The 144,179-nt window shown below is 44.3% G+C and overlaps 1 protein-coding gene across 2 annotated transcripts; it reads right to left on the bottom strand.

Moving 5' to 3' along the window:
- Window positions 1-42,320: 42,320 nt before the first annotated feature.
- On the bottom strand, window positions 42,321-126,320 carry VLDLR (very low density lipoprotein receptor). 2 transcript variants are annotated; one of them, XM_082257650.1, is made up of 19 exons: window positions 125,743-126,319; window positions 99,943-100,062; window positions 99,130-99,252; window positions 88,875-88,997; window positions 85,928-86,299; window positions 84,668-84,790; window positions 84,439-84,561; window positions 83,888-84,007; window positions 79,682-79,807; window positions 75,254-75,425; window positions 70,717-70,941; window positions 69,957-70,075; window positions 66,318-66,457; window positions 65,028-65,169; window positions 64,614-64,760; window positions 62,939-63,004; window positions 53,781-53,861; window positions 53,439-53,608; window positions 42,322-43,047 (listed from the first exon to the last, which is right to left on the bottom strand). In XM_082257650.1, the coding sequence occupies exons 1-19, from the start codon at window positions 125,819-125,821 to the stop codon at window positions 43,012-43,014; spliced, it is 2,607 nt and encodes an 868-aa protein (XP_082113776.1). In that variant the 5' UTR covers window positions 125,822-126,319; the 3' UTR covers window positions 42,322-43,011. The 2 variants fall into 2 exon arrangements, with proteins under 2 accessions (XP_082113777.1, XP_082113776.1); XM_082257651.1 differs by lacking the exon at window positions 62,939-63,004 and having other exon boundaries at window positions 42,321-43,047; window positions 125,743-126,320.
- Window positions 126,321-144,179: the final 17,859 nt, after the last annotated feature.

Raw genomic sequence — 144,179 nt, 5'->3', positions numbered from 1 at the left:
TTAAAACGTTTTCTTCAAGGACCTTTGAGTAAACAGTTTATTAGTTACTGGACTGGAGTCACCCTTTCTGAGAGCCTGAACCAGCCTCTCCTGCTTTCTCCACAGCCTATCACTCCAGTGAATGATCAGTGGTGTATAATCGCTCAGTTATCACTGCAGAGTCTGCAAGGTTAGATGCAGCATCAAATCAAAGCTGCGTCCACCTAGGTGGGTATAAATGTTTTTTTTTTTTAATTCCAAACCTCTCTTAACCACTTGCCTACAGTGCACTTTCACCCCCTTCCTGCCCAGACTGATTTTCAGCTTTCAGCGCTCTCACACTTTGAATGACAATTACTCAGTCATGCAACACTGTACCCATAAAAAATTTGTGTCCTTTTTTTCACACAAATAGAGCTTTCTTTTGATGGTATTTAATCACTACTGAGTTTTTTTATTTTTTGTGCTATAAATAAAAAAAGACTGAAAATAGTGAAAAAAAAACACATTTTTCTTTGTTTCTGTCATAAAATTTAGCAAATGAGTAATTTTTCTTCACAAATTTTGGCCAAAATTTATACTGCTACTTCTCTTTGGTAAAAATAACCCAAATAAGTGTATATTATTTGGTCTTTGTGAAAGTTATAGAGTCCATAAGTTATGGTGCTAATCATTGAAAATTGATCACACTTGACCACACCTGATGTACTGAAGACCTATCTCATTTCTTGAGACACTAAAAAGTCAGGAAAGTACAAATACCCCCCAAATGACCCCTTTTTGGAAAGTAGACATTCCAAGGTATTTAATAAGGGGCATGGTGAGTTTTTTGAAGTTGTCATTTTTTCCCACAACTCTTTGCAAAATGAAGATTTTTTTTTTTTTTTTACAAATTGACGTATTAACAGGTTATTTCTCTCACACAGCATATGTATACTTGCAACTACACCCCAAAACACATTCTACTACTCCTCCTGAGTATGGCGATACCACATGTGTGAGACTTTTTCACAGCCTGGCCACAACAGAGGCCCAACATCCAAGTAGTACCGTCCGGCATTCTAGGAGCACAAATTACACATATAATTTCCTGACAACCTATCGTACTTTTGAAGGCCCTGGAGCACCAGGACAATGGAAACCCCCATAAAATGACCCCATTTTGGAAAGCAAACAGCCCAACGTATAATTTTTGAGGCATAATGAGCCTTTTGAATATGTCATTTTTTTCCACAAGTTTTTGGAAAAATGTGGAAAGAAAATGAAAACACTTTTTTTACACAAAGCTGTCCATTTATGCAATATTTCTAACACATAGCATGTACATAGCAAAAATTGCACCCCAAAATACATTCTGCTATTCCTCCCGAGTATGGCGATACCACATGTGTAACACTTTTTCACAGCATGGCCACATACATAGGCCTAACATCCAAGTAGCACTTTTCACAAAGTTGTCCATTTATCCACTTTAAGACTGGGAGTATTTTTGACACTTGGTGTTTACAAGCTAAAATCATTTTTTTTGCTAGAAAACTACTTGGAACCCCCAAACATTATATATTCTTTTTTTAGCAGAGACCCTAGAGAATAAAATGGAGATCGTTGCAATATTTTTTATCACACCATATTTGCGCAGCAGTCTTCCAAATGTGATTTTTTTGAAAAAAATTCACTTTTTTGAACTAAAAAATAAGAAAACAGTAAATTTAGCCCAATTTTTTCCATAATGTGAAAGATAATGTTACACCGAGTAATTAGATACCCAACATGTCATGCTTCAAATTTGCGCATGCTCACAGAATGGCGCCAAACATTGGTACTTAAAATTCCCCATAGGCAACATTTTAAAAATTTCTGAAGGTTACTAGCTTAGAGTTGCAGAGGATGTCTAGGGCTCAAATTATTGCTCTCGCTCTAACGATCACGGCGATACCTCACATGTATGGTTTGAACACCGTTTACATATGTGGGCGGGACTTGCGTATGCGTTTGCTTCTGCGCGCGAGCTAATGGGGACAGGGCGCTTTAATTTTTTTTTTTCCTATTTACTTTATTATTTTTTTATTTTTACACAGTTTAAAAAAAAAATGTTTTGATCATTTTTATTCCTATTACAAGGAATGTAAACATCCCTTGTAATAGAAATAGGCATGACAGGTCCTCTTTATTGTGAGATCTGGGGTCAAAAAGACCTCACACCTCACAACTACACTAAAAAAGAAAAAAAAAATTGTTGGAGGAAAAAAAAAAAAAGAAAAAAAAAAGCGGCCCTTTAAACCGGTTGCTAGGCAACATCTTTTGACGTAGCTTCGGTCCTCCAAGACCATAGAGTCGAGTGAGGGACATCTTGCCCTCACTCGACTTCCTGTCTCTGAGGATCCGGGACCGGATAGTTTTCCCCGCTGCCGGAGGGTCCGGTAAGCTGGGAAAACGTCTGGGACGCGGCAGGAGGGGGGGGCACCTCTTCCCCTGCACCGTAAGGGTAATTCCGCGGCGAATCCGCCACTGGGACCACCCTTATCTGAAAGCCGACCGCCCGCCGTTTCAAAAAATACCGGGGTTATGGGGGCTATCTGCGGTCATCTACCGGGCTCCTCTATTGTGATCGGCTGTGTCATTGGAACACAGCCGATCACGTGGGAAACAGCCATGCCCATTGGCTGTTTCCCCCCCTGCCGGTGACGGGGGGTGTCCCGGGGACACCCCGACACCGGCAGTGCAGGGCGGCGCGCACACGATCGTGCGCCTGCCCTGTTTTCTGGGATCACGTCATATGACGTCTTCCCAGGATAATGGTCGCACCGCTCCGCCGTCAATTGACGGCGGGCGGGCGGCAAGTGGTTAAGCGCCTTTTCAGTGAATGACTGCAATCTATGTAATGGATCATAATAGCTGAGGTCCTCTATCTTCCCCTTATTCATTTTGTTTCCTGTCGCTGAACTCACTGAAAATAGTATACTGGGAAGATTTGAGTAGTTTAGAAAAAAAAAAGACAAGCAGGAGTGCTGACACCACTCAGTCCACAAAAATGCTGTTCGTTGTCAGCCCAAAGCAGGACAGCCGAGCTGAGTGCATTATTACATTTCATTATCATGGTCTTTAAGAGAATACATTGACATACACTTCAAAGTCTTTCTTGAATTTAGATACACTTCAACATCTTCAACCTACAAACCATTCTTTCCTCCAGTACCCCTCCCCATAATAAAGAAGCTTGTCCCTTGGAGTTCTGCAGAAATAGACTGTTTCTTCCAGCATCAGTATTTTAGCCAATTATTAATTTCCCAGCTGTTTTCTCATTAGTGTCCCCACACAGCCAACCTAGCAAAATTTGAGAGCCAGCTAGCACTAATTACGTGTTTTACTCACATAATCATAAAGAAAAAACAAATGTCTGGCGCTCTATATAAATATGTGCCATCATAGCTGTTGAAATTCTTTCCAGCCCTTCTCAATACATTTCACTATACAATAATTATACATACCTAAACCCTCCTCACAGTCCACAATCAGATCCCTCTTTTCACCCTTCAGTTCATGACCAGTTCCTCCTCAACATCTCCTCACTCTTCAGTTCATGACCAGTTCCTCTTCAACATCTCCACTAAGTGGAACACTGCCTGCAGTGACTCCGAAAGCCCCGTACACACGCATCGAAAATTGGCAGGGAATTTTCATCCAACGACCAATCTGCCGATTTTCGGCTTGTTAGTATGATGCTTCCGACAACCGACTCCGACTTTTCGGCTGAAAAAAATCTGGTGTGCAGACTATAAAATGTTTGTTGGCCGTCAAAACACGGCCGATTTTCGTGCAGTCAGTACTGATTTCGACAGGGAAAAATCTAATGAGCAAGACTGGGCATGCTCAGATAAGAAAGAACACAAAGAAAGCAAACCAACACATTACATCACTTCAGAAGCAGATTTTTGTTGGGCGAGAAAATTCGTGTGCAGTCTAGGCACATTCCAACCAACAAAACACAACTCTGGACAAAAGACGGACGATCGGTCGGCCGATAATCGTTGCTTGTGTACAGGGCTTTACTCCCCTCCACCCTCCTTTGGTACTCACGAATTCTCATTCTACCTCCACTATTCCTAGTCCATGACCAGCATCCACTTATCCTCATTAGTCTACAATCCTCTTCCTCTATAACCTCAACCATGCTCAAACCCAGTTGACCTATGGTCAATGATGGGATCACACTTCGCCTCATCTGCCTCCTATATTGTATATAATCAAATCCCACAATTTCAGCTACAGTAGAAAAGTAGAGTTCTGTCCATGATATGTTTTTATTTGCACTAACATCCAAATTTTCATAAGCTTTTGGGATGTACTCCCTTCTTCCAGGTCCTAGCAGTAATAATACACAAAGGAGGTAATGTAATTTACTTCAACATAAAAAATGCATCAAAGAATCTTAGGTTAGCAAAACAGGACAAAAAAAAAAAAAAGAGACACACCTTTAAGGAACATAAGGAAGATGATTTCTGCACACCTGTGGGACATCATTTCTCACAACTAGACTACTATCGAAGACATGAATGTTTTGGTTTTTAACCACTTAAGCACTGGAAGGTTTTACCCCCTTAATGACCAGGCCGCTTTTTGCACACTTTTTCCCCCCACAAATAGAGCTTTCTTTTGGTGGTATTTAATCACCACTGGATTTTTTATTTTTTGCGATCTAAATAAAAAAAAGACCAAACATTTTGAGAAAAATAAATACATTTTCTACTTTTGCATATAAAGAAATATCTAATAAACTCAATTTTTGTCATACATTTAGGCCAAAATGTATTTAGCTACATGTCTGATAATTAAAAAAAATCTCAATAAGGGTATATTTTTTGGTTTGCTCAAAAAGTTATAGCATCTACAACTATGGTGTATATACTGGAATTGTTGCAGCTTTTTACTTTGACTGCTTTTTACTTTGATTGCATCTCATTTCTTGAAAGTGCTAAAATGGCAGGGCAGTACAAAATCCCCCAAATTAACCCTTTTTGGAAAGTCGACACCTCAAGGAATTTGCTGAGAGGCATGTTGAACCCATTGAGTATTTATTTTGTAACAGTAGTTTGAATAAAAAAAACTTTTTTTTTATTTTTGTAAAATTTCAAAGTGGTCTTTGAAATTATATATTGCTCATGCATGCCATGGGTACATGTGGAAATACACCCCAAAATACATTCTGCTGTTTCTCCTGAGTATGGAAATACCCCTTGTGTGACACTTTTTGGCAGTCTAGCCATGTACAGGACCCCGAAAACCAATCCACTGCCTTCAGGCTAAGGGCGTAAATTGTTGATTATACTCCTCACTACCGATCAGTTTCAGGGGCCATGAAATGCCAAGATAGCACAACACCCCCCACCAAATTATGCCTTTTCGGAAAGTAGTCCTCTGAATTGTTTTAGTTTTAGTCGTATTTTAGTCGACTAAAATCTCCAGTACATTTTAGTTGACAAAAATCTCTAGTACATTTTAGTCGTCTAAAATGTAATGGGTTTAGTTACATTTTAATGCATTATTTAAGCTTTTCTTTAGAATTGCCATTATATATTCCTGGAGTAAAAATCTAATAACATTATTATTTCTGGTATTAAGGGTTGAACATGAACTAAAGACACAGATTTAGCCGTTGTGATATATAGCGTCTTTATAAATAAAACCAAGTTTCAGAAACAAATATATTGCTTTTTGACAAGCAAAAGTACAATTTGAAAATATAAAAAAATCCAAAAAACTGTAAACTCTATTGACTAATGCCATTGCACATATTACCAACATTAAATATTAACAAAAAAATAAGAAAAGCCTTTTTCTTAATTTTCTTTTAGCAGCTTAAATGCCCCCTACATATTTTTATGTGGAAGTGCAGTGTTACATCTGACGTCAAATTTCAATTTAGTTTTAGTCAGTCTTGACTAAAATGCCATTTTAGCTTTAGTCGTATTTTAGTCATCTCAATTCTTTTAGTTTTAGTCATATTTTAGTCAACTAAAATAGTATCAATTTAGTCGACGAAATGAACATTGCATTAGACTCTAGATCTCTCCTCTGCCCATAAAGCATCTGACCACACCAAGATCAATGTGATAAGATGCTTTCCCAATTTAAAAATGGCGCTGTTCATATTAGGTGAAACTAAAGTGACAAATTGCTCATAGCTTCCAGGATCATAGGCCATAGAGATGATTGGAGCCATTCTCGTCTCCGATCAGCTCTATGGTCAGCTGATGGAACCACCAGCTGCAGTCTCTGGTTACCCGGAAGGACAGGAGAGCCAGAGAAAACCGTGGAAGGCGGCGGAGTCCTCTCCCACCACTTGCAAAAGCAGTCTAGCGGCTATTTAGCCGCTAGAATTGCTTCTACATGAAAGCCAACCACCGGTTGTAAAAAAACTTTACCAAGGTGATACCTAAACCTGCATGCATGATCCTGGTATGATCACTCAAAATTCAGCGACGTAGCAGTATGCCCCATGGTCCTTGTTGGGCATATATTGTAAGGTTATTTTTTTCAAGCAGCCTCTGGGCAGATTCCTCCAGATACATTGATCGATGTGGATGAAGAAATGTCTGCAAGTGTATGGTATAATGAGAGTGGTGAACTCTGCGCTTGTGGAATATTGGATACAGTGAATCCTAGGCTGCAGCCTCCCTATAATATAGTCAAAGGACTATATAAATGTGGAAAAGAGGGGGTAGGGGGAATGGCGCTGCCTATTGGTGAGGTATATAGACTGTCATATGAATGTGACAATAGATAAAATTTGGTAAGTGTATATATAGGTGTATAAAGTGGGTATACAAGAAATATCAGTAGGTCAAGGTGGCATATGCGTAAACGTCCACTATAAAGTGACGTGTGCAAAGATGATGGCTGTAGTATGGATAATAGATACCACAAAATATGTATAAAATGTAAACAGGGATAAAGTATATAGGTGGGCCAAAGTGACATATGCATAGACGTCTCCATAAAGTGACGTGTGCAAATATATCATAAATATAGACTCCACAAAATATAAAATATATAAACGATAAAAAAAAACGGTTCCTGTATCGAGTTGTGGACCGCACTGCGCTTCAGATGCTCAGTTTCCCTGCTCGCTTTTCATTGGGTCTATGTGAGTACCCTTTACCCTGTCTTTTGAAATAAACAGTATCAACAGATTTACACTATGTGCCTTTCCTCCATCTTTTACAGACTTGCCCTATATCCCCATATCCCATATCACCGGACCCCATTAGATCCCTATCACCATACCCCTGGGATCCTCTGTACCTGGACCTTCTAGGGCTCTCCCCAGACATTTCATTCAAGACCTGGAGAGGAAGTCAGGATCTACCACCCATACATATACCCGCTCTATACCCCTGTGTGGGGTGGGTATCTGTTTACCTGAGGGGTAACCTATTGTGTATAGTTACACGAAGATTGCCACTTGACACTCACTTTTTTTTTGTAGTTTTTAATCACTAATCACGATTTATTTATCATTGACTATTTCATACCCATTACTGGACTTTTTCTTTAGATACACCATTACCCTGGTTGGTACTGGTGCACCCCAGTTTTTGGACATTCACGCACCAGTCACTATATATTTATATTGTAACATTGTATATTTTGTATTTTTCATCACTTGTGGCCACGTTTTGCACATATTTATTTGATTTATTGGCACTCATATTTATTTATATTGGCTCATCCATTATTGGTAGAATCTTTATTCATTTATGGTCATATTTGCACTTGCCACTTTATTTGGACATTTTTTCACGTCACTTGGATTCACTGATCCACTTTGAGCCACTTATTTACTTGTTTTATTATCGTTTATATATTTTATATTCTGTGGAGTCTATATTTATGATCATATTTGCACAAGTGTGTGGTATACCCATTAGACCTCCCAGCATCCACCCACTTCTAATGATGGGCATACATGCAATGTTCTTTTGTTTCATTTAGCCCATGAGCTGAACGGAAAAAATAACGAACATTAAAGATTCCACCATTCACATCGATCGATATGGATGAAGAAATCTCTGCTAAGTAAAGTGTTATTAAAATATTTTGCGAAGCATTGGGGAGATCCATCCCCTATGTTTCACCTATATATACTTTTTTTTTTTAACTGCGGTGGTGAAATCACCTCCTACAGCGCTGCAATCATTGATTTACTTATATGCTGAGAGCAAACGCTGTTGCTGTCAGGATAAAATAATCAGTGCTGCAGCTGATGGGTGTACCTGCAAAGCAAACAATGGTTAACAATAAAACACAGCAACAATAAAATATTACAATATTATACAGTACAGTAAAACAGTAGAATGGTGGTATCTGCAAAGCAAACAATGGTTAGCAATGAAAAACACAGTAACAATAAAACATTACATTATAACAGTATACAGTACAGTAAAAGAGTAAAATGGCAGTATCTGCAAAGCAAAGTATGGTTAACAAAAGTATGGTTAACAATGAAAACCAGTAACAATTAAACATTACAGTATAGCAGTATATTATAAGAACAGACAACTATTTTTGTCTCTTTGGGTAGAGGTACCAGGGAGGACTACCAGAAAATGCCTCATGTAGCCGGCTCACTGTATCTGGATCGTGAATTTGGGCCACAGCACCTTCTGGATACAGAAGGGCTGTGATGATCTCTTCCTGGAATTTTAGGAAGGATCCACTTCTTCCTGATGCTTTGTATAGCACATAAGCGTCAGTAGAGCCAATTGGAATAAGTATACAGACACTTTTGTACCAGCGTCTGGCCTTACGGGCAATTAATTACGGCGCCATCATCTGGTCGTTGAAGTCCACCCCTCCCATGTTTGTAGTCGTGGACACAGAGGGGCCTCTCCACAACACCAGTCACCATTGTAATTTGGACAGTCGTATCTTCGTGAATGGAGGACAGAACGAAAACATTCCGTGTGTCCCTCCACTTCACTGCAAGCAATTTATTACACTTCAAGCAGGTTCTCCTCCTGTCTTAATTGGGAACCTACAAGCCATTGGGGGAAGCCCCAGTGATTAGGTAGCACACTTTTGTAATAATTGTCCACTTATAAAAACGGTACCCCTTTCCAAATAAGGGTGACACCAAGTCCCAAACAATCTTGCCGCTGCTCCCTATGCAGTCTGGGCAGTCAGGGGGCTCCACACTGGTATCTTTTTCCTCGTAAATCCAGAAACTACATGTATAGCCTGTTGCCCTGTCAGAGCTTATACATCTTGACCCCATATCTGGCACACTTGCTGGGGAGAAACTGTTTGAAAACAAGGCGGCCAGAAAATGTAATCAGGGACTCAACACAGACAGCTTGATGGGGCGTATATAAGGCTGCAAACTTTTGGTTGAAGTGATTTATGAGGGGCCGATTTTTGTGGAGCTGGTAATATCCAGGGTCACCCCGAGGACTACAGAGTTCATTGTCATTGAAATGCATGAGCCGAAAGAATTGCTCATATCTAGTCCTGGCAGCAGAGAACATGGGCATATGACGATTTGGGTCAGTGGACCAATATGCCCATGTGGAGGGATAGGTCCAGAAAGGTTTTAAATTCAGAAACAGTGATACGTTTCCATACAAATTCTCTGGCAAGGGTCAAATTTTCTGTCCACCATTTTTTCCCCACCAAATTCTATATTCCATTCTTTTTTGATTGGACAGGATAGCCTTCTTGGATCCATCTCTCCCATGATACAATTATTGGCTGTATAATTTCATTGTTTTTATGAATAACCTATATAACTATTGCAGGTATGATATGCACTTGTTGCTTCACAATGAGGAAATGTGCTCACATTATGAATTTCTGTTCATTAGTGTGGTCTGATAAATCTTTTTACTTCATCAGGAAGGCAAGCGTGTTCTAAAACTCTGAAGTGGGCTGTTGACCTGTGAACCACATTGAAAAAATAGCAAGCAACCCATCACCTTACTTTGATATTGATGGGAAGAGCACTATTTGATATGAGATACAGATGCATATGTATGAGGGTATTTATATATATATATATATATATATATATATAGCAAAAGACATTAAAAATGACATAATTGTTTTAACATTTGTACATATAAAAATGTGATATTTTATCTTCCTGTTTGTGGTACCGTTAAAAGTCCTGATATTTCTTAGGGTATTTATTGTATTGAGATACAAACCCAATTCTAAAAAAGTTGGGACACTGTACAAATTGTGAGCAAAAAAGGAATGGACTAATTTACAAATCTCAAACATATTTTAATCACAATTTAATATAGATAACATATCAAATGTTGAAAGGTCATGCCAAATATTGGCTCATTGTGGATTTCATGAGAGCTACACATTCCAAAAAAGCACTAAGAGGCTGGAAAAGTTAAATGTACATATAAAGGAACAGCTGGAGGACCAATTTGCAAATTATTAGGTCAATTGGCAACACAATTGGGTATAAAAAGAGCCTCTTAAGAGTGGCAGTGTCTCTCAGAAGTCAAGCTGGGCAGAGGATCACCAATTACCCCATTGCTGCGGCGAAAAATAGTGGAGCAATATCAGAAAGGAGCTTCTCAGAGAAAGATTGCAGAGAGTTTGAAGTTATCATCATCTATAGTGCATATCATCATCCAAAGATTCATAGAATCTGGAACAATCTCTGTGCGCAAGGGTCAAGGCCGGAAAACCATACCGGATGCCCTCGGGACCTTAGATGGCACTGCATCACATACAGGAATGCTACTGTAATGGAAATCACAACATGGGCTCAGGAATACTTCCAGAAAACATGGTCGGTGAACACAATCCACCGCGCCATTCGCTGTTGCTGGCTAAAACTCTATAGGCCAAAAAAGAAGCCATATCTAAACATGATCCAGAAGCGCAGGCATTTTCTTCTGGGCCAAGGCTCATTTAAAATGGACTGTGGCAAAGTGGAAAACTGTTCTGTGGTCAGACGAATCAAAATTTGAAATTCTTTTTGGAAAACTGCGACGCCACGTCATCCAGACTAAAGAGGACAAGGACAACCCAAGTTCTTATCAGCGCTCAGTTCAGAAGCCTGCATCTCTGATGGTTTGGGGTTGCATGAGTGCGTGTGGCATGGGCAGCTTACACATCTGTAAAGGCACCATCAATGCTGAAAGGTATATCCAAGTTCTAGAACATATGCTCTCATCCAGTCGTCTTTCAGGGAAGACCTTGCATTTTCCAACATGACAATGCCAGACCACATACTGCATCAATTACAACATCATGGCTGCGTAGAAGAAGGATCCGGTTACTGAAATGGCCAGCCTGCAGTCCAGATCTTTCACCCATTGAAAACATTTGGTGCATCATAAAGAGGAAGATGCTACAAAGAATACCTAAGACAGTTGAGCAACTAAAAGCCTGTACTAGACAAGAATGGGACAACATTCCTATTCCTAAACTTGAGCAACTTGTCTCCTCAGTCACCAGACATTTGCAAACTATAAAAAAAAGAGGGGATGCCACACAGTGGAAAACATGGCCTTGTCCCAACTTTGAGAGGTGTTGATACCATGAAATTTAAAATCAACTTATTTTTTCTTTAAAATGATACATTTTAAAGAAGGTTTAAACATTTGATAAGTCATCTATGTTGTATTCTGAATAAAATATTGAAATTTGAAACTTCCACATCATTGCATTCTGTTTTTATTCACAATTTGTACAGTGTCCCAACTTTTTTGGAATCTGGTTTGTACCAATGCTGTGTATATTTGAGTGTTTTTTCCCCTCAGAAACAGTCTTAACAGTAGTCTGCTAAACCTTTGTGCATTGGTACTGCTTGAACCTTGAAGGGGGTACACCAATAAAGTTTGCCCTGAAAGTTTGGGTGTTAATGCAAATAAAAAAGGATAATGGACAGTACTTCATTTTTAGGTGCACTATATAGAACAGCTACAAAAACACCTCAAGCAACAGTAGAAGAAATTGGCAAGTGGGGTGTGGGACTTTAAAGGGTACTCAAAGACTCAACAAAAACACTATTAATGCAGAAATAAATTACATTTTATTAGACAATCATAAAAACATACAACAGATATTGACTGTCTTTGTGAAGATATAGATATACAATATTTTTATTTGACGGGTTTCGCCAGACTGGCTTCCTCAGGGAAATGAAGGTATATCCAAAAGACTAAAGAAAAACACACATGTAGGACAGATTGTGTATTACATACATTGTGATACAGTGCACTATGGTTTCTATGTGCCAGGTAAACAAGTCAATGCACAAAATTAAGAAGGGGAATTCACCATACCTGGAGCATGGAGTCTTATTGTGGAAGGTTGAAAGAATGATGTGGGACTACACTTCCAAAAGCTCAACAGCCCTGCACACGAGGTAGAGACCCCACCTAATGGGTCTCCCGCAGAGGGGATATCAAGCCCCACATAAGACAGCTCATGGACAGCTCTTTGTGCCTGGAAAATTGAGAACATCATGGCGTCCAAGAAGCATTTTAGCTCAAAAGCACTTTTAGACGAACTGGAAAACAGTGACAATGAATTGGAATTGTTTGAAGAACTGAACGATAGTGAATTGTGGGAAAATGTGTCATCAGGTACTGAAAGTGACCACAGCAACAATTCTGAGACTGAGCTCAGTGATGTGAGAACTTGGTGCTGACGTTGACCATGACAACACCTTGGCACAACTACAATTATTTCTGACCAATGAGGTTATTGAAAAAAATAGTTACCGAGACAAACCGGTACAAAGAGCAACAATTGGCTACGCATCAGACATTTTCAAGATGCAGAAAGTGGGAACCAGTCACCAAAGATGACATTTGGAAATTTCTGGGCCTAAATTTTTAAGGGAGCGGTGGGGAAACCCCTGCAGAAGTGGTATTGGACGACCAATAGATTACTTGGCACTCCATTCTTTGGCACGGTCATGTCAGAGTACAGATTCTCCCGCACAATGAAATATCTCGACTTCAAAAACCATGAAGAATTTAATGAAACTACTCTTCCTGCACCAAAACTAAAGAAATTTGGGAAGTATATCAAATGTTTCTACAGAATTTACAAAGGAGCTATGTGCCAGAAAGAGACATCAGCATAGAAGAAAGTCGAATGACCTACAAGGGAAGGCTCAGCTGGGTGCAATACATTTGCAATACGATTTGGCGTAAAATCCTACATGCTATGTAAATTGTCAACTGGCTACATTTGGAATTCAGTGATATACACTGGAAAAGGAACAAAAAACTTGATCAAAAATAATTCTGATCAATAATAATGGAGTGGCAAGATCTTCCGTTCTTTCACTCATTGAGCCATTGTTAAATCAGGGTTATTGTGTAACTGACAACTTTTATACGTCTCCTGAACTTTGAGGTTCTACTGCAAAACAAAACAGATGCCTATGGAACCGTTAGGGCTAACCGGCGCAACATGCCGCCAATGTTTGGCAAAAAGAAGCTCAAGACAGGAGAAATGGTTGCCTGGCCCAAAGGCAAAATGATGGCACTGCGATTGCAGGACAAGAGATGTGTGCCTAATGAGTACAGTGCATAATACCTCCACTGTTATGGTACGCATGAAAGGTGGGAAAGAAGTCATGAAGCCACAAGTAGTGATAGACACCACCAAGGGAGGCGTCGACCAAGCAAGGACATTCTACCCAGCAATGAGGAAACAGCAAAAGAAGTACAAGAAGATCTTCAGACATCTTCTTGAGCAATGCTTGTGGAATGCCTACATTCCAAAAAAAAAAAAAAAAAGTGTGACAAGCCTGTGATTCATTCGGACTTCATTTGGAAAGTTGCCGAATGTATCTTTCTGAATCACCAAACACCATCAATGGCTAGGAATAGATCTGGACGTCGTGCTGTTGGCGTTGTCAACACGCAATGCCTGACTGGTCGTCACTTAATGGACAACATCCCACCAACTGAGAAAAGTCAGCACCTACAAGGATGTGCGTGGTTTGTTGCTCGAAGCGAGATGACAGTGGATGGAAAACAAGAAAGGAAACCAGATTCTATTGTCCTGATTGGGACGTCGGACTTTGTGCAGTCCCAGGTTTCAAAATCTTTCATACACATTACAGTGACTAGTAATATTGCATCCCTTATTTGTACACATTTTATTTTTTTTTCATTTGATTATTGAAATGTATTCTTATTATAATTTATGATTTCATGTTTCAAACTTTCATACTCGGGATGTCTACTAGACTGTTTGGATAGATTTAAGAGAATTATTCCTAAGAATTACAGGCCTAAAATATAAAACTTATTTCAATGCAAAACAATGTACCGCTTTTAGATCAAAAATTCTGACATAGACCGCCAGGGAGGTTAACCCATCAGCAGGACCGGAATTTGTGCAAGGAGGAACAGGATGAGCACTGCCAAAGCCCTACAAAGACGCCACTGGTGTCAACGTCTCTGACCAAACCATCAGAAAGACTTCATAAGGGTGGCCTGAGGGCGCAACGTCCTCTAGTGGGCCCTTTTCTCACTGCCTGGCACCATGGAGCTCGATTGTCATTTGCCATTAAACACCATAATTGGCAGGTCCACCACTGGCGCCCTGTGCATTTCACAGATAAAAGCAGGTTTACCCTGAGCACGTGACAGACGTGAAAGGGTCTGGAGAAGCCATGGAGAATGTTATGCTGTCGTTCATCACTGACCCACCACCAAACCAGTCCTGCTGGTCTGGGGAGGCATATAAATGGGACGCATAGACCTCTATAGGCTAGATAATGATACCCTGACTGCCATTAGGTATCGGGATGAAATCCCTGGACCCATTGTTCGACCCTATGCTGATGCAATGGGTCCTGGGTTTCTCCTGATGCATGACAATGGCCGACCTCACGTGGCGAGAGTATTTCCATCAGTTCCTGGAGGATGAAGGAATTGATACTACCGAACGGACCCTATGCTCGCCTGACTTAAATCCAATGGAACACCTCTGGGACATTATGTTTCGGTCCATCCAATGCGGCCAGGCTGCACCTCAGTCTGTTCAGGAGCTCTGTGATGCCCTGATCTAGATCTGGGAGGAAACAGGACACCATCTGTCATCTCATTAGGAACATGCCCCCACATGTCAGGCATGCATACAAGCACGTGGGACCATACAAACTACTGAGTACTATTTTGAGTTGCTGTAATGAAATTTCAGCAAAATGGACTAGCCTGCATCATTTTTCACTTTGATTTTTGGGGTGTCTGATGGAAATGAAAATGATTAACCTACAGAGGGCTACATTCAAACGATGTGGCATCCTTTTGTTCCTAACACATTACCCAGTCCACATCAGTATAGATATCCAGCACAATATTTTTCCCATTGAGATCGGATGCATTTCAAAGTGTTCCTTTATGTTTTTGAGCAGTGTATATACTCCGATTGGGCAGTAAAGTGTACTGCTCCGTATAAACTGTGCACATCTGAATGGGCAGGAATAGATTCCAGTGTGTATGAAATGTTCACATCAAATCAACAGTAATGGATACCAGTGTGAATGAAATGTTCACATCTGAAATGACAGTCATGCAGACAAGTGTGTATGAATTGTTCATCTTTGCTGGTCTATAGCTAATATAAGAACTGTTCGTGCAATCAGGTTGCAATTGTCCTTACTAGTTGTTTGCCTCTGCATAAGGAATGGAAAAAAATTCACAAACACTTTTTTGAACCTAGTAAACCTCAACAATTCTCTAAATGTTAGACATGAAGGTCTGTGCAATCAATCAATATGACAGGAGCAGCAGTTGGCATGCTGTCTTTACAATTATCAGACATATAATCTGCCATTATTGCTAAAGGTTACCTGCTGCACAGTGGTACTTTTTTTGATCTTATAACACAGAAGACGACTCTGGGGGCCTCTCTAATCTGTCCTTGTTAAGTTCATAATATAGTATGAATTAATTAATTGTAGGTTGGAATGCTACACTGGAGGACATCAGTAAGCAGACTGAAATCCTGAAATATTATTGTAATAAAAATTAAAGAGCAAGTCTAGACGAATAGCTAAATAAACCTTCCTGAAGGGTTTGTAACTGTTGCACCAATACATTAATGGTCTGTAAAATCCAGCACAACCAATTTACTATTCTCCCTATTTCCACTCAAAAAGATTTGAAGCAGTGTTATATTGTTATAAGGCCGGCCATAAATGTTTCGAATCTCCGTTCCAGCTGAACCAGATTCCAACCATGTATGGGCAGGCTGAATGTACCCAAGTTGATTGATTAACTTGGGTACGATGAGCCTGTCGGATTTTACTTAACATTATCACTAGCGGCTGGTGTAGCCACTAGCAATAATCACGGTGTTCCCCCGGCGGCGGCGACTGTGGCTGCAGGAAAGAAATTCGCTATGTGTATGGCCCGCTTAAGTATAGGACAACAGCACACAAATGTGTTTGGAGGCAAACAAAAGTTCTTGCCCGGGGAAATTGAACACCGATGTTCCAGTGAGTATGAGTAAGGGCCTATTCAGACTTCTGCATTGGGGAAACATTCATTTTGAATGACACCCCAATGCATTAAACAGTAATGGGCAACGTACCCACACTGCAATGCTCCATTAAAGCACATGCCGTGCATGATGGTGCACTTCATTAGAAAAAATGGGTCATGACCACTTGAGTTGTGGTGCGTTGGCAACCCATTCGAAATAAATAGGTTTGCCCTAATGCCATGCATACAAACTATGGCAGATCACTAAAATGTGAATGGGTCCTCTGTGATCCTAGTTAGTAAATATGTCACATGGGTTGTAAAAAAAAAAAAAAGACAAAAGTCTATTTAATTTTATTTAGACAAAAACCCCCAATAAAGCATTCTCCAATTTCCTCCAGTAGGGGAAAAAATACATTCCTTCCTGATCTCGCAGAAGGCAATTGGATATTCCCTGGATCAATCTCTGGTGTCATTACCTAAAAATGTTACTATCCATCTATTGGAGTATGCTAAAGAAAAAATAAATAAATAAATAAATAAATAAAAAGGAACACTTTGAACACATCAGATCTCAATGGGGAAAAATATCATGCTGGATATTTATGCTGATATGGAGGGCTGAATTCAAAGACCCCGAAAATCAAAGTGAAAAAATGATGCAGCAGGCTAGTCCTTTTTACTGAAATCTCATTGCAGCAACTCAAAATGGTACTCAGTAGTTTGTATGGCCCCACATGCTTGTATGCATGCCTAACCACGTTGGGGCATGCTCCAGAGACGGCCAATGGTGTTCTGGGGTATATCCTCCCAGATCTGGACCAGTGTATCACTGAGCTCCTGAACAGACTGAGGTGCAAATTGGTGGTGTCAGATGGACCGAAATAGAATGTCTCAGAGAGGTGTTCTATTTGATTTAGGTCAGGCGAGCGTGAGGGCCATTCAATGGTATCAATTCCTTCATCCTCCAGTAACTGGCTGCATACTCTCGCCACATGAGGTCGGGCATCGTCATGCACCAGGAGGAACCCAGGACCCACTGCACAAGCATTGGGTCTGACAATGGGTCCAAGGATTTCATCCTGATACCCAAGGTCAGTCAGGGTGCCATTGTCTAGGGCGGCTGTGGAGGTTTGTGCATCCCTCCGTGAATATGCCTCCCCAGACCATCACTGACCCACCACCAAACTGATCATTCTAAACAATGTTACAGGCAGCATAACATTCTCCACGGCTTCTCCAGACCCTTTCACTCCTGTCACATGTGCTCAGGGTGAACCTGCTCTCATCTGTGAAAAGCACAGGGCACCAGTGGCATGCCTGCCAATTCTGATGTTCAATGGCAAATGCCAATTGAGCTCCACGTTGCTGGGCAGAAAGCACAGAGACTACTAGAGGATGTTGGGCCCTCAGGCCACCCTAATGAAGTCTACTTCTGATTGTTTGATCAAAGACATTCACACCAGTGGCCTGCTGGAGGGTCATTTTGTAGGGCTCTGGCAGTGCTCATTCGGTTTCTCCTTGCACAAAGGAGCAGATACCAGAGGTGGGGGACTTGAGTCACATGACTTGACTTAAGTCACCAGTTTGAGGACTTGAGACTTGCTTGACTAAAATTAATAAAAGACTCGACTTGACTGACTTGGTATTCATGACTTGAGACTTGACTTTGACTTGAGACATATGACTTGAAATGACTTTACTTTAAGTTATTAAATATTTGCATTTTCTCAAGATGTGTTAAAGCAAATGAATGTGCCCGTTAGGTTTCTGATACCACAGTCACTTAAAACACCTCTGTGTTCTGATTTTTAGGACACTTGCTGTTTAACAACGGAAATACTTCATGTTTTTAGTGACTGTGGCGTTGAAACATGACCGGATGAAGGATTTTGAGCTGTTTGGGCATTCAAAGTGTTTCTTTAATATGCCAAGAAAAAAGCACTAAGCAGTTTTGTTAATGTTGAAAATAAAACAAAACCTTTCCTGACCACTGACTTAACTGATTTAAAAAGGTGAAAATTGGGGTAGATCAGTATTTTGACTTGATTTTGAACAAAATAAAATGACTTGACTTGCTTGACTTCTAGCAGGGACTCGACTTGCTTGCTTTTCGCCACATTAACTTAGGACTTGCTTGAGACTTGAAGGTTAAGACTTGCTTGTGACTTGCATATGTGTGACTTAACCCATCAGCAAGACTAGTATCTGCCAGACATGGGAGTAAGGACCTTCTACAGCCCTGTCCAGCTCTCCTAGAGTACCTGCCTGTCCCCTGGAAACTGCAGCTTGGCATTACATGCTATTAGGTCTATGATCTACCAGAACACCCAGATCCTTCACCATTTACTCTCCCAGTTGTACGTCGAGAACAGGTGTACTGAATTAAAATTCACAATACAGAGTACAATTTTCTGAGTGTCCTCAGTCCCCTCCTTCACATCACAACCTCTTTTCAAATGAAAGTCAGCTTTGCAGCAGAGTCACTTTCACATCAGAGTCCCCCCTCAAATCAAGCACTGCCCCCCCCCACGACAGTCACCTTCACAACACAGTCCCGTTCATATCACAGTCCCCCTTTGCAATTACACCCCTCCTTACAACACAGCTCCCCCTTGCAATCACAGACGCCCCCCCACCCCAACACAGACATCCTATGCATTAATCCCATTGCAGTTACAGCTCCCTCTCCTTCACAGGCCTTCCTTAACAGAACAGGGCAGGATGGACTCTTCTGTGTACTCACCTGCTTGCAACTGCTGCTGTTAAACTCCTAGCAGGGCAGAGGCAGGAGGCACAGAAGGTCTGCACTGAGGGTGGGAGCTGCCCAACTCTTCTTGTTAACAATTAACTGGTTGCTAGGAATGCCTTGTGTCCTAGCAACCCACTACCTGCTTGTTAAAAAGTTTAGCAGGTCCCACCCTCAGCCCAGACCTGCCATGCCTCCCTCCTCTGCCCTGCTGTAAGCTTAACAGCAGCAGCGATTGTGGCAGGCAAGTACATGCAGAAGAGGAGTCAACCCATGCTGCTAAGTGGCCACGGTCCAGACAAGATTGTCACTCAGTGCTAGACTGCAGTCCAGACACGGACAGAGTGACGCCTGTCCTAGAATGTACTTGTACCCCAAGTGCATAGCTTTACCTTCATCATTGGGCCACACAGTTGCCCAATTAAACAGTGCATTAAGACCTGCTTGTAGGTTGGAGACATCCTGTAAGGACATGATTCCACTACATAGCTGGTGTCATCTGCAAACACTGAAATGGTATCTTTAATCCCAAACTATATATTCTTTATAAATAGGTTCAAAAGGAAGTGTCCCAAAACCTTGGGGTACAACACTGTTTTGCTTGTGTTTCTAGCAAGGTTACTTTGCGGTACAACCAAGGAAACTTAGACCTTTGTGGTGTATAAATGTGCTTTTACTATGCAAAAACAATCTGTACATACAAAACTATTACAATATTTAGGAGCATAATACAAGACTAGCAGATACAGATAAAGATAAAGCAAATATACTTAACTAAAAGAAGTTTGCAGCCATGGAGTCCTGTTTGCTTTCCAAGCACATGGCAAAGAGAAAAGTCAGCAGTCATCGCTTCATGGATGTTTCTTTTGAGACTGACTTCTTGCAGCTTTGAGCAGTCATTTAGACTTGTGATTAAGGAATATACCATCCCCCCAAACCAACACCCTTTGTCCTGAGGAGAAAAGGGTTTGCTTATCCATTGTTTGACTTCACCTTAAAGGGGGGGAGGTAGGCTTTGTTATACTGCATTCCAAGTCTTAAAGAAAAATCGGATTTTTGTAAGATCTTACCGTAAAATCCTTTTCTCTTAGCTCATTGACAGACGTAGTCTTCTTGATTCACATCAATTGGGTTATGTTGTCTCCGCAGGAGTAGGACTAGGCAGAAAGAAAAAACGTTCTGGCTCCACCCTAGGGGCAGTCCCAGAGGGTATATCCTCCCTCTCTCTGCTACAAGGAATCAGTTCTGTTATAAAGCAGCAACAGAGAATTTAACCCAACTCAATGATAGAGGGGCGGGTACTACGTCTGTCAATGAGCTAAGAGAAAAGGATTTTACGGTAAGATCTTACAAAAATCCGATTTTCTCTGTCGCTCATTGACAGACGTAGTCTTCTTGATTCACATCAATTGGGACATCCAGAAGCAGTGCCACAAATGAGGGGTGGGATTGACAGAAATCAAAATCCAATCTAGAAGGCCCAACCGGTGCCAACTAGAAGTTTTAAAGGCTCATTATAAGCAAAGAATGAGACACAAATAAAAATTCCAACGGAAAAAAACCCTTGAGGTAGACCACTGGTCTCCTCAAATGGCGGCCTGCAAAACCTTGCGGCCAAACGAGGCATCAGACGATGCCATTACATCAACTTTATAATGTTTTGTAAAGGTATGCACCGACGACCAGGTAGCCGCCTTGCACACCTGGACCACTGACGCCTGATGGCGAAAGGCCCATGACGCACTAAGTGCCCGAGTGGAGTGCGCCTTAACAGGGGGCTCCCGACCCTTAATAGAATAAGCCTGTACCACCGTCTGTCTGATCCATTTGGAAATAGTCGCGGCAGATGCAGGCAACCCCTTTTTGGGTCCATCCGGGATGACAAAAAGTGAATCCGTCTTGCGAAACGAGTCTGTCGTTTTCAAGTATACCCTGATCGCCCGGACCACATCCAAGGAGTGTAAAGCAAACTCCCGAGGATGACTGGGCTTAGGACACAGGGAAGGTAATACAATTTCTTCATTCAGATGAAATTCTGAAACCACTTTTGGTAGGAAGGATGGATTCGAACGAAGAACCACCTTATCTCTATGAACCACCAGATATGGGGGGACGACAAGATAATGCGGCCAGTTCTGACACCCTGCGTGCAGAAGTGATAGCCACCAAGAAGGCCACCTTCTGGGACAACGTAGGTAGAGGAATCTCCCTAATATCTTCAAAGGGAGGTTTCTGAAGAACCGACAATACTAAATTAAGATCCCAGGGTGGTAACGGCGCGCGCACTGGCGGAGCCAGATGTCGCACCCCCTGGGTGAAATTCCGCACCAAGGAATGAGTAGCCAAAGGCTTCTGAAAGTAGATAGCTAATGCGGAGACCTGACCCTTGATAGTGCTCAAAGCCAGTTTCTGCTCAACCCCTTGTTGCAGAAAAGCTAATATTCGACTAACCGAATAAGATCGTGGGTGGAACCCCAGGGGTTCACACCATGCAATGTAGGACTTCCAGGTGCGATGATAAATCTTTCTGGAAGTCGCTTTCCTTGCTTTAACTAGAGTAGGAATAACTGAAGCTGACAATCCTTTGTCCTTCAGCACCTGGGACTCAATAGCCAGGCCGTTAAAGCCAGCGATCGTAAAGCAGGATGGAAGATCGGTCCCTGAGACAGTAGATCCTCCCTGAGAGGAAGTCTCCACGGGACGTCCGCCACCAGTCTGACCAAGTCGGCGTACCAAGCTCGGCGAGGCCAGTCCGGAGCTACCAGGATTACTGGAATTCCCTCCTCCTCTATCCTGCGACGAAGTCTTGCCTCAAACGGATAACGCCTGTTAATGCGTTTAGAAATAGCAGAAGTGCGTTTTGGCAGACTCCATTCTTCTTTGATTGGATTGCCAAAACATTTCTAGACAGAAAAAAACTGATTCCTTGTAGCAGAGAGAGGGAGGATATACCCTCTGGGACTGCCCCTAGGGTGGAGCCAGAACGTTTTTTCTTTCTGCCTTGTCCTACTCCTGCGGAGACAACATAACCCAATTGATGTGAATCAAGAAGACTACATCTGTCAATGAGCGACAGAGAAAAAAAGGTATGACCTTATATGGCTTCTTGACCAGAGATTACAATGCATTGGTGAGCCACTGTATTAAATATGCAATTTCCACAACAATCCAACCCTTGGCTCACAAATGACATAATGCCTCCAACTTTACATAAAGACATCTAATAATTCTCCCACCCCCTGGTTTATCTTAAATAAAAACACAATGGGGGGACTAACTAAAATACAACCCCTCCTATAACCACAGGCGTCACGAGCCGGGTGCGGGGGGGGCGGGCCGCACCAGGCTGTCCATCGAGGGGGGGTGACACCCAGTGTAAAGTAAAAAGGCTGCCAGACAGTAAAAAAAAACAGCCTGTCTCAGCCTGTGTCTGTGACACTTGCAGTTCCGGAGCCTGCCTGACGAGTCTCCACTGATCTTTCTGAGTGCTTCTGATGCTTCTTGCACCCTCCCCCTTCTCCAGCGCGCCTTATTTGATCTAAACAGGAAGAGATGCCGGGAGGGGGGAGAAGTGCAGTCTGCAGGGGAGGACGGACTTGTTTAGCCTAGCACTAAGGTAAGCTGCTAGCTAAACTAGGCAATAAACTTGTCCTGTCCGTAGCTTGTTGTCTAGAGGGAGGAGGAGGAGGGAGGGGGGAGAGAATGGGCTCTCTCTAGCAGGCTGCTGTCTGTGTGTTTTTTTTTTTTTTTTTGTGTGAGATCTACTCTGCTTCTGAAGGGTGGATATTTTCTACATTCTACCCCAGTGTCTAATACACCTCCCTAGGATCCCTATCCCTTACCTGCTCATCAGTCCAGTTCAGGCACAGACTCCTCTCCTGCATTACCACCTCATGTCTGTGGCACTACAAATCCAAGCATGCCAGGAGAGGGGAGGCAGCAGCAGACAGATCAGGCTGATTTTCAGATTAAATGTGCATAGTGTATATGTACTGTATACTGTATGATCATTATTTATTTATTGTGCTTGGTGGTCTTAAGGTGCTTACCATTCATATACCTATCAGAGTAAGTAGAGAGCACATTTGCAGTGGAAGTGCTCTGGAGCATTTTTATTAGTGTAAAATGGAAAGACAGAGACAGAGTGGTGGAGTGATGGGGGAGGAAGATGGACAGAGAGATGGAAAGAGTGAGGAGTGAGTAAGGGATGGAGGTATAGATTGGGTGACAGATAGAGGAAGGGATGGAGGGATGGTAAGAGACACAGAGAAATGGAACAATGGAGCAAAGGATATAGGGATGGGGTGATGGAGGGATGGAGTTATGGAAAGAGAGTGAGAGACAGACAGAATAATAGAAGGATAAAAGTGATGGAGGGTAGAAAAGGGGGAGGGATATATAGGGCACAAGGATTTTTGGATGGACAGTATGATGGAGAGATGGAGCAAGGGGCAGACAAATGAAGCAAGGGACGGATGGACCAAGAGATAAAACGATGGAGTTATGGAAAAATGAAAATAATGGAGGGTGAAGTGGTGGGAGGGAAGGTTGGATGGACAGGGGGTAATGGAGACAGGAGGTGATGGAGACAGGGGGTGATGGAGGGATGGAGACAGGGGGTGATGGAGGGATGGAGACAGGGGGTGATGGAGGGTTGGAGACAGGGGGTGATGGAGAGATGCAGACAGGGGGTGATGGAGGGATGGAGACAGGGGGTGATGGAGGGATGGAGACAGGGGGTGATGGAGGGATGGAGACAGGGGGTGATGGAGAGATGCAGACAGGGGGTGATGGAGAGATGCAGACAGGGGGTGATGGAGAGATGCAGACAGGGGGTGGTGGAGAGATGCAGACAGGGGGTGGTGGAGAGATGCAGACAGGGGGTGATGGAGAGATGCAGACAGGGGGTGATGGAGAGATGCAGACAGGGGGTGATGGAGGGATGGAGACAGGGGGTGATGGAGGGATGGAGACAGGGGGTGATGGAGGGATGGAGACAGGGGGTGATGGAGTGATGCAGACAGGGGGTGATGGAGAGATGCAGACAGGGGGTGATGGAGAGATGCAGACAGGGGGTGATGGAGGGATGGAGACAGGGGGTGATGGAGGGATGGAGACAGGGGGTGATGGAGGGATGGAGACAGGGGGTGATGGAGTGATGCAGACAGGGGGTGATGGAGAGATGCAGACAGGGGGTGATGGAGAGATGCAGACAGGGGGTGATGGAGAGATGCAGACAGGGGGTGATGGAGAGATGCAGACAGGGGGTGATGGAGAGATGCAGACAGGGGGTGATGGAGTGATGCAGACAGGGGGTGATGGAGAGATGCAGACAGGGGGTGATGGAGAGATGCAGACAGGGGGTGATGGAGAGATGCAGACAGGGGGTGATGGAGAGATGCAGACAGGGGGTGATGGAGAGATGCAGACAGGGGGTGATGGAGTGATGCAGACAGGGGGTGATGGAGTGATGGAAACGGGGGGATGGAGTCAGAAGATGATGGAGGGATGGAAACAGGAGGTGATGGGGGATGGAGTGATGGAGACAGGAGGTGATGGCGTCAGAAGATGATGGAGACAGGAGGTGATGGAGGGATGGAGTGATGGAGACAGACAGGCGGTCCTTAGAATTGGGGACATAATATTTGGGTGATCCTGGTGGCTTCCAGGGATTTCCCCCCACTTTCTGTGATGGCTATGGAACAGAAATTAAGGGGAAATCTCTCCAGTTTGACATAGGTGACAAAATCTGATGGGTTATAATCTAATCTGGCTTACTATATCAAAAATAACATAAGAAATATGTTATTTTACCTTAATGTCTATCTTAAACCACATTGCTAATTGCATATTGTACTTGTTTGTAGCTTATGCACTGAAATTTGCAATTAAACCTGTCATTTTGTAACTTTTGGAAAATGCCAGTAAAAACTTGGCTGTGCCAGTAAATTTTGAGTGTCGTGTCAGTGAATTTCAGTCTGGTAGGTTGGCAACACTGGTGACACCAGTGTACCTGAGGCGGGAGCCGAAGCTGCCAGTCTGTGGCCCCACCACTCGCTGCCTCTGTGTCTCGCGGCCGCCGAAATTGCAGTGTGTTATAATCTATTCAGACCAGCAGCCTCCTCCAGCAGTGTTTGTCACGAACAGATGGTGGGTGTGTTACCTGACCCCACCTCCTCGGCTTGGCTCCTCCTGTGTACTGTACATTGCTGGGGTCCTGGGAGCAGGCAAACGAGACGAGCGGCAAAGGTCTGGAGTGGCCATCAGTGCCATAAAAAAAACATTATTAAAAGGGGTTGGGGTGACACCATGAGTTACCGCACCGGGTGACACCAACCCTAGTGACGCCACTGCCTATAACTATGAAGGTATTTCAGTCTTTGGCTAAAAGTTCATTAGAAAAGTCCAATCTAACGTTCTTTAGAAAACAAGTCCAGGGTTGTAATACATCAAAAGGCCTTGCTCTCCATAGCTCTTGCGGTCTTCCATCATTCTGTCCATCATGTAACCACTTTCTCTGGTCTTTCTATGGATCAAATCGGAGACAGCCTGTGGAGTGGAAAACAAAGGAGATTATCTGTTCCTTCTAATACATATACAGTAGACCCCGGGCCCTTCAGCTACAATCTCTCCTCTAACTGACTTCTTGCCTGGATCTCTGACCAACACTTTTCCACCTGCCTGTATCCACTTCTGACCCTCCCAATGAACATCAATAGGGAGGAGAGGAAATATACTGATATTTCCTAGAAGATCACTGCTGTTTATTTTGGAAGGTTTGATATTATAGAGCCTCACCTTCCACTCTTGCTGGGAAGTATCCACTAACCAGAGTCCCAGCCACTGTCCTGAAGCTCATCTGCCAATGCAAATATAACTTCAAACCTTCCTGCCAGATTCTCTCTCATTCCTAGATAGGCTTCAGCTTCAGATACGTCACTCTTGGTTTCTATGTCATGGGAAGCAGTAACTTGGTACCTGTTAAACCCTGTTCTTTCAGGAACCTTGTGTAAATACTGAACTCTGCACTCTAGCTGTGGAATCTGCACCCCAGCCCCAACCATCCTTTCATATGGTGTGCTTTTGGCTAGTGGCCTAGAATTTAACAACATGACTGCCTGTGTGAGGACCCGATCCCACCCCCTTAGTGTACATGTGGGTGTAAGTTTGCACATCTGGTCCTTCAATAGCCCATTGTATCTTTCAATCAAACCAGCTGCCTGTGGATGGTATGGGATGTGGCACAACCAGTACACTCCAGAATCTTTGGCCCATTGCTGTACTGTTGATCCGGTGAAGTGTGAGCCATTATCACTTTGGACTTGTTTGGGACAGCCATACTCAAAAACAACAATTTTCTGTAGCAGTTGAAGTGTTGCGGCTTGATCTGCACGTTTGCAAGGATGAACAAACAAAAGTCCTGAATAGGTGTCCACTGCAGTGCAACAATACCTCAGTCCATTGTTTCCCCGGGGCAGGGGACCGATGAAGTCAATCTGCCAAATCTCTGCAGGCCTCTCTCCCCTCTTAATCGACCCGGTGGAGTACTTTTGCAATGGCCATTGTCGCACTTCACACACTGTACAGTTGCCTATTACAGTCCTTATGTCCATTGATATGGGCAATCCTCTTTGCTGTGCCCATTCATATGTGGCTTTCTGCCCCAAATGTCCAGATTGCTTGTGGGCCCAGTTGGCCAAGTTCATCAAGACAGGATCAATTGGCACAACTGCATTCACCTTGGTAATTTCGTCTGCCACTGTTATAGTTCTCAAAGTCTGGGACCAGGGGCACATGTGCATCAACATGCCCCACTTTTATGGTGCGGGAGTGAGCTTCCTTCCAGATGAAGTCCCAGACTTCCTTGCCTCCCCACACCACCTTTCCATGAATCAACCATTCATTGGACTTCCACGTGGGCATCCAAGTTGTCAGTCCTTTAAAGATCGCCCAGCTGTCAGTGTAGATGGTGACATGGGAAGAAAGATCCTCCTGAAGAGTCATCACTACAGCTTTCAACTCTGCATACTGACTGGACCCTCCAATTCCGGTCTCCTGCAGGACTGTGTCTGTACTCGGGTTGTAGGCTGCTGCTGTCCATTTACGACCAGACGAGGTGACTATGGCTGAACCATCAGTGAACCATGCTGACTCCATCTTATCTGACAGACTCAAAGGGTGGAGCCTCGTGAATGGGGGATGACTGCAGCACAGGAATTTCTTCTTCTGTATGGGTGCTGGTAAAAGTGACAAGCCCAGCCAACTGTTTTGAAATGTCTCTGACATCCCCAGCTGCAATACCCCCTCTTTCTTGAAGGTACCATTTCCATTTCATTAGTGTTTGGTTCTGGGCTACAGCTGCCCTAGTGGTCAGTCCATCATCTCTCACCTATCCTGCTATTGGCAATGCAGTATGGATGGTGACTGTGTCCTTTCCTGTAATGGTCTCTACGTGTTGAAGTGCTGTGTAGGCCCCAAACAGGTACTTCTCTAGGGGCGTGTATCTCTTCTGTGCCCCTGTAAGTTGTTTGGACCAAAATCCAATGGGTATTGCTCGCAGTCCCTTCTTTTCATTTGGCTGCCACAGACTCCAAGATATTGTACCATCCTGCTCAACTACATCCAGCTGAAATGGTACTCCTTGTCTCACAGGTCCCAATCCTTGATGCTGCAAAATGGCTTCTTTAGCAGCCAGGAATGCGGTTCGCTGCCCTGAACCCCATGTGAACTCAGTCTTTTTTCTTGTGACATTGTATATAGGCCTCAGAATCAGTCCAAGATGTGGGATGAATGATCTCCAGAATCCCACAACTCCAATGAACTTCTGCACCTCCTTTTTGGTAGTAGGTGGCAACAATTCCTGCATAGTTTGCACAACTGTCTCTGGAATTTTCCTCTGTGGCCCAGTCCACATCATTCCCAGGAATTTCACCTCTGTGGCAGGTCCTTGGACTTTGTCTCTGTTGATAGCCCACCCTCTGTTCTCCATGTGCTGTATCAAAGGATAAGGGACCTCCCAATCCCCTTTTCTAATTCTCTCCAACTCCTCCCCAGGATAAAGGGATTTGGGTTCATGTTCAGTTTTGGGAATGGTTTTGGGACTAACAGGAGGGGTCTGTTCTGTTGTCTCTAAATCTAGGCTGATGCCATCTTCTCTAGGAATAGTGTTTCTAACCCTGACAGTTTTCCCCACTAAATGTTTCCACCGTTTCAAAATTTCTGCAGTAGAGATGCCATCTATCTCACTTTTAGGTACTCCTGCCTTTAATAGGTCTACCCACATTTGTTTCCTAGAGAGAACTAGCCTGGTTTTCTCTTTACCTCCTGTCTTCTCTCCCACATTCCCTTTCTTCCCTTTAAAAGTCCTTTTCAGCCTGTTCTCTGCCTGTCTGACCTTATCTACTGCCCTGACAGGTTTTGTTTTAGTCTCCTCTAGCTCCCCCAACTGGCTTAAAAGGGTTGTTGCTTCATGAATTTTGCTGTTTAAACCCAGGCCTCCCAGCAAAGACAATAAAGGAGCCCTGAGATTAAATGGTGCAGACTTCATTAGCTTAGAGCGCAGAGCAGACGTGAAGGGTTCCATATCTGGACCCATCCATTCTGGAAATGTATTTAATCCGGTTATACAACCCATCTCACGTAACCTGGAAATACCTTCTCCTAAAGTTCTCCACGAGTAGGTATTTTCCAGGTCACTAGGATTAGTGTATACTCGGACTATACCATCTCTCACGAGGTCTAAGAGTGAAAAATTCACACTAAACTCTCGGGCTTTTCGCATGGCCTGACACAATTGTGGATCATGGGTTAACACTCCCAAAGCCACTGCTTCCTTGCCTGACAAAACACTGTCCGCCCCTTCATCCCACAAACGTAAGAGCCAACTCAATAGGGGTTCCCCGGACCTTTGTTTGTATTGTTTTGCCAGCTCATGGAGTTCAGTTTGTGTAAACTCCCTGACTTCTTCAAATTCAACATCTCTGGGGTTGCGATAATGCACCTCCCCATCTGCCATATCCTCTCTATCATGTTGCCTTTTCCTATGCTTAGTAATGAGAGGTCTGGCACACTTTCTTTCCCATTGGATGATCATCATCAGAAACATCAAATTCTATCTCCTCATCCTCACTATCATAGGAGGAGACATCCTCACAATCCCAGTTTTGGGATGTGACAATGGCAAGTTCCCTGGCTTTACTAACAGGTTTACGTCCCTCTCTTTTCCTTAAGGCATTAATTGATTTGGTCATGAGGGCTGCACACCGCTCTTGCAAATCATCAGCCCTACTAGCAGTTGAACGCACACACTCTGAAGCAACTGCTAGCTGGTCTTTCAATAACTTAACTTCTGCCTCTGCCTTCTCTGTGATTCTGTATAGAGAGCATGAAGAAAATACCAGCCCACTGTGGAAACTGTCCTCTTCTCTGCTTTATTTAAATCCAACCCCTTAAGGCTAAAATCTACAAAATGATCTGAGATTTTATCACCCCAAGTCTTATTCAAAGGAGAAGCATACTTTGCAAATTCTTTAGCAAGAGACTCCCACTCATTGTCTCTGGCCCAGATAGGTAAACTGCACATTTCCTTCTGGACACCAGAAACCTCTGCAGCCTTGCTTTTCCTAAACAGCTTACGCAGCATTTTTTACCTAGCACAAGCTACACAACACACAGAAAACAGGTCTGTTTCAGTTGAATTTATAGCGCAATCCCGGACGAGCCTCCAAATGTTTTGCTTGCGTTTCTAACAAGGTTACTTTGCGGTACAACCAAGGAAACTTAGACCTTTGTGGTGTATAAATGTGCTTTTACTATGCAAAAACAATCTGTACATACAAAACTATTACAATATTTAGGAGCATAATACAAGACTAGCAGATACTGATAAAGCAAATATACTTAATTAAAAGAAGTTTGCAGCCATGGAGTCCCGTTTGCTTTCCAAGCACATGGCACAGAGAAAAGTCAGCAGTCATCGCTTCATGGATGTTTCTTTTGAGACCGACTTCTTGCAGCTTTGAGCAGTCATTTAGACTTGTGATTAAGGAATATACCATCCCCCCAAACCAACACCCTTTGTCCTGAGGAGAAAAGGGCTTGCTTATCCATTGTTTGACTTCACCTTAAAGGGGGGGAGGTAGGCTTTGTTATACTGCATTCCAAGTCTTAAGGAAAAGAAAGGTATGACCTTATATGGCTTCTTGACCAGAGATTACAATGCATTGGTGAGCCACTGTATTAAATATGCAATTTCCACAACACACTAATAACCTGTAATTTGGAGTTCTTTATAATTGATCCACTCTTACTAAACAAAAAGGTGCATGTGAAGTCTGAACAATGTAAAGCTTAGCTTACACAGTGGTTGTAGACATGCCATGGCCCCGATGCTTTTTGGCATGGCAAAAATGATCCCCCCCCCCCCCCATTCATGTAAATGGGGCTGCACCACAGCCCTGAGAGTCAAACGCTAGGCTTGTGGTATCCATTCCGATTTTTCTTTTTTTTTTAAAAGGAAGCAGAAGTATCACTATCTGAATAGCTGTCAGCTGTGCCTGCAGTGCTCTTTGAAATGTGATCCACTGTGGATCTCTGTTCAGACAGATACTCAGATATAAAACAAGTCTTAAATTTGTATAGAACTGGGTATGAAAGGTCAAAAGATGCTGCGCTCCGCTAAAGATATTCACACCCGTGCATCGCAGGAGCCAGCTCACAGGTAGTGCATTCTCTACCTCGAATAGTTGAAAAAAGTAAGGTACCTACATTACAAAAAAAAAAAAAAAAAAATCCATTGTTTGAGGATTGAACGAATTGTTCAGTTCAAAACAGACCTGGAATGCTGTCCATTGACGCAATTCGTTTGCGTAGATGCTCTGCTTTTAGATTGGAATGAAGTTAGCTTTTTTTTTTTTTGGTATTGAATATGAAGCTGAAACAGTTTACTACCTGCACGGCAGAGTTTGAACCTTTGTTCTTGTGGTCCATCTCAGAAATGCAGAAGGGAAGCCTCCTATATTGCCAATTACGGAGAGTGTGGCTTGAAAAGTATAATAGCATCACGTATGTCAATGCCTGCATGCTTCTAATGAAGTTGCCTTGATGAAACATTTAGGACTGCATTTTTTTAACCAAATCATAATGCCACTATTTGTCGGTCTATCATCTAATGATACCAGGGAGGCTCTGCATGCTTCTAGCCTAAGGGAATACCACTATGCGATTTTCAGTGTTTGATGACACCAAGTACATGTGCGTGATTCTGTATCTGTTCTATGGTTTAAAATACATTCTACAATATTTTACAATTTGAAGCACCTTTTGTTTGTCTATTTGGGTTTGGTGCAGCCATGCTGCCTCTAAAGGGCCATACACACTAAGATTTTCTGAAGACTTTTTCCTTCATATTTACCTTTTCTATGTAGTGCAAGGGCCTGCCAGATTGCATACAAATTGAAAGTGTTTAAGGTTTGACCTATTATATGGTTTTGGTAAGTCTAAAGGAAAGTCTTCAGAAAATCTTATAGTGTGTATGGCCCATAAGATTCCTGTGACTATTACTGAGGAGTCAACTTTCTGGTCTCACTGGGAGAATACCTAAATGTTTCTTTGGCCCGTTAGCTATATGGAGGTTAAGTGTTTACAGTAAGCTGCTGTCCAGTAAAAGGGCAGAGGCACATGGTGATTGTTTCTTAGTTACATAGTTAGGTTGAATTGGGTGGACTATTGTTTTTATTCAACCTTGTGTAGGGGGGTGGGTGGGTGTAAGCGATAATCATTTCCCATATCCCTGGACATTGTGTTCTTTAAGATGCACGTCCAAGAGTATTTAGAAAAAATGGATTTTTGTAAAATCTTACCGTAAAATCCTTTTCTCTTAAGCTCATTGACAGACGTAGTCCTCCTTGATTAATATCAACTCGGGTTATACTGCCCTCTACAGAAGTAGGACTAGACAGGAAAGAAAACGTTCTGGCCACACCCTAGGGGCAAGTCCCAGAGGGTATATCCTCACTTCCTGCTACAGCAAATCAGTTATGTCACAAAGCAGTGTTTAGAGAATTTAACCCAACCCAACTCAAAAACAGAGGGGCGGGTACTACGTCTGTCAATGAGCTTAAGAGAAAAGGATTTTACGGTAAGATTTTACATAAATCCATTTTTCTCTGTCGCTCATTGACAGACGTAGTCCTCCTTGATTAATATCAACTCGGGACGTCCCAAAAGCAGTGCCACAAATGAGGGGTGGGAAAATGGAAATCAAAATCCAATCTAGAAGGCCCAACCGGTGCCAACTAGAAGTTTTAATGGCTCATCAATCACACAATGAGACTCAACTGAAATTCCAACGGAAAAAAACCCTCGAGGTAGACCACCGGTCTCCTCAAATTGCGGCCTGCAAAACCTTGCGGCCAAATGAGGCATCCGCCGATGCCATTACATCAACTTTATAAAATTTTGTAAAAGGTATGAACCGACGACCAGGTAGCCGCCTTGCACACCTGGACCACCGACGCCTGATGGCGGTAGGCCCAGGAAGTACTGAGCGCTCGAGTGGAGTGCGCCTTAACAGGGAACGGAGGATTCCGACCCTTAATAGAATAAGCCTGTACCACCGTCTGTCTAATCCATTTGGAGATAGTCGCGGCAGATGCAGGCAACCCCTTTCTGGGGCCATCCGTGATCACAAAAAGTGAATCCGTCTTACGGAACGATTCCGTAGTCTTCAGGTATACCCTGATTGCCGAACCACATCCAAGGAATGCAACGCATATTCCTGAGGATGATTGGGCTTAGGACACAAGGAAGGTAGCACAATATCTTCATTCAGATGAAAATCTGAAACCACCTTAGGAAGAAAGGATGGCTTCGGATGAAGAACTACCTTATCCCTATGAACCACTAGATATGGGGAATGGCATGATAATGCAGCCAGTTCTGACACCCTGCATGCAGAAGTGATAGCCACCAAGAAGGCCACCTTCTGGGATAATGTAAGCAAGGGAATCTCCCTGATATTTTCAAAGGGAGGTTTCTGAAGAACCGACAAACACCAAATTAAGATCCCCTGGACACCAAGGAATGAGTAGCCCAAGGCTTCTGAAAGAAGATTGCTAATGCTGAAACCTGACCCTTGATGGTGCTCAAGGATAGTTTCTGCTCAACCCCCTTTTGCAGAAAAGCCAAGATTCGGGTCACCGAATAGGTACGTGGGGGAAATTCCAAAGATTCACACCACGCGATATAAGTCTTCCATGTGCAATAATAGACTTTGATGGAAGTCGCTTTCCTTGCTTTAATTAGAGTAGGAATAACTGAAGCTGACAACCCTCTGTCCTTCAGTACCTGGGTCTCAATAGCCAGGCCATTAAAACCAGCGACTGTAAAGCACGATGGAAGATTGGTCCTTGAGACCGCAGATCCTCCCTGAGAGGAAGTCTCCAAGGAGCGTCCGCGACTAGCCTGTCCAAGTCGGCGTACTCGGCTTGACGAGGCCAGCTCGGAATTTCCAGGATAACTGGAGTTCCCTCCACCTCTATCCTGCGGAGAAATCTCAGCAGCAATTTGAGAGGGGGGAAGACATACAGTAGCTGATACTGCCTTTACAGGCCGTTCAGCGTGTCTGCTGCGTCCGCTAGAGGATCGCGGGTGCGAGCCCTGTTGAGCCAACCTACCAACAGATCCATATCTGGGGTGCCCCAATGAAGGGACAGCTGGTGAAATACCTCTGGATGAAGAGACTATTCCTCTTAAAACAAAGATATGACGGCTGAAATAATCTGCCTGTCCACCCCCGTGATAAATATCGGAGAGAACTGGAACAACTGTTCCCCCAATAAGAATGTTGGCCACTTCTATGGCCGCCAGGGCACTCTTGGTGCCCCTTGGTGATCGACCTAAGTCATGACCGTGGCATAGTCCGATTGGATCCGAACCGGGCTGCCCTGGAGCTGCTCGGTCCAGTAAATCAGACAAAGTCTGATCGCTCTCAGTTCCAACACATTTATCGGTAACCTGGAATTTATCAGAAGAAATGACTTCCCCTGGCTGAGCATCGGAGACCGAAGCCACCAGACCAGAGCCTCCCTGGTCTGCTCAATCGGATCCGATTGTCCAGGGAATCGGGATTCCGATTCCATACGAGAAGAATCTCCTCTTTGGAGAATTCGGGTATGAGACTGGGCAAACGGTACTGCCTCTAAGGAGGCGACCATCAATCCCAGCCAGTTGACGGACAGCAACATCCGAATCATTGACTGAATCTTCTGGAGTTTCTCCGCATGGAGAAACACTCTTGCCAAGGATGTATCCAAAATTAGGCCCAGATAGTTCAGTCTCCTGGTGGGAACCAGGGATGATCTTTGGGAAAAGCAACGAAAACTCTCATGTCCTGCGAAGATGGGGATATAAGGATAGGCATCCTAAATGTCTATGGATGCCAGGAAATCCCCCTGATGCAGGGAGGCCACCACTGTATGGATGGACTCCATCTCTTCCAAGACCAGAATTGGACGCACCTAGCCCTTTTTCATGGGCATTGTGAACAAGTTCGACTAGAACTCCTCCAAGGAATGGGAACTACCACTGCTTGTTGTATCAAGCTGTCCCCTGCAAAGCTTTTAAGCGACCCGGGGATGTCGACTATTGGAAGGGAAGAATCGCACCGGTGGAAGTGATCGAAACTCGATCTTGTATCCCGACCATATGACCTTGCGAACCCCTTTATCCGGGATTCTGGAAAGCCCTGAATCCGGAAACCGGTGAAGACGTCCCCCCACCCTAGAGATGGGTGGGGCCCTTTCTGTCAATCCAACGGGATAACAGTGGCTTTATTTAGTCTGAAATCGGTGAGTCCACTATTGGTGGTACCGTCCATCTTTGTAATGAGGGATTCCTCAAAATGATAGCGCCTAGCCATGCGTTTGGAAATAGCAGGGCTCATTTACGGACGACCCTATTTGGGCAAGGGAAACCCTTCATTTTGGTAGGCTTGCTAGTACCAAAAAAGGAATAAATGAGTCTCAGCTACCTCGGCCGGTGTAACCTCAAGATTTAAGGTTTCCCGGACAGACACAACTAGTGCTTCCACCAACGATTCTTGTGCTATGGCGGAGGCAGAAGCGTCCTCCTTACTGTCTGAGGAGACCGTACCTGAGACAACAACCCCAGAAAAGGGACTGCAATGACCAGCTCAGAATCCGTATCTGAGGTATCAGATGACATAGGGGTAGGCGGGGGTCGCTCTTCTTGACCCCCGTCCCTGACAGGCTACCTCCACCCGGGATACCAAAGACTCCAAAACTGCTGATAATGCATCACCACAAGTGGGGTACTGGAGGGTCCTGCGGCCACCCTGAGGGGATCAGGTGGGGATACATGTGTGGCAGGGTTCATGTAACAAGACACTTGCCAGCAAACAAAAAAATTAATTGCAAATTTTTTTTTAAACTTAGTCCCCCAGCGCAGTAGCGCCCCTCAGTCTACCTGCTTGGACAAGAAAGAAAAAGAAAAAGAGAAAGAGAAAAAGAAAGAAAGAGAGAGAGACCCCAAGGCTCACCTGATGCACAGAAGTTTCTTATCAACCTGCTTCCAGCACTGTCTGTTACAGACAGGAAGTCTTTGGCTTGCTTTCCCTGGGCCAAGGAGGCGGCTCCGCCCCTTTACACGCCTTCCGGCGCCTCCCAATTACTCCACGAGGTGTTTGGTCACCTCAAACATGGCCGCCCCCATGCTGGAGACACGAGGCTACGCCAATATGGCGGCCTCATGCGATCTGCAGGAAAATGGCGGCAGCCTGTGTAGGATATCGGCGGCTTGCAAGTTAGCAGCGGCCTGCGGGATGTGTGCATTCGGCCTGTGCGGCCTGCGGAAGTGCCTCGGCCTGCGGGAGGCTGTGCGGCCTGTGGAAGTGACCGGCTTTCTGGAGGGATGGCGATCTGTGGCTGCAGTAACTCAGGCATAGGCATCGGCCTGTGTACACACTAGACAGGTAGGATACCTCTATACCTCAATAGTAATGCCTTTTAGTAGTCGGCCACTGACTTCAGTCACCCTTACAGTCATATAGTGACTTTAGATAGTCAGCTCCCAAACCAAGCCTCCTGGTTTCTATTCACAAAAATCACTCAAATTGGGGGATCTGTGACCTGTTATAGGATAGAGGGGAGACCCAGAAACTGAGTGTCCGACCATCCCAGAGAGGGGTCCGCGTCCACCAACAAACCCGACAGGGGGAGAGGGGGAACATTCTACTCACCATACCAGAACCAAGCGGGCGCCAACTCCTGACAAAACCCCCTCCCCACCGGGGTGGGGGGGCTGTCGACCAATACGGACGCCGTGACTCTCTCAACATCCAGCCCGTCGCCCAGTTTCAGCGTACTTGCTTGAAGATCTCACATGAACACTGGAGAAAAAAAGCTGTCTAAAAAAAGTATTTCTAAAAAAAATCCTGCCAGGACCGAAGATCCTAGCAAGGAATCTAGGTCCTTACTCCTAACTAGACAGAAAAAAAACTGATTTGCTGTAGCAGGAAGTGAGAGGATATACCCTCTGGGACTGCCCCTAGGGTGTGGCCAGAACGTTTTCTTTCCTGTCTAGTCCTACTCCTGTAGAGGGCAGTATAACCCAAGTTGATATTAATCAAGGAGGACTAAGTCTGTCAATGAGCGACAGAGAAATATCAATACTCCCCACTGACACCACCAATTGTGAAAGGGCGTTCCACATTCTTCCAACAACTGGCAGTGAAAAACCCTCTACACAGGTTAAGGTTAAACCACTTCTCCAATCTCATTGTGGGACCACTTGTCCTTTTACACGCCGAGACTGCATAGCTTTTTTTCCCTATGCTGGGATTTGCAAATCGCTATCATGTCCCCTCTCAAGCGTCTTTTCCAGCAAAAATAAATTTTAGTGCTTGTAGTCTCTCCTCATAATTGAGGTCCTCCAAAAGAAGGGCAACAAAACAAATTAGGGGATTGGACTCTCTCCAGCTCATCCCTTCTGAGGACTGGTCACCAGCCCTCGACAGAAAACTCCAGATATGGCCAGAGCAGTTTTATAAAGTGTCAGGATTACATCCCATTTTTAATGCAGGCTAATATTCTGCCGGCTTTGGTAGCTGCAGCTCGACATTGTATGCTATTGCTCAGTCTGTCTTCCACTAGGACCCCCAGATCTTTCTTCATCCTTGGTCCACCCTAGTAAGTAGTTTGCGTTTATGTTTTTAGCCCCCCCAAGTGCATTACTTTACATTTCTCCACATTAAACCTCATTTGCTATATAGTTGCCCACTATCATTTTATTCAGGTCTTTCTGTAAGATTTCTATATCCTGATGTGAAGTTGTTGCCCTGCTTATTTTTTGTCGTGTGCAAAAACTGAGATTGAGACATTTAGCACATCCTAACATTTCTGAATAAATTAAACAGAATTGGTCCCAGAACAGAACCTTGGGGTACCCCACTTACCACTCCAGACCAGTCGGTGTACACGTTATTTATCACCACCCTTTGAACGCGCCCCTGTAAACAGTTTTCTATCCAAGAAAAAAAAAAAACTTTATGGTCGATGCCTGCAGACCTCAGCTTGTAGATTAAGCATTTATGGGGAACTGTAATTGAATGCTTTGCAAAATCCAGATACCACATCCACAGGTCTCCACCTATCTAGATCACAGCTCACTTCCTCATAGAAGGTTTACAGATTAGGCTGGCAAGAACATCCTTTGCTGATGAAAACAGTATCAGTAGTAATTACCATGGATATATCAAATTCTTGGCTATAGTCCCTGATCAACTCCAATAATTTACCTACTAATGATGCAAGGCTGACTGGCCTGTAGTTCCCTGGAATGTCTCTGCCCTTTTTTGAATATTGGAACCACATTTGCTTTTCTCCAACCAGCTGGTACAGTTCAAGTATGCTGTACAAAAAGATTAGGAAAAATGGTCTAGCTATAACCTGACTGCGTTGAGGACTCTCGGGTGTAAGCCATCTGGTCCTGGCGATAAGCTTATCAAGTCTTTCCTTGATTCCAGCCTCTGTTAGACACAGCAGTACATCCTGTGATGTGCTCCTAACCAATACGGTTGTCAGTATGCCCCCTCCTTTTCCTGTGAAAAAACTGAGAAGAAAGCATTTAGTAGTGTTGCCTTCTGTGTCATCTGTGCCCTTATGGGACTGCTTAAGGACATTTTACACCCCATACTTACTGTATATAGTTTTCTGAATTGGTTATTCTATAGCACTACTCATTTGCACCCGTTTATTAAAGTGTAACATTTAAATAGCTGCAATACAGTTTTATACATTGTTTAATTTTTCCAAATTTTAGAAGCAGCTCAGATGTTACTTCGCTTCTAAATGCTAGTATGGAAAACTTTCATATTAAGCAGGCATTTAGAAAATATACTAAATATATGATTGGTAATAAAAACTCCCAGACGAAAGTGAATAGTACTTAAAAAGGGCTTCATTAAAGCCGTTTAAAGTTTTGTACAAGTTTCACGAGCATAATACTCAGTTTTTGAAATGTCCATGTGTACTTACCTTGGCTTTTGCTTTCTCTACTACAGGAGAAAAAAAAAAAAAAAAAAAAAAAAAAAAAAAAACATTCCAAACATGAAAAATCAGTTGAAAGGATGGAAAAAAAAAAAAAGCGCATGGACAGGCAAACCTAGAATTTCTTTTACCATGAATACACTAAAACATATGCCATCTGTACTTATTAGCATCGAAAACGTGTTTTTGAACCACTGAAGCATTTAATAAAAAGCACTTCTAAAAGACCACCATAAATCATAGAAGACAAGATGCATCCCATGGAGTACTTTCTAGCCTCACACGACGCCAAGCAGGCCTTAATACAGCAGTAGCCTTTGCAAGAAGTGGATTTTCAAGAGGATAGGGATAACCAAATCCAATAAGCCCCTGCCCCTCAGACCTAGAGTTCAACAGGCATGTTAAAGTAAGTTAATGAGAAGCAGGATGGTAGGCCATTTCCTTGGGGGTAGACGGTTCAGACAATCCAGAAGGGCAGTCTTTCAGGATTGATAAATCCAATACCATGTCCTCTTGGGCCAGTTTGGATGAGATTAATTGGAATGCCCTTAAACCTAGTCCACTGAGAAAATGAAGGGGAAGATGGGCATATCAGGTAGCTGATGCCCCTGAAGCACCAGAGCATCCGCTGTGAAGACCTATGAACCTTGGGACAAACCTGTGCACGTTATGGCTGCATCTTAACACCAGAAGATCAATCTTCAGCACTCTGCTCCTGCGATAGAGGGTTTGAGACACTGGATCTGGTGGAAAAGGCTCTCGATCTGGAAACCAGACTAGGGTGGATTGTGGCAGAAATACTGAATGTGAAGATCAACAGCTTTTAGTGTGAAGATCAACTGCTTTTTGAAAAGTCCAACTTCTGGTGCCTCCTTGTTAGCTGGTCAATGTGATTGTTTATCCCCTTCAAAATCTTGCGTTAGTGTGGAGTGAAGCTGCGCTTAGCATCAGACTCAAGCAGACAAACTGCAGGTCAACCTAGTGACAGAAGTGCCTGCGAACGATTGCAGAGAAACATTTGACCATGAACAGGGCTAAAGCCAGGGTCTGACCCAGGCACTCTAAACCGTGAGTCAGTTTTAGATTTTTGCAGGTTGAGAATCTGACAAAGTTCTGCAAAGTCTAAACTGTCTGCCAGCTATATTTTGATAGCGATGGACTTTTATGCTTTAGCAGGAGATAATCCAGGTAAACCACTGTGTATGCAGCAGGGCCAAGGCAAGCACCATGGACAGGCCAAAAGGGAAGTTTAAATTGTTAATGCCGTTTGTCAACCACAGAAATCTTGAGGAGAGAGATGGGAAGATGCCAAGGATGGATCCCGACTACTGTAACCAGAAAACCCATAAGCACAAGTTGAGCCTTCAGATTCAGAATTTGGTCTCCCACCTATTTAGCCTTTTTGTGCAACTTATGCCATGAGCCACAAGGTGTTTGAGAAAATCTTCAGTTCCCAGGCCAATCTTTCTGTGCTGCTGTACATATTGTTGCTCACATTTCCTCTCTGCAAGCTGATTAAAATTGCAATCTAAATTCATCATTTTCTATGCAAATTCTTTGAGAGAAAAAAAAAAAAAAAAAAAAGAAGTATAAAAACCACTTGCTGTATTTGACACCTTTTAAACTGCACTACATTTATCCCACCCACTCAGACATCCGTTGGCATTGCGAACCACACACAAAATGCTTCATATTAATTTCTGGGACAAGATTATCCAACTACATGTATATCAATCTCAGTCAACTCCCCTAATATTATAGGCTTGCCAATACTCCAGTATTCTACCCCTACAAAAGTCTGTCCCAATTTTTTTCCCACCAGACCATTACTGGACACTGAAATCCCCAACTTTTTTTTTTTTTTTTAAATCCAACATTCTTTGTATCATAATGGAAGACCTAGCTACATGGGAAAAAAAAAAAAAAACATTTTGAGCATGCAATATTTGAAACCACTAATATATTCATACAGCCTGATCCAATAATGAACACCCGAGTAGAAGACTTGCTGCGTTTTAAAACATCTCCTCAATTTTAAGGTTCCAGTTAAACATTATGTATATATAGTATGAGCCGCTATGTATTGACTAGTATTTCTATTAAAATATTGATTAGATAGATTGATAGAAAATACCATGCATGCCAGTAATTCTTATTTGGCTGGCAATTAACCTTTGAAAAAGACATGTCGAAACGCATCAGTACCATGCCATATACAGCCTAATCCATAAATTTTCTGTGCATGTACCTGGATGTCTACAAATTCATTTCTTTTATTTGTAATATTTAGAGCCGATTCACACTATGTTGGCTTCATTTATTAAATTTCTCTATGTCACCGAATGAATTGGCGCTTGCTTCTGCCTGTATTTATCTTATGCTGGCATCAGTATCCGAGGTACAGCATCAGCTTGGGGACCGATCAATCTGAGAGCTTGTTTGACCCATATACTGTATGTTATTTTGGGTTCATCCATTCTGGTGAGCGCATTATCGGTTCCCGCCCTGTGAAGTCAAGGTTCCCGCCCTGTACGTTGCGTCATTCCAATTGTTTTCAGGATGGTGGATCTTTTATAGAGATAGCCTTTCAGAAATACAAGCCTCAAATTTACAAGTGCTCTGACCTTTTATTAAAAAGTCAAACAATGCAGAAAGTTGCTTTCTAAAAGTGGGAGTCAATTAAACATTTGCATTGTTCCACCCAAAGAGGTAAACTTGTTTTCACTCTTGCATTAAGGCTTTATCCATTTACAACATATGGTGAGGAGTGAGGCTATATAAAATGTAGAAAATGTACAATAAAAAGGTTGTGCCAAGTCTTGACCATGTGCGGTTTGTCATCTCTGCAACCTTTAAAAGGCGGTCTAGTATACGACGACTGCAAATTTGCAAAGTGTCTTCTAGTGCATGAAAGGTCCTGAGTTTAATATAAACTGCTACATGCTCTCAGTTATAGCAGCACTGGTTAAAGCTTGGGAGTTCATTCTCCCCCTGACTGTCCTATGAGGCTGCATGACCCCTCACTAGACAGTGCCTTTTGACCCTGTGCTGATCACGTCATCACCACCCCCAAAAAAAGACCACTCTAGCAATACACCAAACTGAGCATGTGCAAAGTACCCCCAAGGCTCTGCTTTAGGATATGGATTGGGGACTGGAAGGGAGGATCAGGGAAGACAGGATCAACAGCAGTTTTACACAATGCAGAGGATTAAACCCTTAGGTTCCACAGTAAGCATAATCAGCATGCTTTACTGCATATACAGACTGATTTTACTGTTGTGGGTTTAGCAACACCAAGAACTAGAGCATATTAATATGAATTACTGATCAATTTGTTATGCTTTGTCCTATACAAAAATCACATTTAGGAAGACTAATCAACACATTTCAGTAATTCTCTGCCCAAGATTCTAAAGTTCAGTTTTTAATATGTACTTATTGGCAACATTGCAGATATGCTACATAAAATCTGGCTACTTTTTTTACAAAAATTAAGACCTCAGACAATACTTTATGTAAATCCATTTTTTTTAATTTTGAAAAGAATCTTCAATAGTTTATTGACAGGGCATTCACCCTGTGCATACCTCTAGAAAAAAGGTCAGTCAAGACAGATTTACAGCTGCATTCACACATACAAAATTTTAAGGTTAAGAAATTATTTGGCAATTTGATTATTAATAACCCGTTTTGTTTAGTCTATTGCCATCGCCCCAACCATTTCAAAATAACAAAACCCAAAAAATGTTTACAGAAACATATTTACAAATCAACAAAAATACTTCAAAGTGCTTCAGAATAGTGATTGTGTTCTTTTAAAGATATGTACAACTGCCTATACAAGTATGTACATGTGAATTCACTATATATAGCACAATGTTTCTTTGCTGGGGTATGGCTTTTATGGAAAGTGCTTTTTACAGTACTTGGGCCAGTGGGAGTGTGAGAAATTGCTAATACTGACAAACTGAAAAAACAAACAAAAAAATGTTTGGGGGAGGATTATAAATACATGGTAACCACATCAAAAGCTGAACGAGATTATTACGAAATATATACAATAGGCTTCCATTTCAATGTCCATTCATAAAAGAGGCTTGACATGTACAAAATTCCTCACATACGGGGGTTAGGATTTGTTCAGCTTCTGGTCTGGCTACCATCCAGAACAGAAGAATCCAGTTGAAGCAGTGTAGACTGAAGGAGAATGGTGAATGCCAACCATGTACAGCTTTACTCATGACAGATCATCTTCTGTATTTACAACAGATATCTGAAAAAGAAGTAAAAAAGGAGAAGGTCATACAAAAATGGTCACAGGTTGCAATTTAAGAATTTGTCCCAAAATGGGACCAACCACACAGGTTATGAAGAGTTAAACAAAAAAAAAACCCAAGTACCAAAATGCCTTCAAATGGAACTGTGCATAACACTGTAGAACCTTATTACCAAGGCATTTTATAGGTCTCGTTCCATTGAATACCCCAGATTTGGATTTCTGTACTCCCTGTAAAGTCTTTTCCTGAGGGACACAGGATTTACACATATTGATGTTCTACTGCCACCTACAGGAGACAAGGTGGTCAGAATACATCCCATAGAATATTTTCTGGGATAAACACTCGGCACCAAGTGAAGTATGCCATTTGCAGATTGTGGACCTTGAGAAAGTCTAGCATTTAGCATCCTATGAATCACTGATCGAGGTCTGGTACTGGTTGCCATCAGGCTATAAGCCAAGGATTGGCCAAAACCCCTGTTTGTGGACTATATATGAACTGTTCACTATATATTTTATACACACATATATATATATATTAATTAGTGTCTGACCCTTGAGCATGGGAGCTACAGTCCAGTAACTGCAGGCTTCCTCAGGACCAAAGTTTGTGACAGTTTATTTTTAGGTATATGCATGCCTGCCCTTATGGCTCAATTCTGCTGTTGATCATGTTCCATCATGTCATAGCCCTTTTTCTTGACGTTTATGAATGAGCTTTTTGAGCAGTTACCCATCAGATGTTGACTCCTTGCATTATCCCTCTTCCATTCACAAATATTTTTTGGTACATTTGTGTAAGCAGTTTTGAGCTCAGAAGTACCGAATGATAGCTCAGTAGGGCAGTGGACGGTGACCGGTAATAGGGGAGAGTAGGTGGTCAGTCAGTAGCGCAGTGCTGTATACAGGGGCTCACAGAGAGCAGAAAAATTCCTCACTGCACAGAAGTGTCGATTAGTCTTATTCCTAAATATGATTTTTTTTTCCTGTGTATCTGATATTTGAACACTGCAATCTGCATGCATTAACTCCCTGGTCCTCAGGGCCCACTAACAGGCCAGGCTTGCAAGATTACATCCCAGTAATTTGCTGCACTATAGTCTGCATCTCCCCATGGTAATACCTAAAATCTGGCCTGTTAGTGGGCCCTGAGGACCAGAGTTGAGGACCACTGCATTAACTGACTGGGCTTTCACCATGAGTTAATATACACTGATGTAAATTTAATGATTGGATGTATAGGCTTGCAGCATTTCTGCGATCCATTTGAACCAGAACTCACTGTTGATTTTCAAAATGCAAGATGGCATGTGAAATTGCACTTTGTCCAAAGCAAATTTTTAGCATTTGCTATAATTCCATAACGAACCATTCTTAAAAATAACGTTATGGCCTAGTTTTACTTTACTCTCCCAGGGGCTTCTTCAAAATCCTGTATACAGTGACCCAATTAACTGAAATCCTAATGTCTGCCACTTCTAATGTGGCCAAATTTCAATACAGTCCCAGTTAAAGCTATTCCCGACGATGTGATAATACAATACAAAAGATCTCCCTCTAAATGTACGCCTTCCCACTCTTCCCCCACTATCCTCAACCTGCCTTCCTAAAGTTTCAGGATGATCTTATTTTATTGGCACAAATGTCTACAGGTCCTTTTAAAAAAATTAGCATATTGTGATAGAGTTCATTATTTTCTGTAATGTACTGATAAACATTAGACTTTGATATATTTTAGATTCATTACACACAACTGAAGTAGTGCAAGCCTTTTATGGTTTAATATTGATGATTTTGGCATACAGCTCATGAAAACCCAAAATTCCTATCTCAAAAAATTAGCATATTTCATCCGACCAATAAAAAAAGTGTTTTTAATACAAAAGTCAACCTTCAAATAATTATGTTCATTTATGCACTCAATACTTGGTCGGGAATCCTTTTACAGAAATGACTGCTTCAATGCGGCGTGGCATGGAGGCAATCAGCCTGTGGCAATGCTGAGGTGTTATGAGGCCCAGGATGCTTCGATAGCGGCCTTGAGCTCATCCAGAGTGTTGGGTCTTGCGTCTCTCAACTTACTCTTCACAACATCCCACAGATGCTCTATGGGGTTCAGGTCAGGAGAGTTGGCAGGCCAATTGAGCACAGTAATACCATGGTCAGTAAACCATTTAACAGTGGTTTTGGCACTGAGCAGGTGCCAGGTTGTGCTGAAAAATGAAATCTCCATAAAGCTTTTCAGCAGATTGAAGCATGATGTGCTCCAAAATCTCCTGATAGCTAGCTGCATTGACCCTGCCCTTGATAAAACACAGTGGACCAACACCAGCAGCTGACATGGCACCCCAGACCATCACTGACTGTGGGTACTTGACACTGGACTTCAGGCATTTTGGCATTTCCCTCTCCCCCAGTCTTCCTCCAGACTCTGGCACCTTGATTTCCAAATGGCAAGCAAAATTTGCTTTCATCCGAAAAAAGTACTTTGGACCACTGAGCAACAGTCCAGTGCTGCTTCTCTGTAGCCCAGGTCAGGCGCTTCTTCCGCTGTTTCTGGTTCAAAAGTGGCTTGACCTGGGGAATGCAGCACCTGTAGCCCATTTCCTGCACACGCCTGTACATGGTGGCTCTAGATGTTTCTACTCCAGACTCCGTCCACTGCTTCCGCAGGTCCCCCAAGGTCTGTAATCGGTCCTTCTCCACAATCTTCCTCAGGGTCCGGTCACCTCTTCTCATTGTGCAGCGTTTTCTGCCACACTTTTTCCTTCCCACAGACTCCCCACTGAGGTGCCTTGATACAGCACTCTGGGAACAGCCTATTCGTTCAGAAATTTCTTTGTGTCTTACCCTCTTGCTTGAGGGTGTCAATGATGGCCTTCTGGACAGCAGTCAGGTCGGCAGTCTTACCCATGATTGCGGTTTTAAGTAATGAACCAGGCTGGGAGTTTTTAAAAGCCTCAGGAATCTTTTGCAGGTGTTTAGAGTTAGTTGATTCAGATGATTAGGTTAATAGCTCGTTTAGAGAACCTTTTCATGATATGCTAATTTTTAGATAGGAATTTTGGGTTTTCATGAGCTGTATGCCAAAATCATCAATATTAAAACAATAAAAGGCTTGCACTACTTCAGTTGTGTGTAATGAATCTAAAATATATGAAAGTCTAATGTTTATCAGTACATTACAGAAAATAATGAACTTTATCATAATATGCTAATTTTTTGAAAAGGACCTGTATATGGAAGAGAACTTCTCAAACAAAATTTAGTCCTTAAGCGACAAGATAATCCACACAGAAGTGTATTGCTTTACTTTACTACCTGAATCAGAACTATGCAAAGGCTTGGCTTCAGGTTTTTCCTCTGACACGCATACACATCTCACCACATTCATAACCCTCGTTTCTATATCTAACAAAACTAAACATTTCACAGATGGTAAAATGGTCTCCATTGTACTATAGGCTTTTCCCCCCCTCAGTCAGTTCAGCTGTAGGTTTCAGCTCACTGATGAAAAACCCCACTAAGTTAATTCTGCTGAAGTAAACTTAGTATGAGGGCCAACATCGCTGACTTCCTGAAGGAGCCAATTGTACAACTTATACTGACCCACTAGCTTCCATATCTTGAGTACATTACAGGGTACACTCTTGATATACAAAGATCCAGGGTTTTAGACTAGTATCTTCAGGACTGGGCACTGGCAAAGCATTTAAAAAAGGACATTCCCCCTCGGTATCCCCATACAAGTAGGATGGGTGGGCAGCAGGGCAACCAGAACTGTCAACAGGCATAAAAAATCCAACCAAAAGCTGCTGCAAGAACCTTGTGGTCGAAAGCTGCATCTGTAGACGACATCCACCTGGTATACTTTGGAAAAGGTATAACAGGACAAGGTAGGGCGCTACAAAGCTGGTGTCAGGTTTTGATTTTCAAAATGCCCAGGAAACTCCTCTACAGGAGTTGAAGCTGAAGGGACCTTGCCCTTTTGGGTATAAGCTCTTGAGCCAAATTTGCTTAGTTCCACCATCACTATGTAGATGAGGACAGACATCCCTTGCCAGGTTCTAAAGGGTAGGAGGAAAATGGAGTCATCTTCAGATGTAAAGAGCCATCTCCTTTGGTTGCTCTGGTGTAGGGCACAAGTGTTTATTGGAGTTCGAAGACTGACACTAGAGAGTGCGAGAGACTTAGATGAGTACAAGACTGCTTTGTCCTTGGAAGAATAGGAAGAATAGCTCCTTATGCAATAGCAGCTAACTCAGACCTGACAGACATGACCATCAAGGTGGTGACCTTGCAGGTGATAAAGAGTATCCGGCTAGCAGAGGCGGCTCTAGGCTTTGTGAGGCCTTAGTCAAACTTAGACATGAGGCCCCACTCATGCCCATAATGGGTAAAAAATCTGCAGGGGATCAAATACTTATTTCCCCCCACTTTATGCCCCATACTTGCTGTGGACACAGCCAATGCATTACTATTGTCAGTGAATCTGAATACAGAAATCATTAATTTATGCATGAGCAAATCCTCTATGTAATGTGTTTTAGGGACAGACGTTCGAGGATGCAGGACCAGGGATGATCCCCCATGTGCATCCTCTACACACATCCTATGATCCCAGTGCAGGGGCTGACTGGCAACTTTTGGCCCAGTACAACCCACAGGCCCATGGTGCAGGAACTCGGCCTACCTCCCGCTCTCCCTCTTCTATACAAAGAGCGAGAGCGGGGGATGGGAGAGAGCAGACAGAAGGCTTTTTGTTCTGCGCTCCTGTGTGTGATCAGGATAACGTGATGTCTCATGGTGTGTGGACTCCAGGAGTCGGTCTGGTCACATAGAAGAGGAGTTGTTTGCATGCAGGGGCTTGTGATGGACAAAGCAGTCTTGTGTCAGTGTGCAATAAAATTGATCCTTTCATTAGACTCACCCCAATCCCTGAACTCGTCAGATCGCTGTCACAACTAGGCATTGCCGGGTGAAACCACAACACACGTGGGGGCGGGACTTCCATCTACCAGTTAACCCGGTAGCCTGCAGCTCATCGGTCCCTGGACCAGCTTCCTCTCCTGTCATGTGCAGAGCGGCCGAGGGGCAGTGACTCATCCCGGTTCTCCCTTCTTGCAGCCCGTAATGGGGGGTGGGGGGGGCAGTCAAGTTGATGTTAGTGCAGAGTCCCGGCGTGAGAAGTTTGGTCCCGCACATCCGCAGGCAGCGCCATTCTTCCCGATGCTGGTGTCCCTCCTTCAGGCAAATCAGGCGGCTGCGAGGCCCCAATGAGCGCGAGGCCTTAGGCAACCGCCTATTTTGCCTAATTAAAGAGCCGCCTCTGCCGGATAGGTTCAAAGGCTCACTTCCCTGCAGAAACCAGAATAAGCTGGTCCCAAGACAGCACAAGGCACTATAAAAACCGGTGGTATGATCTAAAACCATAAAAGGGAAAGCAAAGTCAGGTTTTTAAAAACACGGAGGAAGCTGAAACCAGCCCGTAAAGCGGACCTAATCCCCCCCCCTATTTACATCTAAAGACCCTGGCATCTTAGCCTATGTTGAGCTGCAGTTGCCATGGTGCTGCATGTGATCAGTTATAACACCAGCCATTTGAAAGCTTGACCGTTCTGTTGACTGCACAAACAACCGAGCTATTCAGGGCATGCCTTAATGTAACGTTTCTGGGAAAGCTAATCGATGGGTCTAAATCCGCTTTAGAAGTACTTAAGGTCAAGTTCTGGTCTAGTTGTAGGAAGGCAGAATAATCTCGGATTGAGAAAAAAAAGGAAAAAAGCATTTCTGTACAAAAGAATCTTCCCTCAAGACTTTGGCTTTAATGGCATGGCTGTTAGAAGCCCATGACTGCAACCGGTGAGTCGCATGCCAGCAGCTAGAGGAGCCTTGGTCCTGGCCACAAATCTAGGCAACTTGAATCCGAAAGGCCAGGATAGCCATGTCCGGAGTCCGTAATTTCTGACACTCTGGTTGAAAATGTTGAAGAGCCCATTCCCCATGGTCCAGGCAGTGACAACTGAGGTAACCAACCTTCCATTTGTGCACTTACTGGGATATAGACTGCAGAGATTTATGAACAATGTTTGCCTGAGATGAAGCCAGCTTTTGTCAAGGCTGCATTTCTTCTCATATCCCCTAGGTATTTATGCAGACCAAGGCAGTGTTTGAGTTGTAGCCTGAATAGGTGGTCAAGTTTACAGCCATTTTTATCACTTTGAGCTCCAGTAGGTTTGACAGCTTGACTTCCATGGGTGACCAGGTTGCCAAACAGATCAAAACCTTCCTCCCCAGCCTAAGAGACTGGCACCTTCCAATTGTACGGTAGAAAATCTCCCCATTACTATGGCTGGGATGGAAATCCAAACTTAAGGAATGCCTTGCTTAGCTGGATAGGAGCATAGACCGGTAATGGAGGGGTTGGAGAGGTTTGTTCTATTCCAACAAGCTGCTGTGTTGGAGCTTGGATAGAATTTTGAAAATGGAACAGCCAGCCTCAAGAGGAAGCCACCATAAGGCACAGAACTCTTATGGAGATATTAGGCAAATGCTTTGGTCTCTCCAATCTCGTGCCTTGAGATCAGTTTTGTTTCTGGAAGACAGACTTGCTTGGGCTGCGTTTAGAATGAGACACACATACCACTGGCAAAGGGAAGGTTGTTGAGCAGACTAAATGCAGATTGAGCGTTCATTACCCAACAGAAAGCTGGAATTATCCAGTCTTCTAGACATTTGTAGATGGCTGGAAAGGAGTCTGTCAGGTGGTCTATAGGCCCAGAGTTCTTACAAGATTAAGGGTGAAAGTTCCTTTGTGAATACACATGAGAGCAGAGCATTTTTCAGGAGGTAGAAGCCCCTGAAGGGGGATTTTGGAACCTTCAGCTGACAGGCTTTGGGCCACAATATTTTGCACATGTTAACAGAAAATAGAACTTTTGGAAATCTGTCGACTGGTTATAGCGCATCCACCCAAGAGCTGATTATAGGGCATCCACACAAGAGCAAGGCAGAAGGTAAGTTTTTGTAATTGCATGGCTAAGGGACAGTCCTGGAACACAGGAGTTTGTTCATGTCTTGATGCAATTTCTTTGTTAAACCACAGCAAATTGGACTAATAGCTGGTTACAGAGCTAGGCCTGCAAGAGTAAGAGCATCTCAAACTGTCAGAATCTTGTAATAAAGTTAGTTCGAGCGGTACAGGAAGAGGATTAAGTCTGAAACCGGGCCTATTACCAGGACAGACTTGTAACTTTCTACTGGATAAAGTTTGGCAAAATTAATGGTGCAAATCCTTATTGGATTAACCTATTTTTCATACATTTTTCCTCAAAAAGGTCTTTATACCTTCGGTCTTCGTACCCAAAAGCAGCATGGCAAAACAGAATCAACTGAAAATCCGGAGGCTTTTACCCAAAAAGAGCATGGCAAGAAATAGTCAACTGAAAATGAAGAGGCTTTTGCACACAAGTGAGCACAAAGAATAGCAAGAAAATTGTGAGGCTGTAGCATCAGCTGTATAGGAGCCTGGGGGCCGAGAAACCTTCCTAACCCATCACAGCCTCTGGATCCTCTTCATAGCCCTCCATGTCTCTACCTCTTCTACAGCAGTCATCAGGAGTTCATTCCTTAAGATGAGGATGAAGGAGCCTGACAGTGATGGCAAGATGTTAACAGAAATTGACAGTTGCAGAAAAGTCTGCCTTAGCCAGGTAGACAACCTGTGCCATCTCAGGCTTGTAACTGACTGGTGTTAAAATGGGGTGCTGCTCTGGTGCAAGGGAGCAGTCACAACTTTTGACCAGTTGATTGTTCGACTACATTACTGGTATATGGTCACCAGAATTCTGTATGCTTAGTTTTGAGCTTGGCAGTACCAAAGGGGTTAACTAATGTATCAAAATAGTGTTATCCCTCTTTCATTCACGAATACAAAAGTCATCGGATAGTGATCGCTCAAATATCAAGCAAAGGCCTATGAGCTGATAGAACTAAGCAAAGAGCATGAGCAACAGTAGAATTGAGCCTAAAGGCAGGCTTGCATATACCCAAAAATAAACGGTCACGGTGATTAGTGGCAAATTAGTTAAAAGGTCTGCGCAAGGTAATCGCAAATTAGTTCAGGGAAACATTGAACCATAATATAATATAGTGTAGAAGGATAGTTACATCTTAGCCACAGCTGATGTCTCGTCCCTCTACACTATAATTTCCCCATCAGCATGGGAGGGACGCTGTGTCATTTTTTGGGTAGAGGCCCTTTGTTGAGTATCCAGAGAGCGTTTGTTTTGTCCCTCCTTGATTTTGCGATGGGTCATAATTTCTGGTTCGGCGGTACATATGACCTGTAGAACAAGGGTGTGGCCATGGGCGCAAAATTTGCGCCCAGTATGGCCAACCTGTTTATGGCCATGTGGGAGGAGGATGTAATTTCCAGACCCACCTCATAGTTGGTGTTCTGGAAAAGATTGACAGCCTCCTCCTATGGGACGGTGACGTCAATTCTATGAATTCATGGCCCTTCATAACGATAGGGGTATCATATTGCAGTTTGAATGCAGCAGGACTGAGATCCATTTTCTGCCCAAATTGTGATGTATTAATTTAGCAGGCCGTAAATTTATGGTGGGTAATCGCATGGGAATGCCGGTGGTTGTCTCCTCTCGTGGGGGTAATTACTTCCGGTTTGCAGGAACGCACATAGCCCCGCTTCCTAGTATTGTTGTGTGCCCCTCCTTCCTCCGGTACATATAATGTGAGAGCAGCGCCGTTAGCCACACCCCCAGATGACGTCTGGTTACAACAAAACATGCAGGCGGAGCTTAGCTGGCATGACGCTCAGTACGTCGGAGGACATATTTTTGGTTATCAGGGCTACTGCCGATTACCAGATGAGTGATTACTTACTGCACATTTTGTAAGTGGCCAATTTTATATTTAACCGCTTGTTATACTGCACCCTGAGGAGATTGTCCTTTTCTCTCCGATCTGAGGTCTGGTACTGGTTGCTATCAGGCTATAAGCCAAGGATTGCTCTGGGGACTGAGGTGGATTCTCCTGGGAGGTTTACTGTATGCGCTAGACTGACCTTTGTAATTTGGGTCAGTCAAATCTGGTAAGAGGCTTGGACACCTGGGTGATTTCTGGTGGTGGACCCTGGATTGATATCTTTATTGGAATTGGCTTAATACGGATCTCCCATCTCACCCCTGTTTGTGGACCATATATGAACTGTTCACTATATATCGTGTCTGACCCTTGAGCATGGAAGCTACAGTCTAGTAACTGCAGGCTTCCTCAGGACCAAAGTTTGCGACAGTTTATTTTTAGGTATATGCATGCCTGCCCTTATGGCTCAATTCTGCTGTTGATCATGTTCCATTTGCTTACAGTTCTATCATGTCATAGCCCTTTTTCTTGACGTTTATGAATGAGCTTTTTGAGCAGTTACCCATCAGATGTTGACTCCTTGCATTATCCCTCTTCCATTCACAAATATTTTTTGGTACATTTGTGTATGCAGTTTTGAGCTCAGAAGTACCGAATGATAGCTCAGTAGGGCAGTGGACGGTGACCGGTAATAGGGGAGAGTAGGGGAGAGTAGTCAGTAGCGCAGTGCTGTATACAGGGGCTCACAGGAGAGCAGAAAAATTCCTCACTGCACAGAAGGAAACCGCCTCCCGTGCACTGATCCTGGCTGGCCCTACTCTTGTCCATCCCATGTGATTTCACACAAGTGCCTGGGATGAACGAGAGATAAGGACTGGCCGCAATCAGCGTAGCATACAAGGTAGTTTTCAGTGCACTGCTCTGGAATGAGGAAGGAGCAGTCCTAAAGTCTGCAAAGGTTGACGACCTCCAGTGTAAAGTAACAGGTGACATTTCTCATACTTGCTGTGGGATTACAGTTAACAGATGGGTAATGCCCTGCTTCTAGTGTCAGTGTCAACAGCACTATTACAGGCCGTACCAACAACGTGGAGTCTGAACAAGTATTCCAAGGTTTAAGCGAGGAATAAGTTTGCACTGCTTCTATTGGTTTTGTAAAAGGCAGAAGAGTTGCATGAAGAATTTGTAAACCAAAAAACACCCCTAGGTAAGCCTTGAGCGATTTCTCCGCAAGGGAGAAGAGGATTTACTAGCTGGGCAGGACGGTGTCAAATCACCAGCCTTATAGCCCAGGGTTTCTGAATATAAAAACCCTGTGTCTGTACTGAGTGTTTAAGATCAGTTTTTAATGGTGTCTCATTGAGGCCTGGGTAATTGGTTTTGCAATTGCAATGAATTAACCCTCTTGTGAGCTTCCTTGAGTAATTTACTAAAAACAAGCTTCTGGACATTTTACGTTCTGCACACTTGAAGATAAAGGCTTCTGAAAGACTTACCGCTGGGTATGTGTGGCCCACACTGGCACTGTGTCTTCCGATATCTATTGTGAGGTCCTCTTCTGTGGTTTTCAAGTAGACGGGATTATCAAAATTCATGCTTTTCATATTTTTCCTTTGCCAGTTCCGCCACATTAAGTAAGCTCCTGTGGCAACCATCACTAGTAATACTGAAACACAAATGAGCACATGTATTAAAATATTGGAGAACAGCAGTCAAGCCCCATAATAGCATCACTTATGAACTTTTGCTATCTGACACATGCCAGTCAATAGCAAGGATAAAGGGTCCATTAACATTTCCAAAAGAAATTGTAAAAGGTATGCCAAAATTGTACTTACAGAGTGGAAGAATAGCCCACGCTGCAGATGAGCCTTTAGCAGCAAGATTTGCTTCATGTACTGAAGTATTACCATTAGCTTCTAAAAAAAAAAAAAAAAACAAAAAAAAAAACAAAATTAAAATACTGAACATAATCTTAAACATTCCTGCATATTTTAAACCAAGAGACTCTGAAGTCCATGATCTAGTTCTATAGCAGTGTCCCACTTTTCAGTCAAAGGTACCCTTTAAAATTATACTAAAATGTAAAAAAAAATAAAGTTTTATATAATGCAGCAACATCCACACATGTAGGATACCCAGAGAGCTATTCTTCCAAAGCAAATACACCTTTGCACCCTGGTACTGACTAGTATTCGTGTTTCTCCTCCTTCAGCTAACTGAAGCATGTGTTGGGAGAAGAGCACACAAGGATGCTATGCAGGCACCAGACATCCTCCTCATCAACCACTGAAGTAATTTGTTGGATCCCGGGAGCTAGAATGTTGTAATGGTGCACAAAGTGCATGTGTCTAAAGGGCAGGCTTGATCTTTCCACTGGCTTGTATACTTTTGGGCAAGTTTTAGGCATTTTGTTTTAAGACACCCCTGAAGGCACCCTGGTTAGAAGGCGGTTTAGAACCATTGAAGACATTGTTCAGTTTTCTCATGGGCAAACCAGCTACAGCACACTAGTATTCCTTGCACCATAAGCCTAATAATTTGAATGAAGTGACGAAGTGAAGTAAGATATTCATAAACTGCTTGAGGTCAGAAGATTTTCACTAAAATCCTAAAAAGTCCTCAAGTAGCTCAGTTTTTACAAACTGGTCAGCACAGCATGCTAAATAGAAACCTGGATCACCAGTGGATACTGATACTTGAGGAAAAAAGAACCCTTTTAAACAGTTTACACTTTGCCATTGTTTCAGCAGCATGTATGTTGGCATGCTGTGGGAATGTGTAAACCTGACAAACATGGCATAAATGTCATGGGCTAAGATCAAAGTGAAGCTGGCCATAGTTCACACATTTTTAAAAGCTGAAATGTGAAACATTAAGTGTGGGTGGATTAGGATGACTGAAAAACGTGGCCAAAGAAGAAAAAAAAAAAAAAAAAAAAGGGTTGGTTTTTTCATATTTCAGTACAGTTGGAGTTTTTGCTATAGGGGAGGTCCACTTTACTAAATAGTTTCAAAAGCATAGCAAAAATGTATGGCTGCTCTTTGAGATCTCTGAAGACCTCATTCACCGTGGCCCGTTAAGACAACCAAAACTTGAAACAAGAGGGGGAAAAAAAAAAAAAAAAAGTGCAGAATCAGAAAGCAGGAACCACTGAGAACCTGAAACACATCAACACAAGTAACTGGAGCCTAAATGGATTTTTGTAAAATCTTACCATAAAATCTCTTAAGCTCATTGTCAGACGCAGTCCTGATTAATATCAAATCGGGTTATACTGCCCTCTACAGGAGTAGGACACTAGGCAGAAGGAAAACGTTCTGGCCACACCTTATGGGCAGTCCCAGAGGGTATATCCTCTCTCTCTGCTACAGGATGTTAGTTATGTCACAAAGCAGTGTCAGAGAATTTAACCCAACCCAACTCAAAAGTAGAGGGGCGGGTACTGCGTCTGTCAATGAGCTTAAGAGAAAAAGGATTTTACGGTAAGATTTTAAAAAATCAATTTTTCTCTGTCGCTCATTGACAGACGCAGTCCTCTTGATTAATATCAAATTGGGACGTCCCAAAGCAGTGCCACAAATGAGGGGTGGGATAACAAGTCAAAATTTAAATCCAGAAGGCCCAACCGGTGCTGACTAGAAGTCTTAAAGGCTCAAACCAAAGGATGAGACTCAACTGAAAACCCAACAGAAAAATACCCTCGAGGTAGACCAACGGTCTCCTCAAATTGCGGCCTGCAAAACCTTGCGGCCAAAAGAGGCATCCGCCGATGCCAACACATCAACTTTATAAAATTTTGTAAAGGTATGAACCGACGACCAGGTAGCCGCCTTGCAAACCTGGATTACTGACGCCTGATGGCGGAAGGCCCAGGAAGCACTAAGCGCCCGAGTGGAGTGCGCCTTAACAGGGAACGGAGGATTCCGACCCTTAATAGAATAAGCCTGTACCACCGTCTGTCTGATCCATCTGGAGAGTCGCGGCAGATGCAGGCAACCCCTTTTTGGGGCCATCCGTGATCACAAAAAGTGAATCCGTTTTACGAAACGAGTCCGTAGTTTTCAAATATACCGATTGCCCGCACCACATCCAAGGAATGTAACGCAAACTCCCAAGGATGACTGGGCTTAGGACACAAGGAAGGTAGCACAATATCTTCATTCAGATGGAAATCTGAAACCACCTTAGGAAGGAAGGATGGATTCGGACGAAGAACCACCTTATCCCTATGAACCACTAGATATGGGGAACGACAGGATAATGCGGCCAGTTCTGACACCCTGCGTGCAGAAGTAATGGCCACCAAGAAGGCCACCTTCTGGGATAAAGTAAGCAAGGGAATCTCCCGGATATTTTCAAAGGGAGGTTTCTGAAGAACCGACAACACCAAATTAAGATCCCAGGGCGGTAAGGGCGCGCGCACTGGCGGAGCCAGGTGCCACACCCCCTGGATGAAATTCCGCACCAAGGAATGGGTAGCCAAAGGTTTCTGAAAGAAAATTGCTAACGCTGAAACCTGACCCTTGACAGTACTCAAGGCCAGCTTCTGCTCAACCCCCTGTTGCAGAAAAGCCAAGATTCAGGTCACCGAATAGGCACGTGGAGGAAATCCAAGGGATTCACACCACGCAATATAAGACTTCCATGTGCGATGATAGACTTTTCTGGAAGTCGCTTTCCTTGCTTTAATTAAAGTAGGAATAACTGAAGTTGACAATCCCTTGTCCTTCAGCACCTGAGTCTCAATAGCCAGGCCGTTAAAAGCCAGGGATTGTAAAGCAGGATGGAAGATCGGTCCCTGAGACCGCAGATGCTCCCTGAGAGGAAGTCTCCAAGGAGCGTCCGCGACCAGCCTGACCAAGTCGGCGTACCCGGGTCGACGAGGCCAGTCCGGAACTACCAGGATAACTGGAATTCCCTCCACCTCTATCCTGCGAAGAAGTTTCGGCAGCAACTTGAGGAGGGAAGACATACAGTAGCTGATACTGTCCCCATGGGGCGACCAGCGCGTCTGCTGCGTCCGCTGGAGGATCTCGGGAGTGGGCTACAAACCTCCGCACCTCCCTGTTGAGCCGAGCTACCAACAGATCCACCTCCGGGGTGCCCCAATGAAGGCACAGCTGGTGAAATACCTCTGGATGAAGAGGCCATTCCCCTTGATCCAGAATCTGACGGCTGAGATAATCTGCCTGCCGATCTTCCACCCCTGGAGTGAATACCGCGGAGAGAGCCGGAAAAAAACGTTCCGCCCAACGAAGAATGCTGGCCACTTCGATGGCTGCCAGGACACTCTAGGTGCCCCCTTGGTGATTGACATAAGCCACGGCCGTAGCATTGTCCGACTGGATCCGAACCGGGCTGCCCTGGAGCTGCTCGGTCCAGTAAATCAGACAAAGTCTGATCGCTCTCAGTTGCAATACATTTATCGGTAACCTGGATTCTAGCGGAAGAAATGACTTCCCCCTGGCTGAGCATCGGAGACTGAAGCCGCCAGACCAGAGACTCCCTGGTCCGTTCGCTCAACCGGATCAGATTGTGCAGAGAATGCAGAGAATGGAGATTCCGATTCCATTAGAAAAGAATCTCCTTTTGGAGAATTCGGGTACGAGACTGGGCATACGGTACTGCCTCTAAGGAGGCCACCATCAGTCCCAGGATCCTCATGCAAGTCCGAAGGGAAGGCCCAGTTGACAGACAGCAACATCCGAATCGTTCACTGAATCTTCCGGAGATTCTCCGTAAGGAGACACACCTTTACCCAGGATGTCTCCAAAGTTAGGCCCAGATAGTTCAATCTCCTGGTGGGAACTAGGAATGATCTTTGGGAAAAGTGAAGAAAACGCTGATGTCCTGCGAAGATGGGGATCTGAAATTAGGCATCCTTGCTGTCTCTGGACGCCAGGAAATCCCCCTGATGCAGGGAGGCTACCCCTGTTCAGATGGACTCCATCTTGAATTCTTGTACCCGGACAAAATGATTGAGTGCTCTTAAGTCCAGAATTGGACGCACCTTGCCCTCCTTTCTGGGTATTGTGAATTGGTTCGAATAGAACCCCTGAAAACGTTCTGCTCAAGGAACGGGAACTACCACTCCTTGTTGCATCAAGTCCATTACTGCCCCCCGCAAAGCTTTTAAGCGATCCGGGGATAGTCGAATATTGGAAGGGAAGAATCGCACCGGTAGGAGTGATCGAAACTCGATCTTGTATCCCGACCGTATGACCACGCGAACCCCTTTGTCCGGGATTCTGGAAAGCCATGGATCCAGAAACTGGTGAAGACGTCCCCCACCCCAGAGATGGGTGGGGGCGCACCTTCAGGCTGTATTGGTCTTATCTTGGGGTTTGGCTGAGCCGGACTTTTGTTTACCCAACCAGCGCCCTTTGAAACCCCCTGAAGGGGCTTTGGAGGGCTTCCCCTTATCGCCCGCCCCAGCAGAACGAACAAACTTTTTATGAGCGGAAAAGGAAGGTCCTCGCCCGTTACGAGGTCCTTTACCCTTAGTCTGTAGCAAAAAAGTGCTCTTGCCCCCAGTGAGATCCTTTATAATCTCATCCAAGGTGGCCCCAAACAGGCGATCCCCTTGAAAAGGGAGATTAGCCAAAGCTTTTTTGGAACCTTGATCCGCCGACCAGCACTTTAACTACAACACGCGTCTGAGGACCACTGCTGAAACCGATGCACGCCCTAACAAGGGAGTGGCGTCCAGGGCGGCGTCACAGATGAACTGTAGTCCTTGTATAATCTGCTCCATCAAATCGGATACAGCCGGGGGGATACTTCTCCCCTTTAGGTCACGGCGTAACAATTTGGTCCATTCTGTCAATGTTTGTGAAACTAAACCAATGGCAACCACTGGCCTAAAGGTTGACCCCCATCAGGGAAAAAAAAAATGGAGCGGGATTGCGCTTCCACTTTACGATCTACCGGATCCCTAAAGGACGGAGCGTCCTCCAACGGGATAACAGTGGCTTTATTTAGTCTGGAAATCTGTGAGTCCACCACTAGTGGTTCCGTCCATTTTTTAAGGAGGGATTCCTCAAACGGATAGCGCCTAGCAATGCGTTTGGAAATAGCAGGGGTTTGTTTCGGACGACCCCATTCTTTAATTAGATGACCAAAACATTTGGGCAAGGGAAAAAACCTTCGCCATTTTGGTAGGCTTGCTAGTACCGAAAGGAATATCAGTATCAGCTACCTCTGCCGGTGTAACCTCCAGACTTAAGGTTTCCCGGACAGACACAACTAGTGCGTCCACCAACGCTTCTTGTGCTATGGCGGAGGCAGAAACATCCTCACTGTCTGAGGAGACCGTACCCGAGACAGCAGCCCCAGAAGAGGGACCTGCAGCTGCAGTGACAAGCTCAGAATCCGGATCTGAAGTGTCAGATGAAATAGGGGTAGGTGGGGGTCGCTTTCTTGCCCCCCGTCCCTGACAGGCCACCTCCACCCGGGATACCAAAGACTCCAAAACTGCTGATAATGCATCAATCATAAGTGGGGCACTGGAGGGTCCTGCGGCCACCTCGAGGGGATCAGGTGGGGATACATGTGTGGCAGGGTCCATAATTAATCCAAGACACTTGCCAGCAAACAAAAAAAATTGCAAAGAAAAATTTTTTTTTTGTAATTCCCCCAGCGCAACAGCGCCCCTCAGTGTTGCCTGCTTCGGACCCCCACAGAGAGAGACCCCAAGGGCTCACCACCTGATGCACAGAAGCTTCTACCAAACTGCTCTCAGCGCTGTCCTTTACAGACAGGAAGTCTTTTGGATCATTTTCCCGGGTAAAGGAGGCGGCTCCGCCCCTTTACACGCCTTCCGGCGCTTCCCCTGCTACTCCGAGGTAGCTGGTCATCTCAAAAATGGCCGCCCCCCATGCCGGAGACATGAGGCTACGCCAAGATGGCGGCCCATGTGGAAAGATGGCAGCGGCCTGCTACACCGTGCGGCCTGCGGAAGGCAGGCATCGGCCTGTGCGGCCTTTGGGAGGAGGGCGGCCTGCGGAAGGCAGGCATCGGCCTGTGCGGCCTGCAGGAGGATGGCGGCCTGCTGGAGGATGGCGGTAGTCCAGGCAACTGCAACCTTATGTATAAGGTAGGATCATATCCCCCTCTTACATGGCCATCCTAAACAGTAATGCCAGCCCCTGACTTCAGTCATGGTCCCTTTACAGTGCCCACTCATACAGTGACTTCCGATAGTCAGCTCCCAAACCAAGCCTCCTGGTATTTATTCACCAAATCACACTCAAGAGGGAGATCTGTGACATGCTATAGGATAGAGGAGGGACCCAGGAGCAAAAGGGTCCGACCATCCACAGGGGGGCCCGTGTCTATTCCCAAAACCCGACAGGGGAGTGGGGGGAACATACTCACCATACCGGAACCGGCGGGCATCCCCTCCTAACAAACCCCTCTCCACCGGAGTGGGGGGCTGTTGACCAATACGGACGCCGCGACTCAGTTTCCAACTGGTCGTCGGCGTCCCGGCGAGACGTTTAACTCGCAGGGCCAGTCCCCGTCCAGTGGGACTATGTCGCGGCCGACCCAGCGCGGAGCTAGGGCCTGCACGCGCTCGTAGGCTGACTGGGATGACCACTGGATCTTATCATCCAGCCCATCGCTTGAAGATCTCACAGGAACAACTGGAGAAAAAAGCTGCCTAAAAAAAATCTTGCCAGGACCAAAGATCCCAGCAAGGAACTTAGGTCCTTACTCCTGACTAGACAGAAAAAAACTAACATCCTGTAGCAGAGAGAGGATATACCCTCTGGGACTGCCCCTAAGGTGTGGCCAGAACGTTTTCCTTCTGCCTAGTGTCTTACTCCTGTAGAGGGCAGTATAACCCAATTTGATATTAATCAAGAGGATTGCGTCTGTCAATGAGCGACAAGAGAAAATCATTTACTGCATTACATAGGACTATGCAGGCACCTGTCAATTTATTGGATACGGAAGGGGTAATGAGCACCAGGTTCCTGCAGATTAGTAGGGCACAAAATTTCAAGATGACAGGGCATGTGCAGGTGTTGGCCATATTCCTACTGCACCTGTTTTACAGTGTTAATATTTACAAGTTTAAAGTGTAGCTAAAGGCAAAACTGTTTTGGATAAAATGGAGGAATTAGAATGGTCAGTTTTCATTACTGTCTGTGGCCACATTAGGGAGATTCATCCATTCCATTTGTCCTGTTCATTATCAAAAAGTGAAAGAAAGAAAAAAAAAAAAACTGGACCCTTACTTTATCCAAAAGTGAAGTAATGCCTTTAGTTCTACTTTAGAATTTGAAACCACTAAGACTAGAAAATGAAAAGCCCATGACCCCAAGTCAGACACACATTAAGACATCTAATGTGGTGAATGTCAATACAGAATACTGAATGAAGGATGAGTAGATATATGCATGGACACTAGTGTAACACCAAACTACAAAAAAAAAAAAAAAAAAAAAAAAAAAGCTACACAGGCTAGTCCAAGTACGTGCTTGGGGCCAGCAGGAAAAACCCAAGGCATCAAGATTGATTGCCGGTACTACATGAGACTAGATTTAACATTCTGCTATGCTAGCAAGCCTCTTGCATATTGAAAATATCCTCTATACTGCACATGAGGTTGTGAGAAGCATCTACATCTGAAGGCTGAACATGCAACTATTATATGGGAATGTATTGTAATCTACAGCCCTGGCTAAAAGTTGAGAATGACAAATTCTCAGTCTGCTGCCTCAGTTTTTATGATGCCAATTTTCATATACTCCAGAATGTTAAAGAGTGATCAGATGAATTGCAAATACAAGGATATTGCAGCTACCAAGATTGTACCTTATCAAGAACTTCAGGAGAGTGGTTCAATTGTTGTGAAGGCTTCAGGGCGCTCAAGTCCAGCAAGTGCCAGAACCATCTGCTACAGTCGATTCAGCTGCAGGATCAGGGCACCACTAGTGCAAAGCTTGCTCAGGAATGGCAGCAGGCAGATGCGAGTGCCTCTGCATGCACAGTGAGGAGAAGACTGAGGATGGCCTGGCCAAGGACAGCAAAGAAGCTACTTCTCTCCAGGACAGACTGATTCTACAGGGATTGGACTGCTGAGGACTGGGGTAAAGTCATTTTTTTCTGATGAATCCCCTTTGTTTGTGGCATCTGCAAAAAACCTTGTCTGAAGAGAAAGGTGAGCACTACCATCAGTCCTGTGTCATGCCAACACTAAAGCATCACGACACCATGTGTGGGGTTGCTTCTCAGCCAAGGGAGTGGGCCCACTCAGTTTTGCCTAAGAACACAGCCATGAATAATGAATGGTACAAAAACATCCTCAGAGCAACTTCCCCCAACCATCCAAGAACAGTTTGGTGAAGAACAATGCCTTTTCCAGCATGATTGAGCACCTTGCCATAATCAAGTGGCTTTGGGAACAAAAACATCAACATTTTGATTCTATGGCCAGGAAACTACCCAGACCTGAATACCATTGAGAACTTGGTCAAGCCTCAAGAGGCAGGTGAACAAAAAAATCCCTGAAAACTCTGACTCTCCTCCAAGCATTGTTTATGCAAGAAAAGGATTAGATTAGGCAGGATGTAGCCTAGAAGTTAACAGCACCAGGGCAAAAAAGAAAAAAAAAGTCAACACTGCAAATATTGACTCTGCATAAACTTAATGCAATTGTCAATAAAAGCTTTTGACACTTATGAAATGCTTGTAATTCTACATCAATATACCCATAGTAACATCTGACAAAGATCTAAAAACACTGAAATAGACAAACTTTTGGCCAGGGCTGTAGGTATACGGTTTGTGGTTTCAAACCTAGTGAGTCAAATCCATGTTTTATACCACAAATAGACTTATCTGCAGAGATGCACCCAGAAAGGGACTCCGATATACTGCCTTGCCTAAAGCATCGAGCGGAGTTGCAAAAAAAAAAAAAAAAAAAAAAAAAAAGTACATAAGCTTTTAAAATAAAAAAAAAAAAACTCTGCATTTAAGCACTTACCCCCTGGAAGTGCTTTTTCAGGATGTAATCCTGTAATGACAGCAGTGGGTTCCTCAGCTTTACTACCTTGAAACAAACATAACATGGATTTAGGGTTCCTATCTGCAGATCGAGTGCATGAGGAAAAAATGTGGCAGTGTTCATGCAACAAACTGCTGCTCAAGAATTCAACAAAACAAAAATGTGACAGGACAATGATAACAGGAAAATGAAAAACTTTGCACAAACATAATGAACAGTAAAGAGTATTACAGCTAGGTGACATGGTTTCAAGAGAGACAAAACACATTATCAGTAAACCGGTATGGGGAGATGGCTTTAAAGGACCCAACCCCTTCACTAAAGGTCTCCAAACTAACCCAAAAATTGTTTGGCTCTAACCTACAAACCAATATGGGTACATCAGGTACTGACTAGTAATGTGCCAACATGCCAGCTGAAAGGCCTTGCTACTATGTTCACTAGGCAACACTGAAATGCCAATTTCCCCACTTTTCAAATTTAGAAGAAATCTGCACATAGGCTATATATAGAGCAAAAAAATGGCCCTCAATCCTAGCATAATAAACCTGGGCTACACCAACTGAACATAATGGGAGGGGAGTAGAGAGAAAAAAAAAAACCCCGCACATCAGCAGAGGTTACCAGTGAAAACTGCTAGCATTTCCTTTGATATGGGAAGCCATACAATACAAAAACATCACTAAAAATTATGCCTGGTCTACCAACCCAGCTAATGATCTGTCACAAAGGAGATGTGAGGTAGGACTTCTTGGCCTGTTTGCAGTAACACATGGGTTCCCCCTGTAATCTCCAGATCCAATTAATATTGGCATATAGTTTACTGAGGATGACCACTTCCATCGGCTTAGTAGGTTTACAATAAGCTATGTTACTCTAGGCAACCACATTACTAATACTACCTGTAAATGAATAGTTGCCTTCTAATCCATATAAAAGCTTTATGAAGTTAATATACCAGAGAAGTCAATATACCAGAGATGTCTATGTAGTCCCAATAGCAAGTTTAGGTTGAGTCGAAAGAACCAGAGTTTGTGTCATCTGTCTCCATGGCAAGATGCTTACTTTGAGTCACTGGGACAGGAACTAAGGACACAATTCCAATGGTATCTTTGATGTAGTAGAGCTGAACCTTATGTGGATGAGTTTTAATGGGATGGGTGGATTGTAGTCGTAGAGGCTCCCCCTAGAAACTCTGGGGTCTTGCTGGACCCCCAGAGTTTACACCGCACCAACTTGTACAGACTGTAAAGAGATTTTTAAGTTTCATAACATCCAACACGCTTCCGGGGCTCAACACTCCCCCCCTTCATCAGGGCTAAAAAACAGGATGATGCAGGCACTTGGGTTGGAAAGGTGCCTTTCCAATCCAAATGTCTGCTTCATCTTTTTAGCTCCTGCTACAATTCCAAAAGTTAAAAAAATAAAACCCATGCTCACTATGCAAAACTAATGTGAATGGTGTTCCAGCTAGTGCATCCCTTCCATGGCCGTCCTCAACATGAGCCACATGGCAGCTCATTAGGATAGCAATCCAGTGAGTGTTCAATCAGCTGGTTTACCAACAGCTAAAAATGTATACATTTTCTAGATCGAGATAGAGCACTATGCGTAAAACCAAATGCCCACATTTCACATGCGACAACTGACATACCTTCTCTACAGCTCCGGCCATTATAAAGCTCCAAGCCAGCGGGGCATGTGCAAGTATATTTGGGTGAACGATCATTTATCTGTGGAGCAGGTAAACACAGATACTCACAGCCTCCGTTTTCTAGCCTCTCCTTACACCAGTTTTTTCCTGTTGGTCAAAGGGTTTTAGGTTATTACATATGGGCAAAAAAAAAAAAAACATGGGGGACAGGGGTTGGTTGTTGGTGCAGAACACAAAAGCATTGCATACAGTCATCCTGGTCCCAAACTGATGACTACCTGTCATTACCATGTACAACACTACTGATCCAGAACATGCATTAGCCATGGGACATTCATGTGATTGAAAATACCAGTGCCCACGTCACATAATACACTTCACAGAAACAAAACTCCCTCAAATGCAAGGCCTTACCTGTAGGCTGTACAAGTTCATGGTAGACTATAATGTCTTGCGCGTCATTTAAGTTGTTGACCAACGTTTCAATCTCTTGTCCATTAAACTTGTTTGCACCATAGATTGCTTCATTTTCACCATCCACCCAGTATACATGATCCTACACAATAGCAAACATATGACAAGTGGTTTAATAAAATACTGTGTATATTTTTTTTTTACACTGTCGGGATAAGGATTCAACTCTCCAGCACTCCCATTGCAACAATTCTGTAAATTCAGGGGGGGGGGGGGGGGGGAATAAGTACCATAGAATATAACTGTCCAAATATGGTGGTATTAAGCATGTGCCTTTTCACAAAGCAGCACTGGAGTGTCTAAAACCTTAATATTGTTATAGGATTGCCATAGAGGTGGAATCTGGATATTGATAATGTAGCTAAAGTGTTCCGCCTGCCCCCCGAGAAAAAGATAAAGTCGGCAGCTATAAAAAACACTGGTTCCCGCGTAAGCCGATTTTCTTATCAGCTCTTGGGTGCTGCCGTCGCCACCATTCAGGGTAAGGGTACCCGACAGTGAAGCCTTTCGGCTTCACAGCTTGTTCCCTACTGCAAAAAAAAAAAAAAAAAAAAAAAAAAAAAAAAAAAAAAAAAAAAAAAAAAAAAAAAACACACTTTCCAATTGGCCCAGCAGCAGAAGGAGGACCAAACTTCTAAAGGACAGCGCCACATCTCCCGGAAGTGGGGAGGGGTACCCGTCCCCCCCCCCCCAAATGTATAGAGACCAGGAACTTTCATTTGAGGACCCATCTCTTTTGGAACAATTCAAGCTTGTGTTGAAGCAAGAAGTCCGGGATAGCAGTAAAACCAGATTGGTTTTTAGAGGGAGTAGAAGTGTAAAACCATTCTACTCCCTCTAGAGTAGGGAATGGTTAGAACCAGGTTTTTACTTCTATGCAGGGCTCCTTTAGCTCACGTCATGTTTTGTCAGCAGGACATGGAGACCCTTCAAAATGCAACAGACAAATGCCTTTAGTAGAATAGAGAAAGGCTAGAAGACCTCTCAGATTTGACCATTAAAGATTTACTGGCTATATGCTGATACTTGACAGATCCGAAGTAGGTGAAATCTCTAGTGAAGCCCAAGACAGCTAAAAAAGGTAGACGGGGATTTCATTCTTCCCCAGGTTTTTAAAAACGCAAAAGCCTGTCTGACATTTGAAACCCTTCCCTACACTGTCTAAAAATTAAAGTTTTGGCCACCCACACACCTCTAAAGTAATCAACCAATACATGAAAGATGAAATACCTCAAAAATTGTAAGGGCAAGAGGATAAGCCAGAAATTCATGCGATTTCAAGATAATACGGCGGTCCTGGCCATTTAGATCCACACTACAGAGTTGGTGCAGCTTCAGATCAAGCCAATAGAGACGACTTTTCACCAAATCTATGAAAGTAAAGAAAGTTATATTAGAGCCAAAAGGAATCTTACATGTCACAATGCTACTGTTAAAATGGTTCTTACCGTAAAAGCGATTTCTCCACGTTAAACGGACACAGCGCTCCATAAATCAGAACTTGTGGGTTAAATTGCCTCCTCCAGGAGTAGGACTAAGCAGAACAAAAAACACCTGGCTACGCCCATGTGCCGTCCTCAGCTGGTATATAACCCCCCTCTCTGCTCCAAGCAATCCGTTTAGTAGCAAGCAGTGTTAGAAGTATCAGAACTCCATAGAGGAGTGGGTGCTGTGGGTTGAACTCCGAAAGATTTTATGGAAAGTAAAAAAATCCCATTCTTTGGTTTGACGGACACAGCGCTCCATAAATCGTAAGTAGTGGGACATCCAAAAGCAGTGCCCCCAAAACAAAAATTATGCGGATCTCCTTGAGGCTCAAAGTCCACAGGGCCGGAAACCAGCAAAGATGTCCCCCCACCCCAATAATGGTGGAGTCTGGTCTGCTGGTCCAGAGAAGCTAGCTCTATGCTTACCAGATCAGCTTGGAACCTCCCAGGGAAGATTTAAGAGATCCATTTCCCTTATTCTCTGTCCCAGAAGCACACAATAACTTTATGGGCTGAGAAGGCAGGCCCCCTGTCTGCAGCAAGGCTCCTTCCTTTTCCTTGATGTGGCAGGAGGGTACTCTTCCATCCCGTGATAACCTTAATGTCATCCAGGGTAGCCTTAAACCCAGTGATCACCTTGAAAGGGCAGATCAATTAGATCTTTCTTAGAGGCTTGGTTTGCAGACCAATTCTTAAGCCACAGCACGTGCCCAATCACCACCACTAAAACAATGTTTGTCAGCACAGGAGCTGTAGCCAACACTGCATCACAAATAAATTGCAGCCCATGGACCAACTGGGCCGCTAAAGCAAGAGGGACATGCTCACCCCCCCAGGTCTTGGTGTAAAAGCTTGGCCCATTCAGTTAGGAACTGAGACACCAGGGCTGAGGCAAAGACTGGCTGCAATGCCAAAGCAGCCATAACATACAGTAGGGGGGCAGCACTGGATCTAGATTATCCAGCCTGGCAGTTGATTGTAGATCTCCCGAGGGAAAAAAAAAAAAAAAAAAAAAAAAAAAAAAAAGGAGAAAATTGCTAGGACCAGAGATCCCAGCTGGGAGCCTAGGTCCTTACTCATTACCAATCGAGGATGGCCCATGGGCATAGCCAGGTGTTTTTTGTTCTGCCTAGTCCTACTCCTGGGAGGAAGGGAGGAGGCAATATAACTCACTAGGTATGATGATTTATGGAGAGCTGTGTCAAGTCAATGAACGGAACTGTTTTACATTTCCTGTAAAAGGTTTTACGCTACCAAAATCAGAGGAAAGGAGAGGGTCCCATGCTCCAGGAAACCGATTTTACATGCACCTGAGAATACAGTTCTGGAGCACCAACATATTTCTCAGACACACACTTTAAAAAGTGTTCTTTTTTTTGTCTTAATCAGGAGTATAATAGCATCAAGTCAATTAAACTTCTGAGATCTTTACCTGGTCAGTTAAGTAGCAAGAGGGGGGGGGGGGGGGTTGTTCATTTCATTAACACCAAAGCAGCTGAAACTGATTAACTGATTAACAGGTGAACTAGATGGGAAACAATGAAAACCCCCAAAACCGGAATGGATTTTACAGGTAGAGGCTACTCCCATTTTTGTTCCCTAGTTTTGCACTTGGCTAGGGTCCGTGTCACTACTGGTAGCATGAGGCAGAGCATGGAGGAGTAGATTCCAGGAGACAGGCAGTTACTCTAGGAGAGCTGGACAGGGCTGAAGAAGGTCCTTAACCCATCAGCATGACCAGTTATCACTTGCCTTTCACGGCCGTCCTCAGCCAACAATGCACTGTTTCATTGGGCAACTATGTGGCAAATGAGGTTTAATGTTGATAAATGTAAAATTATGCACTTGGGGGGCTAAGAAAATGCATGTATCATACATACTAGGTGGAGTAAAACTGGGGGAATCAAAGCAGAGAAGGATCTGGGTGCTCCGGTAGATCATAAGCTTAATAGCATGCAATGCCAAGCTGCTGTTTCCAAAGCAAGCAAAGACCTTTCTTGTATTAACAGAGGCATGGACTCCAGAGAGATTATTTTGCCCCTGTACAAATTAGTAAGACCTCATCTGGAATATGCAGTTCAGTTTTGGGCACCAGTTCTTAAGGATATCGGGGAACTGGAGAAAGTGCAGAGAAGAGCAACCAAACTGATAAGAGGCATGGAGGAGCTAAACTATGAGAAAAGATTAGAGGAACTAAATTTATTCTCTTGAGAAGGAGATTAAGGGGGATATGATCAACAAGTATAAATACATAAGGGGTCCATATAGTGAACTTGGTGTTGAGTTGTTCACTTTAAGGTCAACACAGAGGACAATGGGGACACTCTTTACGTCGAGGAAAACAGATTTAATCTCCAAATATGAAGGGTTTCTTCACCGTAAGAGCTGTGAAAATGTGGAATAGACTCCCTCCAGGAGGTGGTTCTGGCTAGCTCACTAGAAAGGTCAGGATTCTTTACCTAAGAATTTAGTACCCACTTACTGTATATTAAGTAGACCCAGGAAAGTTGATCCAGGGAATATCCGATTGCCTCTCGGGGGATCAGGGAGGAATTTTTTTTCCCCTGCTGTAGCAAATTGGATCATGCTTTGCTGGGTTTTCACCTTCCTCTGGATCAACTGGGGGTATAGGATTGTGTGGTTGGGTTTTCAATACTGTTTTTTTTGGTTGAACCAGATGGACTTGTGTCTTTTTTCAACCTGACTAACTATGTAACATCTGTAAGGATTTAAAAAGGGGATGTATGGTGTTTTGTTTATTTATACTTACCTAGGTGGATGCAGCATCTGTCCTCTGGCATCTCTACACTGAGAAGCGAGCGATCGAACACTGCCGATTTTTCATAGCTCTCTGCTCTGCCCCCTCCTTGCTCACTGGAGCGCTAGGCTGTGGAGGGGGCAGCGCGGCCGGCTCAGGCACTCCGCTTGCTGAGAGGCTGAGCTGGGTGTCCGTCCAGTTATCTGGCGGATCCCGACTTCGTGGTCATGACAGAGAATGGACCGACTACTTTGATGTCAGCAGAGCACGGACTTCAGCCAGCTCTGCTGAAAACAGGTCACAGAAGTGCAAAACAAACTGCATTCCTGTGATCCATAGGAGAATAAGTACAGCAAAAGCTTGTTCCTTAGAAGCCCTGTGTCCACTACTGTAGGATAAGGAAAAAAGTGACTAGTAAATAAAGGGCACAATGCAGCACAACTGTTCTAAAAGAAAATGTATACTTAAAATTAAAAATTAAAGTTGCCGGGCACTCTGCCAACTGCTTGCATGTCCCAGTGACCATACCGCAATAAAAATTCAGGTTTCTATTCTTTCCATAATCTCAAACTAAGGAGAGTTCAAATCAACTGAAAAAAACCTTTAAATATTTTAATATTTTACCCAAAGCAATTCCACTCGGGCGCTGGATATCTGTTGTAACCAGTGGCTGTCTGTCTATTCCATTCATTCCGGCCTTCTCAATCTTAGCAGCTTCGCCCCAGTCTGACCAGTAGATAAATCTGAAAAGTCAAAGCAAAATTTTTTTTTTTTTTTAAAGATCAGTCGTAAAAACAAGCTAGCACTGTGTCCCACTTTTTGTTGGCTCACCAAACTGAAAAAGGGGGGGGGGGGGGGGGGAGGAACACACACACTACCCAAGGGGGAACAAGGCCAATCAAACCTGAATCTCAGGGTTACAGAGTTTGTCACCCTCTATGACCAACACTTGCTGCTATATTCATCTATTGGTGCCCTAAGAAATACTCTGGGTGGGGTGATGCGCTGTTTCTTTGGGAAAAGTAAAGTCCAAGTTTTAGATAAAGCTCATGCTGTTAAGAATATAAAAGTCCTTGCATTTAAGGGGGAAAAAAAAAAAAAAAAAAAAAAAAAGAAAGTCCAATCTACCACCTCTACTCCCTTTCAAGCCTAGGGACCCAAATTCTATGAATGCCTATAGTCACCCATGGAACCCAGATATTCATCCAATTCGACTATTCTAAGCCAGATTGAAAAACCTCAGGTCTTATTACTACAGTCCCAATTCGGAAAAATGCCCACAATGGCGCATAGCAACATACTCTGTATTTTTGCCTTAGTTCGCATAAGGGAAGGGACACAATGACTGCCCAAGTCTTACTAATTAAAAAAAAGGACAGATTACCCAGATATTGGATCAACCGCTATGGATGATGGATCATTTAACTCCGTGCTGAATAAGACCCTCCTTTTAGAGCCACTGAAATTGGACACGGAGATAGTCTTCAAGCCAACATCTGCCCAATAAATGTTCTTGTAGACCCAGTCAACAGCAATGGCTGAAGGAGTGTGCAGGCCTTCTACAACCTTTATATGGTGTCCGATTCTGTCACGAATATCCACCGAAGCTCTAGGAGAAAGAAGAATTTGAAACCATAGCTTACACACAGCATGAAAGCAAATGTAATTTAAACAAAAGATTTCAGAAGTCCCATTCTTTATTATTCTCCTTCCCCCATCAGTATTATTCTCCTTCCCCATTTATCAGCCCCCAAACTATGATCCTTTTGGGAATACAGAATATACCTGGAAATTAAAGGGGCAAAAGTGAACGACAAAACTCAGTATATCAGCACAAATTATGATTCCACTAATTCATAGGTGCTAAATGATTATAACTAGGAGGAGCTAAAAGTAAACAAAGAACTATAAAAATAGAGTAGAGATTATGCAAATCCAAGGCTCTGAAGCCTGACTGGTCATTCTCTACACTGTAGGACAATATTTAAATCCATAAAACAGAAGTGGCTCAACTGGAAGAAAATTATGAGAGTGAAGATCTACTTTTAGGCAAAACATAACTAGCCATTTTACATACTTACTAGTAGTTAAAAACTGGCACACACAAATTGTGTGGAGCTTAATAAATCAGTTTAACCCCTTCCGTACCGCGTCATGTGAAATGACGTCGGCACAAATCCTCTCTCGATCCGGGCGGACGTCATATGACGGCGCCCGGATCTCCCCGCAGCGCGGCGATCGGGGGTGAGGCTCGTCCCTCGGACTGAGCCCAACCCCGATCAAGGTAAACAGCCAATGAAATTGGCTGTTTACCACGTGATCGGCTGTGTCAATCACAGCCGATCACATGAGCGGCTCCAGCGCGAGCCGCTCGTTCCTTCCTTAATGCGCGCCCCCGGGGGCGCGCAGCGCGGCGATCGGGGACGAGGCTCGTCCCTCGGACAGAGTCGATCCCCGATCTAGGTAAAGAGCCAATGAAATTGGCTCTTTACCACGTGACCGGCTGTGTCCAATCACAGCCGGTCACAAATGTCATCAGAGAACACGGTAACTAGCTGTCACCGTGTTCTCCTCCTCACACACTGATCCTGTGTGAGGAGGAGATTGTGGTAACAGCTAGTTACCAACTACAGTGCACCCCAAACACACTGATTGCCGCCCCCCCCCCCCCCCCCAATAAAGAGCACCTGTCACTAGCCCATCAAAGTACCCGAGTACCTGTCACCAGCCCATCGGATACTCTGACGACGGGTACTCGGATACTCTGACGACGGGTACTCGGATACTCTGACGACGGGTACTCGGATACTCTGACGACGGGTACTCGGATACTCTGACGACGGGTACTCGGATACTCTGACAACAGGTACTCGGATACTCTGACAACAGGTACTCTTGGTACTTTGAGTACCCGTCATCGGAGTACCCGAGTACCTGTCACCTACCCTTTAGAGTACCCAAGTACCTGTCACCTACCCAACAGAGTACCCGAGTACCTTCCACCTGCTCATCAGAGTACCTGACACCTGAAGTACCCGAGTACTTGCCACCTGCTCATCATTACCCATCACTACTCATCAGTACTCATCAGTACCCATCAGTACCCATCACCTATTAGTATCAGTACTGATCATCCGTACCCATCATCAGTACAGTATCAGTATCACCTATCAGTATCAGTACTACTCATCAGTACCTATCACCTGCCTGTCACCTGCCCATAAGAGTACCCGAGTACCTGTCACCTGCCTATCGGAGTACTCGAGTACCTGCCACTTGCTCATCAGTACCAGAGTACCTGTCACCTGCCCAGCAAAGTACCCGAGTACCTGTCACCCTTCATACAGGCACCATGTCCAAGTCCAAAAAGGTTTATATACGTCGTCCGTTTAAACCTAAATACCGGTGTTATGGCAGCAGATTGCCACAACCCTGGTATTTTTTTAAACGGTGGACGGTTGGCTTTCCGATAAGGGTGGTCCCAGCGGCGGATTCGCCGTGGGATCACCCTTCCGGGGTGGCGGAAGAGGTGCCCCCCCCCCTCCCGCTGCATTCTGGTCCTTTTCCCCATTTACCGGACCCGCCGGCAGCGGGGAAAACGATCCGGTCCCAGATCCTCACAGACAGGATGTCGAGTGAGGGCAAGCTTGCCCTCACTTGACTCTATGGTCTTGGAGGACCGGAGCTACGGCAAACGTCATTGCCTAGCAACCAGTTTAAAGGTCTCTTTTTTTTTTAATTTTTTTTTTTTTATTTTTTCTATCTTTTAGTGTACTTGTGAGATCTGAGGACTTTTTGACCCCAGATCTCACAAAAAAGAGGTCCTGTCGTGCCTTTTTCTATTACAAGTAATGTTTACATTTCTTGTAATAGAAATAAAAATGATCAATTTTTTTTTTTTTTTTTTTAAAACAGCGTAAAAATAAAAATAAAATAGTAAAAAAAAAAAAAAAAAAAAAAAAAAAAAAAATTAAAGCGCCCTGTCCCCGCGAGCTCGCGCGCAGAAGCGAACGCATACGGAAACCCCGCCCACATATGTAAACAGTGTTCAAACTACACATGTGAGGTATCGTCGCGATCGTTAGAGCAAGAGCAATAATTTGAGCCCTAGACCTCCTCTGTAACTCTAAGATAGCAACCTGTAGAAATTTTTAAAATGTCGCCTATGGGGATTTTTAAGTACCAAAGTTTGTCACCATTCTGTGAGCGTGCGCAATTTTGAAGCATGACATGTTGGGTATCTATTTACTCGGCGTAACATTATCTTTCACATTATGGAAAACAATTGGGCTAACTTTACTGTTTTCTTATTTTTTAATTAAAAAAAGTGATTTTTTTCTCAAAAAATTGCGTTTGGAAGACCGCTGCGCAAATACGGTGTGATAAAAAATATTGCAATAATCTCCATTTTATTCTCTAGGGTCTCTGCTAAAAAAAAATATATAATGTTTTGGGGTTCCAAGTAGTTTTCTAGCAAAAACAACTGATTTTAGCTTGTAAACACCAAATGTCAAAAATAGGCCTAGGCAAGTGGCTAGGATGCATGATGCTCCTTGGATGTTTAGGCCCCTCTATATGGCTAGGCTGTAAAAAAGTCTCACACATGTGGCATTGCCATACTCAGGAGGAGTGGCAGAATGTATTTTGGGGTGTCATTTTTGCTATGTGCATGCTATGTGTTAGGAATATTCTATAAATTTACAACTTTGTGTAAAAAAAAAAAGTTTATTTTTTTCCCACATTTTCCAAAAACTTGTGGAAAAAAATGACATGTTCAAAGGACCCATAATGCCTCATAGAATATACGTTGGAGTGTTTGCTTTCCAAAATGGGGTCATTTTGTGGACTTTTCCATTGTATTGGTGCTCTAGGGCCTTGAAAAGTGTGATAGGTAGTAAGAAAGTTTTATGTGTATTTATGCTCCTAAAACGCCTTATGGTGCTACTTGGACGTGGAGTCTTTTTGTGGCCAGGCTGTGTAAAAGTCTCACACATGTGGTATCACCATACTCAGGAGTAGCAGAATGAATTTTGGGGTGTCATTTTTGCTGTGTACATGCTATGTGTTAGAAATAGCTTATAAATTGACAACGTTTTGGGAAAAAAAAAAAAAAAAAAAAAAAAAAAAAAAAAAAAAAAAAAAAAAAAGAAAAAAAAAATGTTTTCTTCATTTCCAAGAATTGTGGGAAAAAATTATAACTTCAAAAAACTCACCATGCCTCTTACTTAATACCTTGGACTGTCTACTTTACAAAAAAAGGGTCATTTGGGGGGTATTTGTACTGTCCTGACATTTCAGGGCCTCAAGAAAGGAGATAGGCCATCAGTACATCTGGTGTGATCAATTTTCAGTAATTGGTACCATAGCTTCTAGGACTCAATAACTTTCACACAGACTAAATAATACACTAATTTGGGTTAATTTTACCAGAGATATGTAGCAGTATAAATTTTGGCCCAAATGTATGAAGAAAAATTAATTTTTTGCAAAATTTTATAATAGAAACTAAAAAAGTGTTTTTTTTTGCAAAATTTTTGCTCTTTTTTGCTTATATCACGGAAAAAAAAAACCCCAGTTGTGATCAAATACCACCAAAAGAAAGCTCTATTTGTGTGAAAAAAATGATAAAAATGTTGTTTGGTTACAGTGTAGCATGACTGAGCAATTGTCATTCAAAGTGTGAGAGTGCTGAAAGCTGAAAATTGGTCTGGGCAGGAAGGGGGTCTAACTGCTCTGTATGGAAGCGGTTAATATTGACAATAATTTAAGAATTCTAAATGCATAAACTATACTCAGTGAGTTGACTATAGCCCATTCTGGGAATCAATTGCCCAATTAGTTCCTGTACAACCTATGCAAAGGTTATGGTAAACACTGACAAGCAGATTTTTAAAAATTACATTTAGACTGATTAGCCATACCGAAATATTGCCTTTTGATTCATGTCAACCCAGAACAGATTTTGTCCTTCAATATCAGCATCCAGGGCCACTGTATTCCGCAACTGTTCCACTAACTGAATATATTCCTTTCTTTCAAGTCCAAATTTCCGGATATCTCTGCGATTTGTAAATATAAGACTTGGCTCCCTACCTATAAAGAGAAGAGAACATCAATGTACACAATTTGGTCAATTTACACTAGACTATACAATTCGCATTGTTAAAGAGGTAAAATCACCAGGTATGCTTTTGCATAGTTACAATGGTCCAAGCTCGACCAAAGCAAGTATGCATATTCCATACTTTGCTGATCACTGTGGAAGCATAAAACCACTGAAGTAGCCACTGCTAGTCCAGGGATCCTTGAGGCCTTCTGAATCATGTGCCAAGTGCCTGCCCTGCTGGCCAGTAACTGCAGGTGGCTCCCATCTCCATGCCATACAAAAAAAAAAAAAAAAAAAAAAAAAAAAAAAAAAAAGACGGCTGCAACCTGACGGCATTGGATGGACCAAAACAATGTCCCAGAGGTGTTCCATCTATTTGATTTAAGTTGGCTTGCGTGGGGGCCTTTCAAATGGTATCAATTTCTTTCATTCTCCAGAACTGGCTGCATACCCTCAACCAGACTTGTATAAAGTACTCGAAATTTCTACTTGAGTAAAAGTACAAGTGCTCGATCAAAAAATTACTTGAGTAGAAGTGGAAGTGCTCGCAGAAAAAGTTACTTAAGTAGAAGTACTAAAGTATTCAACATTTTTTTTACTTAAGTATTGCAAGTAGTTTTTTCAAAAAATTTGCTACTTAAGTACTAAAAGTAAAAAGTACCAGTAGTTTTGAAAAAAAATTTCTACTCAAGTACTGAAAGTAGAAGTACAAGTACTGTGTTATGTAGTTATTAAAGAAATAAGTCAAAAGTTTGAACATCATATTGTTTTTATTATTTCAAATGATTTATTTAAATGATTAACCTGTGTTTGTTAGTAGTTTCTTGATGCACTTTAAGCGCTGTAGCACCATTTATTTGTTTGTTTCATATTTTCTTTTTATTGGAAAGATTTGGTATAGCAGCTTTTATTATACACAGCCTTTATTTTCGTATGCGCTGATTTACAAATGACATTATACACATTTTTTTGAGCTTTATGCAACCTACCATCTACTGTTCTGGCAGTGGTAATTTTTTTAAAAGTAACGAGTAACTATGCAGCACAAAAAAAAAAATACTTGAGTAGAAGTATCGAAATCGAAAAAATGTAGTGAAGTAAAAGTAGAAGTAGGAGAAAAAAATTCTACTCTAGGAAAGTACAGATACCGCATTTCGGTACTTAAGTACAGTACTTAAGTAGTTCTACTTCGTTACTATACATCTCTGCCCTCAACACAATGCCGGGCACGGTCGTGCACCAGAAGGAACCCAGGACCCACTGCACCAGCGCAAGGTTGGACAATGAGCTCAAGCATTTCATCCAGATTCCTAATGGCAGTCAAGGGTGCCATTGTCTAGCCTGTAGAGGTCTGTGCTCCCCTCCATGGATATGCCACCCCAGTGACCCACCAAACCAGTCGTGCTAGGCGATGTTACAGGCAGAATATTGTTCGACAGCTTCTCTAGACTTAAAGGGTCACATGTGCTCAGGGTAAACCTGCTCTCATCTGTATGGCACAGGGTGCCAGTGGCAGACCTGCCAAATCTGGTGCTCAATGTCAAATACCAATCGAGCACAGCTGTTGGGCCACCTTTATGAAGTCAGTTTGGTCAGAGACATTCACACCAGTGGCCTGCTGGATGTCGTTTTGTAGGGCTCTGGCAGTGCTCATCCTGTTGCTCCTTGCACAAAAGGAGCAGATACCGATCCTGCTGATGGGTTAAAAACCTTCTACAGCTCCGTCCAGCTCTCCAAGAGTAATTGCCTGTTTCCTGGAATCTCCGCCATGCTGTCAAGACTGTGCTGGAAAACACTGTAAACCTTCTGGCAATGGCACATACTGATGGGCCATCCTTGAGGAATTGACTGCCTGTGCAACCTCTACAGGGTCCAGGTATCACCTCGTGCTATCAGCAGTGACACTGACCCCCAATTCAAAAGCAAAACTAGTGAGAAGCGGAGAAAAAAAAAAAAAAAAGAAGAGTATGGAAAAAAAAGTCAGCCAGTGGCCTTCACCTGTAAAACCCATGTCAAAACTGTTGCCCACCTAATGCATCTGTTCATTTCATTAACACCAAAAGCAGCTGAAACAGATTAACAACCTTCTCCACAACTTAACTGACCAGATCAATATTCCAGGAGTTTAAATTGACTTGATGCTGTACACTGATAAAATATTAAATACTTAAGCACACACTTTTGCAAGCATTTACATTTTGATTATGGCTTAGAGCTAGTTAAATCCAAAATTCAGTATCTCTGAAAATTAGAATATTGTGAAAAAGTTCAATATTGTAGACTCATGGTGTCACACTAATCCGCTCAAAACACATGTAAAGGTTTCCAGAGCCTTTAAATGGTCTGTCTGGGTAAGTAGGTTACACAATCATGGGGAAGACTGCTGACTTGACAGTGGTCCAGAAAACAGTGGCCGACACCCTCCACAAGGAGGGCAAGTCACAAAAAAGGTCATAGCTTAAAAAGCTGGCTGTTCGCACGTGCTGTAGTCAACTACATTAATGGAAAGTTGAGTGTAAGGGAGAAAGAAAATAAGGTGCACAAGCAACAGGGATGACCGCAGCCTTGTGAAGCAAAGGCCATTCAAGAATTTGGGTGAGATTCACAAGTAGTGGACTACAGCTGGTGTCCGTGCTTCAAGAGCCACCACACAGACATATCCAGGACATGGGCTAAAACTGTCGCATTCCTTTTGTCAAGCCACTCCTGAACCAGAGAAAATGTCAGGAGTCTTACCTGGGCTCAGGAGAAAGGACTTCACTGTTGCTCAGTGGTCCAAAGTCCTCTTTTTGGATGAAAGTACATTTTGCATTTAATTTGAAAAATCAAGGTCCCAGAGTCTGGAGGGAGAGTGAAGAGGCACAGAATCCAAGTTACATGAGGTCCAGTGTGAAGTTTCCACAGTCCGTGAGGATTTGGGGGGCCATGTCATTTGCTGGAGTTTGTGCTTTACGTTTTTTTACTTGTGGACTAAGTGCAAAATGTTTTATAGGGCGGCATGTATTAAAATTTTGGTGCTGCATATAAAAAGGCTTTTGGTTGAGTGTCTTGATAATGGACCCAAGTTTTGCTAGTTGCCGGTTTTCTCAAAGCACTGACTTTTGCACTATTGTCCTCTGAATGGTGCCCCTGCTGAGAAAGTACTTTTAACTCCCAAACAGACAAAAATATTGCAGCAATGGCCACTACAGTGATTTTCCACTTCCACAGGATCTGCCAAATATGCACACTTCTATTGGTCCAAGCTGCACAAAATTCCTTGACCTGCTCTTAACCAGAGAACCTGCTCCTAAATCAGAGCTATTGGGAACCTTTACCTCAAAAAACTGGGGCCCACTGGCTATAGGAAAAAAAAAAAATCAGAATGATACCTCTTGATTTCCCTGTGCTCAGCTACCTGACTGATGCCAGGATCACAGAGACAGCCGAAACGTGGCAAACTTCTGATGGCTGTAGAAATAGCAGGTGGCTTTTCAGCCATCCAAATCAGTTTTAGATTTTACCTGGAGAACCGGGCCAATTGCTTTCACATGCCCCCTTCCCCCTTCAACAGGCACACCCATTTATTAATTCCAATACTCCCATGACGGAAAGCTCATGTGACCACCCTGGAGGAGGACTTAGGAAATGTCACTACTACTTCGTGATTGTCAGGTCTCTTTTGTAGCTTCCCTTCCAAGTGAAAAGCTGCAAGTGCCTCTACCAAAAATGCTGATCGTGAAGCACATGAGCCAAATGCTGGCTACATACCACTTAGCTATAGTCACTGGTTTCACTGGTCAGAGCGAGGTAGTGGAAGGAAGCAGTGACTAGAAAAGTGCAGTAACTTACAGCTATACGTGTAAATTAAAGTGGGTTGTGTCCTAGCACGTTTTATTTTTACATAAGCATACATAACTGAACTTTATCCTTTACACAAAATGGCTGACATGCCCCTATGTGTGATTGTACAAGTTATTAGAGTGCTCTTTAATTGGGGGGTTTTAGATGGAATCCTCGCCTGCCTGCAGTCCATGCAGAAAGTGCCAGTCTGGTTTGCATTCAGATTTCGCAGTATGATGAGTACTTTAGTACACCTAAGGGCTCACTTAGCTGCATGAAAAGGTGAACCTGACAGTCACAAAGGGGTGGTTGATCAGAGGGAGGAATTTACGGTAAGTTTCCAGCTATGAACTGCTATATAGAATCTGGTGACTAAGCACAGCACATCTGTTTTGCTGCAGTCCAAGACTTCACACCTTACCTACTGCCTTGCACACTCCTGTGTACAAGTCCATCTGGTACCCTTTGCTGCACTCACACTTGTAGCCTCCCTTCAGATTGACACATATTTGACTGCAGATGCCTGGATTTTGGCACTCATCAATATCTACAAAAAAAAACAAAACAAAAATGTATTTGCAAGCTGTACATCAGTAGCAGATGTGGGCTGTTAAAGCGTACCTTTTTTCAGTTGGCCAGCATTAAATGGGTGATGTAAAATTGTGCCAACAGGATTATATTGTGTATGTAAACTAAAAATCCACACTTGTATATAAATTTAGATATTTCTCACACAAAGCTGACTGTTATCATTAGGGTCAGTGGTGACTGCCAAATAAAGCCTCTCATGTGTGTGGCATATGCACAGTGGCGGCTGGTGAAGTTTTAAGATGGGGGGGCGCAAGACCCCGCCCTTCTATTTTGGCCCCTCCCATTTCTCAGAAGCCACACCCCTTAGACCCCACCCATTTTGTCCCCTGTATTTTGCTTGCGTGAACCAATTCTCCCAATATATCACATATTAAGGGGTCCATCAGTACTAGTATATCCCATAATAGGGAGCAGGGGCCCTATTATGGGATACACTGACAGAGTGGCACAAACCCCACAGTACAGGCCCCTTGTACAAACCCCACAGTACAGACCCCCTAGCACAGACCACACAGTACATGCCCCCTTTCAATGCAGTGACCAGCGTACATGCCCCCTTTCAATGTAGTGACCAGCGTACATGCCCCCTTTCAATACAGTGACCAGCGTACATGCCCCCTTTCAATGTAGTGACCAGCGTACATGCCCCCTTTTAATGTAGTGACCAGTATACAGGCCCCCTTTAAATGTAGTGACCAGTATACAGGCCCCCTTTCAATGTAGTGACCAGTATACAGGCCCCCTTTCAATGTAGTGACCAGTATACATGCCCCCTTTCAATGTAGTGACCAGTATACAGGCCCCCTTTCAATGTAGTGACCAGCGTACATGCCCCCTTTCAATGTAGTGACCAGCGTACATGCCCCCTTTCAATGCAGTGACCAGCGTACATGCCCCCTTTCAATGCAGTGACCAGCGTACATGCCCCCTTTCAATGTAGTGACCAGCGTACATGCCCCCTTTCAATGCAGTGACCAGCGTACATGCCCCCTTTCAATGCAGTGACCAGCATACATGCCCCCTTTCAATGTAGTGACCAGCGTACATGCCCCCTTTCAATGCAGTGACCAGCGTACATGCCCCCTTTCAATGCAGTGACCAGCGTACATGCCCCCTTTCAATGTAGTGACCAGCGTACATGCCCCCTTTCAATGTAGTGACCAGTATACATGCCCCCTTTCAATGTAGTGACCAGTATACATGCCCCCTTTCAATGCAGTGACCAGCATACATGCCCCCTTTCAATGCAGTGACCAGCATACATGCCCCCTTTCAATGCAGTGACCAGCGTACATGCCCCCTTTCAATGTAGTGACCAGTATACATGCCCCCTTTCAATGTAGTGACCAGTATACATGCCCCCTTTCAATGCAGTGACCAGCATACATGCCCCCTTTCAATGCAGTGACCAGCATACATGCCCCCTTTCAATGCAGTGACCAGCGTACATGCCCCCTTTCAATGCAGTGACCAGCGTACATGCCCCCTTTCAATGCAGTGACCAGCATACATGCCCCCTTTCAATGCAGTGACCAGCATACATGCCCCCTTTCAATGTAGTGACCAGCGTACATGCCCCCTTTCAATGCAGTGACCAGCGTACATGCCCCCTTTCAATGCAGTGACCAGCGTACATGCCCCCTTTCAATGTAGTGACCAGCGTACATGCCCCCTTTCAATGCAGTGACCAGCGTACATGCCCCCTTTCAATGCAGTGACCAGCATACATGCCCCCTTTCAATGCAGTGACCAGCGTACATGCCCCCTTTCAATGCAGTGACCAGCGTACATGCCCCCTTTCAATGCAGTGACCAGCGTACATGCCCCCTTTCAATGTAGTGACCAGCGTACATGCCCCCTTTCAATGTAGTGACCAGTATACATGCCCCCTTTCAATGCAGTGACCAGCATACATGCCCCCTTTCAATGCAGTGACCAGCATACATGCCCCCTTTCAATGTAGTGACCAGCGTACATGCCCCCTTTCAATGCAGTGACCAGCGTACATGCCCCCTTTCAATGCAGTGACCAGCGTACATGCCCCCTTTCAATGCAGTGACCAGTATACAGGCCCCCTTTCAATGCAGTGACCAGCGTACATGCCCCCTTTCAATGTAGTGACCAGTATACAGGCCCCCTTTCAATGTAGTGACCAGCGTACATGCCCCCTTTCAATGTAGTGACCAGTATACAGGCCCCCTTTAAATGTAGTGACCAGCGTACATGCCCCCTTTCAATGTAGTGACCAGTATACAGGCCCCCTTTAAATGTAGTGACCAGCGTACATGCCCCCTTTCAATGCAGTGACCAGCGTACATGCCCCCTTTCAATGTAGTGACCAGTATACAGGCCCCCTTTCAATGTAGTGACCAGCGTACATGTCCCCTTTCAATGTAGTGACCAGCGTACATGTCCCCTTTCAATGTAGTGACCAGCGTACATGCCCCCTTTCAATGTAGTGACCAGTATACAGGCCCCCTTTCAATACAGTGACCAGCGTACATGCCCCCTGCAGAGGTATGGCAGTGGGAGAGATGGGATCAGGCAAAGGGATGGCGGTGGGAGGGATGGTCATGGGATGAGGCAGAGCAGAGGGGGATGGCGGTGGAAAGGCTGGATGGATGGATGGATGGATGGTCATGGCCCATGATGACCATCCATACAGCCTTTCCACCGCCATCCCCCTCTGCTCTGCCTCATCCCATGACCATCCATCCATCCAGCCTTTCCACCGCCATCCCCCTCTGCTCTGCCTCATCCCATGACTCATGGGATGAGGCAGAGCATAGGGGGATGGCGGTGGAAAAGCTGGATGGATGGTCATGGAGGACTGACAGGACAGGAGGACTCACCGGTGGTGATGTCTTCTTCCAGCAGATGACCTCCGGTGGTCTGGTCTCCTCTCCGGTGCCGCCGTCACTCCCGTCCGGTGTCCACCCGACTCCATCGCCCGCGGTCCGGTCCACTGCTGCGAGTGACGTCAGCGGGGTCAGCGTTGGATGTCCTGGATGCTGTGATTGGTCCAGGCTGGAGGCTGGACCAATCACAGCCAGGAATCCACGAAGTGGGGGTTTCCAAGGAATCTGCCTTGCGCCCAGGTTACGCCCCCCACGCCCCCCAGAAGGCAGCCAATCGGCGCCTCTTCTGGGTGGTAACCCCACCCCCCCACCCCCTCCACATCGGCTGGCGGCGGCGGCGGCGAACGCAATTTTTTTTTTTTTTTCAAACTTTATTGCTCGTTTTGCAATCTTTTTTTTTTTTTTTTATCTTTTTTTTTTTTCTTCCTTTTTTCAGGGGGGGCGGCGCCCTAGCGCCCCCTATGCACCGGCCGCCACTGCATATGCATTTGACCTCCCAAAGCTGCATTAACTTGCTTCAAAATGCTTTTGCTTTTAAAGATTCAGAGTACATTTACGGTCACGGCTGAAAGTGTGAATTGGGAGGGAGGAGCTAAATGTGCCACTGTGCTATCAACGGGGGAAAGGAGTGTATCTAGTTTTACTTAGAGCCCATGTCAATGGCATCAGTTCGAGAGTTCAAAATTGATGGTGCATCTGATCTGCAGCTGAGTTCCTGACTTGCTTAAAAAGTTTTACATTCGCATAGATTTCATGTGAATGTAAAGTCTGCCTAAAAGTGTTTAGCAATGGCCTGTGTTAAGATAAGTTAGCATTCCCATACAAGTCAAGGAATACAAAGCCAGCTTGAAGAAGGTCAAAGGCACCTGTGAAGTTTGTAGGATCTCCAAAGGATTTCAAAACAAGCCCATCAATGCAGGCCCCAAGGCAACCATGTTAAAGCAAATACCATGTGCACATACACACTGTCTTAGGTGCATTTCAAGCCAATTCATTCTAGTTAAAAATGCATAGTCTAAACTGCCAGCAGTTGGCAAAATTTCACATACATATAAAACATTTTGCAATATTAAAACTAAACCAGATCTATGATTGATGGCTAGGCCAAAAGCAGGCCCAACCCATTTGCTAATATACTTTTAAGACATTAAAAATGTACACAAAAACCACAGACTTACCACCACATGTCTTTCGGTCAATCAGTTCAAAGCCAGCTGGACACTCACATTCATACCCAATAATCAGATCTCGGCAGTGGTGAGAGCAACCACCATTATTGATGTAACATTCATTTACACCTAAAAGGAAAGAGACAAGACCTTTGAGAATCATTTTCCCTCTGAGAATTTAGCCGCAAGATCAACTTAAACCCAACAAACTGCATATTAGTTGCCAATTGTTGCTAATCCACAGGCCTTTCCATAACTAGAAGTGGCAAAAGACAGCAAGTCTAAAATGAGAACTACAGGATGGAAAATTAAGCATTAGCAGAGATACACTTCTAGTATGTCCCCCAATCCACAGTGAATTCTGTCCAAAAATCTAGCTAGGGTGTCGGAATTCACCCAAAAATCCATGGCCAACCATTAGTAAGGACTGCAGTGGAGGCTACAAATGCTACATGTCACTTCCCACACCTTATTACAGTAAGGACTGCAGTGGAGGCTACAAATGCTACATGTCACTTCCCACACACTTGAATATTTCTGCCAGAATACAAGCTACTTACCGCAGTCCTTTGCGGGTTCATCGCTGCCATCTTTGCAATCAAACTCCTGGTTGCAAACCTTGTTTAAACTGATGCACTCGCCAGATCTGCACTTGAATTTACCAGTTCCTGAACACTGAATGACTGAAGTCAGCCATTATAGGGGAAATGAGGAAGAACCATCAGACAGGCACTTACTTTTTCTGCACAGACATACACCGGAAAGAAAGCCACAATATTATGTGCCCACCATTTTTACAGCGGATTTCATCAGTGCCATCAAGGCAGTCTCTCACACCATCACATTGTCGAGTGCCATGTATACAGTTCCCATCTTCACATTTAAATTGGTCAGGCTGACATGTACGAGGTGCTGGGGGGGGGGGGGAGAAAGAAAATATATAAATATATAATACTAAACACCACACATTTCTAGAAAATACAAGTCTAAGTTCAGATATTTTTATAGCTGGCATTCATCGTTTTGCCTCACAATAGCAAGTCTTCAGCATGTGGCTGTGCACACTGATTTTTGTCTACTTCTCTTTTCTATAGCAGGCCAAATTATCCTTTTCATTTCTAAAAGTGTTAAACCCAGCCTAAATATTGGCCAGTTTAACAGAAACCAGCCAGTGTGTACAGCAGCTTGTCCAACTTGTCAAATGGGCATGCTGTAAAAACAGCTGCCTATTGGCCTCATCCAATCAGAGCTCTTAGCCAAAGGCTGCGAGTGCTGACCAGTGCGCTCTGATGGGGAGTGACCATCAGAACACAACAGCTTAGAAGAAGATCACTGTTTAACATTGCATTTTTAGTACAGCAAGCTCAGTTTTCCTTCAGTCCACCGATAAAAAGGGCGCCTTTGGCGGTTTTAGAAAACCCATAATGCTACAAAGCGCTGCAGAAGCAGTATGCCTTCATAATGCCTAGACTGGTGCAGAAAGGAGAAGGGTTTCTTCCAAGTCATTCATGTCTAAAAACAATCCCTTGAAACTCTGGACATGAATGCCCTTTCAAACTGGGGATTTATGTACTAAGGATGCAGTATATAAATATCTGCAGCAAAAAGGATTTTATCACTACATGTCCCATGCTCAAATTTGTATTAGAAGAACAGGGAATGCAAATTGTGAAGATGTACATACCAAGTTTTACAAAACAGTTTTATGGACACAATTTTGAACAACTTTGATATCAGTTGAGCCAGGTAGATCAAGACACCACCTCAGGCTGATGGCAAATAAAGGGTGGCACCTCTAACATTCACAGCACCACAAAATGAAAGTCACAATTACAAGGTCAAAAAGAACTACAGTGTACTACAAGAACTCAAATTCCTTCTGGATTTTTTCAGACGATTACTTTACACAGACTGCTAGCTACAAAATGCAGGTTAAGGGATTAATGTGTGCAGACCATCTGATCGTACTAGTTAAAAAAAAAAAAAAAAAAAACCTCAAGCTATCGTACACCGATCCTATACTGAGGAAATACAAGATAATGGACTTACGGCAGTTCATTTCATCACTCTTATCTTTGCAGTCCGCATCACCATCACACCGCCACTTCCTATGTATGCATTCTCCAGAGCCACAAGGAATCTCACTGGGGGAACACCTCTGGGGAGTAACTGGCTGGCGGCCACACTGTTCCAGAGACTCATCTGAGTGGTCGGCACAGTCTGCATCATCATCACATACCCAGTTCAGCGGTATGCAGGAAGAATTCTTGCATTGAAACTCATGAGCGCCACATGTTGGAGGAGTGCAGTTTTCTTCATCACTTCCATCACTACAGTCTTTGTGTCCATTACAGTAAAAGCTAATTGAAATACAGAGACCACTGGAGCAAGTGAACTCAGCTGGACTACAGGTCACATTCTCTGCAAGAGAAGGCAGAGCCGTTAAGAACCATACTGCAGGCATTGCAAATTTTTTTTTTTTTTTTTTTTTTTTTAAGATGCCAAAGTTATCCAGCCACGCTCTTTACAGTAAAACCATGGATTGCAAGAATAATTTGTTCCGGAAACATGCTTGTAATCCAAAGCACTTGTGAAGCAAAGCAAATTTCCCCATAATTCTGGAAACTCCGATTCTACAAACATTTATTCATAAGTCTCAGCTTATAGTCCATATAAAAAGATTAGAGCAATGTGAAGTTGTCCAACCATAAAATGTCCATCCACAAATGGCCGCCTTCACAAGGCGATTAGAAGCAAAATCCAGTAGGAGCTACAGAGTATAAAAAAGAGGCGCCCAAGTGTAGCAACATTGTTACATTTAAGATACAACATTTAGCAACTCACATGGTTGATGATTAAAACCGGCACATCCAAGTATGCAGGCATCCATGCTTACATGTCCCCACATAGACAGTCCTCTGCACTGTCGGCTTTCACTGCCTTCAGTCTGCAGCTGTGACCGAGAAGACTACCCGACAGATCGATTTGAAAGAGGCTTGAAGCGCAGTGTGGAAGGGACAACATAGATGGCAGTCGACAGCTTTACCCCAAATGCCTGCATACTTAAGATATGCTTGTTTTAATCAACCATGTGATAAACGTACCTACATTAAAATAACCATATTGCTACACTTAAGAGGCACCTCTCATACTCTGTTGTGACACGCTACTTTTATATCAAGACAGCTTGTTTAGCACAAAAAAAAAAAAAGCAGCTCCTCATCTTCCCGACTCATAGGGCTGTCCCAAATCAGTATAATCATGAGGGGTGGGAAACCACGCAGAAACAAAAAACGTAAGTCCCCAATGGCTAATCTTAGCCAATTAGAGCTCACCCAGAAAAATTCACCCTCAGAAACTAAAAACAGTTATCTTTTAAAACTGCAGCCTGCAAAACCTTGGCGACCATAACTGTTTTAGAATCCGAAGACCCTGCTGATAGAGGTGAAGGCGGAGGGTGTTTATGGCTGGCAGCACCAGAACACTTACATCAGGCATTGCAAAAAAAAAAAAAAGCAATTTCAGGCAGAGACTGAACCGGAGAGTCCCACTGTCGCTTCCAGGGGGTCCGGAGAGTCCCGCAGTCGCTTCCAGGGGGTCTGCAGGTGAATTTTTAACCTTCGACTCCCATTACACAAAAAAAAAAAAAAAAAAAAAAACAATTTAGCAATGTCCCTTTTAGACCGCAAACAACAGTCCCAGAGCTATTACTGCAGATTCACAATCCTGATTATGTAATAGAGCAGAAGAGGAAAAAACCTACAGGGAAACCCAGGAATGTCACCAGACCACAGAGAAGCATCCAGCCTGATCAGTGTAAAAACAAAATAACACTGTCTGCACAGGAAGAGGAAGAAGCTCTGCTGCTATCATAAGCCAGTCCATGCCACAGAGGTCAAGAAAATGGCCACTCATACATTCTCAAATGGGGGCCCATACCCGTCAAGGGTGTTTGGGGGGACAATTTTACTCACAGTACCAGGAGGGCACCACTCCAAAATAGATCACCTCCCACCCAGGAAGGGGGTGCTGTCAGTCAAGGGGGAGCTGCAACTTGGGGTGTTCCAGGTCGATGCGTGCCAGTGAGACTGTCCACTCACAGGCTCGGCCCCATCTATTGGGGCACTTTTGTGGCGAGGCCTAGTTCTGGACTGTAACCTGCTTGTGCTCACAGGCCAGGAGACCTTAAGGATCTAGATTATCCAGTGCAAAACCGCAGCCAACTTGCTTGTAGTGCCTCTGGATCTTGGTCCTTAGGGACAAAGAAAAAACCCACAAACTTTGCCTGTTACAGCTAAAGACCGAAGTCCCAGCAGGGAGCTAGATCCTATTCCTAATACTAGGCAAAACAAAAAAAAACTTATTTGATAGAGTCTGAGGGGTTATGCGTGCAGGGACAGCCCCCATAGACGTGGTTACGTTTTTTTCTTGCCTAGTACCCATTCCTAGAAGGAGGAGCATAACCCTATGAGTCATGAATATAAAAGGAGCTGCAATGAACGATCGAGAAAAAAAAAAAAAAAAAACCTTCATACAAAAAGTATGCGAATAGATTTTTTTTTTTTTTAGAACGCGGTTAAGTGTCCAAATGTTAACCCCAGCTGGTCTCCATCCCCCCCAGAGACCCTTCCACATTCATATTGTTGCCAAGTCAGCTGAGGAGCTTTAAGTTTTTTTTGCTTTTTTTTTTTTTTTTTAAATTGTCAGCAAAATAATTTTCCACTTCACTGCCATGCTTTGACCCTGCTGGCTATGCAGACAGCTGAATAAATGATGCCCAGTTTAAAATGCTCATTTGCAGCCTGTTAAACATTTCTGCTAGCTACACAGCCCTACAATGCTACTGAGTGCAACCTGGATTAATGACAAGTCTAAGTGCTTGTGTTGATAACATAGGACTATAAGTAACAGTTCAGACATGTCTACAATAAAACCCAGCAGGGTTCCATCTACAACCCAAACGTAGAAAACTCCCACACCAAAGTCCTGCACTTACGGCAGTTCGCTTCATCCTCTGCACGGTCACAGTCACTTTCACCGTCACACAGCCAAAAAAGGGGGATGCATTGTGTAGAACCAGGTCCACAATTTACTTCGGTCTCCCTGCAGGTTCTCTGGTCTGCAGAGACATCAAATTTTGAAAGGTTTAAAATGAGGGGGAGGGGGGGGGAAATGGAGATTTGCTTAACAATTCACATCTAAAATCTAGCCCCCCCCCCCCCCCAAACATGATTTTCTAAAATCAGAGGCTCTAGAAAACAAAAAAAAAAAAAAGTGCTTGTTGCAAAATTTTTTTAGATCGCACAATATTTGTGCGGCTTTTAAAAAACAAATGCTCAGGTAAACAAACTTCGCACACACAGTTTTGTGAAAGAAGAGAAAAGAAAAAAAAATAAATGTTCCACCAAGTAAATGGATACTAAAAACAAGTCAAGATTCAAAAATTGCTCATGCATTTGAAATGGCAACACTATGGTACCAAATTAGGTTATCAGTTTAGAGTTAAATGTGAGCTCTGCATGCCAGACCTACAGTATTTCTAGCACTATATTTTATAGAACACCCCCCCCCCCCCCCCCACTTTAAACTCATCACATTTTGTTGATTTACATGATTTACAGCCTGAAATGAAGACAGTTTTATCCAGCTGGATTTACTCCCCTCCTAAAAATAACTTGTAAACTCAATCAGGTGTAGCTAATCACCTTCTTAAATGGCTCAAAGTGGGTTGACTTACTGATTAGCTGTGGTCATTTTGATTAGCCCAGTAAGAGCTTTCCTGGAGCATTTTAGCCCCTGGTAGTGCAAATGAACAAAAAAAAAAAAAAAAATCAACTATGGGTGGAAAGGCACTGTCAAACGATCTCTAGGATAAAAGTTGGATGGGCACAAGTCAGGAGATCGATAAAAAATATTTCAAAGGCTTTATCAATGTCTAGAAGCACAGTGAAGTCTAAGTGGAAAGTATTTGGTACAACAGACCCTCCTTGGATCAGGACGTCAGGAGAAAGCTGGTCAGAGAGGCTACCAAGAGGCCTACAGCAACTCTGAAGCAGCTGCAGGAATTTAGGACAGTGGTCATTTGGGCACGCAAGATCACATTCTCAAAAAGAAGAAGAGGAAGGCCACATGCTGTAACAAATGAGCTTTGCCAAAAATGCACCTTGAGGCCACCACATTGAGGAAAACCTGCTGTCCTCTGCCAGAAAGTCGCCAAAGGGAAGGTTTACTTTCCAACATAATGACAAAGCACAGCAAAAAAGTACTCCAGTGGTTGAAGGGGGAAAAAAAGGTGAATGCCCTTGCATAGCCTAGTCAGAGCCCAGACTTAAACCCCATTAAAGAAATCTGTGGAATGACTTTAGAAAAGCTGTCCCCCATCAAAGGTTACTGAACTTGATCAGTTCTGCAAAGAAAAGCGGGCAAAAATTGCAAAGCCTAGGTGGTGCAAAGTTAGTAGAGACATATCCCAACAGACTAAAGGCTGTAATAAGCAAAAAGTGGTTCAACAAAATGACAAAAGTGGGGTGCCCCTTTGCTCCGTGATCCAGTTTTTGAATTTCTGACATTGTGTTACATCTTTCTGCAGCACAACAAGATTGCACTCCGCATGCTATTTTTTTATTTTTATACTCCAACTTTAATGCAACTTATCACCACCACAAGGGGTAAATACCTTGATATGCTTTGGGCAGTTACAGACCCTCTTTATGGACCCTTGATCCCTACTCTGCAAGGCAGCCAATTAAACAGATTAAAACAGTAATGGCCAGGGGAACAGCACAAAAACCAAAGTAATGAAATTGTCAGATCGGTACAAAATATTCCTCCCATCTGCTCTGGGCAGCCAACCTGACTGTTTGCAGTGGTCTCTGGCTCCAATGGAATGGGAGTCGAGAGGGGAAAAAAAAAAAAAAAGCTGTATGATCACCCTTGCAGAGAAGCCATTCACTGCCTCCAAAAAATACCAGGATCATGGCTTTGTATAATTGCTTCTCATTCAGGACATACAGGTGAACAGGAATGGGTTAAGAACAGAGTCTGCCAGTGTCCAATAAGCAGTAGTAGAACCAAATTGCCTCAAACAAAAGCTGCAGTCACACCCGCCACTTCCAAGAAATGGACTAAAAAGGGAAAAAAAAAATAAACTAACCTAGAGGACTTGGAAGGAAGATAGACTAAGGAGGAAACACGCATGTTTAATTGGATTATCAGAAAAGGATATGAAACATGTGGAACTTTCTGGCATAATGGCTGCTGAAGGCGTTTAGGAAGGAAGAACTGTCCCCCTTTTTTGCTATAGGCAGAGCTCAAAAGAATCCCAATGAGAACCCCCTACCACAGAAGGGCCACCAAGGCCAGTGATCATTAAATTTCTCCTCAAGGATAGAGAAAATACTAAGAAAAGCCAGCGAATTGAAGGAAATTAGGTTTAATGGGGTTAAAATCTCGCTCTTCCCAGATTTTTCTGCCAAAGTGCAGAGAAGGGCAAGATTGATAGAGGAGATTGTGGCAGTTTACAATAAGCAATGCTGCATCTAGAGTGTAGCAGAGAAAGGAATGGTTTAGTTTTTAAATAAAAAAAAAAAAAATACATACACACCTGCTGCAGCTTGGTTGGAAAAGAACGGCCAGATTGTATAAATTGAGATAAAAAAGGAGCATAGGATTGGAGTTGTTTCAAGACTAAGGTTAGTTTTTTTTTTTTTAAACACTGGCATAAGATATTTTTGTAGAAGAATTTGGCACTTTTTCTCCCTTCATCGAAAGCCTAGACGCATCTAGGATAGGAATAAAATTGAGTGAACCAGGCACGTTGGAACATCACAGAATCCGGTTTAGAAAGTTAAAGAGTAGTCACTATAAAAAAAAGGGAAGAGGTAAAGGGCATCCATTTTTCCTTTTTTTGCTCTTAGTATTCAAAATAAACTTAAATTGGATCTGGTTGTGTGTATATTGGGGTATATGGAGCAGGAAGGAGGATATGGGATCAAGCAAACAAGGTTTTTAAATGCTTATACCAAGGCAGAAAAGTAATACAGGGAAATGGATAATCTGAACCACCACATATTTTGATTCGGTTAGTTAAGAAAAGTGAATATAATTAGATAAAATAAAATAAAAAAGTAAACCCAAAAAAAGGGTTTGAAAGAACATGGAAAGCATAGATCGAAACTCCTGACCCGGTATCTAGGGTAGTAGATATGTAAACAAACATCTAGTTAAATAGTACCATTTTAATGTTTTGGGGAGGAGGAAGGGAGGGGTGTTTAAGAAATTGTATAATTGCTTTATATTGATCTGTAACTTATTTGAAGGAAAATAAAGATAAGTGCTCAACAGGGAAAGGAGGAACCTGACCCTTGATGCAATAGGCCTGAAACACCGGCTGTCTGATCCATCTGGAAAATTGTCGTAGAAGCAGACAACCCTTTGTGAGGGCCGTCCGTGAGCAGAAAGTATTACTTCCTAAAAGACTCTGTAGCTGCGAGTTACACCAACTGCTAACACCCCAACTGTCTGGACCACATCCAAGGCATGCAAGGTAATTTCCGTTGGATGTTTAGCCTGGGACACAGGGAATGCAGCACAATGTATTCATTCAAATGAAAGTCAGAGACCACCTTAGGAAAGAATGACAGGGACAAAGCACCACCTTATCCTTGTGAATCACCAATGAGGACAGGATATCTCTGCCAGTTCCAACACCCTGCGTGCAGAGGTGATAGCCACCAATTAAGGCCACCTTCAAGGTCAGCCCAAGCAGGGAAACCTCCCGAATATTTTCAAAGGCAGGATTCTTTAGAGCTGAAAGCACCACATTAAGATCCCGGGGGGGGGGGGGGGCAACAGAACCCCCGCTGAAGGAACCAAAGCATCGCCTGCCCCCCCCCCCCCCAAAGAAAAGGTACACACCAGGGAGTGCAAGGCCAAAGGTCGGTGGAAAAAGCCTACCAAAGCCGATACCTGTCCCTTGATGGATTCAAGGCCAATTTCTGTTCAACTTCCCGTTAAATGTTGGTCAAGATCTGATCCACCGAGAAGGAATGAGGATGAACCCCAAGAGACTCACCACACAATGTACAACTTCCATGTACGAATATCTTCTTAGATATAGATTTCCTAGCTTTCAACAGCATAGGAATCACTGACTCGACAAACCTCCATCCTTCAGCACCTGGCGTTCAGCCAAGACGGCAAAGACAGCGACTAAAGCAGGATTGCAGATTGGTCCTTGGGACAGGAGATCCTCCTTGTGAGGAATCCCCCAAGGTCAGTTTGGACGGAATCCCTTCTGCTTTGATCCTGCACAGTCGTGGCAGAAATTTGAGAGGGCTGGAACGAATCGGGTCAGCCCACCTTAGAATGTCAGCTACTTACCGAGCCACCAGGACACTACTCGTGCCCCCATGGTGATGGACATACCACAGCTGTGGCATTGGTCAAATGAATTTGTACTGGACACCCCTGAAGACGAATTGTCCAATGAGCCAGACAAAAGGCTGATCGTTAGAGTTCAAGAACATTGGCAGTCAAGACTGCCGATTAGAGTCCAGACCCCCTGAGCACATCTGTGCTCAGGGCGCCTCCCCACCCAGACAGGCTGGCATCCGCGGTGAAAACAGTCCAGTACAGGGGAGAAAGTATTTTCCCTGTCGAAGTGCCAGATAACAAAGTCACCTCTAGAGACCATGGATCATTGTCCCATTTCACCAGAATCTTTAGCAGAGATCTTGAGTGAAACTGTGCAAGCAGACCGCCTCTAGGGTGGATACCATCAGGCAAGCCCAGAGGGATTACAGTCTGCTAAACAGAAGCAGAATTGCCTCCTGCAATGTCTGGACTCGGCCTCAGCAAAAAGGTTTCTTCCTCTGGAAAAAAAAAACTCCAGAGTCAGACCCAGATAGTCCAGTTTTTATGGACCGAACCAAAGCAGACCCCTGAAGGTTTAGAATCCAACCGAACTCCCTCAGAGTTCCCAGCGCAATCTCCACTTGTCCCATCAGCAGTCAGACTTTGCTCAGAAGATAGTCCAGGTTCCCCAGTACCGCGATTTCCCGCTGACTCAAACAATGCCAACACAAAAATCAGAGAAGCGGAGGCGAGCCCAAAGGTCCACACCACAAACAGATAATGCTCCTCGCCCATGGAAAAATGGAGGAAGGGTTGGTGACCGGCATATTAGAATGTGCAGGTAGGCCTCCACAATGTCGATAGCCAGAAGACATCCCCCGACATAGGGATGCTACTTCTGTGTGAATGTACACGTGGAACTTCTCTGTACTCGCACCAGCTGTTTAGCACCTTGAGGTCCAGAATTGGACATACTTTGCCTTCCTGGGAACTGTAAAAGGTTTGAGTAAAACCTCTAAAAAACGTCCAAAAATCTGAACAATCACCCCTTGAAGGAACAAGTCTTGAACTACCCCAAGTAGACCTGTTCGTGATCTGGGGAGTGCAGGCTGGAAGGGAAGAACCTTTCTGGAGGATAAGACCGAAATTGATCACGTAGCCTGACCGAATAACTTTATGGACCCACTTGTCCTATACCAGGAGTTCCATGGATCTGGAAATCTGTGAAGACACGCCCCCCCCCCCCCCCCACATATGGGTGAGGGTGCCCCTTCATGCAGAGGCAGCCTTGTCTGCAGGTCTGGAAGAGCCCGCTTGTGGCTTGCCAGACCAGGTCCTCTTGGAACCTCAGGTAGAGGCCCTGACTTTGATAACTTGTCTTGAGATCCTGAAGGACGAAAAATATATAAATCAATAAGAGCCGAGGAGAATGATCCACTTTTAAAACTGTCCACCTTTAAAACAGTTAATCCTTAAGGACACCACAAGCAGAAGTGCTTCTGAACCACTGCATTTTGGACAACCCCACTGTTTCGTGACAATGTTATCAATGTAAGCGGAAAAGGGAACCCCCTTGTCGCTTTGGAGGGCTTGTGGGTGCCAAAAGGGACTGGCACCTCTCGACGCAGCATTAGCTGCAACCTCCATTTTTAAAGTGTCATGCACTGACAATGCATTCACCAGCGCCTTTTCATGCGTGGCTAAAGAGCAGAGGAATCATCCTCATTATCTGAGCACTAAGGTGCATGGACGCAGAACCAGTAGGGTCGCTTTATACTAAGCTCACCCAGAAAACAATCAGGGGAGGCCGCCAACTGCAATCCCGCAAAGAGGGCTTGCCCTCAGAGCCTTCCATAGAGGTCATATAGAAAATCGCCCGTGGGCAGGGTACCCTGATGGTCCCGCAGCACTAAAAAAGGGGCAGGTGCCTCATACAATGATGGCAGCAAGGCTGTAAAAAAAATTAAGCGCCCCCACAGCGCCACCCCTTCCAAGGGAGGCACCAAGCTGACCACATGGCCTAGCAGGCCGAAGCCTAAATTTTTGTGGAGGTTCAGCCACAAGTGCACGGATCCCAGCCCAGCGGATGGCCAAAGGAAGGGGGTTTCAGCTAAATGTACTGGAATCTCTTCCAACTCGACTCTGCGTAGCAGGCGAGATAAAAGTTTCAGCAGAGGAAACGCATAAATTAGCCCGTACTGGCTCCTGGGAGCCACCAGGGCATCTACTGTGTCGGCCAGAGGATCTCTGGACCAAGCCACAAACTTTGAAACTTTCCTGTTTTGTCTGGAGGCGAACAGGTCCACATCCGGGGTCCCCCACCGGAGACACAGCTGGTGTAACACCTGTGGATGCAGAGTTTGACTCAGGTAGTCCGCCTGCCAATTGTCTACAGCGAATAGGGCTGGGACATAGTCTTCTGCCCAGCGCAGGATCTTGGCTACCTCCAGAGCACTCCTGGTACCCCCTTGATTGACATATGCCACGGCCGTGACATTGTCGGACTGACTTGGACAGAACACCCTTTGAGCTAGTCTCTCCCTGTGGAACAGGCTCACTTTGATTTATCTCAGTTCCAGAATGTTGGTTGGGAGCTTGGACTCTAACGTCCAGGTCCCTTGAACATTCAGGGTGCCCAGCACTCCCCCACAACCGGTCAGACAGGCATCGGTCGTCACCACCATCCAGACTACTGGAAGGAAGTATTTCCCGTGGAGAAGATTCGGAGAGCTGAGCTACTAATCCAGGGAGTCCTTGGATATCCGACTCAAACTGAAATCAGACTTCACAGACAAACTTGGGGAATCCATGTTAGACATATGGCCAAACAGTAGGATTGCACAGTAAAAATGTAGATAGCAGACAGGGAAAAAAAAAAAACGGGGAACCCCAGGACCAGCAACGCAAGGGGTTAACAGAAGCTTCTCTTTAAAACAGGAGCAATGGCCTAAGAGGGAGCAATCCGTGCCCAATCGCCAAATAACGCCCGAGGCCAAGTGAGGTTACAAAGGCACCACAGGTCCCAGCAAGTCCGCCGCTACCGGCATGCACTGTGGGGGATAATCCCAAGCCCCTTAAAGTCCTGAAACCCCTCTGAAGATGAAAAGATGAAGGCCAGGGTAATTAAACTCCTCTAGAGTAGTTTCCACATTGAGAACACAGCAAGGTCCATCAGCAGCATGGAGAAGAGAAGGTAGAAGGAAACTCCCCCGCCCACAAGCTCCTGTGCTATTTTGTCTCCGGCCACCGGCATTACAGTGATAGGGATAGGGATACCCAGGCAGGCTGCTGAGGCCCGTTAAGGCTGCATGACAAAATGGCGGCTTCGCACCAATGAGCACGTGACTTCGGTCCTAGTGAGTCATACCCTAGTAACAGGCCTGGGGGCCCTGGTGGGGGGGTCATCCCTGCGGGGGAACCTCCCCCAAGATAGCGAAATGAGGCGCAACCATGTACCCCCTCTGAGGCCCCCCCCCACCACTAACTGGTATAGCACTTGTAAACTAAAAGAGTGTCCCGGGGGTCCGGAGCCCAGGGTCCTACTCACCTATGGAGGAGCCCACGTCCGCCCCACTAACCAGACAGGGGGACTGCACTTATTGGACCACGCTGCTGAGGGTGGGGGTCCATCCTGACATACTGCCTCTGCACTGCAGTGAGGGCGCTGTCGGCCAAGGGGCACCCTGCGATGCTGGCATGCCAGGTGTGTGCGCCCGGCAGGGTGTTTCGGCCAGTCCCCGTCCATGGTACTATAGTCACTATGGAGACCCAGCACAGTGCTACTGTCTGCAAGCATTCACTGGCACAAACTGGGAGACCGTAAGGCTTTCATAGCCAGTCCAAAACCCAGCCAACATTCCACAGGAACTGGAGTCAGCAGCAAAAGAAAGAAAAAAAAAAAAAAAGTTCCCTTTAAGATGTTTAAAACAGAGCTAGGACAAAGGTCCCAGCGGGGAGCTGTTTGGGCACTCCCAAGACCAGGCAGCTAAACCTGAAGATGCAACAGTGAGGCCAGGGGTAATAACCCAGGGACCCTGCCCCCCCCCCCCGGGCATGTCAAAGCTTTTGGCTCTACCTGGTCACTCCTAGTGGGAGGGGCTTATTACCCATCCATGATTTAAAGCAGCACCCTTATGACAGATAAAACAAATAATGTCTGAAACAAGTTGCAACTTGTTTGGATTACGATCTGCATTTACAGACAGCACACATGCAGCCCATGGAAGATCCACTTAGTTAGGCTGCATATGCTTGTTAGGAATGGGTTCAAGAATTTGTTTCTTGGCAAACACCTCCAAGCTTTATGCTTTAAAGAAATGTCTGCAAACCATACGGTCATGCCAGACAGGAAGATGATAAATTCTGAATAGTTAAGGATACTGTGCAAAACATGCATTCTATTTGTGGCTGCTGTTGCATGTGTAAAAAGGTCAATCAATTGAATGGCAGATGGTTGTCCTGCATCTAAATCTCTGCAGGCGAGGTGTCGTGTCAGCACCACTTTTTTTCCCCCGAAAAATAAACTGCTTAAGATGGAGTCTTGGATAGTGTGACAGGCTGTAAAGTTGCAATACACCAAATATCCCCCATGTCTCCTTTATTTTCTAAACCATTCAAAAACCTTTAATTGTAAATTGACTGCTCTCGAGCTAAACCCATAATACAAAATTGGAACAGATTTACAATGAAGCATTTTAGGAAGTCCTTAAACTGAGAACATCTGCAAGTACAAACCACCTGAACATACAGGCATTGGACAAAAATATGGAAACACTACATGATTTACATGATTTTTCCGGTGTGAAAGACAGTTGTGTTGACAGCAGTGATGCAACATGGGACGGTAGGCAGCATAAATGCCAAACATTCAACGAACATTAGACACACCAAACTGGATTAATAGTGAAAACCAACAAGGCCGTGGACATTAACAATTCACCATTAGTTTTAACATTTTTTGTGATTAAAAGCTTCAAAAATCAGTGGGGTGCTCTTCAAATATTTCTCTGCCAACAATATCAATCAGCCTCCTGCTTAAAATATAGGTCCTGTGAATTTCTGGAATGTTCTAGGGAGAAATAACCCATCCTAGAAGACTCCAAAACATTCCCAACCAGCTGACCTTATAACCCTACCACCACCATCCCATGAGGGAAAGGGGGCTAAAAAGACTAGCCATCCCTTTTCTCACATTCTTTGGTTTATGGTCATTCATCTAGCCAACAGGTGGGAAGCCTCACTTTCCTCATTCTAGTAATAGTCATGTCAGAGCCTACCGAGTCAAGCTTAGCTAGTGCCTGACTGCAGTTGCCAATTTGCAGTGTCGTGAGGTACAGTATCAAAGGTTAGGACTGCATATACAGTTTCTGGGAAAACGTAGCTTGATACTAAGCGCTGTTGACATGGTCAACTGACCAAAAAAGTAAAAACATTGCCTGAATTCTCAGAGGAATTGTCAAAACTCCAGGTCACAATTTTGTTGCCAAACACGGGCCAACACCACATCACCATATTCGGTAATGATTTTTTTTTTACCTGGCTTTTCCATATTTTGTCCAAAACCTGTAATTACATCAGCCTTCCTTTTACAGCTAAAAGCCAGACCTACAGTGTCAAGTTTCCTGATTAAACTATAGTAATTTGCAGGGTTTACCCAAAAGGGGCAGCCCTACAGACCCATAAACCATGGGTGAGGGGGTGTAATCAGCTATAAATCAAAAGTACTGACTTGTGACAGGGAGGTATTTGGAGGCTGCTGCAGGTTAAAAAAAAAAAAAAAAAAAACACCCCACAAATACATCCATCCGACAGGGTTCTAACTTCCACACAACCACATAAAACAAGAACTAAGTACAGGATATTTTCCAGCAAGCATGCTTTAGAAGTAGATCACTTACGACAAAGCTCCAATGTCTCATCAGATCCATCTTCACAGTCTTGGTCTCCATCGCACTGCCATCGTTCTGGAATACACTGGCCATTGTTGCAAACAAAATCGGACTCTGCACAGGTTTTCTTTACTGTGTAGAGATTAAAAAGAGGAAGAAATATTGAAAACCTTATGTACACAGTCAAAATAGGCTTCACTAAAGCAAATCAGAAACCATATCAAACACTACAGTGTCCCAGTACCCCATTAAGTGGTCTCTAGCAAAGATCAGAACAGATGAAAGTGGAATGAGGCCAACTCTAATGCAGCCACCATTGTTACTTTTGGTCAATGACAAAAACATTTGACTAAGTTGCACTATTTTAGTAGACTAAAAATAGGACTGAAACAAAGCAGATGACTAAAATACGACTAAACTTTTTTTTTTTTTTTTTAACGAAAATGCAAACACCCCCCTCTTAACATGTTCTTTAGGGTATTCAGGTTTGAAGATTCACTACAGACACAGATTTAGCTGTTGGAATATATCTAAAAATATTATCAATGGCTAAATCTGTATGTAGCACATGTTCAAACCTCAATACCATGTGTTATTTGATTGTTTACTCCAGGAGTATAGGAGTTTAAAATTCTAAGAGAAATGCATTACAATTCAACTAAACCCATTCGATTTTAATCAACTAAAATGTACTGGAGATTTTTCTTCTCTACATAACTGTTTATAAGGATAAGTCGACTAAAATACGACCAACTAAAAAATGCCATTTCAGTTAAAAAGTATATGATTTGACAAAAGACTTCACAAGGACCTGGAACTTACTGCATGAGCTTTCATCTGACCCATCTGTGCAGTCCTCATCCCCATCACACCGCCATACTTCCGTAATACAACGTCCATTACCACACTGAAAATGGTGCTCATCACACAATGTTCTTGTTCCTACAAAGAAAAAACATTTTAACAAAATCCAGTTCAATAGCTATGCATATTAGGATTTAAAAACCAGTTCAATAGCTATGCATATTAGGTTTTAAAAACTGGAATTTTAAAAAGTTCACTATACTGTAGTAAAATTTCTGATTAAATTAAAGGGCATTGACCGGTCTACGCTGAACTGTTATCTCAACCTTTTTAAAGATTTCCAAAAGCAGTTTTTCCACCTCAGAGGGCACATACGTTTCCCCATCTGGACCATCCAGCTTAGTTTATGTAGGATTCAAGTCAACCTCCCATCTTGTCTTGTATAGAAGACAGTTGCTGTAGTTGTGTGTAACCAAGTCATTTGCTACTTGTGGCTAAAGTTTTTTTGGTTTAGAAAATCGTATACGATCAGCGCTACACCTCAAAGTGGCTGCTGCTAACAAAAAAAAAATAAATAAAGTGAACACAAAATCAAATAATTTTCAGCACTTCAAAACCTGAAACAAGAGACCGTGTGCGCAAATGCCATAAAAATGGACAAAAAAAAAAAAAAAAAAAAAAAAAAAAAAAAAAAAAAGGACTTGGACCACTGAGCAACAATCCATTTTTTTAATCCTTAGCCCAGATAACGCTTCAGATGTGGTCCTTGGTTCAGGAGTGGCTTGACACAAGGAATGTGACAGTTGTAGCCCATGTCCTGGATAGGTCTGTGTGGGGGGCTCTTGAAGCACTGACATTAGCCCTAGTCTACTCCTTGTGAATTTCCCCCAAATTCTTAACAGCATTTGCTTCACATTCCTATCAAGGCTGTGGTTATCAATTTTGCGTGTGCACCTTTTTATCTACCACATTTGCCTTCCACTCAACTTTCTATTAAATATGCTTGGATACAGCACTCTGAACAGGCAGCTTCTTTAGCAATGACCTTTCGTGACTTTGCCTCTTCCTGGAGGGTGTCATGTACTGTCTTGACACTGAAGTCAGTCTTCAGGCTCTTTCACACGGTCCGCCTCCGTAGGAGGATCCGTGCTGCTCAGCAAGGATCGATCCGCCGAGCCAGCGGATAACAGCTCTGTCTCCGCTTGCAGTGCGGAGAGGGAGGTGTCACAGCTCCGCTGCTCTCTATGGGGAATCGGATGAGAGTGGACCGCTTGTCCGCTCTTTCGATCCAATCCCGTAACGGATGGAAAAATAGGGTTTCCATCCGTCCGGATTTCACGGACAGGATCGGATACGGATGGCAGCGGAGGCGTCTCCGCTGACACCCGCTGCCCCAAAGAGCTGCATTGAGGATCCGATCAGATCTGCCTAAAAAACTGACAGGCGGATCTGATCGGACCGCCCGTGTGAAAGAGCCCTTCCTCTCAATTGTGTAACCTAGTGAATCATACAGACCATTTAAAGGCTCAGGAAAGGTTTACAGGTGTTTTGAGTTAATTAGCTGATTTAGATTGGGACACCACAAGTCTACAATATTGAACTCACAATATTCTAATTCGGAGATACTGAATTTTGGGTTATCAGCTGTAAGCCACACACAAAATTAAAAAGAAAGCAATGCTTTAAAAAGTAAGAATTTATATGAGTCACTTTATTTCAGTAATTTAAAAATGTTGCTATTCTAATTTTTTGAAATGCACATGTACAGCCAGCCACTCTCCAAATACCATTAAACAAAAATAAATGAGGTATAATGTAGTAACTTAAGCAGCACACCAGCAAAAAAAAAAAAAAGCAGGTAGCCAGTAGTGCAAAAACAAAACCGCAGCGTGAAGGCACTGGGACAACTCCTCCCAACGTGTTTCCCAGCCAATGTGCATCCTCAGGGGCTTTAATGTTAATGTGAGTGAACAAGCTGTTTTGCACTACTGGCTATCTGCTTTTATTGCAGATTTACAATTGTTTTAGCCGACTACTACATTAGGATACCCAAATTTCTTTTGTTTGATGGTATCATTTGGCAAGAGCAGCTTTATGTCCCCTAAAGGAGTTAAAGACCCCTTAAAGAGGATACAGATTATACAAGATCAATTCATCCCCACTGAGCATGTTAGCTGCATATTGTATGGCAGCACATGCTTTGTGGCGAGTTTGCACTGCATATGGGGAAAGAGTGGAACATGAATATACAAACCCTTCAATCACAGGTGTTTATTTTCACTACTCTATATAGGGTTAGTTACTACACTTAAGCATTTTCATCTTTTACGGTTTGAGGTCATACCCAAGGTTCTGAGGTAGCGAAACCATAGGAGAGCAGTTGAGAGCTACATCTACATTTATCTGCATAATGTGTGAGCAGTTATCTTGAAACAGCACATTCCTCTGGTGAGATGCCACTTCCGATTGGCTCATTTAAAGTAGTAATACATTTTTAGCCATTTGACATTTTTATAGACTTGTAGCACTGACTATTGGTTCATTATAGACCAAACGAGGTGGGAGGGTGTGGGGAGATGAATACACGCACGGAGCAGTGTGGAGCCTAAATGCCATCTGCTTGCCCCTGGTAACATTTTGGAACCACACTTAGTATGTTGGTGCCTCTCCATGCCACTTTGATACCATATTAATCCAAAACACTAACTCAGTTTAGCTTCTGACATTGATGAGGCACTTAGTCTGAGTGGCAAAATAATTAACACATGGGTCAATGTGGGTATGGGCCTTGCCTGTTATTACAAGATAACTTTGTAAACTTCAAACAATTTTCATGTGATATTTTTAGAAGTCCAATAAAGTTTGTCCAATAAAGTTTACCCTTGTATTTTCACATACTGTCTAGGGTCGCTTTATACCCACTTTTCTTGGGGAACCTTCCCCCATTATTTGTTCATGTCATGTTTTGCAAGCGCTGCATATTTTATTTTATTTTTTTTAATTAAAGTTATAAGCAGCTAGCTTGGACTCTGACCCAAAGGATAACACATTGTGTGCTACCCTTGTAACACGAATAACCGAAAAATTTAAAATGGTAAAAATTTTAATAAAAAGCCGCTGCCACTAAATGTGTTCCCACATCCAAAGGATCAATATTAAAACAAGGTGTGATAGCTGCTTAAACAAGGATAATAAAATTACTAACAAACATGTCATGTGAAAAAATTTACAGAGACCTCGTCTCTGATATAAAGTCCAAGTGAGACAAAACATTTCAAAGTGTATGGCAAATTAGACACTATAAAGTGCTACTGTGCAATAAAACAAGTCCAAAAACCTTAGTTTAAAAAAAAAAAAAAAAAAAAAAAAAAAAAAAAGGTAGTGAAATCATTCTGTCTGTTCACTCTAAAATCCGTGCTGCAATAACCAGGTGAAGTGTCTGCCCACCACCACGGTTAACCCACTAGGGGTCTCAGGTTGCACCGGAGCCTCATGACGTGTGTTCGGTATAAACAGGGATTTTGGGGGGGGGGGGGGGACAATGCCGGAATCCCCCAAATCTCCTCCGCCTATACCGAACACCGGTCATATGAGGCTCCAGTGCAACAAGTCCTAGATATTGAAAACACTGCCAAAGTACCCATTTGGATAACATCTTTATTGTTGAGTAATCCAGATGGGATTATTTACCTTCTTTATGCCTGAGACCCCTAGTGGGCTAACCGTGGAGGTGAGCAGACACTTCACCTGGTGATTGCAGCACGAATTTTAACAACACAGAATAATTTCACTACTGCACTTTAACAAGATTTTTTGGACTGGTTTTATTGCACAGTAGCACTTTATAGTGCGTTTAATTTGCCATACACTTTTTGAATATTTTGTCTCACTTGCACTATAATATCAGAGACGAGGTCTCGGTACCATTGTTGCACACTAATGGTTGATTTTGCACATGACACGTTATTTGTTTTAGTAATTTTATTATCACTGTTTAAGCAGCTCTATCATACCTTGTTTTAATATTGACCCTTTAAATAGACCAAGTATTTTAAAAAGGTGCAGAAAGGTCTGGATATAATGTGTCCCCACAGGAATTTCCTCAATGACTATCGTTATCAGAAATAGGGGATATCACTCCAAATAACACCAAAAATTCTAATAGAGCATCTTTTCTACACGTGTCATAACCAGTCCATTGCTAATCAATCCCTGGGAGGGCAGAGTAAAAAAAGGTCCGTCATTTCGGAGCACTACTTACTACACAAATCTAGTGCAGGGGGTCTTCAAACTACTACAGTATGAGGGACAAGTATATTTTGCAAATCCCTTTCATCAGGGTCCCCCCATCAGTCCCCTGCATTATGAAGGGTGTGGAACCCATGGATTGCCTCTGCTGAACTCAACCTTCAGTCTGAAAGTTAAGGACATGCCACTGACCCTAGCTGCAAACAAGATATAAAAAAAAAAAAAAAAAAAAAAAAAAAAAAAAACTTGGTAGCGGGCCAGATGTGGCCTGAAGGTGATAGCTTGGAGATTCCTGGAGATTCCTGATCTATTGTTAACCAGACTACATGCACTTAGGGCCTGTCACACCATAGAAACGTAATCCAGATGCTTTCCTGCATTTTACAGCGTACCAGTACAGAAGAAATGCAGCATTTTCTACTTTTCTGAACTGGACTGCACTTGGAACTGCCTGCACTGGTGTGAACTATGCCATTGAAAACCATATAGCCTATCCATGCAAGGAGAAAAAAAAAAACCCCACAGCACCTGAACTGTCCATTGTAATGTCCCTGAGCCATACAATTCACCAATGCTTGGATAACAAATGATAAATCTGATAGTCCATACTTTTTGTGCATCTTCCTTAACTGGTCAGAATCCTAGTGATAAATTATTCTGTCATGTTAGGTGTCCATTAGAGGTACACCGAAAAGAAAAATTCAGGATGCACTTGGCTGAAAACCCTAAAAAAAAAAAAAAAAAAAAAAAGGTAAGTTGAATTAAAAGTGGCTGGTGATTTTGCATTGAACTCAAATGGGATGCAGAATGCCATCATCAGCACTTTCTTCCATTTGGCAGAACGCAGATAACCCCATTTTCAGGTGTTATATTGGTGAATCCCTAGTGTCCATAAACTTGATTTTCTTGGATAATGAACGATGGGAGGAAAAGATTAACCCATTAGCCATGTTACAAAAGAGGCAATAAAATAGGTCATGAAAGTTTGACAAGGCACAGGTTGGCTGAATAGAGTTCAGCTGGTGTAAAGGGACTTTATATTCACAAGAGAATGTGCACTGGCTCCTACCACTTCCATTTGAGACCTTCTGTATAGCTAACTACAAGCAGATGAAGTAAAAAGGCTATAGTAGACTATGCTTAAAGGCACCCTGAATTAGCCATTCGGCTTGTGTTTGATGGAATGTCTCAAACTGGCGTTTATTTCAACTGCATAAAACAGATTTCAACTCCCACCAGAGTTGGACAAAAAAAAAAAAAAAAACCCAATAGCTTTGACAAAGTCAGTTTACACAGGCAAAGCCAAAATCTAAACCCACATCTTTTTAAACCAAGGAAGCAGTCATCTTAGGTTGGTTTAATTTTCAACTGCCCTGTAGCTGCAGGTGATCAGATGCCATTCGATGGTTTGACAGGAGCACTCAAAATCTTTCCATCTTCAGCTCAGGCTGTTTGGGGGGGGGGGGGGGGTACTGCTGCCTTGTAGCTTGCCAGAAATTGTAGTTTCTTAAAAGCATAGTTCACCTTAACCTAAAGCTTCCTATACAGTATCACAGCTTAAGTCCAAGGCTGCTCCGGCTTTAGGACAGTCTGGAGAGGCTCCAAGACTGATCGCATACACACTATACCTGTATAACTCAGCCACCTTGTAAATTGCTATTGGTTGTTTTATTAAATGGTTATTAAATGCTGCACTTAGTCTGACACCCCTTTGTTCCTTGCTTTTGACCCACAGTCTACTGCTTCACTCTAAGGAAGCTGCCATCAAGTGCTCAGCTGATACTCCTTTATATACCATCTTGCATTGGGATAAGTTTATAATTTTGTGATTTGCCATTTCCCACTATACGGACTTCATGGGACTAAGTCATTCTAGGATAGTCTTTATTTGATGCGTCTATACACCCCTCTAGCGCCACTATAAAAACATGTATAAATTTGATTGATAGTGGAGAGCACAAGCAAAATTTGAGTTAGGCCATCCATACATTGCTGGAATCTCAGCTGGTTCAGCAGTAACTGACAGATTCAAACAGTTAATGGGCAGGCTGAATGTACTTAGTTGAGCAATTAACCAGTCTCCCATACTTTTGCAATTATTGCTAGCGGTTATAGAAGATCACCGTCTTCTGTCCCGGCAGGGAGAGAAGACAATGGACTGCCAGGAGGGATTCCCACATCATTGTCTGTGCAGCCGACCTCTGCATTCCCAGCCCTGTGTACAGCTGTAGATGGAACTACAACCTAATGTAGGACGACTGGTTTCTACTGTATCATACATTCCCACCATTTTAAGGTTAAGTTCCCCTTTTGTTAACCGGTTATACCCATATTCAGGGTGTTACATGTTACAGATGCACCAGCCCCTGCTCCCCCCTTCTAATAGCTAGCCATGTCATCCATACAGTGTTCTGTGAATTTGGGGGGGGGGGGGGGGGGGGATTCACATTTATTAGAAATTTTGTAAAGGTGAACATCTCCTTTAACCACATACATACTGCTGGCCGTAATATGGCATCTTCAGTTTGATCAGAGATTATCTGAAGGATGCCCACAGCTACAGGCATCAGATATTTTTGCTGGCGATTCCCTTCACAGTAAACAACAAACAGTCATAGCAGCAGTTCAGCCACTTGATTATTTAACAGGTGGTGGGAGGGGACTTTTTCCCCCTCCCAGTACTTCCTACTGGCTCATGTCATGCAATCGGCAACATGGAGATGAAATCAACCGATGGCAGAAGTTTACCATAGAGCTGACCGAGGACCAGAATGGTTCCCAGTCCTCTGACTCAGGGGACAAGTGCGACGTGATGTCACACCCGGCCGTTGTAAACTTTTACACATGTAGGAGGAATGCTGCAATTCCATCTGGCATGGAAGCGGTTAACATACTTTTCTTTTCTGGTCCTTTTAAATGGCCTACACACACGCACCCACCCACATTGCCTGCTGTCAAATCACAAGTGAAGCGAACTTGATGGGGAAAGTGTCCCCAACAGGCTCTTCCCTCCCAGCTACAAAATTCCTCAGTGTTGCAATTTGTAACGGGTTCAGTGGCAGAGTTAGCGCTCTGGCCCCAGTGCCCTGCATGTGGCGATTTCCCCAAATTTATATAGATGTTTCAATCAGTACATAAACCTGTCACCCGCAGGAGGCACGTCAAAATTCTAGCATGCCATAGATGCCGTTTAGTGTCGCACTGCTTAAATGAAGGTCATTTACCTGTCTAAAGAATTGAGAGCCTTTTGACAGATTCCCCAAAAAGCTCCTTAGCAGTTTGACAATTTAACCTGCATGGTAAAATCTGGCAAGCCACCAGCACTACTGTTCACTGCAGGAGCTGCACACTGGTCTCTGAAAAAGGACAACTGACAAGAACCCATCAAGCTCAGGAGCTGAATGCGTTTCCTAGGTGTAAAGACACATTGACATTTGTATGCTGAGGGACAATCCACCGCTAGCAGGGGGGTGCCATTTGCCAGATGATTAGACAAGTAAAAGGCACTTCTCTCCCATAGACAAGCCGTTTATCCCTTGCAGTGAGGCTGCGCCCACACACCCAAGTTCTGACCCTGGTTACAGGCTGCTACCTTCAGGTGACTGGCCAACAGGTAAGCTTTTAGACATGCCCCCATGGGTGTGCCCCTTTAACCTTAATCTAACCTGCGATACTCTACTTTCTGCAATGCAGAGTATCATAGAACAGAGGTAGTCGTTGGCCTCTATTCCAAGACAGAAGAGGATTTACAGGAAGTCAAAATTTCCCCTTTATCCCAACCGTGCAGGGCACAGGGTGATTATGCAAAGATCCGAACGTCCCCAAAATAAGGAAAGGCAACAAGGCAAACAGAACTGTGCCAACAGAACAGGAAAATGGGTCAAGGGTGCAGATAAAAGAACCTTGTGTCAGAAAGCTGCATTTACAGAGGCCTGGATATCTATCCGGTTGAACTTTAATGCATGAACTGAAGGACTTCCAAATCTGAACAAACGCGTGGATGGCAGAAAGCAGGAAAAGAACAGCAAAGCACAGTTCCCTAATGGGTTCAAACAGGGTGGGTAAGGCTTGGCAGAGGGGGGGGGGGGGGGGGAAATCAGACAGAATCAGGGAAGCACAGGGGGCATTAATATGGGGGGGGGTTTAATGTTTACAGGCGGGTGAGCAGCCAAATGCTTTCAAAATAGGATGGGCAAGGCTGAGACCTGCCTCCTAAATGGCCAAGTTATCCCTGGGTTCAGAGCCAAAATTGTAATTCTGAGCTCTACTTTCCTCTGACAGTGTCATCTGTCATCACTTCCCACCTTCATGGCCTTTCAATGCTAAACTAGTAATCCACCAAGCTAGGGGTCCCTTGCTTGGCTGGAGAGAATAAGGAAGTCGAGTTTAAGGTCAATAGAATATTGTATTGGATTTGAAGGGGCCCAGAACTGAGTGAAGGGAACCGCTTCAAATGAGGCTGAAGACAAAGAATCGCAGAGGAGTGTGATCTTAAGGTCTGAACACGACCATAGAAAAACAGCTACTTTGGAAGGAAGGAAAACCACTTGCCATGTCCAGAAAAGGCCTAGATATTCCAGAAGGTAGGGTGGAGGGCAGACTTTTGGACATTTATCCAACTGAGCCTGTAGAATCTGGATAGTCCTTTGGACATTTGCAGGCATGGGGGGGGGGGGGGGATTTATGCCCTAAGAAGGGGGGGGGTTCAGGTAACCTAGGTGCCAAATGGAAGTCGTCTGTCTCTGTATATTTAGGGATTTTTGGAGGGGGGCAAATGGAGCATGTAACTGGTTTTGACAGGTACCCGCTTCCACTTCCTGTTGGATCACTGTAGCGATCTGAGCAGATGTTAAGGGCCTCCTCGTAAAACATGTCACAGGTCCCAAAAGGATGAGGGACAATTTACAAAGTGCAGCACGGCTAGTGCATGTGCAATGGGAAGCTAGTTGTAAAGCTGCAAGCAGTCACAGATGGCATTTCAAAGTAAAGATGCTGGCGCCTGGACCAGAAGACATCTGTTAAGGATAGTAATGGATCCCTGGACAGGCAAGTGTGGTTAAGAGCCCTTTCACACTGAGGCGCTTTTCAAGCCCCCAAAAGACACTGCTACCATCGCCTGAAAAGCACTCAGTGCTTTTGGACAGTTTAAGAGATTCTGCACCCTAACCATATAGCTGGTTATTTAGATTTACCACTGCAAATGGAGATTATGACTAAATTGCCTTTTTAAAAAATTTTACATATTAACTAAAATGATACACCACACTTTATCGGATGAATCGATTCAGCTAAATAAATTGGCCAACTAAACAATTTTGAAAATAATCATTAGTTGCAGCCCTAACAGGCAAGAGATGGTTCAAGGACGTTTTCAAGTAGGACTGTCCTTGGTAAGCCTTTGGTTGGCTTGAGCATAAAAAGTAAGTAGAATTAAAACTCTTTGCAACCACTAATGGGAACCCCTAGATCTAGAATTTCTGCAAATCCAAGGAATGCAGAATTCCCCCTACTCTTAGTTTAAGTGATCTTCAGGAAAGTCTGCTTCTTTGGTTCCCAGGATAGATATATATATATATATATATATATATATATATATATATATAGATATATAAAGCACTTGTGCTGTTTAATAGATGCTGAACAGTGCACTCACTACTGCTTTTCAATCACACTGGAGAAAATGAATACCCAATTTGTATTGAAAGCACTTGTCTCAGGCACCAAGACTTGACTGAGATACAGCGCTGTAAATTCATATGCAGGGGAGGGTGCATATCAGTACAAGAGAGCCTAGAAAACACAATGACTGGGACAGTCATAGCCCAGAAGGGTGGTAGCACAGCTCTGCAGACCTTTTACGCAATTTTGCCCATTGAAGAATCCTACCTTCCCCTTACACATTTGGAAACTTTTGGGGGCACCTGCTACAACTTAACTCCTCAGATAGGCAAAGACATTATCCTTCCTTTGTGTGCTACAATACCAGGTACAGTGGAACCTCGGTTTACGAGCAACTTGAAACATGAGCAAACGTATTTTTTTGCTTTGGTTTGCGAGCGCCGCTTTGATATATGAGCAGCGCCCGCACCCGGAAGTGACGTAGTGCCTCTGACTTCTGCAGAGTGGATGGGCGGATGGAACCCCTGCACCTGCATTCTAAAGAGGCACAAGTCAGGCTCAGGCGAGTTATAAAATGGAACCAAAATACAGTACACAGGGCTGAACAATTGTTTTCAAAGGCAAAGTGCAGGTTAATTGGTTTCATTTTTACTGTACAGTACTGTATTTTGAAGTTCAGCTTAATTTGTTTTATTTCTACAGTACACTTTATACTGTATTTTGTATTGCCATAATGAATAAATGTTTGTGGAACGAATCATCCGAGTTTCCATTATTTCCTATGGGAAAATCCGCTTTGATATAAGAGCGCTTTGGATTACAAGCATGCTTCCGGAACGAATTATGCTCGTAAACCAAGGTTTTACTATACTTGTTTGTGACAATGTTAAAGGTTAGTCAAAACAGCAGCACACAAATGTGTTCCAAATAGTCCTCCAGTGACACAAGGGACAAACAGTAAAAAAAAGGAAAAATTATTGATTCACCGAGAGGAAGAGACACCGTTTCTTACCAGACTCCAATGACTACTGGGTTGAGCAGCAGTCAAAGTAAGCTCCAAGACGTAAAGATGAGGATATAATAAAAAAAAAAAAAAAAAAAAAAAAAAATTGCGCAAATACCTCTAAAAATCTATTTATTCAACAAAAGCTACACAGGGTACTCTCTCCATATAAATAAGCATGGTAACAAAGGATTGTGGTGTAGATCTGTTTCAAACCAAATATATGGCCGACCTCTAGTGGTATGCAGTATCAGCGTCACGTGGCTACGCTTCCCCCAACGTGTTTCCTCATAGGTGACATCAGGGGTGTGGCCACATAATGTATACCCACTCTATATATAGGGCAAAAACCAAAATGATCACTTTTTATTTCCTCATCTATAAGTCTTGGAGTGTCTTCATGCTCCCAAGGAATCTGGATTCACTGACCAAGCGATTTTACAAGAGCTTACTTGACTGCTGCTCAACCCAGTAGTCATTGGAGTCTGGCAAGAGACTGTTTCTTCCTCTTGGTGGTGGATAAGGTGTTTCCTTTTCACTGTTTTTGTGCCTTACATCACTGGAGGACTATTTGGAACACATTTGGAGTGCTGCCGTTTGACTATACTGCATACCATCCTTCACCAATAGGACTTTGTGCTAGTTGCTCAAGACCATTTCATTAGACTATTATACAGGATTTCTATAGCGCCGACAGTTTGCGCAGTGCTTTACAGTATGAGGGAAGACAATACAAATCAATACAGGAGGAATTAGAGGGCCCTGCTCGTTAGAGCTTACAATCTGGAAGGGGGGGGGGTCAAGGGTCAAGTGAAACAAAAAAGGCAAAAGCTGTGGGGGATGAGCTGGTGGAGAAAATAGAGGTATTAGTTGTTAGGGATGGGTAGGATAGGCTTCTCCGAAGAGGAGGGTTTTCAGGGATCTTCTAAAAGCTAATAGAGTAGGAGATAATCGGACAGATAAGGGTAACGAGTTCCATAGGATTGGAGAGGCTCTGGTAAAGTCCTGGAGGCGAGCATGGGAGGTGGTGACGAGGGAGCTAGAGAGCAGGAGGTTTTGAGAGGAATGAAGAGAGCCATTAGGTTGGTATTTTGAGACTAGGCAAGTGATGTAGCTGGGGCCAAGTTGTGGATGGCTTTGCAAGATGTTAGTATTTTGAATTTAATTTGTTGGGTGAGCAGAAGCCAGTGGAGTGCTTGACAGAGGAGCAGCGGACACTGAGCGATTTGGTAAGGTGGACGAGTCTGGCAGCAGCGTTCATGATGGATTGAAAGGGGGCGGGGGGGAATAGCCTATGAAGAGGTAAGCCAATGAGAAGGGAATTGCAGTAGTCGAGGTGCGAGATGACCAGGGAGTGAACTGGGAGCTTTGTTGTGTCTGGTTAGAAAGGGGCATATTTTGGAGATGTTGGAGGTTGAGGCAGCAAGATTTGGACAGCGATTGGATGTGGGGGATCGAAGGAGAGTTCAGAGTCCAGAACACCACCTTGGCATTCGGGGATGGGCTGATAGTAATTCCATCGATTTTGACAGAGATAAGGGGAAGGGGCACGTGGTGGAGGAAAAATGATAAGCTTAGGTTTTGGATGGATTGAGTTTGAGGTAGTGGTGTAAAATCCAGATGATATCCGATAGTAAATTAGTGATACGTGAGGAGACTGAGGGAGAGAGCTGAGGGGTAGATAAATAGATTTGGGCATCGTCAGCGTTGAGATGGTATTGGAAGCCATGGGAGGCTATCCGCTGACCCAGAGAGGTGTAGATTGAAAATAGGAGGGGTCCAAGAAAAGAGCCTTGGGGGACCCAAACAGAAAAAGGAAGAGGGAAGGAAGTAAGAATTGTAAGTAATGCTAAAGGTGCGGTTGGATAAGTAGGAAGATAACCAGTGAAGAGTACAGTCATGGAGACCAAAGGCTTGGAGTTTTTTTGAGGAAAAGATGGTCAACCGTATCAAAGGCAGCAGAAAGGTCCAGGAGGAGGAGTACAGAATAGTGTCCATTGGTTTTGGCCGTTAGTAGATTGTTTGTCAGTTTTAGGAGTGCAGTTTCAGTGGAGTGTTGAGGCCGAAATCCAGACTGAAGGGAGATCAAGGAGGCTATTCTCGGCAAGGTGGTTGCACACCAGACGTTCAAGGAGTTTGGATAAAAAGGGGGCAGAAAGCTAGGGCCTAGGTTGTTAGATCGGTTGGGTCCAGTGAGGGCTTTTTACGTATGGGGCTGACTAGTGCATGTTTTAGAGAGTTGGGGGGAAGATGCCAGAAGAGAGGGAGAGATTGAAGATGTGGGTTAGAGAGTGTAGAATAGAGCCAGAGAGTGAACGTAGCATTTGCAAGGGAACAGGATCCAGAGGGCAGGTGATTAAGTGGACGTTAGCAAGTAGTTTAGCAACCTCATCTATAGTGGTGGGGTTAAATGAGGGAAGTAGTGATTGCACCTGTGGCATGAAGCATAAAAGGCATCTGAACAGCAATGATTTTCTCACAAATTGTATCAATATTCTGTTTAAAGTGGTTGGTAATCTCCTGGGCAGTCAGGGGGAGGGAGGTAGTGGACGGAGTAGAGAATTAAAAGTAGCATAGAGTTTCCGGGGGCGGGATGACACGTTAATGAGAGATAAAATAGGTCTGCTTTGCGGTGTGGCAACTGGAATAGTATTTTTGGAGGGCAGATTTATATTGGTTGAAATCTTTCTGAGACCTAGTCTATAGTAAAACTTTTGGATCCATTGTTGTCCTAGCACAGTATTTGACTATTTTAGTGTTAGAGGGTAACCACTTTCTGGGGGGGGGGGAATTGAAGATTATTAAATTACCTTTCCTTTTCAATCTGCAGCGGTTGTGATTTTCTGAAAATGCGAGTTCTTTACACAGAATGTACTGACCACACCTCCCAGAAACAGTCTGCAGGTTATATCCCATCTTTCTGTAGCCCTCACTCAGGCTGATCTCTTGCTTGGATCTATGGTAAGGACAGGTCCTTTCTGGGCTGCTGAAGGACCGCAATTGGTCAATAAAGCCTTTACAAGCACCGGCTTTAAGAGTTCCCTTAACACTGAACTGACACAGAAGATAACAGCCAGTAAATATGCCAAGGACGGCACTTTCTGCAGTGAAAGAATATTGGCCAAAATGTAAACACAAGAGAAAATGCCACCATTAAACAGATATTAAAGCTGGCCATACAGATTTTTTTGTTCAAAGGACGTTCATTTGATTTTTCAATTGTTAGTTGGGTCAAATTGACAGTGTTCAACTGCAGTGACATGGAAAATTTCACGAAGCAGGAAGGAAAGTTTCTCATACAAATGTATTTCAAACAAACAATGTATGGGTTTTTGTTCAGTTTTGTTTGCTTAACATTTTAATTTTGGAACAAATTGACTTTCCTGAAGTACTTTTGAACATTGTTAAGTAATGTATTGATAATTTTAGTACAAATGTTTGTATGAACCTTCAGTAGATTCATCACAAGTTACACCAGTCTAAACTAGGGTTCCTCCAGAGGATGTTAGCGGTTCATTGTCTGGGATTTAGGTTTCCGCCTGATGGTGCTTGTGTAGTTCCGACAATCACCACTTGGCAGAGCAAGAGACTAAAGCCTCGTACACACGCAACGAATTTCCACTGACCGCTCGACCGTCTTGTCCAGAGTGCTGTCTGTTGATTGGAATGTGCTCTAGACTGCACACAAATTTTCCCGTAGGACAGAATTCTACTTCAGAAGTCATGTCATGTGTTGGATTGCTTTCTATGTGTTCTTTCATCTGAGCATGCCTAGTCTTGCTCATAAGATTTTTCCCCATCAAAATCTGTACTAATGAGACGAAAATCGGACATGTTTTGATGGTCGACAAAAATTATATAGCCTGCACACCAGGATTCTTTTGGCCAAAAAGTCGGAGTTGGTTGTCGGAAGCACCATACTAACAACCTGAAATTGGCAGATCGGTCGTCGAAAGAAAATTCCCGGCCGAATTTCTCCTCGTGTGTACGGGGCTTTAGGACCAAGTAATCTCAATGGACACATTGAAAAAAGCAAGGTGGAAATATCACTGATTACTAGCGTAGCAGGGCATTCTTTCCACTAATCACCAAGTAAATGCAAGAGCAGTACTACCATTACTGGCAATTCTGAGTAGGGAAAAAAAAAAAAAAAAAGAAAAAACCCCCATCACAAGTCCATAAAGTTTCTCACAAGTAAACTGCAATCATGAAAATATGTTCTGAAAACAGAACATAAAGTGCCATGTTATGTGATCCCTCTTCCATCTGTAGAAGAAACCAGCTAGTGTGCTGCCCCAAGGGCCCCTTTGGGGTGCTCACTCACCAGAAGTTGACTCCTTAATATAAGCCAATGTACACCTCCTTATTCCACCATTCGTTTAGAGTCAGAGCCAGTAAACTGCCCAACACCTTCACAGATGGTACTCCGACAGACCAGGGAAATGTCATATGGCTCCATATTTATGAATTATAATCAGTGCATTGCTTTTATGTTTTGGGAATTTTAGGGAGTTCCAGCCAGCCAGAATGACCAGCCAAATGCCATGGCTCCATGTTTATGACTTAAAATCCTAAAATCATAAAAGCAATGCACTCATTAAAGAGCATTCCAGCCACCCAGAATAACCAGCTGACAACTAGGAAGTGCCGTCGCTCTGCAATGCTGGGCAGTGGTGCTTCCTGTATACTTGGGTGACTGATGACGCTTACAGGCACGGTGAGCATCTATATACTCCCCCAGCTAAGCACTGGTGCCTCCTTAGCTTAGGCGGGGACTCCCAGAACAGGAAGAAATGGCCCTTTTGTGCAATATTGCACAGATCAATTAGTACAATTTTTTTTTATTAAAAATTGTGACTTAAGCAAAACTACGTTTTACATTGGATACTCGTTTTCACTTTTATCTTTTGTTGGACATCAGCACAGTTTATGCCTTGCAGCCTCTTTGCCACCACTTGTGCACCATGCATGCCAATTCCAGTTTTGGCTGCATGTCAGAACACAGGGAATTTCCTGATTGCTACAACAGCAAGCCATACCTGTAAATTGTGCATAGCATGACACGTAGACTCATTCAGAAAAAAAGTGACATGGGGCACGCCTTTCGTATACTAGTGCTCAATATTAAGACAAGCTCTGTATAACTGGTGCCTAGGAGGTGTAAGAGCAGCAACTTGTGTATATTACCAACTACAATAACTCTCGACTAGAGGCAGAGAGGCAAGTTTCCACCCTTCCTGTAAACTGCCAGGTTTTTACCAGCCAAGCAATAGGTGTGTACCCCCTGCATTGGATAAGAGCCCATTTAGCACGTGTTTATTTCCTGGAAAGGGCATCCCATTTTAGGAGTGGAAGAGACCTCAGGCATCCCCATACTGCTAAAAGGATAAGTGGATCAACATTAAGGTGCATTGCTAGCTCTTCAGAAGCAGTAACAGTACATTTAACAGTTTCTTCAAAGCCGAAACAAGGTAATCCATTTCTATAGCCCCGATTTGTAGCAGTGTGCTTAGAAATGCTTAACACCTTTTTAATCACTGAAAATACCATGTCCCACGAGACAATTTTTTGAATTTTATTTTTTAAACTTTACTAACAAAGAAACAGCCATTCTAATTAACAGACTTGTGCTTACAAAAAGTAAGGGTGTTGGATCAGGTATGTTACAAAGTTCTGGTTACCAAGACTACTGGGCTCATTTATGCAACCTACTGGACTAGTCCCAACACCCTGCTGCAGTCAGAAGGTATAGGTGGTATGAGAAACTAGGAATTTTAAACTGTTCACATAATGGATAAGTAGATTACCAACAGTAAACATAACATGTCAAAACTAGAAGATCCCCACAACATCTGCAACCAATTCCTATAACTAACAAAACCACAACTAAGGACACATTCAACGAAAATTTACAAAAGTGCTAAAATTTTCAACTTTTCCCCCACTCCTAAACCTGTTTTGTACATTAATTCCATTCTCGGTTTCGACTTGCTGTGAATCAAGGAAAACCAGATGATTGTTCGCCCGATTTTCTTAAAGTGTGTAGCAGCCTTTAAATCTTCTGGAAGCAACACAAGACAGCACACATGTCACTGTAACCTCCTCCACGCAGTTCTTATGCATTGCTCCTATCCGGGTAAAGGACCACTAATTGACAAGAGCTGAGGAAGACAGTCTTGACGATCTAACAGTAGTGTCCCTGTGAATTCTATGAAATCCCTGTAAGTGAGTCACTCTGCTGTCCTGAAAGCCTATTCTTGCCGAAATGTTTCAGCCCACGGCGCCGATATTGGTACCACCTAGTAGTGAGACTTTTTTTTTTAATGCCGATAGGGATATTTTGGTCATCAGCTATCGGCTGATATTTTCGGACATAAAAAAAAAATATTTTTTTTCTAATAAGGTACTCCTAGTGGAGGGATCTGGGGAGTCTAAAAGAAGACCTCAAACCCCTCCTTGGCAGCAAAAAGCGTTAAACGCCAAGTTTGGCTGTTTTGAATGCTGTCAGTTTTTTAATTCGGTGGGACGGGAGACCCGGATGAGCCGTGGAAGGCGGAAGGGGGGGGGGGGGGGGGGGGGAGGAATGTCCCCTCCCGCTCCTAGTAATGACAGCCGAGCGGCTTCTCAGCCGCATCATCGTCATTACAAGTTGCCGACCGTCCGCTATGGATACCGGGATGATGCCTCTAGCTGCAGGCATCACCCCGGTACAAGCACTTCCCCTAAATATCAGTAACCTCATGGGTCGATTCAGATATATCGGGGAAAGTGCATATCGGCACCCGATATATCGGTGTTGCCGATAACCAGTCGATCCCTACCACCTAGCTCAACAAAAAAATTTGACTGAACATCCAAGTTCAAATTTGTTAGCCAAACAGCACCTGCATCTAACCAGATGCAGTCACAGTTTGGATATTATGCCAGCCATGGATGCAGGCTTTTAGTGTAGCCAGCAGGGGAGATTCCTCCATCTATGCCATTTAACATGAGGACTTTTAGGCCTGGTTTGGCCCATAGGCTAGAATAGTTAGAGGAAAAAAACCTGCTCTGCGCCACATTCTAAACCAAAGCTAAAAAAAAAAAAAAGCTGTCCTTACTTTTTCTGCACCGGTCTCCAGCAATGAAAGCTGTGTGCAGGAGAGGACAGAATGGCTGTGAAATAATGGGAAGTGACATCATCAATAGACTTACTATGGGGCTTCTGTTAAGTGCCTCTCCTGCACCGACCTCAATTCTAAAGCCACTGCTGACAGTGTGGAACCAGACTGGATTGGGTGCAGAATGGGTAAGTAGTGATTTTTGCTTTACAGGGTTAGAATGTGGCACAGAGCAGGTTTAGTGTTTAAGTTAGGTTTTGCATGGAATTATCCTTTAACCACTTCCTGTGAATTGACGTACCTGTATGCCGGCTCAGAGAAGTGGTTGTACCAGGATGATCCCTGCAGCCATCAACCTGGCACCGTTCTTTAGAGTCGGCAGTCAGCTTTCAGAAGAGAACAGCTGATGCGGCTCAGAAGCCCCTCAGCCATTATCTCAACGAGCGGGAGAGGACCCACCCCCCTGCAGCTCTGCCTGGGTCTCCCGTCCCCGGGAGACTGGAGCAACCAGCTGGCAGATTCGGCTTTGCTCGGGTCTGAGATGTAGTAACCCAGAAGTGGCATCATGACACCACTTCTGGTTTACTGGGCAGCTAATGGCACCGAATATAAAAAACTGCCAGTATTCAAAAATTCTGATTTCTGCATTTTTTAATCCTTGAAGTGCAGGGGTCTTTTAGACCCCTGATCTCTCCATAAAGAGTACCTGTCACTGCCTATTACTGTCACAAATGACGTTAAAAGTGATCAAATAAAAACCTTCACTAAATCTAAACTGGTAACCGTTAAAGTCTCCATAGACGATGCTTTTTAAATTTTTAACTGTAACAGGTAAGGTATCCATTTACTCAGTGTGGCATTCTTTCACAATATTTTTTATTTTTTTAAATGCAGTGAATAGCACAAAAAAAAAAAAAAAAACGCATTTGAAAGACCGCTGCTCAAATACCACATGACAAAAATATTGCAACAACTGCCATTATATTCTCCAGAGTCTTTGCTAAAAAATTATTATACAATGTTTGGTGATTAAAATGTCTATAGACCGCTTTAGTATGGTCTTCCAATTTACAATTGTGTATATATCTATAACGCAAGCAATTTATTTGAAAACGTTTTAGTATACATGTTGCATTGGTGAATATGTGGGTTGCAATAGTTTTAAGAGCTAGGGTTGCCACACAGTCAGTTTACGCACTTTTACTGATAACATGGCTATGTCTGTTAGGATCATGCATTGCTTGGTTTACTATCCTTGCTTTAGATATCTTCAATCATGAAATTACAGTGCCGATCAATGGCATAGTGGGTCTACTGCCTAATGCACTGCTGACACAGCACAAGTGTTAAACCTTGTAGAACAGTTTAAAACCTGCAATAACTATTTGAAAAGACTGGAATGGACATACTAAAACAGACAAGAAAAAAGCCACTGGTTAGAAGGGCCATACAATGACCATTTAAAGTGAGGGAATGTACAAGAGATCTGTGGATTTTTCCTGGGAAACCAAGGGATCTACACAAATGCTAATAAGCCATGCGTTAATCCTGCCACAAGCACCCTTCTAGAACAATCATCTATATTGAGCATATACAGCCAACATTGTCATAGTTTTTTCAGTGTCTGCCAAGCTCGTAGCCGAATTCTAACAAGAAGCCTTATTTGTCCCAAGTCCCAAATACCAGTCTCTGCAGAGTTAAGCGGCTGGTGCCAGATTCAGACATACAAGAAAGATGCTTACAAACAGATCTTCTGAAACAGATGGCAGACCAAAGTCATGAAGTTTCAAACCATTACTTCCAATGAAGCTGGCACCAGTATTCAAAAGCATTGAAGCTTGTTCACGCCACATTTACCCACTTTGCTGGTCTTCAATCAACACTGTTATTGGTGAAAGGTGCTCTAGGTGGCTTTAACGCAACAAGCTTCAACGTAGTGCCCCCATGGCCTTGTGTGAGATTTGAACTGTTTAGTCCTTAGCGGGTGCACCTAGTTCATTAAAGAGTAAATATCCTTTTACAATTTATAAAAGGATTACCATGTATACTCAAGTATAAGCCGAGTTTTTCCGCATGTTTTTTCATGCTGAAAATGCACCCCTCGGCTTATACTCGAGTCACTGGCTAGAGTGTCTAAAAATGGCGCCGCTCGGCACCGACGTGTCACTGCGCATGTGTCGCATACCCGGGAATAGCCGAACGTGCTTGGCCTTTCCTGAGCATCGGCGGCGCATTTGCGGTGACGTATTGGCAGCGCGATATTTAAATCGAAGACGGCGCCTTACCGACAGGTAAGTGAGACTCCTCTGCAGCCCCTGCATTTCCTCATGCAGTGCTGCGGGCATGGTACAGGACATTCTCCTGTACCATGCCCGCAGCACTGCATCTCCTGTGCCATGCCTGTAACATAACCTGTGCTATGCCTATACCATCACCTGTGCCATGCCCGCAGCCCCTGTTGTGTCTCGTGGTGGTCCAGTAGCTGCTGCATTTCCCACCCTAGGCTTATACTCGTGTCAATAAGTTTTCCCCACTTTTTTGTGGTAAAATTAGGGGTCTCGGCTTATACGGTATATAAAATTGACAGGAGCACACTGATATAATATACACACACACACACACACACACCACTCCACAAGTTCATTATACAGTCCAAGCTAGAAATGGACAAAAACCAAGCGCTACCACTTCTAGAATTGTTTACTGATCAAGAAAGCTCTGGAAACTTGTGTGGGGTCATGCAAGGACAATTCCCACCTTAAAAGCGGGACTACACTGAGCACCACAAATCAAAACTCCAACAAATTTCTAATATTCAAAGCAAACCCATCCATGCTTTGTTTTGCAGATAAATCACTTTGAACCCCCCCCCCCCCCATATATTGCACAACCTTTTAGGCATTGATGGACCCGGGGATGTCTCATAGTGGAGGGGAACCCCTAGGTCCTTATGGTTTCATGAATACTTCCATTTACTACTGTGGCGTTAGTGCCAATTTCTGTTAACATACTGCCTCAAGTTTCTCCACCTTGTGAGCCAATTTCTGTTACAACCTCAATGCTAGCCCCTGCGCGGGTGGAACTTTTGCATGTTAATAGAGATAGAGGAATATTTTAAATTATATATAAATACACATATACACACACACACCCCACCTCCCTAGCATTTCTGGCCATTTTGTCATGTAGCATTTATTTTCTGAAATCCACTTGCCCTTAGCTTAGGCATACAAACAGGAGGGTGTGCTTAGCTACAAAAAAAAAAAAAAAAAAAAAAAAAAAAAAAAAAAAAAAACTCTCCTGGGATGTGTGACAGTTTGCCTAGTCATGGAAACTAGGAACTAAATATAACCAATTTCAAAAGTAAAATTAGTGACGCACCAATAGAAAAATTTTTGGGGCTGAAACTCAAAATTCAGGGGGCACTTGGACAAAAACCAAAAAAAAAATAAAAAAATGTGGCTGCCGTTTTTGCATTAAAGTCAACGGGGTGGAGAATGCAATTAGCTACGCTTTTCTAGCAGCATAACATCGATAACCCCATTTCTGGTGGCTGATATATCAGTGAATCCCTAGTAAATATACATTTTACTTTCCTAGTGATTTACTGATACTATAGCATAAGAATAAAAAACCCACACTACTTGTTAAATGGGTAATCTGTTACAAGGGTCTAATGACCACCTTCCCACCAGATGGAAACAAAGGGAAAACTGAACGACTTGTAACAAGCCAAAGTCAAACAGCACTGCTCATTTAAGCTGCTTGTTATAGCAGAATAAATCCACCAAGGGACAGTGAATACATGGAAAGCCAGCATAGGAGAACAGCCTGCAAAATCAGACTCATCCCTAGAGAGGGTTGAACAAAACAGAAGAAAGCAGTCCAGGAAAGGGGTGCAGTAAGCATGGATTCGCATTGTAACAGATTTTTTCCAAATGTCTGATGCAACAGTAGCAAGTGTTGTCTTAAAGAGTGACGCAGCATTATCCCTTCTTGTGAAGCCAACCTAATTTTCACAGGCATACAGAAAGCCCGCCAGGTCATGTCTAGTACAAGAATGCTGGGCTGGTCATGGTTTAATCCGTGCAACTACAGAGATCCAGCTACTTTGTAGACTAGTAGAATTAGCTGTACAGTTCCAAAAGCCTAAAATACCCAAGTATCTGGAGAACAAAACAAAATCAAGTATCTGGATAACAAAGCAAGAAGTCAACTGTCCTCTGCTTCTTGAGATCCTTTCTGGACGAGTCTTAATATGTTCTCTTTTCGGGATTCCTTCCAAGGGTCAGAAGGAATGACTTTCACCAACAGAAGGCACTGAAGTACAAACAAACCACATGAGACTGTCACTCTCACTGACAGTGAATGCCACATAGAAGCAATGTGATCACGCTGGATCCTAGGACTCAAATAGAAGCTTTTACTACAACTATCCAAACAAAGTACTGAGAAGCATGCCGCTTTACTGCCTGTGCTAGTGACAGAAGAAAGTTCCCAGCAATAACGCCGACTGCTCTGGTCAGAGGTAGTCTTATGAACAGATCCTTTTATTTACCCAGTAACACTTCACTTACTTTGAGCGTATGATTAACTGAATAGATCCCTTTCATTACCCATAATTAGCACTCCACTTACTACGAAGTGATGTACCAACTAAACGGATTCCCCTTTGTAATGCTTTACACTTCAGTTACTGGGATTGGATTCATCAACTGATCAAATCTATTGAACAGATCCCCTTAATCAGGGATCTCCAAATCACAGCCCTCTACCTGTTGTGGAACTACATGTCCCATGAGGCATTTTAAAGCTCTGGCATTCAGACATGATCAAGCATGATGTGAATTTTAGTTCCTTAACTGGCGAGCCATAGTTTGGGGACCCTTATGCCCCTTTCACACAGGCGACCGTTCAGATCCGCCTGTCCGTTTTTTTTTTTGGCGGATCTAAAAGGTCCCCCCATACATCTCTATTGGCACTTTTCCACTGCAAGTACCGGCTCGGCTCTACTCGGCCCTGCTTGGCCCGGTTTGCTTTTCCACTGCGGTACCGCATGGTACGGTGTTGGAACGGTTCGGTATAGGTTTGCTTTTCCACCAAAGTAGTACTAAAGTTAAGTGGGTGGGATAACAACTGGGTGGGTGTGATTCTCTGACCAATCAGTGGCTAGTAGTGACTACATGCAAAGGATTGTGGGATATGGTACCAGTTTGGTACCTGTTGGAACCACAATCGAGTAGGTACTGTTTTTTCAGAGCCGTACCGTACCGTTCGGTTCCATGCAGTGGAAAAGCAAACCTATACCGTACCGACCCTATACCATGCGGTACCGCAGTGGAAAAGCACAAAAGCGTGCCGAGCCGGTACGGTTCTATGCAGTGGAAAAGCGCCATATGGGGCATCGGATGTCAGCGGAGACATGTCCACTGACATCCGATCTGTCAAATCTAGATGGAAACCCCATTTTCCATCCGTCCAGCGGATCGGATGAGAACAGACCGACCGTCCGTTCCCATCCAATTTCCCCCATAGAGATCTATGGGGCTCTGACAGCTGTCTCTCCGCACACAGTGCGAAGAACAGCTGTCATTCTCCTGCTTAGCGGGGGAATCGGCGGATCGATCCCCCGCTGAGAAAAACGGAGTCCGTCCGACGGACATCCTGTGTGAAAGAGCCCTTAAGGGGCACCATACACTTTACAACCCGATACTACAATCTTTAAGCTCTACCAATGTTCTAGTGAGGTGGGCCTTGATATGGAGTTGATTAGCCTTGCCCTCAAATTACATCATTTTGGCAGAGTCCATTCACACCAGCTGCTGTGCAATCTGTCTGAATAACCGCAGTGCTGATGCCCTATGTTCACTTTTAAACAAACTTTATTGATAAATGTCACAGCAATATTTAATCTAGTGCCATTAGCTGCTGCATGGCACAAGGTGGTGGTTTGCCTCTCATTGCAAAAAAGAAAAAAAAAAAAAAAAGTACTTTCAGAGCATGCCGCCTGCACACGATACAATGTGGTATTTTGAACAGGGCACATGAGGCCAGGCATTTTGCCTTGTCTTGCAGTGGGACTGTGCGGAGTAGCCAGCCAACCACCTGGTGTGAATGTACCCTAAAGGAGCTTTACACTTTACTGTGATCCCAATATCCAGCATACAAACCCCCTTTGTTACCCTTTAACTCTTCAGTTACTGTGATCTGATGTGTCCTTAAAGCGGAACTAAACCCATCGATTTTCACAGTTTCCCAAAACAATACAATTTAAGGCATGCCAGGACTTCGAACAGTCACATTTACTTTTGCATTTAACTGTCAAGCCATTATACGGCTGGTTTCATAACTCTCCCACGTGCTGCACTATTGTTCCTGCAGATCAAACAGAAGCCAAGATGGCAGCCTCCATGGCTGTAGTGCAGTGGTTCTCAGCTACTGTCCTCAGGGCACACTAACAGGCCAGATTTCAAGTATTACCCACGGGAGATGCAGACAAGAAAACTGCAATCACTGAGCAGCAAGTGATATCACCTGTGATACATTTCAGTTATCTTGCAAACCTGGCCTGTTAGTGGGCCCTGAGGACCAGAGTTGAGAAACACTGCTGTAAAGGATTAGATTTAGTTCTGATTTAACACTTCAGGCACGGTGATCTGAGGTATCCTCAAAGTATTATGTTCTCTTTATATTTCTTCCTGTGTGTGAAAGCCCTGGTGTACCTCACAGTCCTTCTGCTTTTCTATTAAAAATGACCATGCTAGGCATGAAAACACAGCATGGTCAGTTTCCTAGATGCGCTGAGAAGCCAGCCCGCTCCCCTCCATTGACCAGCCTTTTCCTTGATCTTTAACACTTCAGTTACTGTGATCTGATGCACCTGCTGAACAGATCCCTTTTACACTTCAGCAGGTGCATCAGATAACAGAAGCAGATCACTTTACTTAGCATTTACTACATCAGTTACTGTGATCCAAGGTGCCTACTGGGATGACCACTTTAAGGCTTCTGCATCAGAACACAGTAACAGATCCCTTTCCTTAACCTTTAATACTTCAGTTACTGAGCTCTGATGTGCCTACTGAGGTGATCCCTTTAAGAGTTCAGCATATGCACTAGATCACAATAACAGGTCCCTTTCATACTTCAGTTACTGAGCTCTGATGTGCCTACTGGAGGTGAGAGTTCAGCATATGCATTAGATCACAACAGGTCCCTTTTATACCAGTTACTGTGATCTGATGTGCCTACTATGCTGATCCATTTACCACTTCAGCAGATGCATCAGATCCCTTTCCTTACCATTTACTACAGTTACAGTGATCTGATTATCCTACTGTGCTGATCCATTTAATTATGCTTTAAGACTTCAGCAGATGCATCAGATCACAGTAACAGATCCTTTCCCTTTAACCATTCACCAGCAGGTTGGAGGCATCGACTGATCTGCTACATCAGCTGAACAGATCCCTGGCAATTACCCATTAACACTTCACTTCCTACGATTGGCTACCATCAGCTGAACAGATCCCTTTCTTATCTTTGTCACTTCTTCCATCCTATGATGTGATGGGAGGAGGGGAGCTATTTTCAGTCGGTGTTCCATTGTTTAGTAATAATGAATGGAGTGGTGACAGGTCAGGTGTCGGTGGCAGTGTGGATGGGTAGGAGCCCCCCCTCCATGGCAGTGGGTAGGAGCCCCCCCTCCATGGCAGGAGAAGACATCGCTCATCCATGGAGATATAAGGCAGTGACATCCCACCACCCGGAGGGGGGGGGGGGGGGCAGCTAGCAGATAACCCCCTCCTAATGAATGGCTGCCAGTGAAGCCCGGCGTCCCCTACTCACCATAGACCCGGAGCAGACAAGACGTAAGGAGCAGTAATGCTAGAAGGTGCAAGCCAACCCCCCGACACGAGCTGTTCATCTCGCTGCACCCCCAGAGAGCCGGCTGGAGGGGGAGGACACCCAGGTAATCTCTCCTTGTAATCCCAGGGAAGTAGGTATGTCTCAGGCAGAGCGGTTCAGGTGAAGGCGGCGTTCATCCACACTGACAGAAAAGGGGGGTCTGCTCGGGGACACAGGAGACGTGCACTTCCAGGCGACTCCACAGACGCTCCTCTTATAGCAGCGGCGGCAGCTGGATTTGCAGCAGCAGGCGGCGTGAAGATAAGGAGCTGGAGCGGCAGGCAGGCGGCGCCCCTGAGCGAACACTCACAGCCGAGCTCCAGCACGCGTCTCTGTGATCCGGCTCGGCCGCGGATTGCATGATCCGAGAAACCGGGCAGCCTGCGCTCACTGATGAGCGCCGCCGTACAGCCTGTGTGTGTATGGGGATAGCTGTCACCTGACGGGGGGAAGTTATGTCAGCAGAGCACATGGCAGGGGGCGGAGGAGGGCACGGCTACATTCTGTATGGCTGCTCTACACTGTACATGGTGTAGAATTCTCTGGGAATGCTGTACACTCGCTGTGGGAGGTGTGGGCCCGAACAACCAATCACATTAGAGGAGCCCTTTTCACTGCTCTGAGGTGAATGTGACCCGCTGTGTGTATGAGGGACAAGGTCATTGGGTGAACCTGCTACATTCACACGGCTGCTCAGGTGAATATAGCGTCTAGTCACACACTCAGGTCAGTGGAGGTGTACTGTACAGCTGGACAGCTACAAACTCCTTTTGTTCGTGTATAAGGGCTCTTCTTAGGCCTCTTGCACACTGCAGCGTGAAAAAGCTTTTTACGAGATAAAATACAGTCCATTATTTGTAATGTGCCTGTGTACACAGGTGTGTAAACGAGCGCTGTGCATTCTTCAGTAAAAATAAAATAGAAAAATCGACATATTTGATCAGTAATTTACACCTCATGCGCACAAATGCGTGCAAGTGCTCATTTAACCACTTGCCGACCAGCAGCCATACTTCTACAGTGGCAGGTCAGCTCTGTCCCATAAAACGAGGTTCCTGTAGGTCGTTTCGCAGGACAGCTAGTGTGGGCACCAGTGGCGGCTGGTGCTCAAAATTTTTGGGGGGGGCGCAAACAGAAAAATTAGTGACCAGCGTTCCCCAAATCAATGCAGAGTGCCACAGCGTGCCCACAATCAATGCAGAGCGCCACAGCGTGCCCCCAATCAATGCAGAGCGCCACAGCGTGCCCCCAATCAATGCAGAGCGCCACAGCGTGCCCCCAATCAATGCAGAGTGCCACAGCGTGCCCCCAATCAATGCAGAGCGCCACAGCATGCCCCCCAATTAATGCAGAATGCCACAGCGTGCCCCCCAATCAATGCAGAGTGCCACAGCATGCCCCCATCAATGCAGAATGCCACAGCGTGCCCCCCCAATCAATGCAGAGTGCCACAACATGCCCCCATCAATGCAGAGTGCCACAGCGTGCCCCCAATCAATGCAGAGTGCCACAGCGTGTCCCCCAATCAATGCAGAGCGCCACAGCGTGCCCCCATCAATGCAGAGACCAGCGCGCGTGCCCCCTTCAATGCAGTGTGGGCTCCCCCCCCCGAGACCAATGCACTTATCTGGCGGTGGCTTCTCTATAGTCCCGGCGGCGGCAGCTTCTCTTCTTTAGTCCCGGCGGCGGCTTCTGTTCAGTCCCTGTGGCGGCGGCGGCTTCTCCTCACTCTGTCCCCCAGCGCGTCTCCTGCAGTCCTCCCGCTCCCGCCTCCTCCTCGGCCAATGGTAGGGGGTTTGCCATGCAGCCAATCAGGAAGCGCATATCGGACGCTCTTCCTGATTGGCCAGGAGGAGGATCGGTGTGACAATAGCGAATTTTCATTCGCTATTGTCACACAATGGGTGGGCTCGGAACGCACTGCTCTGCGCCCGGGCTCCACCCTTTGCATCGCCCTATTAGAGCCTCTGGCTCTAATCAGGTGATGTAAAAAAAAAAAACCCCCATTAAGTCCATGCGTCCGGCGCCCGGCATGCAGATTTAGGGGGCAGACGCATGGATGGGGGGGCGGCGCCCCTGCGCCCCCAACACACCGGCCACCACTGGTGGGCACACAGGGAGCCTATCAGCGGGTCAACCATGATCGCTCCCCCATGGAGACAGAACGGCGGTCTGCCAAAGTAAACACGGCAGACCGCTGTTCTGTAAGTAAGGCCCCTTTCACATGGGCTTTTGGATCCGGCCCACCTGTCAGTTTTGTCGGGCGCACCTGATCAGGCACTCCATGCACCCCTATGGAGCAGCGGATGTCGGCAGTGACATGTCCTCTGACACCCGCCGCTACCCGATCCTGTCCGTGAAATCCAGACAAATGGAAACCCTATTTTTCATGTGTCTATCGTATCGGATAGGATCGAATGAAAACAGACAAGCGGTGAAGAGGAGAGCAGGGATCTGACAGGTCTGTCTCTTCAAAGTAAGCAGAGATAGAGCTGTCATCTGCCTGCTCAGCAGGGATCGTCAAATCGATCACCGCTGAGCAAAACGGAGTCCACCGGGCGCACCACCCGTGTGAAAGAACCCTTAAGCTGGATACACTCTATACAATTTTCTTTAGATTTTTTCCTTTAGACTTACCAAAACCATATAATATGAGGTCAGACCTAAACACTTTCAATTTGTATGCAATCAGGCAGGCCCCTGCACTACATAGTTGAAGGTAAACCCTCGTACACGCAACGATTGTTGGCCTTGAATTTTCGGCCAACGTCCGATCGGCCGATTGTCGGCTTGTTAGTATGATGATTCCGACAACCGACTGCGACTTTTCGGCTGAACAAAATCTGGTGTGCATGCTATAAAATTTTTGTTGGCCGTCAACAGAACGGCCGATTGTTCCTCAGTCAGTACAGATTTCAGCAGACAAAAATCTGATGAGCAAGACTGGGCATGCTCAGAGAAGAAAAAACACACAGAAAGTAAACCAGCACATGACATCACTTCTGAAGTTGGTTGTTGTTGGCCGAGAAAATTTGTGTGCAGTCTAGAGCACATTTCAACCAACACAACAACACTGGACAAAAGTCGACCGATCGGTCGGCCGAAAATCATTGCGTGTGTACGAGGCTTAAATCTAAAGGAAATCAGCCAACAAAAGTTGTATAGTGTGTATCCAGCTTTAAGCTGGATACACACTATCCAACTTTTGTGGTTAGATTTCCTTCAGATTTACCTTTTCTATGTAGTGCAAGGGCCTGCCTGATTGCATACAAATTGAAAGTGTTTAGGTTTGACCTCCTATTATATGGTTTTGGTAAGTCTAAAGGAAAAAGTCTTCAGAAAATCTTATAGTGTGTATGGCCCATTAGGCCCCTTTCACACAGGCGGACCGTTCAGATCCGCCTGTCAATTTTTTTTGGCGGATCTGAACGGTCACCCCATGCATCTCTATGGGGCATCGGATGTCAGCGGAGACATGTCTGCTGACATCTGATCTGATCCGTCAAATCTGCACGGATGGAAACTCTATTTTCCATCTGTCCAGTGGATTGGATGGGATTGGATGAGAACGGACAGACGGTCTGTTCCCATCCGATTTCCCCCATAGAGATGAATGGGGACCTGACAGCTGTGTCTCAGCACACAGCGCGGAGACACAGCTGTCATCCTCCTGCTCAGCAGGAGATCGCTGAGAAAAACGGAGTCTGCCTGACGGACGGAGTGTGTGAAAGGGCCCTAATGAACACAGAGATCCTATGTTCCTCCTATTTAGGAACACAGGTCACTGTGTTCATCCAGCAAGCCCACACAGTTAGAAAGCACCCCTTAGGGACACATTTAACCCTTTGATCGCCCCTGGTGTTAACCCCTTCCCTGCCAGTGTCATTAGTACAGTAACTGCATATTTTTTAGCACTGATTACTGTAGAAGTTTCAAAAATGTCAGGTGTCTGATCTGTCCGCTGCAATGTCGCAGTCCCGCTAAAAATCGCAGATCGCCGCCATTACTAGTTTAAAAATAAAAATGACATAACATTTTCCCCTAGTTTGTAGACACGATAACTTTTACACAAACCAATCAATATACAGTTATTGTTTGTTTTTTTTTTTTTTAGTAAAAATATGTAGCAGAAAACAAATTGGCCTAAATAATTAAAAAAAAAAAAATTATTTTTTTTATTGGGAATGTTAAATAGCAGAAAGTAAAAAATATTGTTTTCTTTTTTCAGAATTGTCGCTCTTTTTTTTTTGTTTATAGCGCAAAAAAAAAAAAAATTGCACAGGTGATCAAATACCACCAAAATAAAGCTCTATTTGTGGGGAGAAAAGGATATAAATTGTTTTGGGTACAGCGTCGCATAACGGCATAATTGTCAGTTAAAGTAACGCAGTGCCATATCGCAAAAAATGGCCTGGTCATCAAGGGGGTAAAACCTTACGGTTAAGAAATGGTTAAATACTGTGCAGTACAACAACATGAGAATACGTTTTCTTGCACCTGCTTGGAGATGTGCGCGTTAGCGCAAAATTGCGGGAACGTATATGCGCGACAATACGCGCAAACACATACAAAAATAAAAAAAAATGCCTGATAAAGTAGATGCCTAAACAGGAGTATCATGTGCGAGAGGCCTTATGTGTATTCTCTGCATCAGGCAAAGCTTAAAACCAGATCAGCTAGAAGACCTGCCTAAAAATACTGTCCTTTAGGCTGCATTCACACTTGAGCGTAGCGTCTGTTAGTGTTTTTCTGGTGTTTTTTTTTCCCCCTTTTTAATGCGCAATTTTGGCGCGTTTGAGCTTTGGCGGTTTTTTTATTAGCCAATAGAGAAAACTATCATCTATTGCATCGTTTGTTGCTAGTTTTTACATCTTGTTTAGCTTTTCTTTTATTATTATTAATATTATTTTTTTGTTAGGGTAAGAGTCGGATCACACTAGCGCGACTTGTCAGGCGACTTGTCAGCCTGACAAGTCGCACTCCCTCGCGGTCCATTGACCGCTACAGGACCCGTTCTAATAGGAGCGACACAAGTCGCTCCGACTTAGAAAAAGGGTCCTGTACTACTTCGGGGCGACCTCGGAGCCATCGACATTAGCATAGTTTCTTGCTAATTTTTTCATCTTGTTTAGCTTTTCTTTTCTTTTTATTATTATTATTATTATTTTTTTGTTAGGGTAAGGGGCTATGTTGGCCATACACACGCACAGAATTTCAGCCGTTTGCAGACTGAACGATTATTCATTGTTCGAAAGTGAACTGTCCACTAACCGATAGAATAAACTCGTTTATATGACCGTTTCCATGTTCGTAGCGATCGTTCGATAACAATAAAAACATAAGACAAAATTTTCTTTTCGTTTCGATTATAACATACACGTATACACTTTAGTTGAAACGGTAAACGTTTTCGCTTCAGATCCATCGACAATACCTGGGCCCATGGTCGAAATTGTCAGTAAAGTTGGGTCCACTAACTGCACAAATCTCAAACAATCTTTCCGAAAAAACCCAGTTTCGGGCTGAAATTCTGTGTGCGTATGGCTAGCATTAGAGTTAGGTCTCATTCACACAGGACGTTTAACCACTTGACGGCGTCATATGACCGCGCCCAAATTAGCCGCGATCGCAAGTGCGCCGTGTTCCTGGGACACGGCATGACCCCAATCTCGGCAGAGAGCCACGGCCGTGGCTCTTTACCCGTGTGTTCGGCTGTGTCCTATCACAGCCGATCACATGTAAACAAGCTTTTCCTCTCTCACACTGACAGAGTGTGAGGTGAGGAGAGCTAATAAACAGCATATCCCCACAGGAAAAACGTATAAAGGTAATCAGGGCACTGATTACAATACAGCCCTAGCAGTGCCCCTCAGTGACACCAATCTGTGCCCATCAGTGCTACCTTTCAGTACCACCTATCAGTGCTGGATATTAGTGCCTCCACATCCATTTGGGAAAAAAATTGTCTGCACACTTCCGCAGGTCCAATAGATTTATTGAAACATGTATAAAACTGCCACCAGCACAGTGACACAGACCATGGAAAGGTTGACGCGTTTCACACTACCGACATGCTTCTTCAAAACCTTCTTCCAGGCCAAAAAAAAACGTCTGATGGTGCATTTAGGAGCAGCAGAGTTTGGGCAGAGAAAACGCTTGAAGCTATTAACAGCTTCTAGAAGCTGCTAAAGGTTGGTGCTTAGGCATTAGTTAATTTCAGTGACCAGAATAAATAATTTATTCTGGCCAATGAAATGAATTAACATCCAAGAGCTTGATGCCTGCAAAAGCTTAAGACACTTTTAGAAGCGTCCGGCATTTTTTCTCTGAAAAAACACTGCGGTCTGCTTAGAGAGTTAAATAAATGTCCTGTGTGCATGGGGCCTTAAAGAGGAGTTCCAGTCTCCTTGTCAATATTTTTAAAAAAGCACCCACGTGATTTTCTTTGCTACCATATTTTCCTAAAAATAAGACCTAACCAGAAAAAAAGCCCTAGCATGATTTTTCAGGATGCTTGTATTATAAGCCCTACCCCACAAATAAGCCCCAGTTAAGATCGCCAGCTAGATGGACTCAAGACTTATTGGTGAATGACCAATCGGTATAGACACAACACACGTGCACTTGATGTGTTTAGTAATTCTCTATATTGTCAAAAGTATTGGGACACCTCCCTTAACACGCGCATGAACTTTAATGGCATCCCAATCTTAGTCCGTAGGGTTCAATATTGAGTTGGACCACCCTTCGCAGCTATAACAGCTTCAACTCTTCTAGGAAGGCTGTCCACAAGGTTTAGGAATTTGTCTATGGGAATGTTTGACCATTTTTCCAGAAGCACATTTGTGAGGTCAGGCACTGATGTTGGACAAGAAGGCCTGGCTCGCAGTCTCTACTCTAATGGCGCTTTTCCACTGCATGGAACCGTACCGGTTCGGCACGCTTTTGTGCTTTTCCACTGCGGTACCGCATGGTATAGGGTCGGAACGGTTCGGTACGGTACGGTATAGGTTTGCTTTTCCACTGCATGGAACCGAACGGTACGGTACGGCTCTGAAAAAACAGTACCTACTCAATTGTGGTTCCAACAGGTACCAAACTGGTACCATATCCCACAATCCTTTGCATGCAGTCACTACTAGCCACTGATTGGTCAGAGAATCACACCCACCCCGTTGTTATCCCACCCACTTAACTTTAGTACTACTTTAGTGGAAAAGCAAACCTATACCGTACCGTACCGAACCGTCCCGACACTATATCATGCGGTACCAGCAGTGGAAAAGCAAACCGGGCCAAGCAGGGCCGAGTAGAGCCGAGCCGGTACTAGCCGGTACTTGCAGTGGAAAAGTGCCATTATACATACCAGAGGTGTTCTATCTGGTTAAGGCTAGGACTCTTTGCAGGCTAGTCAAGTTCCTTCACCTCAAACTTGCTCATCCATGTCATTATAGACCTTGCTTTGTGCACTGGTGCACAGTTATGTTGGAACAAGAAGGGGCCATCCCCAAACTGTTCCCACAAAGTTGGGAGCATGAAATTGTCCAAAATGTCTTGGTATGCTGACACCTTACTAGATGTAAACCCCATTCATGAAATTTAACCAGGGCACATGTATTTGTAGTGTTTACTTCTCTCTCTCCAAAGTCCTAACTCCTGTGTCTTTCTGCTGCTCCGTTCCTCTGTTATTAGCATAATAACTTCTGACAAGTTCTCCGGCACAGGAGATAAAGCAGCTGGAAATTTGTGTCGGAGTGGGTGCATAGAGATAGATTAGCAGAGAGCTGGGTCAACTCTGCATGTTTCTTCCTTCCTCTGCCTATGTGGGGGGGGGGTGTCTTTTCTCAAATCAGCTGTCACACAGTATATGCCAAGACTCCACACCCAGTGCTAAAACAGGAAGAAAAAATTCTAACACTGTGTACACTTTCTACACAGTGTAGAAAGGTGAAGACAGCAGAAATACAAATTTATGTAGGAGGATTTGTTTAATCTCTGTGTATCATTTGAGGCTGTTCATTTGATTTTGTATAGGTGGGGGTTTATATCCACTTTAAGAGTTTCCTTTACTGGAACTAAGGGGACAAGCCCAACCCCTGAAAAAGAACCCCACACCATAATCCCCCCTCCACCAAATGATTTGGACCAATGCACAAAGCCAGGTCCATAATGACATGGATGAGCGAGTTTGGGGTGGAGGAACTTGACTGACCTGCACAGAGTCCTGACCTCACGCAATACCTTTGAGTTGAATTAAACTGCGAGCCAAGCCTTCTTATCCAACATCAGTGCCTGACCTCACAAATGCGCTTCAGGAAGAATGGTCAAACATTTCCATAGACACACTTTCTAAATCTTGAGGACAGCCTTCCCAGAAAGTTGAAGCTGTCATAGCTGAAAAGGGTGGGCCAACTCAATATTGAACCCTACAGTCCAAGACTGGGATGCTATTAAATTTCATGTGCATGTAAAGGCAGGCGTCCCAAAACTTTCAATAATATAGTGTATTTTGATCCTCAGACAAGATGAGTGCAAAAAGAAAGAGCTATTCCAGTGAGTACAAGAAAGGGATCGTGGAGGACTCCCGAGGCAAGAATCTTACGGCTTTCTGCAAAGATGAAGTTAGATCTCCGAGTGATCCGAAAATGGCAAGCAGTGTACGATAACCTCAGTCAACAGGCGGACGAGGAAAATGTTAAAAAGCTCAAGTGTGGTTCAGGTCGGCAGCCATTATGTAGATTTTTGTAGATGAATAAATAAGCCCAAATGCATCTTCTGGAGCCAAAATTAATATAAGATCCATTTTTTTTTTCGGGGAAGCAGGTAGTACAATTGAAAGTAGATACTGTTATCAGTATAATCATTGGTCTTGCTTATAAATCTTCATTTACTCACAGTGTACCGGGCATGCAGACAGCGGCCATTGCAACTGTGGGCATCTGAAGCCTGCTCAAACTTGTTTCCGGGATTTAGTGCAGCTGGCTACCCAGCATGCACTCCCAATCTCGCGCCGTGGTGAGGACACAGTGTGGCACACTGTGTTGATTTTGCAGGTTGCTGTAGCAATGGTGGCATCGGTGGCAGTTCCGTCCCTGTGGCAGTTAACATATCCCAGAAGGAAGGGAAGTGCCGCCTGGCATTTCATCATTTCCGGTTTTGAAATAATGCGATGCCGTAAGCAGAGGACACTGATATCCCAGGAGTCAATGGGAGAAAATATATGATGTACATCACTGCGGCGACTAGGGCTGGAAGTGGAGGGAATTTTAAAGAAAAAAGGTAACTAAAGAAGAAAAACTATTACCAAAGATTACAGGCATAGGTATCAGCTACCAGTGGGGCCATGGGTGTAAGATAGGGTGGAACTCCAGTTTAAAGTGGATGTAAACCCTCACATATACCCAGTGAATAGCCTCAGATGATGCACAGGGATGAAACAATGAAACAAATCTCCCTACATAAATTTGATTTGTATATCTGCTGTCTTCAGCTTTATATATTCTTTAGTAAGTGCACATCGTGTTACACGCTTTTCTTTCCATTTCAGCTGTGGAAGTGGAGTCTTGGCATACACTGTGTGACAGCTGATTGGAGGAAAGGCACACCCCCCCCTCCACAAAGGCAGAAGAATGAAGATACTTGCATAGACACACTTCTAAACCTTGTGGACAGCCTTTCCAGAAGAGTTGAAGCTGTTATAGCTGCAAAGGGTGGCCCAACTCAGTATTGAACCCTATGGATTAAGACTGGGATGCACTTAAAGTTCATGTGCGTGTAAAGGCAGGCGACCCAATATTTTTGTAATGTAAAGTAGTGTATATGGAAGATTTTGGTATGCCTCTTGTTCTGGGTAAGATTTGGATTTCCCCTCACCCTTATGTTTTGGTAATGGGCTTCAGTACAAATAGAGGGGTCCTATCTCCCCAACGCGTAATGCAAATATTCGGATCGTACACGTTCCTAGGCATAGGCTCATCAGTGGCTCATCAGTAGCATGCCTGGCGCAGGGGTCCTGCGTGGCTCTGAAATGCTGCTTTTGATCCTTTGTGACGTGATCTTTCTGCAGTAAAAGCTTCAGACAACATTTGACTATCCAAGGTGTGCTGGCAAATATGTGCATTGATCTCCCCAACAAAAAGTTGACAGAGGATCTAAGTTTACCCCACTCTACCAAAAACTAAAAAAAAAAGAAAAAACCCTTTCAGCGTACATCTTAACTTTAGAATATGAGAAAGAAGGACATGCTGGTGTGGACTTCGTGTGAAAAAAGGTGGACATGGATGCATTGCACTGAATGCTGGGCGTGGCTTAGAGGTTATGGTTAAACAGAAGCTAAGCCTGTTCTGTGTATGCACATCACACATATGCCTTAGTCCTTATATTAACAAAATACTCCTTAATTACTTTGCACCGAGGGAGGATTTCACAGACACACATAAATCTCTGAACAAAGAACCATTAAGAAAAAAAAAACTCTTGTATTACAAGAAAGGGCACAAACAACAGAGATAAACTGCTAACATTTTTCTAGACCTACCTTAAATAGGAACTAAAAGGTTGGACTGCTTAGTAACCAGAAACTGTTGAAACAAAAAGCACCTTGGTCAAGAGTTTATCTATAATTTTTCATATAGAGTGCAGGGGTCAGTAGTATGTAACAAACAACATAGTATATATTGTGCAGTAGTCAGGACTATGTAAAGTGCAGCACAACATTCCAGCCCCCTTCTCAATCCCAACCTCTAAATCAAATATTTCTCGCCCCTCAGTCATTAGTAATCATTGGCAGTAAAAAGTATCCTCCCCTCTAATAATTGGTGATGTGAATCAATAATTTCTCTTACGTCCTCCGACAGTCGCCGCCATCTTCATATTCGTCACAATGGGGTATTAGACTTTGCTCCGTAGGAGTAGCTAGGCAACAGAATATGTCAATATTAAAGCTTTTAACATATCCCCACCCCAGGGGGTGGTCCCCTCAGTCTATACCCTCCTGCTTCCTGTTTCCTGCTTCAGTTTCAATGTCTAGCTTGTCAGGAGTAGCTGGATGTCTCTATGCTGGGGCATTTTGTCTCAGCCTTCTCTCTTTTTTGATTTTATTTGAGTTTTTTCTCTCTTTCTTTATTTAGCTGTTATTTTTACCAGCAATAGTTAGATCTTCGGATGAAGAGGATAATGCGGGCTGCGTCTCGGGCTGACTCCCCTGGTCGCAGGTTGTGGGTCAGTGGCTTCTCAGCCCGCCATCGAGCGTTCAGTCAGGTACCGCTCCTGAGTTTTCTGAACGACCCATCCCTGTTCCGTGCAGGGATGCTAGGGTGAGGTGGCTACCTCACTGGACGCTGTGCGGTTTCTCAACCCACCTTCTGCTGCGTCCTGGATGCGACTCTCCCTGTCTCATGTACAGCGGCTTGTTCGCCTGTGCGGGTCCCCCACGCCATGTAAGAGGTAAGTGTATTCATGTGGGGGGTGTCAGTCTGGGACTGTGTTACCTTGCCCTGTGTTCACACTATTGATGTTTCCCTATCTCTCACACTGCATGCTGTGGGCTGCAAGGAGGGGGGGCTGTGCTGCACTTCTGTGTCAGTCTGAGTGTGTGAACGGCTGTGTGCTGTGGAACTTGATGCTATCATGTTTGGGGCACATTACATCGCCGCTGCGGCGGTCCACTATGTTCTTTATAACTATGTGGTGTATTTTTATTCCACCTTCATGAGGTGGGGGAGCGGCGGTTTCGGCCCCAAACGGCGCCATTTTGGCTGTACTCGCTCCGGCCGCATGGTACACATGCATGGCGGCCATTTTCTTGTAGCCTCCCATAGGCTTTAATGGAGCGCCCTGAATATCAGCAATTCCTTTTCTACAGGAGCACCGATCTGGCCAGCAGCAGCAGCGGTCTCTCCAGGTTTTTTCCCTCTATTCTCTGTATGCTTGCCTGAGTATAACTTCTCCCTGTGGGGGTCCCTGGTGTGGGTGTGCTTGTGTGGCGGTGGGCTACGTTCGCAGCGCCTTATTTAAAGGGGCGGTCACCCATTTTATTTTACTCATTTTGGGGCATGGATTCTCAGGAAAGCAAATTTCCTGTCACATTGGTGAGAAGCCAGGGGACTGCGGTTTTCCCCCTCGGGGGGGGAGGGGGATTTGGCTGCGATTGTGGCTAGCCTTGCGACTCAGGTGCAATTGCTGATGGCTGCTCAATCCTCACAAAGGCCCAGAGTTTTCAATTTCCTCTGATTCAGAGGGCGTTGGTGATGGGGCTGCTGTTGCTGGGGTCTCCTTGTCGGGGTCCCGTTCCTCCCTGGACCTTGTAGGGTCAGAAATGGAGGCTGAGGTTGAGGGGGTTGATATTTCTCCCCCTGGCTCGTCTGAAGAGCTTGCACTCATGGATGAATTGGTTGCTTCTATCAAGCAAACACTGCGTTTACAGGATGAACCTTGTCCTCCTGCTGCCTTGGCGGCTTATGGGACGCAGAAAAGACACAAAACATCGCAGGTATTTCCCTGCACTGATGATTTTGAATGCGCTGTAAAGGAACATTGGCGTAATATACGCAAGCCTTTTGCTATACCAAGTAGGTTTAAGCTGCGCTATCCTTTTACGCCCGCTACTGATGGGCGTTGGTGTGTCCCACCTCCGGTGGATCACGCGATGGCGGTTCTGAATAAGCCCACTGCGATTCCTGCTGAGGATATCCCGGTGTTCCGGGATGCCACGGACAAACGGACGGAGTCCCTTGCCCGTCATGCCTATTCTATTATGGGTTCTATGCTGAAAGCTTTATTTGCTTCACTTATGGCGGCCCAGGCTGTCACGAGCTGGACGCAGGTGCTTAATCGCGTCCTGGTGGCTGATTCTGCCCTCCAGGCGACTTTGGATATGGTGGATCAAATCCACCAGGGTGTCATGTATTTGTGTGATGCGGACCTGGATATGGTTCCGTTGGCTGCACGTGTACATGGTGTGGCGGTATTGTCTCGCCGTTTTGGTTTGGTTGAAGTGTTGGTCGGTGGACCAATCTTCGCGTAAGACCTTGGCTTATCTGCCCTATGATGGTTCTCGCCTTTTTTGGTGAGTCCCTAGATACGTTAATTAGGGGGATCACGGGTGGTAAGAGCACGCTCTTACCCTAATCCCACAAGGCTAAGACGGCTCCTGGTAAGAAGCCGTGGACTGGTAAGCAAAAGTCCGGCCAGTCCGGTTCAGCGGCCCACAACAGTGCGGCCTGAAGGGGCGCCCTCACCCGACTCTGGGGTGGGGGGACGCTTGCTCGGTTTCCTTCAGCCATGGCTGTCCCGGGTTCGGGACAGGTGGGTTCAGGAAATCGTTCGATCTGGCTACGAGATCGAGTTTCTCTATAGGCCGGAGCGCAGATTTTTTCCCTCAAATCTTCTACTGTCCCCGGAGCGTTTGCGGGATCTGCATCTAGCGGTGCAGGACCTGAGGGCTCAGGGAGTGGTGGTCCCGATGCCTCATCGGGACAGGTTTCGGGGGTTCTATTCCAATCTGTTCACCGTGCCCGGGAAGGAGGGCAAGGTACGTCCGATTCTGGACTTAAAGGCGCTGAACCGCTTTGTGCGGGTGCGCAAGTTCCGCATGGAATCTCTGCGGTCGGTGGTGGCTGCCCTGGTTCCGGGGGAGTTCATGGCTTCCATCGACTTGAAGGATGCGTATCTTCACATCCCGAATTTCGAGGGTCACCAGAGGTACCTTCGATTCGCCATAGCGGAGGATCACTACCAATTTGTGGCGTTGCCCTTTGGTCTCGCCTCGGCTCCACGGGTGTTCACCAAGGTGCGGGCACCGGTTTTGGCTTTGTTGAGAGCCCAGGGCGTCTCTGTCCTAGGGTATCTGGACGATATTCTGGTTCGGTCTGCGACCAGCCAGGGTCTGAAGAAGGCTCTGTCCGTTACAATGCAGTCTCTGCAGGAGTTTGGTTGGGCGATAACTTTTCCAAAGTCAGCACTGTGCCCATCGGTTCGTCTCCCTTACCTGGGAATGGTTCTGGACTCTGTCCAGGCGAAGGTCTTCCTACCGGACGACAAACTCAGGACTCTTCAGGAAGGAAGTCAGGTCCCTCAGGGACGCTCCATCCTCGTCCACTCGGACGTGCAGGAGATGTCTGGGATTGAGGGTCTCGGCTTTCGAGGCGATTCCCTTCTCCCAGTTTCACACGCGGGGTCTCCAAGCGGAGATCCTGTCCAGGTGGGACGGGCGACCGCGATCTCTGGATCCGGATTTCGTTGGGCCATCGCACCAGAAGGGTTCTTCTGTGGTGGCTCCTGTCCCCGCCGGTGTCAGGGGGCAAGTCTTTTCGTCCTCTCTCATGGACGGTGGTCACCACGGATGCCAGCCTGTCGGGCTGGGGTGGTGTTCTGGGCGTTCTGTGCGCCCAGGGAACTTGGTCGGAGGGGGAATCCTCCCTTCCGGTCAGCATTCTGGAATTGCGTGCGATGATTCTCTGCCTTCAACGTTGGCAGGACAGGCTGCAGGGCTGTCCGGTTCGGGTGCAGACGGACATTGCCACGGCGGTGGCTTATGTCATTCGCCAAGGGGACACCAAGAGGGCCCGGGTGGCTCGGGAAGTGGCCGACATTCTGTCTTGGGCCGAGACGCATGTCCCGGCGATATCGGCGGTTCACATTCCAGGGGTTGGAGAACTGGCGGGCGGATTATCTGATGCCGCCAGTCCCTGGACCAGGGGGAATGGCCCCTCCGTCCGGGTGTTCTCCAGATGTTGTGCGCGACGTGGGGTCTTCTGGAGGTGGACCTGTTCGCATCTCGTCTGTACAGCAAGGTGTACAGGTTCGTGGCAAGGCCACGCGATCCTCGGGCAGACGCGTCAGACGCGTTGGTAGCTCCGTGGCATCAGTACCGACTGATGTATGCGTTTTTACCGTTTTCAATTGCTGCCCAGGTTCCTTCGCAGGTTGGTCTCGGAACCAAAACACGGTGATTCTTGTGACACCGGACTGGCCTCGCCGGTCCTGGTACGCAGACCTTGTGCATTTGGCGGTCGACGCCACGTGGCGTCTGCCTCTTCGGGAAGATCTCCTGTCTCAAGGGCTGATATTTCATCCTGCCTTGCAGTCGCTGGCTTTGCTGGCCTGGCTGTTGAAACCGAGGCCCTGAGGGATAGGGGTCTCTCCCCTGAGGTCATTCACACTTTGATCGACGCGAGGAATTTTTTCCTCGGGGTAGGTCTTTTACCGTATTTCGGAGGCCTATTTTGCCTGGTGTGAGTTCAGGGGGTCTTCACCTCGCCCGTGGTCGGTGTCTGGGGTGTTGTCCTTCCTTCGAAAGGGTGTTGACAGCGTTTGGCGCTGGCTATAATCAAGGGTCAGGTGTCTGCGATGGCCGTTCTTTTTTCAACGTCCTATGGCATCTATCTCCTTGATTGGCACTTTTGTTCGGGGGCATCTGGTCCCTCCTAGGAGGGTGCCTCTGCCTCCTTGGGACTGGAATCTTGTTCTGTCCGTGTTACAACATGGTTCTTTTTTGAACGGATCGGGTAGATCTCGTTGTCTATGTTGTCCTAGAAGGTCACCTTTTTTGGTGGCGATCTATTCGGCTCGCAGAGTGTCGGAGCTGGCAGCCTGTCCTGCCATTGTCCGTATCTGGTCAATCACTTGGTTAAGGTGGTCTTGCGACCCAACCCTTCTTTTTTTTCCGAAGAGGGTTTCGGAATTTCACCTCAATGAGGACATTGTCTTGCCTTCGCCTTGCGCGAAGTCTAAACATTCGGAGGAGGTGGTGTTGCACTCCTTGGATGCTGTTCATGGCGATTAGGGTTTACCTAAAATCGTCTGAATCTTTTCACAAGTCGGATTCTTTGTTTGTCCTTCCGGGGGTCCTCGGAAGGGCGTGGCGGCGTCGGCTTCTGCCGTTGCCAATTGGTTCAGACAGGCCGTTGAACAGGCCTATGCTTTGCGGGGAAAAGTTTCCCTTATGCCTGTGAGGGCGCACTCTACCAGATCTCTGAGTACGTCTTGGGCCTGTCTTCATGGGGCTTCTGTGGCCCAGGTGTGTAGGGCGGCGACTTGGTCGACCGTGCACACCTTCACTCTGTTCCACAGAGTGGATGTTCAAGCATCGGCAGATGCTTCCTTTGGCCGCAAGGTTCTTAGTGCGGCGGTCCCTTAGGGGCCCTGGTTTTGGTCCTTTGGGCTGTTTGGGATTTCTTTGTATCCCTGGGTTATTTGTTTTTTTCCTGGGTTATTGCTCCCGTTGAGCAAATTTTTTCTAGTGTTGCCCAGCTGGTTTCCTTCCTTTGGTAAGGTTACTTTCTTGATGTGGAGACTGCGTTGCCTTTAGGCGCGGCTGCGTTTCCCACCCCTCATGTTTGCACTGCTTTGGGACGTCCCCATTGTGACGAATATGAAGATGGCGGCGACTGTCGGAGGACGTAAGAGAAAACAGAATTTTTGTAAAATCTTACCTGTAAAATTCCTTTCTCTGAGTCCTCCGACAGTCGCCGCCCCCGCCCCTCTTTTGGGGTTTAGGTACTCTACTGCTATTCCACTGAAACTGAAGCAGGAAACAGGAAGCAGGAGGGTATAGACTGAGGGGACCACCCCCTGGGGTGGGGATATGTTAAAAGCTTTAATATTGACATATTCTGTTGCCTAGCTACTCCTACGGAGCAAAGTCTAATACCCCATTGTGACGAATATGAAGATGGCGGCGACTGTCGGAGGACTCAGAGAAAGGAATTTTACAGGTAAGATTTTACAAAAATTCAGTTTTTTTACTTTCCCTAATTGTTGGTTTTCAGTAGAAGTAAGATGTCACCCCCCTCCCAGTTATTGGTCTGTTGCAATCCTTTTTTTTTCCAATTATTGGTGTTTAGTGTTTAGCAATAATCCCTTCCTCTAATCATTAGCGATTTATGTGCAAGGGTAATCCCCCTCCCCAGTCATAGGTGGTCCATGTTCAGAAAATGTATCAGCTAGCTTACCCTCAGTATGCTTGTTCTATCACTGCACAATCAGCAACATAAACTTGATGAAAGCAAATGATTAGCACTTTCGCTTAAAGATAAGATTTAATAAAAACTTTACAAACACTGGAAAAAACACACATTATACTGTGATATTTTTAATAAATGTCAATAAATGCTGATTTTATCTTCGTGTGGAAACACTGATCATTGTTATTCATCAAAACTTACCTTACAGCTTTGTCCCATGCCCCTGCTTGATTCTGTCCCCTTCCCCCCAGGACATTACTGGAACTATGTAGATACTGTCGGGCAGGAGATTATGACAATTACACTCTCAGGTCTCACCACTGTGACCAGAGTTTGATGTATTACTGCACCTTGCACAGAGATTTTCCTGCACTGGGATGAAAATCTAAGCACCAGTAAACTGAGTGTGATCATTGCTGGTCAGGTTAAATAAGCAGGTAACCCTTTACAAATATGGAAGCTATCACCATGTTTTTTTTGGGGGGGACATGCACCGTTTACAGCTCTGGTGATCAACGGGCAGACTGCTGCCTCTCGATCTCTATGTTTGGCCTGCTGTGTGTTGGGCTGGGCCAACCACTTGTTGAAGCCAGAGTTTTAAGCAGTAGCAGCGCTTCCCACTGATCCTGCCAGGTCACATTCCCAGCGTGTCTGCTGTTCCTCTGCCAACATAAATTCCAAACCCCACGTAGTAGGGATTGGGAATTCCCACCTGCTTGGAACCATCTCTGGTTTCTACCTAATAATGATGGAACCAAGCTTTTAGTAGCTGGGAAACACCAATATTGCATGCTTATTTTATGTATCCTATCATGTTGTTATTTGTCACGCCATACACAATGAGTTCCATGGAATGTTTTACAGCTCTATATATATGTATTTTTACAAATGGAAAAATAAATGATATTTTACTATATATGGTTGTTTAATTGCCCATAAAATCCCATTCAAAGAGGAGATCGCCTACAAATACCTAAAAGGGATGGTGGCAATTACACCCTCAGCCATTTGAGTTTCTTTGAATCTTCCCAACCCCAACTTGCAATGTCCGTGTATTTCATGGTGTGGTGGTTGTGAGGAGGCATGTATGAAGTTGATGGCTTGGTGAGATGCTGTAACTGAGTCATCTGCTCTGTGGATTACTGCACCTGCCTAAATGGAGCCAGCCTGGGTAAATTCATAAAAGTTAACCTTTTTTTTTTACAATCTTTACTGACCATCAATGTGAGGGGTCACTTTACCAAACTGGAGGTCACTCTGAAGTGATGTCATACATTTGTGCACATTGCATCCAATGAGAGCTCAAACAAACACCCAAGAGTCCAAGGTAATTTAATGATAACATTGATTCATAGCAGAATATATCCAAAACATTTTGGGTGCCAAAAACTCTCCCTCTTCATCAGGGCTACA

Source organism: Pelophylax lessonae (assembly GCF_965119305.1).
Source record: "Pelophylax lessonae genome assembly, chromosome: 1".
Classification (NCBI taxonomy): domain Eukaryota; kingdom Metazoa; phylum Chordata; class Amphibia; order Anura; family Ranidae; genus Pelophylax; species Pelophylax lessonae.
This window is presented reverse-complemented; position numbering and strand designations above follow the sequence as displayed.

What these genes read in the sequence shown, in the direction of transcription:
- VLDLR (XM_082257650.1), bottom strand. Translation starts at nt 125,821, where the DNA reads ATGAACAGCTCGTGTCGGGGGGTTGGCTTGCACCTTCTAGCATTACTG. An exon ending in TGACCGAAAGACATGTGGTG is followed by an intron (nt 79,808 to 83,887) that starts GTAAGTCTGTGG and finishes TTTTTTTTGTAG; the next exon opens with ATATTGATGAGTGCCAAAAT. An exon ending in GTGGGCTATTCTTCCACTCT is followed by an intron (nt 53,609 to 53,780) that starts GTAAGTACAATT and finishes TTTGTGTTTCAG; the next exon opens with TATTACTAGTGATGGTTGCC.